At 40.0% G+C, this 144,179-nt stretch overlaps 4 protein-coding genes across 7 annotated transcripts in view; 2 read left to right on the top strand and 2 right to left on the bottom strand.

Moving 5' to 3' along the window:
* The window catches only part of LOC135200149 (dual specificity mitogen-activated protein kinase kinase 1-like), a 31,226-nt gene extending 13,374 nt beyond the window's left edge, over window positions 1-17,852 (bottom strand). Inside the window, exons 1-3 of one of the 2 annotated variants that reach the window (XM_064228498.1) lie at window positions 17,602-17,852; window positions 9,021-9,165; window positions 7,096-7,228 (exon numbers count right to left, since the gene is read on the bottom strand). In XM_064228498.1, coding sequence (XP_064084568.1) covers window positions 7,096-7,228; window positions 9,021-9,070 — 183 coding nt within the window. In that variant the 5' untranslated portion in view covers window positions 9,071-9,165; window positions 17,602-17,852. The remainder of the gene's footprint in view (window positions 1-7,095; window positions 7,229-9,020; window positions 9,166-17,601) is intronic. The other variant, XM_064228496.1, reaches the window with a different exon arrangement.
* An 8,370-nt stretch (window positions 17,853-26,222) lies between these two features.
* LOC135200146 (aarF domain-containing protein kinase 1-like) lies at window positions 26,223-89,121 on the top strand. Of its 3 annotated transcripts, none has more exons than XM_064228489.1 (11): window positions 26,223-26,275; window positions 34,764-34,892; window positions 36,743-36,832; window positions 37,858-37,923; window positions 38,138-38,275; window positions 38,415-38,573; window positions 44,984-45,142; window positions 45,532-45,792; window positions 46,076-46,273; window positions 66,015-66,157; window positions 80,420-89,121. In XM_064228489.1, exons 2-11 carry the CDS (start codon window positions 34,767-34,769, stop codon window positions 80,652-80,654), a joined length of 1,575 nt encoding a protein of 524 aa, XP_064084559.1. In that variant the 5' UTR covers window positions 26,223-26,275; window positions 34,764-34,766; the 3' UTR covers window positions 80,655-89,121. The 3 variants fall into 3 exon arrangements, with proteins under 3 accessions (XP_064084559.1, XP_064084561.1, XP_064084560.1); XM_064228491.1 differs by having other exon boundaries at window positions 26,224-26,279; XM_064228490.1 differs by having other exon boundaries at window positions 26,272-26,411.
* A 100-nt stretch (window positions 89,122-89,221) lies between these two features.
* LOC135200147 (bifunctional phosphoribosylaminoimidazole carboxylase/phosphoribosylaminoimidazole succinocarboxamide synthetase-like) lies at window positions 89,222-104,569 on the bottom strand. The gene is made up of 9 exons (XM_064228492.1): window positions 104,330-104,569; window positions 96,237-96,464; window positions 94,194-94,372; window positions 93,630-93,837; window positions 93,284-93,369; window positions 92,953-93,063; window positions 92,290-92,433; window positions 91,990-92,155; window positions 89,222-89,502 (listed from the first exon to the last, which is right to left on the bottom strand). Exons 1-9 carry the CDS (start codon window positions 104,334-104,336, stop codon window positions 89,339-89,341), a joined length of 1,293 nt encoding a protein of 430 aa, XP_064084562.1. The 5' UTR covers window positions 104,337-104,569; the 3' UTR covers window positions 89,222-89,338.
* A 9,920-nt stretch (window positions 104,570-114,489) lies between these two features.
* On the top strand, window positions 114,490-143,343 carry LOC135200144 (amidophosphoribosyltransferase-like). The gene is made up of 10 exons (XM_064228487.1): window positions 114,490-115,520; window positions 128,587-128,708; window positions 128,834-128,982; window positions 129,843-130,095; window positions 132,051-132,139; window positions 133,151-133,346; window positions 133,724-133,851; window positions 134,513-134,734; window positions 135,109-135,229; window positions 143,047-143,343. Exons 1-10 carry the CDS (start codon window positions 115,195-115,197, stop codon window positions 143,184-143,186), a joined length of 1,746 nt encoding a protein of 581 aa, XP_064084557.1. The 5' UTR covers window positions 114,490-115,194; the 3' UTR covers window positions 143,187-143,343.
* The last annotated feature ends 836 nt before the right edge of the window (window positions 143,344-144,179 follow it).

Below are 144,179 nucleotides of genomic sequence, written 5' to 3'. Positions count from 1 at the left end.
CAGAAGACCGTTCTAACTAACTCCTTCTTCAACTTCATCCAAGAGTCTAAAGACTGAAGAGCCCTCTTCATCGAAATGGCGGGCTTCATTCTAAGAAAAAACGAAGATTTCTTCGTCTTTGCACTCGAGAAAAGAGAGCGCGGAGAAGGAGGAGAGGCAGGAGTCAAGTCGTCTCCATACTCCTCTAGAAGCAAGGCTGTCAAAACATTATAGTTCGACAGTCCTTCTCTTCCTTGATACTCCTCCTCCGAGTTTACTTCTAACTCGGGGTCTAGATGAGTCTCCGCTGCTAATTCAGTACGTCTTTCCTCTGGAGGAGACAAACTCCTAATAGGAGAGGGGCTAAGGGAATGATATTCCTTCCTCTTCCCCGCTTTAATAGTCCTGGAAGGCGCCAACAGCCCAGGCTTCTCTCCATAAATGGATGACGCTTCCCGCTTGGATGACGCTTCTAGTCAGCCAAGCGTCCTGGCTGACGCCTCCCGTGTGTGTGGCTGCTGACGTCTGGATGACGCCTCGCGCCTGGAAGACGCTTCGCTCTCAAAAGGCGTCCTAACTGGCGCCAAAATTTTGGTTGGAGCCTCGCGTCTAAAAGCAGCTTTAAATGACTATTCATGTCTTGACGACGTCTCACGTCTCTCTGGCGTTACGTGTCTTCCGTAAGATTCTCCCGATCTCGCTCTCGAACCGAGCCTCTGCGATATGTTTTGGAAGCTTCACGTCTGCATGACGCCTCTCGCTTCGCAGGGGAGAGAGGACGAGACTTCTTGATTGGAAGCGCAACGTCCTTCCTACGAGGCGCTAACACTCCCACCAAAGAGGCCAGTTGCTCTTGTACTGGCAAGATAATCTTCCTTGAAGCTTTTCCCACGTCATCTTCAATCGGGGGAGAAGTAGGAAAACGGAAGCAGTCTATAGGAAGCCTGTTCGTCTTCTCACAACTCTTTCCAATAAATGTTAAACATGTTAACAGTTATTATCGTCGATCGAGAAGGATCTCTTTGTTAACGCGAATAGGAGCGAAAAAAAGAGATTCTCGATGTCTCTATGTGATATGAGAGTGTCGTGGAAATGGCCTAAGTGATTAAATGGGTAACGAAATCAGGAACGTATCTTGCCATTACCGAGCTTGGTGTCCGAGAGTCTACTGGACTCCTAGGTTAATAACTCGCTAAAACGAGAAAATCTTGGATGGTGCTCTTGGCTCACTGCGCCAGGCTGGCGCTTCTGGCGCAAATTTTGCGCCAGGCTGGCGCTTCTGGAGCATTGCGCCAGGTTGGTACTTCTGGCGCGTTGCGCCAGACTGGCGCTTTCTTCTAATTCTTTTTATGTTATGTGCCAGAACACCTGTGCCTTTATGGTACCCGACATCCTTTCACATGTTAATTCCGTTCTTAGGAGGAAAAAAAAAAAAACTTTATATACGTAGTATAGTCCATTCAGGGAAACAAGTTCTGCCCCAAAGAGAATGTTTCCCATCCGACTCATCCATCTTCTTCTGAGCAGGTACTCTAATAAGCTATGCTTTTGTAAGCCTGAGAGCATTACATAATATAATGTTCTGCTGCGATAGAATCCTTTAATAATGTTACCTACGGTAAACAGCATTGAAAGGTTGTACTATCTCTCTTATTGAAAGCTTCTTAGCAAAAGGCATACAATATTTATTTATGTTAGCTTAACTATCCCCTCAATCCGAGGTTAAGACCGCGATTGTAGGGGAGAGATACGGAAAGTTATTCCATCCCGCAGGAGAGAGAGATTCGCCCGACCGCTCATGACTGACACCTACATGGTACTGACAGTAACTGGCGTAGGCGTACTGCGTTGGTCTCAGGCTCTCAGCGAAAGCAGTCCCCGCTTACTCTTCCAGAGTTGCCAGCTACTCCAATTAATAAAGGAATTTAATAAAATTATATCGAACTTCAGGAAGTTCTTATTAAAGCAAATTTAAGCGAAACAAGACTTCGATAAATCTAGAAGCTAAGTAGGTGTAGTCTTACAACCAATCCCTTTAAGCGTAGTCCTTCCTAGGAAAGACGTAGAAGGATACTTGTAATTGAGTTGCACAGAAAAGAAGTAACTACGGTATGTGTTTATGATTTGACCGTATCGTATTCTCATACAGCAGAAACTCTACTACCTTCTACTATCTTCGTTCTTTTCGTTAATAGAACGATAGAAAGAGTATACAGGCAGTCCCCGGGTTACGACGGGGGTTCCGTTCTTGAGACGCGTCGTAAGCCGAAAATCGTCGTAAGCCGGAACGACGCTTGGAAATATGTCTTAAACTAATAAAAAGTTATAAAAACCTTACTTGTAATCCTTTGGTTTACACTACATGTTGTTTCCTGTAGTATTATGTACAACCTGGAGTTATTTTCATAAAAGAATGCTGGTTCTTGAAGGTAAAAACTATTGTAATCCTCTGGTGACACTACATTCTTGAAGTTTTATGTACAACCTGGAGTGATTTTGCAAAATCTTGAGGGCTACAAGAACAGCTGATTACTATTTACGTATCATATAGACTAATTAAAGTAAATGTATCTTTAAATAGGCTTATATATTAGTATCAACAAAAACATTTCCTGCCATGAGTCAGAGGCCGTTTAATGAAACGAACACTTCTCTGTCCTATCTGTTCAGAAAATAAACGTTACGTCAATCCCCGAGACCATGTTGCCAAAGCGTCTCTCTCTCTCTCTCTCTCTCTGCTCTCTCTCTATCTCCTCTCTCCTCTCTCTCTCCTCTCTCTCTCTCTCTCTCTCTCTCTCTCTCTCTCTCTCTCTTCTCTCTCTCTCTGATCAAATTACATTGGAAACTTGACATACGATTGCCCTAATATACGAATGTTTTGAGATACAACAGAAAATTTGCGAAAATACAAGCTTTGATATACAACGAAATATTTGAGATACGATTTTGCGATGAGTGTTAGTTGTATAGGCGACCGATAAATGGCGTTCAGTCTGTTTGTTTGTTGGTGCTGCATGTTAACACGTCGTTGTTTAGTTCGTTGTATTTGCGCCTATTTTTCGTGTTATTTTGTCTATTTTATTATTAACCATGGGTCTCAAAGCTAAAGACAAAGCAGGTGATAAGAAAAAACCCAAGAAAATGATTTCGATGGAAGCAAAACATGAAATTATAGCAAAGCATGAACGTGGCGTTCGTATCGTCGATTTGGCAAACGAGTATGGTCGAAATCCTTCTACAATATCCACGATCATCAAGCAGAAGGAAGCTATAAAAACCCCGAAACCATTGTTGCCAAAGCGTCTCTCTCTCTCCTCTCTCTCTCTCTTCTCCCTCTCTCTCTCTCTCTCTCTCTATCTCTCTCTCTCCTCTCTCTCTCTCTCTTCTCTCTCTGATCAAATTACGTACTGGATAATGTCTCTCTTTGGATACTTCGATTTTGCCAAATATTGAGGGCTACAAGAACAGTTGATTACTATTTACGTATCATATAGACTAATTAAAGTAAACGTATCTTTAAATAGGCTTATATTATTAGTATCAACAAAACATTTACTGGCATGAGTCAGAGGCCGTTTAACGAAACGAACACATCTCTGTCCTTAACTCGGAGCGTCGGAAGACGCCTCTCTCTCTCTCTCTCTCTCTCTCTCTCTCTCTCTTTCTCTCTCTCTCTCTCTCTCTCTTCTCTCTCTCTCTCTCTCTGATCAAATTACTGGATAATGTCTCTCTTTGGATACTTGGAATTTGCGTTGTAATCTAACCAGAAACTTCGTTTTGTTATTATTACTGGAAACAAGCAATGATTTTTTCATTATTTGCGCTTTTGGACTGTTATATGTAAACTAGTATGTATTCATTCGCTCGGAAACTAGTTCCGCATATGAGGCGTCACTAAAAAACATAGAAAAATACAACATAAAAAGTGTCGAAAATCATCATAATCTCAAAATTTTTGTTGTAATCTAACCAGAAACTTATTTTTATTAATATACTGTGCTAAACTATAAAGGATTTTTATCATAGTATGCGTTTTTTAAAAGCGTCGTTAACTCGGAGCGTCGGAAGCGTCAGCGTCGTAACCTCGGAACAAGCGTCGTAACCCAGGACGGATTTTTCCATTGAATATTTAAGAAAAAGCGTCGTAACCTCGGAACGTCGTAAGCCGGAACCGTCGTAACAACCCGGGGACCGCCTGTATATATGTATCCTTAAGGAACGAAGTTAATCAAGGAACTCTTTAAATCTTCGTGATTTCTTCATAAATCGCGGAAGAGACAGAATTCCTGTTCATCACTAGGGTTTACGGAAGGAAGTAGATATTTTCTATCCGCCATCATACCCAAACATCGATGAGATCTTATTAAGAAAAACTCCAAAGCTCTTGCCTCCTCAAAACGAGGGAAGAGCATGGATGAAGGAGAGAGTCCGCATTGAGAGGAACTGCCTAACAAAGGAGTCTTCTGAATAATGAAAAGGGGCTTCTCTTAGTATCAGAATCCTTCTGACAAAAGCAACGGCCGCCTGTGCGACATCTTGCACATTTGCCAGGGGAAAGTTGTTCAAGTTAAAAATTCAAAGAGGAGTCTCGCGACTGACCTCTCTCTCTAATGAAGATTTTTGAAATCTTCTGACGCCTGGCGTCTGGATCCTTGCGCCTAGCGTCTGGATAGTTCCGCACGCTAGAAAGGAGACTCGCTCCTGGAACGTTCCGCTTGTGTGGAAGGGTCCCGTGCGCCCTAATAGATCCGAGCGGCTCTAGTCTTGTTATACGAGCCTCTTGCCAGAAAACGTTCAATGGAAGCATCCTTCTGATTGCCATTCTACTATAAGGCTCCTTAGTTAAGCCGTCTGTTTTCTCTTTGAAGGCGCCTTGCGCCAAGAAAAAGTTCTGGAACGCGGCTCGCACTCAGTTGCTGGAACGCGGCTCGCGTTTATCTGTATGAACGAGGCTCGCGCTAGTCTGTTGGAACGCGGCTCGCGCTAGTCTGTTGGAACGCGGCTCGCTGCTGGCTGTTGGAACGTGGCTCGCGCTAGCTTGCTGGCTGGCTCTCAGCCTCTCGCTCAGTGAGTCAGTGTTCTCTTATTCAGAGAACGAGCCAGATCGTCCGAACTTCTAACATGTACATTCTTCGTCTTTTCGGATGTAAGATGAAGAAACGGAAGAACAGACGCACTTTTTAAAAGGCTGCCTTTGCAATGGCTTATCCCTGGCAGTCTGGGACGTTTAACAGATTCCTGCCGAGGGAACGCCCGATCGGTGGGGATTCTCCATAACCTCCGTAAGGCTTTCGACTTTCCTTCTCCTCTGGGCTTGTGAGTTTGGAAGAGGTCTAGGCCTGAGAGCGAGACAGAGCCGATCGAACGCACCCTCTACTAATTAGGACGCCTTTCCAATGGCGAACTTGGCAGTCTGGGACGTTCTACAGATCCTGCCGAGGGGACGCCTGATCGGTGGGGATTCTCCATAACCTCCGTAAGGCTTTCGACTTTCCTTCTCCTCTGGGTATGTGAGCTTGGAAGAGGTCTAGGCCTGGGAGCGAAACAGAGCCGAACAGAACGCACCCTCCACTGCACTAACAGTAAAATCACTTCTTACCTTTCAATAGCTCGTATTTTGAGCTACATTCCTTTGTCTTCAAATTGCAATATGAATTTGAAGATTCTGTGAAGTAAGAAGGAGATGAGGATACCACACTACTAGTAATGTTAATGCTCTAACTGCTCGTTAGTACGAGAGCTATATAACTCAATCAATTCTAACATTTACTACACGTTATTATGAATAAATATTAAAATTTTCCTTCTTGCAAACTATGTGATTGTCTACCGAAAAGTTCGGTAGTTACACGTAAACAATTCTTCGAAATTTTCGAAGCCAAAGTTATCAAAACAAATTAATATGCGTATGCCGAACCAAAGATCCAGTACTTCCCTGCAAAAGATAGCCCAGAAGATCGATGGCGATGAAATCCAAAAATCAAGTCAGGAGGAACTGCAAACGTTGTTTACATTCCAAGCGACAGAAAAAATATGATAGAAAACAGGAATGGTTCCTAATCCTGCCACCCAGGGCAGGACGGTAGATCACCTGACCTACCTGCAGCGTGTGCCGCGAAATTTGAATTTCTGTCGGGGACGACGGAGTCTTAGCTATGTATATATCTGACAGGTAAGTTGATTGTATGAAAGTAGCCCCTACAACAGCATGCATTTGACTACAGTAAGAAGGAATGAATGAAAAGGGGGGCACGGAAAAGACTATAAAAAGCACCATATATCAAATGATCTTCAATATTCAAAGGTGAAATTTCTCTGTCAAGCAAACACACATTCTAACATCTTTTATAATCTATTGCATAAGCATATGAACACTGTCTATACTACTTATGAAAGCTATGATAATATTAGAAATTCGTAAAATTCATTCATTTCATGTTAAGAATATGCTTGAATCGTTTCCACTTTGAATAACTTAATATAAATGGTGTCCCACTGAAAGTCAAAATTAGCTTTTTATTTGCTGTTACTGAGAGCATCATAAATACGTTATCAAGTAAACCCAGTGTCATCCATATAAAGTATGTACTACTGTAATATTAAGAGTATTAACTCTCCATAAATTCATGTGACATACACCAGTCATGTATGTCTATCCCTAAAATCTTTAAACCTAACAGATACTAGTGAAAATTAAGTCAACCTATATGCCTTCAAATGCTTTTAAGCGCAAAATATTGAATTTTTACTTTAAAAGATCTGGAGAAAAAAAAAAACACACACACACACACACGCCATAATACTACATAATTCTAAATTAAGAAATTTACCTCAGGAGGCTACAGATTCTATGAAAATCACCTGCAAAGCATACTTGCAGCAACTTTCAGCGACAAACCTCAACTATAAGGTATATCTAACTTACCTTCACCATAAATTTTTGCTGAACTTCAATCTACAAAATAGTATGCGGGACTTTAGGATCTGAATACTAAATGGAGCTAGTGCTAGTAAAAAAACTCATGACCTAGGTCAAAAGGATCAAAGATAAACAAAATACAGCTTACCTGTCAGAGCAAGACATCTCAGAGCGACATTAGAGATGAGGGATCTTACCTTACGAGCCATGGAAAGCCCCGAAGGTTTATGTCGCTCTTTGTTGACTACTCCTCCGTTCCCTGCTCCCAGCTCACCCAGCTTTTCAAAGTCATCGGCATTTAGCTCGCCTATCTGGTGTAAATTACAAAAACTATAAAGGGCTATCCATCGTCCTTTAAAGTGGCAAGATGGATTGAGTAAACGGCAAGAGTGTAGTTCGTAAGGGGTATCTTATCTCCCCATCCCAGGAAAAAATCCACGTTTGAAACCCTCACGCTGATCAACCCTGCAGTGGCCCTTGAAACACCGCATGGTAGATCAACCACAGATGGTTATGCACTTTTTCCTGACCATTGGTGGGGAATCAAAACTGCCCATGACACCCCTCACTGATGACAGGGAGTCCCCACAAGCTATACCCTTACCGAGTAAACACAGTTTATTCCATTTTAACAAAACACTGTTTGCCCTTTATATGCACGTCAAAAAGTCACAATACCACAAAGCTACTGTACAATTCTAAATTCTAAGCAATCATCTTTCATGATGCAACTATACAATTATACAAACCATACTGTCCTTCCTTACAAGACTTTCTAACCTGAAAATGGCAGATTTTTCTGGAACTTCTTTGACCTATTCCATCATACATACTTTAAACTGCTCATGGTACAAAATCCATTAATTCTTGGCTACTATTGGCTTTGCTTGTACGTATCCAATGCCGTGTAAAAACTAACTAAAGTTATACCTTCAAAAATAATGGTTACATATATTTGACCTTAAAATACCATCTTCAAAAAAACTGGAATAAACTGAGAAGAATAAACTGAGAAAGAATTTATTCTAAAAACTGCTGTCCAATCCAATTTCTACTTCACAGCCCAAGCAACAAGGCCCCAACCCATCAATTTCCTTATACCTATTATTATATAGCATTTGAAACCAGCCTGAGAGGAGTCGTCGTTAGGCTCAGAGGTCTGGATAAACTAATCCTTTATTACAATATATAGTATTTGAAAGATGACCACTGAACGAATATCAGTGAACTTAAAATAGAAAAAATCATTAATGTTTCAACACACCAACCCCTTTTAAAAAATACCTGCATTTATTTGACAGCTTCACACATTAACAGTCCTCTTTCCTTTATATATATCATCCTCTGTAAATCTAATCCTGTAACAACCTATCCCTTCAAAGTGCACTTCATAAACACATTCCCAACCTTGCTAAAGTTCCTGCAATACTAGGAATGAAGATCTACATATTAGCTCTCAAGAGGACAGACAACTTGGTTTGTTTCTATGCTTTCAAACCCTATTTTCTTTGCCTGACCCTCTTCTCACAATCCTCTTGACCCTTTAACAATGTTCATGAATTCAGAAATTCAATCCCAACGGATCTATTAGCATTCTGAGCTTGAATTTACACAGTAGCAAGTCTTTTCAAGACCTCATAATGGAGCCTGGTTAGGTCTGCCTCCAAGAAGCTGAGTATGCTTTTCTTCCAAGTTGGTTTAACCCAAAAAGTCATTCAAGTGACTTAACCTAGTCAGTAGATAGCAGTGATAACTTGCTGTTCTAAAACTGTTATCCAGACTTATTCTTATTTTTGGAATAAAAATGAAAGATATATCTTTTCCCAGTAGTATACTGAAACACATAAAATGATTTTGTACTTTGGTTAATTTAGTATAGGAAAACCATTACTACTCTTTAGAACACTATAATGCAAATATTTCCTTGTGTGAAATTTAATTATACTGTAAATAATGCATAAGCAAATGACAGATAATAATCATCATATTACATTAGTCTTCCATACTGTACCATGCAACTTTTATCCTAGCACAATTTCAAGACAACCACTGTTTCCCTTCTCTAAAGATAGATTTAAGATACCAACAAATATATCTGGGAAAACACAGATTCAAGACCAACCTTTTGCTTTTGGACGAGAAATATCTCCAGTCGCCTCCGCTGTGTGTCATCCATGTCTAGTTCTTCAATACACTTTAATAGGGACTCTAAGGACACAGCTCCAAAACTACCAGAAGCTCCAGTGCTAGCTTTTCTTTGGGGCGTTCTGTGGGGTAAAGCCAATAAGTCGGTCATTGAGAAAAAGGAGAGAAAAACTTCCATTAATACAGTAGACTCGTACTGACTAAAACTATGTGTATAAAAGTAGAATCAGGGATCTACAGCAGGCAATAAAAATTACAAACTTATATCACAAGTTTCCAGTAAAGAATCTGGTTGAACAAAAGAATCCCCAAGCCATAACTTTGAGACATTTACATGCAGCTGACAGTGGCTAATTTAACGTTGCCTAAAAAAGATAGCTCATTAATACGTAATGCAGTCAAACAATAATGTTAGGGGTAAAATTTCTGCTTAATCCAATTTCCCTTAAAAAAAGTTACCAATCCTATTTTCACAAGGACATGATAATTGAGAGTAATTATTTCAAAGCATTAACTTAGGTATTCTGTATAGCATAAGAAAATACTGAGTTGAAACATGGAGGCCTCCAGATTTTAACAGAATATTTTAAAAAATTTAAATTTGGTAGGTATGTTTAAAAGGCTTTCTGACACAACTGATTATTACAGTAACTATAAACTTTTGTGAGGTTAATGCCTGCTAGCATAGAAGTTTATAAAAGCATAATTTAGCAAGGTAGTTCATGAACTGGTTAGTTCCAGGGTGTTATATCTACATACTACTTAATAAGCCTAGTTTATTTTTAGAGGCTCTCATTTCATCAAACCTTTTGACTAAATGTATATGTAGCTCATCTGACAACAAACCCTGTAGAGGAAAAACCTGACATAAAAACATTCATGATGATGATTAAGAACTATGTGTTTGTTTTACTCCAACTGAACAATACGGGTGCCACCATGAATACAACATGCATCTGCATATATTAAATATCCTAGCATACCTCACCCCATCAGGGTGAATATGTATTACTATAGTCAAACCAGTTAGTGGTGGCCACCAAGAGGTTCTCTTTAACAAAATGTATTATGTCTGAGTAAAAATATTTCTGTCATTTTTCCTTAAAGAGACCACTGTGAAGTAAAATGAATGATAATCTCCAATTTGATCACTAGATAGAGATGGATTAAGCCAGATAACCTGCAGCTACCTTCTCTTCTCAATTTTGTCAGCTCTTGCTCTCTAGAGCATAATAAAGTACATCTCCATTTTCTGCTTCTTTCACAGAATCTGCATTGCTTACTAGCTCTCTCTTTCCCTCTCAATGTGGGCTTCTAAGAAACACGAGCCCATATTGGCATATGGCCAGCTTAATTCCTTTTACAATGGCAAGGCCAAGACATGCAAAAATATATAAATAATAAACAATGCTACATAATTTAAGATTATATAGTAATGATAAAGGAAGGAAAACCAAAATATAAATGAGGATGCCTTTTCAGATGATGGAGAGAGGGAGAGGGAAAGATAGTGAAGTCAGATGTAGAAGAAAAGGGAACAAGGATAATCCAGGATTACTACCAATGAAACCCTCCTGCCAGTGTGTTTAATACGTCTTTATTATAGTGTTTTAGGGTTTTAAACATAACTAAACAGAGCATTTTCTTTAAAGAAAAATTAAAGAAATATTTAGACTTGACATGCTACATTCTGGGTGAAAGTACCTCTCAGCTGCCACAACCAACTAGTTTGACTATAACAGCATTTCATTAACAAGAATTTATTTTTCCTTATTCGAAAGGAAAATAAATTTGGTATCTGTCTGATGACCAACTTCTTTACTACACTTGTAACTCCAAATTACATAAACAATTAAAAATATTGATAATTAAATCCGCTGCATCCAATGAATTTACACTAACAAGGTACGCATCTGCTGTTCTCTTTTTCATAAAGAATTATTCTAGCATTTCTAACAAAGTATTATAGCACAAGTACCCCTTGTTTTGCATAAATGTAGTACATATCATAAATATATATGTAAATGCATAATAGCACCTAGGGACAAGAAAAGCATTTTTAATGTGAAATACAATTTAGCTTACTTGGGGAGTAAGCCTAAAAACTACTTATTTACAGTATTAGAATGAAAATATAAAAAATACACCCCATGGTAGGGGTGTAAGATACTACCGCACCTTAGGTACTGTGTGTTGTAAAAGGTGACTAAAAGGACAGCTGCTGCCTTGCAGTCTTACTTTTTTTGTAAAAGGCTAGGCACACCGCCAATAACTGTGGAAACTGCTGCCTTGCAGTCTTACTTTTTAGTAAAAGGATAGGCCCACTGCCAATAACTGTGGAAACTGCTGCCTTGCAGTCTTACTTTTTAGTAAAAGGATAGGCCCACTGCCAATAACTGTGGAAACTGCTGCCTTGCAGGTGGACTTTTGTCAAACGCAAAGCCCACCGCCAATAAATGTGGCTGATGACAGCAAGGGCATGCAGTCATAAGAATCCTTTGCCAAATAATAAACCACGCCTGATTTATGGGAAGGCGCATCAGGCAACCTACCCCTTAGTGTAGGGATAACGGTGGGAAAGAAGAATGAAAATGCAAAAAATGAATAATGTGCATATTAAACAGTGCAAAAAGTTATTTCTAATAAAACATATCACATTTTTTTCATTTTTAGTGGTGAAACAACGGACTATCTGTCCGTAGATTTTACATAGCATGTTTTATTTGATGTATTTAATTTAGAGGCTATATTTCTCTTCAATTATCTTGTGTTTCCACTTATAACTAAGAACATATGAACGTGTTTAATTTGTGTCCTTTTTATTTGATCCTTGTTGTTAGTATGAGTATCAAATATGAAGACCACTTCACGTCAAGTTTGCAACTTATGCGTCATAGTGGAAAATCTTGCATGCGTCCCAAGTACGATGGAGGTCAGATCTTGCCTTGTTTCTCTTATAATTTTGAGGAGCATAGCTGGTGTAGCTGACTGACCATGGCCAGACTTTGTGGATCACATGAAAGGGGGAAGTGATGAAGCTGAGGTACAACACTTCATGAGAACAAAATGGAAGATCATATCAACTTGCACAGCAGCGACAGTAGTGACTATATTCTTATTCTTCATTTTTGTCCATATATTCAAGATGCAGTAACATATGTGACACATAAGATTACTGGGTCTCTAGTTTAAAAAATTGGTGCACCACTAGCAATTGAAAACATCGTTGTTATCATCAGCACACAAACAGATGTTGTGATTTACCGTACTGCCATTATTGCAGTGTGGTTTAAAAAAAATATATATTATTTTGGCTTGTATGCATTCCTATTTCAGTAGCCACTAGTAAATAAAAAAAAAAAAATCCACCAACAAGGGGATGTCACTGGCTCCCTGGACTTTTAAAATCTTGAAGGAAGAACATCTGACTGTCCATTTAGGCTACAATACAATTCATCTCTCCCTCTATTTTTTGCAGTATTAATAGTAGTGGGTCATGTATATTCTTGTTTTTCATTGTTTAAACATATAAGCCAGTTGAGGGTTAGCCATCAGTGATGTTAGCTGTCGTTTCAGAATGATCATAGCAGATGGAACTTGATCATTTTAAAAGCTATATGATTAAAGAGTAGATATATTTGAAAAACAAACACGAAACTTTACTACTATGTCAATATATATTTCAGAAGGAAAAAAAAACATCTATTATTTTCCTTTGATTAAAACTGTTTCATATCATCAATCCCAACTTTCATACTAAGGATATAATGTAATGCATTTCATGCTCTCTGCTAAAAAAATTACACATTTTTGGGGGAATACCAAATCATCACTTTACAGCTGCCTTCGGGTGTCAACTTGCCAGACATAGGCCTATTCACGAAAAGAATTAAGCTCGCACAGGTTTACCTGTCAGCTCATTGAAACTGACATTAAAATGTATGGTGGACGACAGTTTGTGAGCAGTCAGCCCACTCAACAGAACTGATGAACTGATGGAATTACCTAAAAGTTCTTTCGACCGATTGACAGGTGGTCGCATGTGTGGACGGGTAGCCAACAATTTTATGAGAGTTCGCCGCTGGATTTCGCCAGGGAAGGATCTCAGCTGCTCTGACCAGAATATGAATAAACTATGTATAAGCCTAATTCATTTCATTGTTAGACCATGCAGCACTATTTGTAGACCATTGTGAGTCCAAATCATATCACATAACAAATAAAAACTATTTCCATGTGATAAATACAATTTATCATGGTCCATTTCATAAACAGCCAATCCCCCGGTCTATTGTAACATTATTCATTAATGTTGTATGAAAATATAGCCATCTCTCTTTAATAGGAAATATTTAGACCATACTCTGTTAAGCCTTTTTGCTTCTTTCCTATCTTGAGGTGAATTGCCACAGCTGTTAGACTTTGTAGCCCCCCACCTTATCATCGAGCGGAGTTCCATCGCTGCCATATAATGTTGCCATGATGAAGGCTTGGCAAGAAATGAAGGCAATGATCTCGAGTTGACCGTCAGACTGTCAGTTCTACTCTTTACGTGTGGACGCTCATCCCTCGAACGGTCATGGGTGGACTGACAGGTATACCTATGCGTGAATACCCGGCCTCAGAAGTTGGGAGGACACATTACCTCATCAAGTGAAGATTTTTTTGCTAAACATTTTCAAGTAAATTGTATTTGTATTGGCAAAAATAACCCACCACTTTACAACAGCCTGAGTATCCTATGATAAAGATTTTAGCAGGCAGAGACTTGCTGCTATTCACACAATGACATGCTGGGACTTGGAGTCCATGAACTACAAGTTGATTGGTTCTGGGAGCCAAGGCATTCTGAAGACTAATATTGGGTCAAGAAATGAGACATTTTATTGTTAGTCTGTAATGGTGAATCGCTAAATCAATAGTGGCTCATAGTGCATACCCTTCAACAGCAGGACAGCAGGAAGTGCCCCCAACATATATACAGGAGGCACAGATAGGTACCTAGATTAAGAGGAAGTGGAGCCACAGTCAGAAGCATCCCCTCCTCTTTGAGAGGGGAATAATAACCTGTTGTGCAGTTACACAGGGACCAAATGAAAACAAGTCAAGGATTTATGAGTCAGACCCACAAGAAAGAAAGACATATAAGTATTCTGGGGGCCTTCATAAAACAAAGTAAACTGACAAAAAACTATAATATTTTTTCTAAAACCGTTATCTAATGATCGCTGACCTTTAATCTGGATGTTAGAACCAACAAAGGTTTAGTGAAATCTGCCATCTACAACACTGCAGATACGTACCTGAGAGGACATTACCGTGCAGACACTGAAGTACATTTGGAACTGTATCCTGAAGGGGCAGATGGCATGATTGATTTCCAAGGCTTTGATGTGGAATTTCTTGCCCATCTTTTCACTTTAATGTGTGTTGTTATTTACAAGCATTTAGTGTCTACAGTTATGTGATACTGACAAAGTAGGGAGTAATAGTATGAAGTTGTCATTTAACAACCACATTGTTATTTCACCCTATCCAGAAATTCCATTACTTGGCCAGGCATACCTTAGCTTAACCTACTACACTATACAGGCAGTCCCTGGCTTACGACGGATGTTCCGTTCTTGAGACGTGTCGTAAGCTGAAAATAGTCGTAAGCCTGAAAATCATCAAAAATCCTAGGAAAACCTTACTTTTAATGCTTTGGGTGTATTAAAAACTATGTAAACTGCATTCTTATTGCATTTTTTATAAAAAAAAAAACTTCAAATATTGATTATTTTGCATTTTGGAGACATATTTCTTCTCCCAGATCAGTGTTGTAAGCGTCGTAACCCTGGAAATAATTTCTGATTAATTTAATTGAAAAACGTTGTAAGCTGAACCCGTCGTAAGCCAAGGACTGCCTGTACTGGGCTCTGCAAACAAAGTACTGTATGACATTTACAAATAAATTTCTGATGGCCTTTGCTGATTATGTATATTATTTCATAGACCTCTTAACACAATGGAATTCCCAATAATATATAAAACCAAAATTATCCATGAACTAATTAGTTGCAAAGTTAATGTTGATGGTGTCTTGTCAAGAGAATCTAAGGTAAATTCTGATGAACTAAAAAGAAATATTAATTCATGATTGCTGTTTGCCCCTTATGAGGACTTTCTAAAGAAAAAGGTGGCTGGAGGAGAATTCTGATGAATCAATTGTCAGGAAAGGATGGAAAGTAAGATGGAATAAAGGGAATGTGAACCTAGGTACAGCAGTACAAGGAATGAAAAGGGTTGCAACTAAGGGCCAAATGCAAACTACAAAGAACCTTAAGTAACACCAACAGTGCACCACATGAGGTGCACAGACAGCACTACCCTCCTAAGGGGGAGGGATGTTGAAGATGAGAGCAGACTTAAGTAAAAAAAAAAAAAAAAAAAAAAAAAAGCTTGGGAATGACATAAGCCAAGTCTAAGAGGCAAAATTTATAATCCCACAGTTTTGAGGTCCAAATTCACTGCATTACATAAAGTCAAAATCAGCAAACACATTTATCAAATATTTATTGAATCAAGGAAAACAATGAAAAAATGGGGTTGCAAAAATACAAAGGGACTAAATAAACAAACACATTTGTTAGAGGATATGGACCCAAATAATTTTGAGAAAATTCTTAAATCTTTGCTTCTGTAAGGAGATAAACTGCTCAGCTTCTGGCAAAAAAAATTTTCTCTCTATTTCTAAGCAACAACTCTGCACAGACTGTAAGAAATGGTTCCACGAATACAAAAGTCATTGAGGACCCACATGTTCAAGAAGGGATAGGCTAAGGAAATTATTATAAAAAAGAAATAAAGTCACCTATCACACCCTGACCTAACCTTATATAGTTATCCATGTTATTACTTCATCGGAGGGGAGGGGGGGATGAAGGAACCCACTTTTTACTAAAAGTTCACCTGTAACACTGCATGCATGATGGCATTCCAGGATGGCCAGCATACAAAAACATGGTATTTCTAAGGTAACAACTGCGCACAGACTGCATGGGACGGTCCCACAAATACAAAAGCCACTAGCTAAGGATTGAGAGGTCAAATGTATTTTTTTGTATTCAGTACAAGCACCGGGGGGGTTACCTAATTACAGTTGACTGACAAAAACTATAGTAAATTCAAAGGAACCAAAATTCTGTAGAAAAACTCAATTTCCGAGGAAATATCCGCTGCAGAGCAATTATTTAAATCTACCAAAATACATAATCAGTTACAAAGTTTAGGGTAAATACCTATATATCTGAATAGCGACATAGGGGCCACCTCTCTCGGAAAACAGTCCCTTCCTAAAAAAGGGCTTGAATAAGGGTAAAAAACCGTATGGTACAGGGATGGACCATGTACGATCAATGTCTACAACCCCAAGAAAAGTACATTATAACGCGTCCTGACACTGGAGTAGGGGTCTTTAGCTCCGTTTCTCACCAACAACAAGTCGCGACTGATGCCCATCTCCGATGTCAGGACGCGTTATAATGTACTTTTTTTGGGGTTGTTCACGCTGATCGTACATGGTCCACCCCTGTACCATGCGGTTTTTTACCCAATGCCATTACTTCATAATTTAGGAGAAAACACTTACCTACCACTACTTCGAGAGGAACATAGGAGGTCTTCGTGTGCTGTCAGGATGGGCCACGACTCTTGACTGATGCCCATGGCAGCGAATTAAAGTACTTTTTCGGGAAGAAGGTCACATTCTAAGATAGGTGGCCACTAGGGTAAAATACCGAATTGCCAGCCTCTACCATAGTGTGACCATATTCCAAAAAATCGGAAATTATGGCCATAATTTGTGACTTGGGAGAAAAAAACCTACTTCAAATGGGAAGTAGAGATCCCGAGGTGTTGCTTCGACGGACACTGGCTCTTGCCTAATGTCTATCCTGGGTTGCAGGACGCGTTAAGGTACTTTTATGGGAAGGTGGCCGTGCTATGATAGAGGCTGGCCAATTGGTATTTTACCCTAGCCTATGTCGCCACTTGGTCATTTACCCTTTAGAAAAAAAGTAAGTTTCCAAGGAAATACGACTCATTGCAGTTAATTAGTAGTAGATCTACTGCGGGCAAACACACACATGGGAGCAGTGACTGCGTACCCCCAAAAGTGTACGATTACCCACGTCTCTGTTAGGGGTGAAGCTCAGACCCCTATGGTAGCCTGAACGGGCGGAACGTACTAGACGGAGGGTCACCACATATAATTGGGGAGGGGGCCATATTCCCACTGAAATAGTACCTACTACAGGAATGGCTACGAGTCCTACAGGAACTCTGACCCTCAACTCTGCCTTCGGTTCAGGGAAATCCAGAGAAACGGAATTTTCGAAAACCCCTCGATGCAGCTTAACAAATGCGCAGTGTAGAACAACACGGGATAACACTATGGAATTAATCTTATTAATATAAGGCACAAACATGCAAGAAACGAATGCAAAAAGGCAGAAGGAAGGATATAGGAGGAAGAACGGACACGAGAAGGCAGAAAATGATAAGAGGTTTGGACTCACTCTGTGCCAGGGTTGTCATCATTGCTATGCTCGATGGAACCTGGGGGTAACTTTAAATTAAACTTGTTCTTCGACATTTTTTCTTGCGTATCTTCCACTCCCAAACAAAAAAGGAAAGGTTAAAAAGGGGGGACGGGGTGCACTAGAGTCGCCAGGACTCAGGAAGGGGAAAAGATTATCGATTAATAAACAGAGACAGAGTTCAATCTTTCTACTCTGAACAACAATCTTCAACTGGAAAGAAATTCGGATCAATATGGGAGGACGCAAACAGCGGCGACTATCGTACGGCAGCACAGAATCGTCATACAATATCAAGATTGTGTTTAGATAATTGAGCTGAACATATCTGTAACCACAAATTATTTGCCTGATTCATTTTCAATGCCAATAATGTATAAATATTTGCAAATTAGTTTCTGTGCCAATTTTGTCTCAGAAAATACTCGACAATTGTCATAATGGCCGATGTGATTGCTAAAACAGACTCACCCGCGTACCAGGGTAGATCTCACCTCGATTGTTTTTATTTATTTAATTCGTGAATTCTGATAGATTTTGCTAATATCTAGAGGTAGTAGTCATTTATATCCCACATCAATCATATTTAAAGTAAGTAAATATGCATATATATACACATATGCTTATACTAATCACTCTTACACGTGATTCTATTTATCAAACACTACCGAGAAGAAATGAAACACTTATAGATCCGGACCAGTGTTGGATTTGCCTGACCTATCTTCAGAGGACTGACCCAATGTGGTAGATATTCACAATGTAAATTAGATACAACCATGTAACCGTGTTTCATTTCTCCCCAGTTGTCTTTGGTACACAGACACACAAACACACACACACAAATATATATATATATATATATATATATGTATATATATATATATATATATATATATATATATATATATATACACATTGGTTATCCATTGACATACGATAACCAAAAATGGACTCCCTCTCTCTCTCTCTCTATGGTTATATCAGCCTACAGTAGGCGCACATTTATTTATTTTTTCTTGTTTTGTGGATTGTACTTATTTCTACTAAATTTCCAGATTTTTTGCTGTTTTCTTTTTCAGAAATAAATAGGTATTGATCAATAGGAGCCCAATATTAATAACAATTAATTCCACAACCCACCGTGTCTGAGAATGGGTGTCTGTGGAGAAAACACCATAGCAAAGCACTGCCATATTTTCTCCTTTGTTTTAAATATGGTGTTGACTATACTGTCGCCATTACTCCCTGAAGTGACGCTGTTAGGTATATGGCGTAATGTTCACTATAGCAGTGGTTGTCCTGCCTATAAATTATAGTTATTAGTTACATGGTTGTCGGGGCTAGTGTGTGTGTGTGTGTGTGTGTGAATAATTTCCTTCCAGTAGCTACCTCCTTTGCCAATGGCATCTGGGATCTTGTAGTGGTCACCTATCCAAATACTAATAAGCCCGAAAACCAAGTATAGTAATATAACTAAGCCTGACAACCACTGCTATAGTGAACATTAAGCCATTTATCCCAACAGTGTGACTCCAGGGAGTAAGGGAGACGATAGACACCGCCATATTTAAAAGAGAGAGAGAGAGAGAAGAGAGAGAGAGAGAGAGAGAGAGAGAGAGAGAGAGAGAGAATATGGCAGTGCCTTGATATGGTTTTTTCTCTAGAGCCATCCATTCTAAGATACGGTTTGTTGGCGAATTAATTGTTATTATTATTTTTGGTCTCTTATTGATTAATACATATTTCTAAAAAAAAAGCACAGCAAAGAATCTGGAAATTTTGTTGAATTTAATACAATCCACACAAAAAAATAAATGTGTGCCTACTGTAGACCGATATAATCATAATGAGAGAGAGAGAGAGAGAGAGAGAGAGAGAGAGAGTCCTATTTTGTTATCGTATGCCGATGGATAACCGCGTCGGTCCAAGCTGCGGAAAGGAGACACACCTTTTCTTTAGAAGCCACACATTGCGAGCTGCTCAGGAGACAAGAGCCAGTGCTAATTCATGGCTGGTTTAATTTTTGAACTTCAGCGAGAACAACAGATATTTCACTTTAGCGAAAAATACAAATTCGAAGAAATTATCATGTAGATAGGACGTCTGCGCTTAGCTGCAATTCACAGAAGAAAACAAAAAGAAACTAGGCTATTGTGCGTTGTTGAAGTTATCGTTCCCTGCCACCGTCTCCCTCTGCTGAAGATAGGGATAGGAGGATGTGAGTTGTTCGAGCGGATTAGTTAATGGCGGGGGTGTTCAGATGTAATTTTCCTATTATAACTTATTTTTTTATTCCCTAAAATTATAGTGATTTAATAATTATATACTATTTTGTGGGATACTTTACATATTTTCCTCGATTTTGTACTCCAAACATTCTGAGCTACAGAAATCCTCTCATGGATTCGCAAGTATTTACGCATCCCAATGCTTCTATAAATAAAAATAAATAAATTATCTTTATCATAATAATAATATTCATAAAATACAAGAAAATATTTAATTCTGTCGATAAGGAATGGAAATTAATTATATAAGCTGTAGTAAACGGTACCAATTTCCCCGTTCAGCATGTCGTGAAATGTAGCTGTTTGTAAAACGCATAACTTTAAGAGAGACTTCCTGGATGACGTCAGTGTTTTGGAATGAGCATAACTGCAGTATGAGCTTGCAGTTCTTCGTGCGTCCTCATACACTGACATTCCTAAACAATACAGAAGCCAAGTCTCTCTCTCTCTCTCTCTCTCTCTCTCTCTCTCTCTCTCTCTCTCTCTCTCTCTCTCTCTCTCTCCAATTGTCTGTTAAAATCATCAAAGGAAGAATGCCTAGATGGTCTTGTGTGACGTATCATAATTTTTCCCAAATGAGAAAGCTGTATGAAGGCCGTTGTATAGTCCTCTCACTTATTACTGTTTCTCACTCTATTTTTATGATTCATATAAAACGAGTAAAAAAATGATGATTAGGTCATACGAATAATCGTGTATACATCAACTTTGCCAATAAATATTCAGCATTTCCGTCCATTGTTGCTTTTTGGTGAATCACGTTAGTAAATAAAAAGCAAATGATTAAAAATCACGCACCTCAGAATGTGGCTGAGCCCATTCATTTCAATAAACCAATCGGCAGCAATCATCTGCTTCAACCAATCAAAATCAATCTGCAGGGACCAATCAGAGCCGTACCTGTAGTGTGTTGGTGGCTGCTCTGTATCCTGTGTGTCAATTCACAACGGGAGACGGAAGAGCTGTAGTTCAGTGATCTGTGAGATTGATATTTTGAAGTTATCGTCATTCGTTCTTTCTTGTTGTAATGTCAAATGCAAGAATGTTTTGCCGTCTGGGCGCTTGTAGTGTTTAACCTGTTTCTAAGGTTGCAAAAAATATTCTTATTTTCATCTCTTCCATAACTTTTGAACTCTAAGGTTTAGACTACTAAGAAAATCCAGGAATATTTTATTTAGGCCAAACGCTGGGACCGATGAGGTCATTCACGCTGAAACGGAAATTGACAGTCAAAAGGTTTGAAAGGTGCAACAAGAGGAAAACCTCGTGGTTACAAAATAAATCAATTGATAGGAGAGGGTGGAAAGTAAAATGGAAGAAAGAATACGAACGGAGGTACAGTCAAAGGAATGAAAGGGGCTGCAGCTACTAGGGGTCAAAGGGAAAAGGGACGCTGCAAAGAACCTAAAGTCATGCTTACAGAGCACCGCACGAGGTGTACTGACGGCACTACCCTCCTACGGGGAAGACTAGTGAAGTAAAGGGTATGAAGTCATATTTAAAGTTCAAACGTCAAAGAGAACTTTGTCACCAGCGGGGTTTTCGTTTTCACGAACATCTTAATTTTCTTAGACGTTACTGAAAGAGCACACGACGAATCAGGTGTGTCTGCGAGATTAGTATTGTTTCTTTCAGATAATTTCACACCATCTCTAATTGTCATCTAATCGTAATGACACTGAAAGGCCGCCGATTCCCACATTTAAGGTTCAGTGGCTGTTCCTGTTTCACTCTGCAGCTAACCTTTGGAATTTTCTTCGTACTATGGTTTCCCGACTCCTCCCCCCACCCCCCACCCCCATAGGGAGTTAGCGTCGTCAGTGCGCTTCACGTGGTGCACTGTAGGCATTACTTGAGGGTCTTTGTAGAATTCTGCAAAGTTTTCCTCCAGTTACACCTTTCGAACCTTCTAACTGTTGATTTCCGTTTCAGCGATGAATGACCACACAGGTCCCAGCGCTCGGCCTTTGATCTAAATTCCATATCCTATTCTATCTTAACTTTTCATCCTTTGTGAACAGGGTCTGTCGTATTGGCTGTGTTAAGGACTTGAAGACGTGGGCTAGGGCTAGTTAAAGGCATCAGGATCGAGACGCAATCACACATTATTCACATTGGTATCTGAACTAAAAACTGAGTGGGAGGGGAATCTGGAACAGAAAACTTGTGCACTCAAAAAATCAATTCAATTTTTATTATCTTATTACTCATCTTGGTCTTACAAAGCTGTTTTTTTTATTAAATAGCTAAAATTCATAGGAAGACCATTAAATAAAGTTTAACAAGTAACAGTAACTCATTCCTTAATCCTCGATGTTTTAGAAAAGAGAATGAATCGACTGAATATCCATCCCAATTATTACATAAATAGTGAAGTCATCAAATATTATGGGGATTAAGAGACAATTGATCACTGTGATCTTGTTGAGGCTAACTTCCAGATTATGACACCGAGGCTTCATTGTATAACAGAAAGAATTTCGAAGATTTTATGCACTCATATGTTACTTTTAGAACGTATATTACTATTCGAATATACAAGTTCCCTACGGAGCAAGCACAAATGGTAATAACTTGCTCAGAAAACCAAAACTGGGAATAAAGACCATGTAAAATAAATAAATAAATGAATAATCAAAAGAGGATAGGTATATACGAAGAAAATTTTATCGGAAAGTAAAAACAGGTAAACATGCATAAGAAAGAAAATAATTATAGAAAGCACCACACATACACACACACACACACACATAAATATTAATTTATATATATAGTACATGAATATATAGATAATATATGTAATAACAAATCTGCGTAACGAAAGAAAAGAGTATAGAAACACAGCGACATACCAACACACCCACACACATATATATATATATCTATATATACATACATATATATTATATCTATATATGTGTGTGTATATATATATACATGAATTTATATATATATATATATATATATATATATATATATATATATATATTGTGACAAAGTGGCCTAGAGTATCTGGGTCTGGACACCATTAATACTTGTTGCACGAAGTAGCCAAAGAACTGTGTCTGGACACCATTAATATTTGTTAACCCAAATTGCCAAGTATCTGGTTATTTCACTTACCATTTGTACTTGTTAGCACAAGAGACCCTTTTATTCCTGGGTCTGGGACACCCTTTGTACTTAGGGCACAGTTTGTTCAAGTACCTGGTTATTACTTACCTCACTACAGCCAGACACCTGACCCTTCATCACAAATACTAAACGACTGAATACTCTAAAGGTAATAGTGATCCTTTATAGAACTGAACAGTCAAGAAAACAATCTGTCTAAGTTCATTAAAATAGATGTGAGGTAATCTTAATTAAAGGGCATCACTCCTACAATTTCAAAACTAAGTATTTCCCTGATTCTGATTCATTTGAGGGAAACGGCACAATTACCACTCTATATTTCTACCTAAACAAAATAAAATATAATACTGGTGGGGAACCAAAAAAATAAAATGCTCATATAAATTTTATATATAAAAATTTTATTTCTAAATTCAAAATTTATAAGTGAAATTCACAATCTTAGGGAAATTGTTTTTAATTGAAAACAAAAGTTTAATTAATTCTTGAATTAATTATTAAGCAAAATTAAATCAAAGTTTATCAAGAAAATTAATTAGATTAAATCATAAAGCAATAATTAAATTTGAAATGAAATTTAATTAAACACAAATTAATTTGCAAGTGTTAGATTCAAACAATTACACAATAGAATATTATTCGAACTAATTAAACAAAATAAAGACAATGCAAAAAAAACCATAATGCATAATATGAAAACAATTAAAGCACTGGCAGTACAAACATTAAGCATATAAAAATGGATATGTCAAAAGAACAAAGCAAAAGAAAAATGTATTGAAAAGGATAATTTTATCCAATGGTAAAATAAAACCTCGAAGCGCACTTCAAAACATTTGTAAAATACCTGTATACGCAGCTGCAGCTTCTCACTCAAGAGAAAGACCTGTTACCCACTTTTACACTTTCGTGGGCACCTTCACAAAACTAATAGAAATAATGCTATGTTCAGATTCCACAACAACACATATTTTACTAAGAATTATATGAGTGACCAATACCAAATGTGAGTTTACAAATGTGAGTTACATTACGTTAATGAAACGGTCTCGCGAGAGAGAGAGAGAGAGAGAGAGAGAGAGAGAGATACTATCCCTCATGCCAGAGGCTAGGTCTCGGAATCGAATGAATCGTTCTCTATCCCCATAAGCGTATGGGCGATTAGCATCTAGTTCAAGACGAAAACATTACGTCATCTCTCTATGTTAAACATGAATAACATCATTATAGGGAAGGTTCTCGAAGCTGCATGGGAGGTCTCTACGCGTGTTTGCGTGGATAAAGAAATCAGCTTGCTCAGGCCTTCTCGAGGTGTGAAACAACCTTCTCTGTTACTCTTTCTCTCCGTCTCACGTACGTCTTTTTCCTCTCTCCGCCTTATGTATGTTTAAAAATGAAAAGTTACACTACTTAACATGTGTTATCTTTAAATATGGGAATCTGAACACAAAAACATACATTTCATAACATGATACACAGGTTCTGAGGTGAATTAATCATATTACCAAAATTATAATTGCATTACAAAACTTACATTATAAGATTATACATATGTATATATATATATATATATATATATATATATATATATATTATACATATATATATATAAAGTTCATGTTTATAAGGGTTATAAAATTTTGTTGTTTAAACATGCCACACCCAGTCGGTAACCTGTTGAACTCATTAAACACCTACAAATGATTTAGTCATATGAAATATCTATGATTTTTATGGTACTTTTTGTTTACATTGATCTTTATATTTTGGTATATATATATATATATATATATATATATATATATATATGCGCGTGTGTGTGGTGTGTGCGCGCGCGCGCGCATGTACAAATACGTCGAGAAACTGTTGAAATAAATTTGAGATGAAAATAGTGTCAAAAAAGCTAACTTTAATAGAAAATCAACCTTGGCTGAAAAGTATATCTTGGCGATTTTTAGAATTAATTTTTAAGAAACAGGGATGGATAACTTAAACACTGTCATAACATTGAGAATAGCAATAAATGAGATAGTGAGTGGTGGGTTTACAATGACGAAACATATCTTATAATGAGGCAAACAATAAGTGATGCAAATGCTGATGTAAATAATTGAGTAAGAACATTATCCTCTGACAAGATGTCTGAAACTAAAAAACAAAATTGTAGAATTTATGTATTAGACATGTTTATGCAAGTAATTAAAGATACATACATATTATGTATAGGTTTATACTAATAAAACTATACGCTTTAATACATAATAATAATGATCATTACTACGATAATTTTACCTTTTATACTATAATAAGAGTAATTTATATATAAGCAGACGAATAGGAGCCTTTCCAAAGCATTGTGCACAAGCCACAGGTTATGCTGGTAAAATTCAGAATGGCAAACATTCAAAACAATACATGTTATTTCTTTTTATAAACTGAATACAGAATCGATGCATCAACAAATGTTCTTGTACCTAGAGCAGCTTGTATTATGATAGGTTGTTAAACTGTCACTCATTTCCATATTGTCACTGTACCTACCAAAATATAAAGAAGATCAATGTAAACAAAGTACCGTAAAAATCATAGATATTTCATATGACTAAACCACTTGTAGGTGTTTAATGAGTTCAACAGGTTACCGACTGGGTGTGGCATGTTTAAATGACAAAATTTTATAACCCTTATAAACGTGAACTTTTATTGTTTCAAAGACATAAACTGGCCGATAATTGTTGATCATTTAGATTTTCTCAAAAAACGTCGTTTCTCATCCAGCACAGCAGGTACCTAGCTCCTGGTGTCTTATTATCCTCTACAGATCTCATACATACTGCTCAAGGATTTCATGTTAATCATGTCTAATAAAAGTATAATAACATCTAAGCAGTTTCAATCTTATTGGTAATTAAACATTGATAAATATATCAACTGAACCGGTGGTATTTTCCTAAACCTCATGAGTCTCTGGCCTTGAATCTTTTTGATTTTCTCTTTAGCTCTGAATGAAATTTAGTGACTACCTATTTTTGTCAGCTATTTCTCCAAAAATCTTAATTGCATTTCCATAATAATCTACCGTAAATTTTGCAATGGCAGCCGTTATTACCGGTCCTCATTTTTATGTAATGCTGTTTCTATTTTTTACCGATTATCTATGATAATTTGGAACCATCTGGCTTTGAGACGAGTCCAATGACCATCAGCTGATCCCCTCTACCTATCAAGTAGGTTAGAGCCACTAATTAGTATGCATGTCAGTAGGAACTTTACAGGAATGCATAAGTCAATTCAGCGTTAACTGATTTTAAGGCCTTGCGTATTCTTCTTAAGAGTGTTCATCGCTAACGCCGCAGTTACAGTGTAGGTTGCATAATTTTTACTGACGCAATGATACCCATTACCTAGGTAGGTAGGTAGGTAGGGATTCATAACCTAAGACAGGTACATGGGGGGGATAAGATAGGTGGCCGTTTACTTCTCAGAAATAGGTATACGGCTGGGTAAAGGTACCGCTCGTAGAAAGGACCACTGAGGCAAAGTGAGTGCTTGGGACGAAGGTTTTGTAGTAGGGTATCTCAAATGCTTGAGATTTAGTAGTAGTAGTAGTAGTAGGTAGGTAGCCTAATTTTACGACATTACCTAGCTAGCAACCTAGTAGCTTTTTTACTAGTAAGGCGTGCAGAGCTATCTTATCGTTCGTGGAGACAATTTGTGCAAGCTATTTTATAGTACCTAGCTATATATTAAATACAGATCACGTAAACAGAGATGGAAGCATTGAAAGGTGGAGACCGTTAGGCAGGTCAGTGGAGGAATTTCCTGTGGGACAGATTTGCCCTTCTTCATGGCTGGGCCAGAGGAAGCATTTCTGTTACTTCCTGTCATAAGGGCCTTTATTCATTGTTGAAATAGAAATGGTCACCAGTGTAAAGCAAGGTTTTGCTCACTGTCCCCTTCATCTCTGGTTTTCTGGGTAACATTTTTTATAATTTTCTTTTTAGGTCAAATTCTGAGATAAATTTTGAGGCAAAAGTGTGGTTGTTCCCATTTTGTCCGTAGAATTTATGGAGCCTCATTGGAATTGAAGGTTTTGGGTGAAGCACTAGGAAAAACAGTAGCTTACTAGCCTAGCTATACCCTAGCTATTGTGGTCAGATTCGAAATTATTTTGGAATACTACCTATAAAAGAAGTCTAGTATCAAAGGAAAGAATTTGTTAGTTTGTAAACTTCCTTAGAAAACTGTAGAGTGTAGGGCTAGCCTAGCTATATGGCCGTACTTAGGCTAGTGAAACTGCCGTCCATCAAACTTGCATCAGAAATCAGCATTATTAATTTTCACTTTGGGTGTTACACCCACTTCTGAAAAACTGATGTATTAAATCTGTTTAGTATGTAAGACTTTTGCTCCCCTTCACATTCACTCACACACACTTATAAGATAAGTAATAATTTGCTTCCATAACCTAAGTTTTGTGCATTATTATTATGATGATTCAGTAATTTAATGAGATCAGTGAGTCACATTACTAGATTCTGAGGATCAGTCGAGGGACTTGCTCCTTAATGAGAATTGAAAATGGAACAAGGTAAGGATAAAGGAATTAGTAATTGAGATCGTTGGGTGTCCAAAACTCACCTAGGGTAAAAAATCACTCCCTTCTGATTACTTTATTGATTAATCTTTAAATATTAAAGTTGAGATTTATCCAAGATTCTTATAAAAGACGAACCATTGCACTTCATGTAGCTGTATCCTACTCAGGGTTAGCTGGAAGTGGTCTTTAAAGCTTGGTAATTATGTAGTTAACTGGTGGTAGGTGCGTGAGTTCAGGGAGACCCCCCACCCCCTCTCACCTACCGTAAGCCAGCTTTTTTAAAGTGAGGATGCTGCTTTCATACAGACTACCGAGTTGAAACTTTCTTTACTTCTTTTATGTATGGGTTTGCATCATGTATGTTAACTCAAAAAAGTGAAGGAACAAATGTTCAAAGGAGGTAAGTAGGTGTGGTCACTTTGTTTCCTTGTAGTAGGGTAAAAAACCGCATGGTACAGGGGTGGACCATGTACGATCAATGTGTACAACCCCAAAAAAAGTACATTATAACGCGTCCTGACATCGGAGATGGGCATCAGACGCGACTTCTTGTTGGTGAGAAACGGAGCTAAAGACCTCTACTCCGGTGTCAGGACGCGTTATAATGTACTTTTCTTGGGGTTGTACACATTGATCTTACATGGTCCACCCCTGTACCATGCGGTTTTTTACCCTATGTGTTTGCATCATGTATCTTAACTCAAAAAAGTGAAGGAACAAATGTTCAAAGGAGGTAAGTAGGTGTGGTCACTTTGTTTCCTTGTAGTATGTGGAAATCTACCAGTTTTCATTATTTTGTGGAGGGTAGCATGTGCAGTCTTGACTCCCTTTCAGGATCGTGCTGGCTGGTTTCCTTAGCTGTAGAAGAGGTTTGGCAGAATCTGAGGAGGGCCAAAAGATGTTTAAAGGTATCTTCAGGGGAGAAAATACTCCCTTCATTCCTGACTGCCCTCCTATTCTCCCACCCCGTCTACTTGTTCCCTTATGGCTTTGTTGAGAGGGATGCCCACATGGAGATAATATGAAAGCAATGATGACCATTGCATGCACTTTAACTTAAGTGAGACCTCAGCAAGTGCATTTAGCCTGCCATCTTCTATCCATTCCTTACCAGCTGTTCCACATATGATTGACTCATTGGAGTATTTGAAGATGTGGCTCTCCCTTGGTACCCTTGGTAATCTTATTTTTCCATATGTAAATACACACTATTGCCTTTTGTTTAGGACATTATCACTGACTCTTTGGTGGTTAAGGGAGGGGTGGGGAATACGTACCCTCACTCGCCTGCCATCACCAAGCACTTTTTTTTTCTGCTGCCATCGGGTGAGGATGCCTTGCTGTGCTCCTGATGACCAAGTTAGAACTTGTGTCTTTGTTTTGAGTGTTTTGTATACTTTACCATGGAGAAATTGTGTGTGTGTGTGTGTGTAACAAAAGTGTGAAGGGCATGAGTGATTGTAGGTGGCTTGTTACATCCTTTGTTTTTTCTGATCCCTGCTGTTACTGCTTGCATGTAGGGGTCGGATTTTCATATGTCAGAAAAGTTTTGGTAAAAGAGGGAGTCCTCCTTTTTCCAAATACTATACAGTGAAGTATAAGCTCATCCTAATCATCAAATTCTTCCTCTCCCTCCTTGCCCTTTCATTTCCTTTGTGACTTATAAGGAAAAGCAGAGGTCCAAGAAGACTTCTCATAGGATGTCTTGTGGGATTTTCAGTGAGTGCCTTTCCCTATCTTGGGAAGGGCCTTGGTGTTTGCCCACCTCCAGGTGTTATGTCTGTCATAAGTAGGGCTGACATAGGTTTCACTTCTTGGACCTGCACTTTTTGGACCAGAGGAATGTATGTGACTCCTCCACCTCTATTTTGCCAAAAGCAGGTGGTAGAGTTAGCACAGCCTGTGCACAGTGCATGGATGGACCCCGAATTGTGCACACAGACAGGGGGTTTACACATGACTGTCAATGCAAAGCAAGATAAGATGCTTTTGTATTGAGTGTGAGCATTGCAGTGCAGTCTAAGGAAAACCCAGCGTATTAGGCAGAGTGTCAGCCTATCTGTAGGCTTGGTAGGCAGAAGGAGGTGTTCAGTAACATCTTTTCTTTTTTAAGCAAGGTAGACTGCATGATTGAGCATTCTGCCTTAGAGGTTTACCTCATACAGTTTGACTCCTCCAGTCTCCCTTATAACAAGAACTATTTATTCATGATTGAACCAGATGTTAGGTACCTCTCTGATTTGTGCTTCCGTCTCTATTTGGCCAGCACTTGATTCTCCAAAGTGTTCCCAGAGTGAGAATACAAATATATCTCATTCTGGCTTAGGGCCCCTAACAATCCTTAATCCCTATGCTAGATTATATAAAAGGTTACAGGCATCATTGTTCCCCTGTTCATTATGATGACTGGAAACATGGCATTTCCAGGTGGAGGTTCAGCCTGCCAATGAGTTGAGCAATAATCTCCCACCTGAGTACGTCTTTGTTCATACGCGAACAAACCTTTGGTCATAACAATAGGATAATTTCTAGCGCCTAGCTGGATCCAGTTATAAAACAGATGAAAGCAAAGAATCTTGTGATATCTGGCAGCGCATGCGTAGATTGGGTGAAGAATGGTCAAAGACCATTCACTTACGCCACCGTGCCAGTCTTTTCTTAACCACCTTGGCGAGTGTAGTGGTTAACCTCTCTTGGCCTTTACCCGGTTCATTGCCTGTTTCGCTTGTGTTTAGTGAGTGTGTGTGTTTGCTGATATGGCTTCTTCTGCTCCTTCTCGGCCTCGTCAACGTGTGTGCCCCAGAATTCCAGGTCTTCCATGTTCTTGTTTTTTGGCTTCAGCAGTGACTGATCCCCACATCACATGTAGCAGGTGCCGTTCTAATTTTTGTACTATAACAAATCCTTGCATGAATGCCAGGTATGGCCAAAGAGCAGTGAAAGTCATTTTATAGCAAGAGAGAGCATCAGAGAGTTTCGACTCTTCCTTCTTGGGAAGGTTTTTCACCTCTTCCTGATTCTTCATCTCCTGCAGTATCCAACCCCCATAGTAGTGTTGTTCCTGTGTCTCCTTCCTTTTCTTCCATTGATTCGTTGCTGATTTTTGTAATGTTGCCCCTTCTTCTTTGGGAGTTAATTTGATTCCTGGGAAGGGGGAGGCTTTTTCATCATTCTTATTTATTCCAGAGTCGGAGGCGCCCAAGATGGCGGTGATTTGGAAGACGCTTGGGCTAGGGGGTACCCCGTCCTTGGAGCGGTTGCTTGCGCACTTTATGGAGGCTCGCTTCCCCATCCTCAGGCTAGCCAGACCATCCCCCCTCCTCCCATGTTGTCGATAAACTTAAGGGACACATACTTCCAAATCCCTGTTCATCCGACGTCCAGGAAGTTCCTTCACTTCTCTCTTGGGGACAAGGTCTTCAAGTTCAAAGTCCTATGCTTCGGGCTGACAACAGCCCCTCAAGTGTTCACAAGGGTCTTCTCTCTCGTGTCAAGTTGGGCCCATGCTCAGGGGATCCATTTGCTGGGGTACCTCGACGATTAGTTGGTCTTGGCAGTTTCCAGGGAAAAGCTGCTGCAGGACAGGGATCGTCTACTTTGGTTCTGTCTGGAACTGGGCATCATAGTCAACCAGGAAAAGTCGAACCTCATGCCCAGTCAAAGGATTTTCTACCTGAGCATGGTCATCGATATGACAGTGGCAAGAGTTTTCCCGTCGGATCAGAGATTGGAGAAGTTGCGGGTGGTGGTGCGTGACTTCCTGTCGGAACCACATGAGTCAGCTCATCAGTGGCAGGTTCTTCTGGGAGTGTTATCTTCCCTGAAGAAGCTGGTCCCTCATGGGCGTCTTCATCTTCGGTCTCTGCAATGGAGACTGGGAGAATTCTGGTCTCCGGCAGGGGACTCACCCCTGTTAAAGGTTCCTCTATCGCTTCATTGGTGGTTGGGTGACCAGAATCTTTCGAAGGGTATCCCTCTGCATTCTCTTACACCGGACTTAATTCTGTTCTCAGACACCTCCCTCGCAGGTTGGAGGGCTCTTTTAGGTGGCCTCATCGCTTCAGGCATTTGGAGTTTGGAGGATAAGCAACAACATATCAACGTCTTGGAGTTGAAGGGAACCTTCCTGGGTCTGAAGGAGTTTTGGGAGAAGGTAGTTCATTCTGTTGTTCTCATGTCGGACAACACCACGGTGGTAGCCTATGTGAACAAGGAGGGAGGCCTGGTTTCTTGTCAACTTCACGTCTTGACCTCGAGGTCCACCAGTGGGCAGTCAGCAATTCAGTAGAGCTCTCAGCCAGGTATATCCCAGGCAAACTGAATGTGGTCGCAGACAAACTCAGTCGTCGGGATCAGATCTTAGGCACAGAGTGGTCCCTTCATCAAGTGGTAGCAGACAAGCTTTTTCCAGGTTTGGGGGAGACTCATGCTTGACATTTTTGCGACTCGCTTCAACAGGAAGCTGGAGATATTCTGTTCAGTGGTCCCAGATCCTTTAGCATTAGCAGAGGACATGTTCCAACATCCCTGGGACAACCTGGAGGTGTATGCCTTCCCTCCGTTTTGTTTGATCCGTCAAGTTCTGAACAGGCTAATGAGTTCACAGGGTCTCAGGATGACTTTGGTAGCCCCTCTGTGGCCTCAGGTGGAATGGTTCCCAGATCTGCTGTCGTTGTTTTCAGAGGTTCCAAGGGAGATTCCCCCTTGGCAACATCTCCTGTGTCAGTCCCATGCAGAAAGGTTCCACCAGTCGGTAGAAGCCCTGTCTCTTCATGGTTGGAGGCTATCAAGTATCTGCTCCGAGCGAGAGGCTTTTCTCAGAGAGCAGCAGGGCATATGTCCAGCTTTCTCAGAAAGTTGACCTCTGCAGTTTACCAAGGCAAATGGGCGATCTACTGTGATTGGTGTCGTAAACAGGATTTTTTCTCCACTCGCAATCTCTATAAAGCGAATAGCAGACTTTTTAACCTTCCTCATAGACGAGAAACGTTTGTCCGTTTCTGCCATTAGAGGCTACAGGGCGGCCCTGAGTTTGGTGTTATGCCTTAGAGGTATCGACATCTCTTCCTGGGAACTTTCCCTGCTAGTTAAGGGGTTTGAGCAGTTGAGTTCTCCTAGAGAGCTCAAGCCTCCGGCGTGGGACGTTTCCTTGTGTTCTCAAGAGCTTCACTAAGAGTCCATATCAACCCTTGCGTCGCACATCTGACAGGAACTTGATGCTCAAGACAGTTTTCCTTCTGGCCTTGGCATCTTCCAAGAGGGTAGGAGAGCTCCCCGGTCTGAGCTATGATGTGAAGCACACCAGGGGTTGGGGGTCGGTGTCCTTTGAATTTGTCCCGGAATTCGTGGCCAAGACCCAAAATCTCTCTGTGCATGATGACAGGTTCACTTCGTTTTCCATTCCATCACTGAATGACTTTGTGGGTGGTGATGCTCAAGAGCTTTTGTTGTGCCCTGTCCAGGCCCTGCATTGCTATCTTAAAAGGACTCGGCACCTGAGACCAGGCTGCCGCAAACCTTTTGTTAGCACAGGCCGTATGAAGAAAGAGGTGTCTAAGAATACTATTTCTTTTTGGGTACTGCAAGCCATCAGACAGGCATACTTGACTCTTGATGATTCCACCACCACGTCTGTGCAGGCTAGAGTGCATGACGTCAGAGATATTGGTCCCTCTCTGGCTTTCAAAAAGAACTTGGCTGTCCATAGAGTGCTGAGCGCTGGTACTTGGTTACGCCAGTCCATGTTCACCTCTTTCTATCTTAAGGATGTTGCCCTCAGATCTGCGGACACGTTTTCCCTGGGTCCTGTGGTGGCTGTCCAACAGGTTGTGTAACTCATAGTTGCCATTAACAGGGCACTTTTGTATCTTACCTAAGATGATTGTGTGGATGAGAGAGTGAGTGAGTTGGCCGGTCTCCTTTTTCTTGTACCTTTCCTTCTTCTTTCCGGCGGGTTAAGGAATAGACACATCATTCGCTGGACTGGTCTGATACAGGTGAGTAAGGTAGTCATACTGATAGTGTGGTCGCTTAATATACAAATATCAAACCCTCTATTCGGTAGCATGCGCTCCACTCCTTGGCAAGGAGGAGTTGAGAGTAGTACAAACCGTGGTGTGTTGGTTTGCTATTGGAGAGTCAAAGTTTCTCTTTGGTTCCCTATACAATGGTTCTCCCATATATCATTGTATGTCACTCAACGGGCTTCAGTCCCTCTCCAGAAGTTATTCTTCTGGAAGCTGGACTGGTGGGTAGACCCCCAGCCAGTTTAGGATGTCTTGTACCTCCCTCCAAGTATGAGTCCATCCTATTGTTAAGACGGAAGGTTTGTCCGCGTATGATCAAATGACAAATTTTCTAAGACAATTTGTATTTTTCATAGCTACAAACCTGAGGTCTTAACATTATACTGCCCGCCTCTAGCTGCCCCTCTGTGTGTTAAGACATCCTGAGTTGGGAAAGACTGACACGTTGACGTAGGTGATTGGTCTTTGACCATTCTTCACTCGATCTACGTATGCGTTGCCAGATATCACAAGATTCCTCGCTTTCATCTGTTTTTTAACCGGATCCAGCTATGCGCTAGAAATGATCCTATTGTTAAGACCTCAGGTTTGTAGCTGTGAAAATTTGTCATTTTACTTAAATGGCAATGGTTAGTATTTCAGTAGGAACAAATCTCAGAATTTCAAAGTCATTTGCATTTTTCTTGTTTTCCTACAAACCTGAGCTTTATATCACAATTTCATGTGAACCAGTACATGATGCTAAAGAAAAAGTGCTGGCTTACAGCAAGGGAGTGGATGCCCCTCCCCCTCCACCTGTCTACTCATTAACTTTCTTGTTGCTAAGTATTATGGCTCTCCAACTCACTTTGAGGTATACTCCTACATAAAAGGTTGTGGTTTGTGTACAGTATCTGGGAAAAATACAAAGTATGTTTAAAATTTAATATTCTTAATGATGTTCATTTGTAAGCCATATTTACAACTTTGTATACCTCTGTATGTAATATCTCTTTCATGAACTGAAACTTTATAAACCTGTATGTATGATGTTATTAGAAAGAAGTTGAATTCTAATTTTATCAGGAGTAAAATTCATGTTCAATTCAGAGTATGGCCGCTCGGAACCTGCTTCGGCTGGGTCTCGTGGGAGGGTCTGGTGCTGCAGCTGTGTATAATAAAGATGAAGTGCAAACGGCAGCCATTGGTGCAGTGAGGTTTGGTAGAGCTGCCATAACTGTAAGTATGATTAGCTTGGTTCATAATGTAATTAGAGTGTAATTTGTAGCTGATAGTTTGTTTTTTTGCTTTTTATATGAAGGTCACATGTTTCCATTTCACTTGGAGCCAATGAATGCTTGAACACATTGTTAAAGCTTTTATTGAATTTTAGATTAGCTTCTTAATAAAGCTGTCCATTGTATGTACTAATGCTGAAATTTACTGAAGGTCTGTTTGCTTTGAGAAATACAAATTGATTGAAAATTTTGTCATGTCATTTCAAAATTCCAACTAGATATTGAATATTGAGTTGCAAAGTTATGATCAGCATACAAGATACATGAACATTGGATATTTCTGTATGTGCTTTTACAATATGCAGATATTGTACAGTTAATAAATTAATTTTTGACTTGTACAGTACTTATAGTGATATGTGTAAGAATATTAGGACAGGTAATGCAACAAGTCGGGTTAGTCTTTTAAGCAAACAAACTAATAGATAACGGTTTTGTGTCTGTTCCTTTAAGGATAACAAAACCTGTATTTTAAGATTTTTAAAAAGTATAATCATAATTTGGTTAACAGACTTAGTATCCCATTCCAGAAGGCTGTTCTTTAGCCAAATAGTCCTTAAACTGAGCAACTCTTGAGAAATAATAGGAACTGGATTTTTGTGTTCCAGATCTCCAGAAAAATAACAATTAAAGCATTTACGTATCTAAGATTTAATGAGCCTAAAATGCAGAAATCATAAAAAAATAAGTTGGCTACTTGAATGCTAGTTGGATTGCACTTAACTGCAATTGGGAGAGTTGATGTCCTGTGTGGAAGGTGGCAATGAAGGTGAAGAAGAGAAGAGGAAAGATGTTATGCACCATTCCATAAAACCAGCAGGCAACTCTGGCCAGAGAATACACTACTTATTAATATACTGTTCAATATATATGTATAACATAGTGTTAGTAAAGAGATTGAATGGAGCACAAAGTCATTAACATTTGAGCTTGGAGTTTGGTGTACCCTTCTTTGTTCCAGACTTTACTCTTTGGATTTTGAGTCAAATAAACACTTTACTCCTCATTGTCTAATTCTTGCTTCTACTTTTCCTTTATATCACAAACTTTTCTCTCTCTGCATATAAAGTCTTCTTAAGTTCACATGAAACAAATAATTATGTTAAGTGGTAGGCTATGCCCTACTGTGGATACTAAATAAGGTTGCCAGACTCAAGATCCTTCCCATCAATGCTAGTCAAATGTGATCTTTTGTTTTTAATCTCGTAGAAGATGATAACATTTCCCCTGTGATTGTATGCAGAGTGGATCTGTCTACATAGTACATTATCCTAAAGCTCCATTTTTGGAGGTATACATGACCACTGTCATTAACAGCATTGGATAATAGAAAAGCTGTTCAAATACCATATACTATCACAAGCTTCTTTCTACTCTCAGGTAGTAAAGCTATTAAAAGTAGCTTTTTAGTCAAAGTAACCTACTCCCATCTTCATATGGAAATTATGAGGCTTAAGTCAAAGAAGTAGTTTGTATTATTATAATTAGGTATTGTAAACTTTTGTAGAGTTTGTAATCATAATATTGCTAAATTAGAAATCTTGTTGCCTATACAGTGCCAGGGTTCAAAACATGTTGGTATGTCACATTTCAAAGTCCTGTTGAGTTTTGTACTGGACGTATTATTTTCTTTATATACAGTACTTTATGTATATATATATACTACGTACATATGTATAAGGATAGTCATTCTTTTTGGATTAGTGAATTCCACTCAGTTGATAATTATGGTAGTTTTATTTTTGGATATTTTGCACTGCTCTAACTTAAGTTCCTTGTGCTCTCATCCAGGTATCGAAGATTGTGGCAGATTATCGAATGACTCTTTATTCTGGAAGTATTACACCAGAGTCAGAGAATTATGGAGAAGTCAAGTCACAGGTACTGTAGCATTTGCTTTTCATGTAGTAGTAATTGTAACCATATGTTGTCCTTTTTGGTTTTAGGATCCTTTTCAAAGCAATGACTGCTTGCCATTTCTGTCAGACCTTGCCAAAGGATTTGAAATGTTAAAAGCAGTGATGTAATGTTGCTAAACTACCAAATATAGGATGATCAGAAAAGTGTAAGGTAACTAAGGCTAGATTGTAGGTTACTAATTGTCTTGGTAGGAACCTGGTTATGAGGTATATTGCCAGTAGGTATCTCGTATTCTGTAGTAAATTTTGGTAAGCAAATCTTAAATACAGTGTAGCCTATTATATTATTCATTGTTAGTCTAACAGCCTATTATATTTTTCATTTTTAGTCTCAGTAACAAGTATTTTTTTTATATTTCTGGGTTTATTTTTTATTTTTGCTTTTTTATTCATAACATGTCTTCTTTGAGGTAAATAGGATCATCTTCTATCAGTAAAATTTAGTGTTTTTCAGTGAATGCAATATTTGTTACTACAACTCTTTTGATGATACTATTTTGATGAAGTAAGGAGCCTTTTTTCACATTTTCACCCTTCGAAAATTTTGATGGTAGTGACATAGATTCAGTATGTGGTCTTATCCATGGTTTGTTGAGGTTCAACTACCATTGTAAGCTCATGAAGGTACCGTTTGTTTTGAAGCTTTTAATTGTGATATGCTTTCCTGTTGAAATATTTTAGGCAAAGTGCCGTATAGTATTAGATACTGCATTTTTGGCAGCTCATTTTTTTATAGCTTTCCTTTTTTATTTTATATCTTGTTTCCTTGATCTTGATTTTTGGTTTTCTACTTAAGGACTATGGCTCCAAAACCTTGACTGATGAACTTTGTGTGTGCAAACTATGTTGCCCAATGTACCTCTGCTCCTGGCACTCCCACCAGCACCATGAGGAAATAACCCAAGTTCTAGTGGAGTGTAAATTGTCAGACTATAGACTTGCATCAGATTTTCTAGTGAGTAACACTTTTATTTATTTATTTTCCAGACACACTTGAGAGCAGCTAACCAGTTGTTGGATTTGTGCTGTGCCAATGGAGGGGCTTTTGTAAAGGTATATACAATCATGTTAGTCTGTAATTCTCTTCATCTACGTAATTCATACTTGATGTTGAACAATTAACTTTTAGATGAATTCATGAAGCGGACTTAGTTAGGTTCTCATTGTGAGGCAATTCTGCCATATTATGGGTTTTATGGAAGTTAAGGGGAAGAAAAGGTAATGTATAAGACTGACAGTACGTAATGGAATTTGCCTTATTCTGCAGGTAGGGCAGCATTTAGGGTCGTTAGAATACTTGCTGCCAGTTGAGTATGTCAACACCATGAAAGTGCTACATTCAAATGCACCAGAGTCTCCATTGGAAGATATTTTTCAAGTCATTGAGGAAGAATTGAAATATAGTGTAAGTCAGAAGAATACGTAGGTATTTCATATGATTTTGTGTTTTTGCATTTATGCTCTATATTGAAACTTACATTACAAATAAAAAAAAACTCCCATATTTTTTGTAATTGAAATGGATTTCTTTCTTTGTTGAACAGGTTAAAGATTTGTTTGTTGAATTTGATCCACGTCCCCTCGGTGCTGCTTCTTTAGCCCAAGTTCACAGAGCTCGTTTGCCTGATGGCCGAGAGGTTGCAGTTAAAGTACAACACAAAGCAGTCAAATCTCACTCGAAGGTTGACATGAAAGGGATGGAGGTATAGTTGGCTGTGAATAATTTTTGTTTCAACTTTATCCCCCTACTGCAAAATGACTGTAAAATTGACCCATATTTGTTTGTTTCATGTTTTGCCAATACTATATATATTGACAAGTGACTCACGCACATGAAAAGTAAAATCTTAGCCCACAATGTAAATTGAAATGAAACTAGGTGAATAAACAATAACTTAAATCTCTCGATGTGAATAAACCAAGAACTTAGATAGCCCTTGCATTCATATGTGTGGAATTGATTGATTTTATATAAGAAACTTACCAAGTAATTACATAGCTATAGTAGTTTCAACTCGCAAGGTACAGTAGCTAAAATTTGAAAATTGCAGTAGCACGTCTTTTCTTTTTGTGTAGGAGACACTACCTCGCCCACTTTCAGCTGGAACCTTAATATATGGGGGTATAGGGTGAAAAGTGCAAAGTCATGAAATAATTCATGGAGCTTTGTTTGGCAATGGGGGATACGTATATGACATATTTCGTCAAAATTCCTCTTACTTTCTTAGTTACAGAGTAATTAGTAAACGTAACTTAATAAACCAAAAACATTGATCCTTACAAGAAAATGCAACATTTCTTCTATTATCTTAAGTTTTGATAATTATTGTCAAAGAAATTGTGAGCAATGGCATCTGTAGAGATTCCATGAGGTGGCAGGAGGGAACTTATAGCTGGTTCACTTAAGGTAGATACTTGGATGAGCACTTTACCTACGAGACGTTTGTTTGGCGGCCGCTGATTGGCTGGTACCGGGAGGTAGACAGCTCCCAACCAACCAGCGGCCGCCAAACAAATGTCTCGTATGTATAAGGCTCACCGAAGAATCTACCTTAAGTGAACCAGCTATAGTCAGTTTACCACCCTCCAGCGTGAGGAGAAACCTCTTGTAGCGTACACGTTCGAGGTTCACCTCTGACATTTGCTTGCTTTTTCGTGTTTTTCTTTGTTTCAGCAAGGATTTCATCATGCTAATGAGGAAAAGATTAGCAAAACATCTCGCCAACATACAGACGAAGAAAATTCGCTCTAATATGATTACAGAATATCATAATATACGCAATATTAGCGTAGTTAGTGAAGAGAAAGAGAGGGAGGGGTGCGTAGTAAGGAACGCCCCCGTCTTGCCTGACGCACACATCGTGCAGTACCCCAGGCTTCGGTCTTTGAGTGAAGGGATCTTCATTTATGATAAATAACATAGTTTTGGTTTATTAATACCCAAAAAGGAATATGAATTCATTATAATCATGATTTATTAACATTTTCTTTGTAAAAAGAGAGTACACGTTCAAGTTTCACCTCTGACATTCTCTTGATTTTATGTCTGTTTATCTTTGTTTTGGCAAGAATTTCATCATGCCAAAGAGGAAAATACAAGGAAAACATCTCGCTAATATACAGAAGAAAATTTGCTGTAATAAGGCGAATTAGTGAGGGAGAGAGAGAGAATTGCATAGGAAGGAGTGCCCCGTCTTGCCTGACACAGTGCCCCAGGCTATGATATATGAGGAAAGGGATCATCATTTATGATTAAATTATGATAAATAACATAGTTTTGGTTAATTAATACCCAAAACAGAAATATGCATTCATAATAATCATTATTTATTAACATTGTCTTCATAAAAATACAAAAGAAAACTTTGAACGGCAGTACATATCTCAAAACTATACTTATTGACCTTCAAAATCTATCTTCTCACTTAGTTTTAAAGCTATAGCACTGAAAAGTGGTATATAACTCAGAAAGACATTATAGAACAATCAAATAAAGCCCTTTTTTCCAATTTTTGTTTCGTCTTATTTTTATCAATTTTTTTCCCGATTTATAGGGTTTATTTTTTTACCATAATGAAAAATTCATATCTAGCAAAAAAATGACTTTCAGAAAAAGAATTCCTCATTTGATTGGAGATCTACATCAGGTCTATATATGGTAGTAATCCCAGGGCTTCATATTAAATATCAAGGGAGGAGATAGAATTTGAAAAATGGTTATTTTCAGGATAAATCTCCCTGGCATCACAAAACCGAAGGTCAGAAGCAAAAATCATATGCGGTTTGGAGATATCCCAAGTCACCTTATCAAGTGGTATGAATATCAAAGTCCTGTCCTTAAAAAATGGCATTAGCCGACCAGCCCCCTTAGTTTGTTTCTGCTGGTCAACAACCGAACACCAGCTGTTGTAAGGCACAGGCTTAGGTAAAAAAACCAGTTCGTTGGGGGGAAGAGAGCAGAGCAAAAATCAACTTTCCAAGGTGGTTAAAGAAAGACCGACGCATTACAAGGTTCCAAGCCCAGTCGGTGACCAGCTTCCACCTCATATATGCATGAGTTGCCAGATACCACAGATTCCTCCTTGCATTACAATCTTTGATTATTTTTTAACTGGTTTCCAGCTGGCACTAGAAGATTGTCCTATTGTTAAGACTGAAGGTTTGCTTGCTGTGAAAAATACAAATTAATTAAAAATGTGTAATTTTTTGGATTTGTTCACCAAATGGTTCCTTGTGTCTTTGTTTGGTGACATACTTGTGTTTTTTCTTTTGGTAGCCCTCTAGCTATTTTGAATAGCTTAGACTGTTTTGTGATTTCTTGATGTTGACTTGCTAATTATGTTAGACACTAGTAGTGTTAGTATTAGGTTTTGCAGCAAAGGCTACAAAACTAGAATGGCTAAAGCGTCTTATGATTCTCATACAATTTGCACCAATTGTAGGGGACAGACCTGTTCAATTAATTTGTCATGTCAAGAATGTAAGAACTGGGATCAGGGGAAATGGAAGACCCTTAAGGCACAGGAATGTAGCTACTTTACATAATTCTTCTAAATTGGATGTAGCTGATGTACGTGTTCTTTCTTCTACCTTTTCTGCCTTTTTTCTTCTACTCAGTCCTCCGACTATTTCAACCTATCCCTTGCCAGACCCCACGATGTACATAAAAATTTTGGGCTCTTATTAAGTACCATGGAGCATATGAGTGCTTCAGTGAAAGCCCAAGTGAACAAAAGCAATGATGTAAGTGAAAGTGGTAGTGCAGTGAGTGTGGAAGAGGTGTCTGTCTGTCCTGCCGATGCTCCTAGACCAAGGTTCCTGTCAGACTCCCATGCACCATGGAGGATGCATACTGGTAGTCCAAGGGAGGTCAGTTGGGTTTGCCCATGGGTGGCCACACACTCAGCTGATCCTGTTGCACAGTCCCAGGATGCAGCAGACAGCCATTAGAAAGGCATCTGGAAATCAGTTCATGACTTTTCCTCGAGTTCAGAAGTAGATGTTAGGTGCTGACGGCGCTTTTATGAAGGTTCACACCCTTTGAAGAGGTGAGCTGCAGACATAGCAAAGAGGAGGAGTGTGGTCCTGTTCCTTCCTTGGGGGAAGTCCAGAACACACTCCTCCAGAATGTCACCTGTTGTCTCCTAAGCACTCTTCTACTGCAAAGAGGTGCAGAACAACACAATAGCAGTCTACTCAGACAACACAACCGCTCGATCGTGTGTCAAGAAGCAAGGAGGGACTTGCTCTTACTCTCTTTATGAGGCTGCAAGAGATCCTCTGGGCAGAAGAAAACAATACTCATCTAGTCACCAGATTCGTCCAAGGGAGACTAAACGTTTTAGAAGAAGACGAGCTAAGTCATCGGAAACAGGTCCTTCCGACAGAATGGATGCTGGTGATTATATGTTGTATAAATGTTATTGTTATTTTATGCATTGTTGAAATATGGTGGGTGTCCTAAATATGGACAGCATATGGTTGATTCTAGAAGGCGTCTGTTGATGTATTTAAGTTATGTTGTGACATCATAGACAAGATGGTGGCAGTGTCGGTGGGATGTAAACAATAACACAGGGAAGAAGGAGACACGAGTGTGTGGTGTTTGGTTGGTAGGGGAGAGCTCTCTGTCTGGTAGGAGGTTTTTGGGTCGTAAGTCTTGTTGTGCTGTTGATCTAAGGTGATTTCTGGAGTATACTGGAGTTGGAGAATGCGTACAGGTGGGTAGATGATTCATTTGTGTAAAGAAAGTTAGGCTAGGCTAAAATTCAAAGCTGGATCCTCTGGTCTCCTTAGGCCTTTGGAAACTTAGGAAAACCCATGATAGACTTGTTCTACACGTCTCACAACCATCGTCTCCCTCTGTTATGTTCGCCAGTCCCAGACCCACAAGTGTGGGGGGTGCATGCTTTTCTTTTGGACTGGTCGGACAAAGAGCTGTATGCCTTGCCCCCATTCAGCCTAATAAGTCAGGTATTGAACAAGTTCCTGATGTACAGCAATGTCTCTCTTATCCTGGTGGCTCCCTTCTGGTCATCGAGGGAATGGTTTCCCGATGTAGTAGATCTTTCAGTGGACTTCCCAAGGCTGCTTCCTCAAAAGAGGCAGTTACTCAAACAACCACACTTCCAGATTCCGCAAAAACCTCTCTTCTCTGGACCTGACACGAAACTCCTTAGAAAGAAAGGGTTTTCTAAGGCAACTTTGGAAGCTATCGCTGTGTGTAGAAGATAGAAGAAGATCCTCTAATAACGTTTTTTCAGAACAAGTGGAGATTCTTCAGGGAGTGGTGTAAGAATATCAGCATCTCTTCTTCTAAAACCACTGTACTAATGCCAATACTAGCTGATTTTTTGCTTCATTTGAGGTCAGTATAGGGGTATAGGGCCATGCTAGCCTCGGTTTTACATCACAGAGGCTTGGATTTGTCTTCCAATTCAGACATTTCAGAACTTATTAGGTCGTTTGATACCTCAAAACATTCTCATATGGTATTGTGGAATCTCGAAATTGTATTAAAGTGGTTGTTTGGGCCTCGTTATGAGCCTATGCATGAGCTTAGTCTGAGGGACTTAACTAGGAAAACCCTCTTCCTAGTGACCTTGGCAACAGCTAAAAGGATTAGTGAGATTCATGCACTAGATAAAAGAGTAGGCTTTTTGAAAGGGAATGCTATTTGTCCCTATTCCCTTGGTTTTTTTAGCCAAGAATGAGTCCCCCTCTGATCCTTGGTCTCGTTTCTTCTCGATCCCTAATTTGACAGATGTCCTGGATAGGGACAATGCAGAGAGGACTTTGTGCCCTGTGAAATCCTTAAAGTATTACCTTCACAGAATGAAAGACATTCATGGAAGCTTTGGTGGTATCTGGCGTTAGGTTAAAAACCCCTACAGACAACTGTCCAAGAATGCATTAGCTTTTTTCGTGAGGGATGTCATTCGAGAAATGCACTCGTCAGTTCAGGTAGACGCTCTCCTGGATTGCAAGGCTAAAGCTCATGAAATTAGAGCAATAGCCACTTCTCTTGCTTTTAAGAGAAATTTATCTCTCGCAACTATTATTAGTTTGACATTTCGAAAGTGCAAATCTGTGTTTGCATTGCATTATCTATCTCCATAATTTGGAGACAGCATATGAAGATTGCAGTAACCTGGGTCCGTTTCTTGGGGCTGGTGTGGTGTTAGGAAAGGAAGTGTAGGAATCACCGCTTCCTAAATTCTTATTCTCATTGGTATAAGGTGTGATATTTTTTAGGGAAAGCCTGGAGGTACGGAGTACCTGGAGTACTCTCCAGTCTTTTGGTAGGGTGGTGGTGATTACTTAGTAATTGTTTTGGATATAGGTAACATTACTTTTCTGGTGATTGGTTGGCACTGAGCCCTTGGCAGGGGCAATTATTTTGATTCTTTGCTACAAAGGCCCCACTAAAGTAATAGGTGCTACATGGGTTCACTGCCATGCTGTTACATGTTAAGATGAGTGGCATCCAGAGGCAGTATTTTCCTGCTACAACTCTCTTATCAGGTAAGGAATCAACAAACATTTTAATTAATATTGGCAAAGTTTTTCTATTCTCAATCTGCTATTCAAAAAATGTTGAGATAAAATCCATGCTTCCCACCATTCCGCAATGTGGAAATCAACTATATAATTACTGGGGAAGTTGTATATGGTAATTAGAATTGACATTTTTATAATAAAATAGCTTTCATTAAACTTACCCAGTAATTGTATAATTGGACCCTGCCCTCCGTCCCCTAGCATGGATTATTTTGTGAGGCATAAAGAAACTGAGCTCTTTGCCAAGTTTTTCCTTCTGTCTTGCCCCCCAAAAGTGGGCAGGGCACTGTTACCTAGCCAAAACAAATAGAAAATTAGTGTCGACCCGCAAATTTTGGGATTTTAACTGCCGGTGAGTGAAACTCTTAGCTTTATAATTACTGGTTAAGTATAATTAAAACTTTATTTTATCATAAAAATTTCATGTTTACTGCGCTGAAATTTTGTTTTTGTTTATTTACTTGGAAGACCAATTGTTACAAAGGAATGACAGCTGATGTAAGCATGTTTCTTTTTTTTTCCTACATCTAATAACCTATTTTGTTTGTTATAGCTCCTTGTGAATGTGGTCTCAAAGATATTCCCTGACTTCAATTTCTCTTGGCTGGTGGAAGAAATGAAGAAAAATTTGCCCAAGGAACTGGACTTCACCCACGAGGCCAAAAATGCAGAGAAAGTTGCTGATCAATTCAGTCACTTCCCTTGGTTGAAGGTACAGTAATAGTGATGTATAAGCGCTGCACTGTATGTACTGTAATTGTCAGTAATATTGTATATCAAGGTAATGTTAGTTGTACTATGTGGCTATTATTACTGTACTATTAATATTCTTCAATAGTTTTACAAGTTCTCTGAGTCACATTTGTAGACTCCTTGGACTCTAGAGCAATTTCTTCTTGAATACTGCCAAAGGGCCAGTTCAAAGAACCCTGAACCTTGACTGTAATGAGGTAGACAAGGCATGCTGCAGTTATTACTGCCCATTTGATACTAGTTTTGTTGTACTCTCAAGATCCATATGCTTGTTTGCCTTGCAGTCCATGTTGTAGGTACATATACCAATACATATTGTACTGAGTATCTGTTGTTCTGATCTTTCAGATTCCCTCTATAGAATGGAGTCTGTCAACAGATCGAGTTTTGGTCATGGAGTTTTGTGAGGGAGGGCAAGTCAATGACCGTAATTACATGGTAGAAAATTCAATAAACACCAAAGAGGTCTCTGAAAGGATTGGTCAACTTTATGCGGAGATGATCTTCGTCAATGGTTACGTTCATTGTGACCCACATCCAGGAAATGTTCTGGTAAAGAAAGTTGATAAAGAAGCTCAGATAATACTGCTTGACCATGGCCTTTATACTGTGAGTTGCAGGTGTAAATTTAATTACTGGATTTTTTACTGTTTATACATTAGGGACATATTGTTTTATTCAGCACTATTAATTCTCTATTAATTTTTACAGTACACAAATACAGTATTTATGTATATTTCTTTAATTTGGTCTCATTGTATATTAAACTGATCTAAGCTTTTTCTTCTATCTGTTATTTCTGTGCTGATGAAAGCTCACTTATTTGGGGAATTTGGGATTCCATCTGAGGAAGCTTTCATTTGTAGTCTGAAGCTCTTGCGTTTTTTTGCAGACCTTAACAGATGATTTCCGAACAACTTACAGCAAGTTTTGGCTAAGTATTTTGAATGCAAACCTAAAAGAGATTCAGCGGTATGGTGAAAAATTGGGTGTCGGGGAACTTTACGGACTGTTTGCTTGTATGGTCACTGCTCGCTCATGGGACTCCATATCGAAGGGTATTGACAAGAAGGCACGAACATCAGGGGAAGTAAGTTGAGGCTGTATGTAGTTGTCCTTTATTATCATTTTTATTATGTTGTACTTTCAAGTAGTCTAATGTTTAAGGTGTGATTTTGTTGGTTTTCAGTAGTTATATGAAATTTTCTAGCATTGTATATGTACGGTGGGCCCCCTGTATTCGCGTTCTCTGGATTCGCGGATTTTTCTCTGGACCATATCTACCCATTATTTGCGGTGAATTCGCCTATTCGCGGCATTTTCCGTCAATGAATAATCACTAATTAGTGTATTTTGATGTTATTTTCATGCCTAAATACATTTTATGATACAAAAATGATTTACTAATTTTAAAATCTTAATATTAATCTATACTAAGATTAAATGATATCACATAATAATAATTCTCTCTCTCTCTCTCTAACAGAGATGTATGCTTTTTGTATGATAAATGATTTACTAATTTTCAAATATTAATATCAATGTAAAGAGCAATCACTTCAATAAAGAATACTACAGTGAATTAGTAAGATTTTAGTTTATAAATTTTAAAAATTATGTAAGTATGAAGGAAATCCCAGTCTTCACACATTCTCTCTCTCTCTCTCTCTCTCTCTCTCTCTCTCTCTCTCTCTCTCTCTCTCTCTCTCTCTCTCTTAACTGAGATAAAAGATTTTTATGGTACATTATCGATATAATAATGTAATAATAATGTATTAATATTTTCAATGATAATAGTAATAATAACAATAATAATAATAATAATAATAATAATAATAATAATAATAATAATAATAATAATAATAATAATAATAATAATAATAATAATAATAATAATTGTAATTATAAAAATCATATGTGAAAGTATTTTACAAATACTATGATAATCTCTCTCTCTCTCTCTCTCTCTCTCTCAATCTCTCTCTCTCTCTCTCTCGTCTCTCTCTCTCTCTCTCTCTCTCTCGTCTTTTGCCACAGAGATACGTATGTCCTAGTGGTAACTCTCGCCCTCTGTTTGGGCTGGAAGTGTATGTATAAGTATATCTTTAAGAACTTACTACATTTTTGGTAAAATAATAATATACCGTACTAGTTTACAAATAATATTAAGGTTAATAAGATTAAACAGTAACAATAACCTCTCTCTCTCTCTCTCTCTCTCTCTCTCTCTCTCTCCTCATCGGATCTCTCTCTCATCTCTCTCTCTCTCTCATCTCTCTCTTTTCTTTCTTACGTATGTTTATTTGTTTTGTAGTATAAATAAATTATTTACCTTATAACTAATTTTCAAATATTAATAAGATTAATTAAAAATAGCGAATCCCAGTCTTTATCCACGTGGAGGAAGGTGGGCGGGGGAGTAAATGACAGTTTGACATACGAATTGGTGGAGGGAAAGGAGTCAGAGTTTAGGAGTTATTCTCTCTCTCTCTCTCTCTCTCTCTCTCTCTCTCTCTCTTCTCTCTCTCTCTCTCTCTCTCTCATTAGTATTCTCTATGTCTCAGAAATAATCATAATTTCACTCTTGATGGTCCAGGTATATGATGTGCCATTCACTGCTCTCTCTCTCTCTCTCTCTCTCTCTCTCTCTCTCTCTCTCTCTCTCTCTCTACTCTCTCTCTCTCTCTCTCTCTCTCTTGTTATTGGCTGTAGGTATATATTTTTAATGGTAAAATGTTTAAGATGACTTTGAAATGATATTAATAATATAGCCTCAAAGATTAATACAGTAATAGGTTAGTAATTTTAGGTATATTTAAAATAGGTTGTTATTAAAGGTATACATTTGGTATCTGAACTTTCAAGATAGGCAGTTATAAGCATTTTTAGTGGTATTTCTAACTATTTGCGGGTTTTAACTATTCACGGGGGTGTCTGGTACACATCCCCCGCGAATACAGGGGGAGCACTGTATATGTTAACCCTTTAACGCCGAAGGGGTATAATAAAAATCGTCTCCTGTATGCCGTGGGGGGGGGGGGGATGTCTCGGAGTGAGCGCCGATGCGGAAAAAATATTTTTTTCAAAAAATCACAGCGCGCTTAGTTTTCAAGATTAAGAGTTCATTTTTGGTTCCTTTTTTTGTCATTGCCTGAAGTTAAGTATGCAACCATCAGAAATGAAAAAAAAAATCATTATCATATATAAATAATGCTATATATGATAGCGCAAAAACAAAATTTCATATATAATTGTATTCAAATCCCGCTGTGAGCAAAACGGTTAAAGCTAACGAGTTGATTTTTTTTCGTTGTATTGTACACTAAATTGCAATCATTTTGGTATATAACACATTGTAAAACAATCAAAGCAACACAGAGAAAATATTATCACAAAATGATGCATAAATTCGTAACGCGCGTACGTAAAAAAATGTTTTTTTCAAAAATTCACCATAAATCGAAATATTGTTCTAGAGACTTCCAATTTGTTTCAAAATTAAGATAAATGATTGAATATTACTATACCGTAAGAGTTTTAGCTTACAAATGCAGTTTCCAACCATTTCGGACGAGTTAAAATTGACCGAATGTCAAATTTTTTTTATATATTTTTTATATGCAAATATTTTGAAAATGAGAAAAGCTACAATGTTCAATTATTTTTTGTTGTATTTTACATAAAATTGCGCACATTTTCATATATAAAACTCTATGAAAAGCCTAATATGAAATGGAGCAAATATTACGAGAATGCGACATACGCATTTCGGACATTTGCGGTGGAGAATCCGCGCGCGGAGGTAAGGAAAGTTTTTTTTTTAAATTCACCATAAATCTAAATATTGTGGTAGAGACTTCAAATTTGTTTCAAAATTAAGATAAATGACTGAATATTACTAGACTGTAAGAGTTTTAGCTTACAATTGGGTTTTTCGACCATTTCGGTAAAGTCAAAGTTGACCGAATGTGGTATTTTTTCTATTTATTGTGATTTATATGCAAATATTTCGAAAATGAGAAAAGCTACAACATTCAATTATTCATTGTTGTATTCTACATGAAATTGCGCACATTTTCATATATAAAACTTTATGTAACGGCTAATTTAAAATGGTGCAAACATTATGACAATCGGACGAACATTTTTTTATTTTTTTCGGAAGTTAACATGCGGACGTAAGGAAAATGTTTATTTTTATTCATAAATTCACCATAAATCAGAATATTGTGCTAGAGACTTCCAATTTGTTGCAAATTAAAGGTAAATGATTGAATATTGCTAGAATGAAAGAATTTTAGCTTACAATTGCGTTTTTTTACCATTTCGGTCAAGTCAAAGTTGACCGAAGGTTGAAATTTTTGCACATCATTATTTATATGAAAATATTTCAAAACTGATAAAAGCTACAACCATGGATTGTTTGTAGTTGTATTCTACATGAAATTGCACACATTTCCATATATAAAACTTTATGTAACGGCTAATTGAAAATGGTGCAAACATTACGACAATCAGACGAAAAAATTTCTGATTTTTTTCGGAAGAGTTACCGCGTGGAGGTAAGGAAAAAGTTTTTTTTCATAAATTCACCATAAATCGAAATATTGTGCTAGAGACTTCCAATTTGTTGCAAAATAAAGGTAGATGATTGAATATTACTAGAATATAAGAGTTTTAGCTTACAATTGCGTTTTTCGACCATTTCGGTAGAGTCAAAGTTGACCGAAAGTTGAAATTTTAGCACTTATCGGTATTTATATAAAAATATTTCAAAACTGATGAAAGCTACAACCATGAGTTGTTATTAGTTGTATTCTACATAAAATTGCGCACATTTTTATATATAATACTCCATGTAACGGCTAATATAAAATGGTACAAAAATTATGTCAAAGTGACGAAATAATTTCTGAGATGTGTCGCTGATGTTTTTTAGTGCGAGAAGAAAGAAATTTGCGCTTGCACGCCTGGGTAACGATTGTAAACAAAACAACGCCTTGATCCGTGAGCTCCCAGCATCCCCCAAGGTGCGTGACTCAAAAGTTTTTGCCTGGCAGGCCTATAAGTATTTTTTGCGAATTTTTAAAAAACTTTTTATATCGATGTACCATACGTCCAATCGGCACCCAACAGACAATTTATGTCGACGTATATACGTCCAATTGGCGTTTAAGGGTTAAAGTGTACTCTTAAAAGTTTTGCTTTTGTAGAAATTTTGTAAGGGGGTCCTAAAAAGTCCTTCAACGATCATAGTGTTTTAGTATTAGTACTTTTAGTGGAACTGTCAGCAATTTTAGTGGAACTGTCAACTTTGGTTAGTGTGAACAATTCTTTATAGTTAACTTACTTCATCTAAAGTATTCATTCATTCATAACAGTATATTGTTGTTCCATCAATGCTATTCTCCATGTAGAAAAATAAAAACCTACAAGGCTTGTAATTTTGAACAGATCCCTTTTGAAGAATGGCAGAAACTAATTATAGTATACCACTGTATATAGCAAAGGTACACATAAAGTTGAGGTTAAGTAGCAGTTCAGCATAAAACAAATTTTTGTATATGGTGGAATTATGCAGGGCCCAGGGCACTCAGTGTTATAAAAACTTGATTAAGAGTCTGAAAGGTTCTGATCTTCAAATAACAGTAAAAGACCCACACAATCCTGTTGAACTTCCTGTTTAACTTCATTTCTTAATTCGATTGATCATTTTCTTAATAGAGAAATAGGGTTGGACAGTACCGTGGAGTATTCTTCCTATTTCCTTGCTTCTATACTTGTTTCAGGGACTATGAAGTCTTCACATACATGAACTACAGTAATTTTTATTTGTTCATACGCTGAACAATCCTTCAGTCATAAAATTAGGATAAATCCTCTGGTGCCAGCTGGAAACCAGTTTAAAAACAATGAAAAATTGTATATGCATGGGATTTGTGGCATCTGGCATCCAATACTTAGCTGAGGCGGAAACGAGTCAGAGACTACACTTGAACCTCTTGACGTACATATTTAGTTTTTCTTCAACTGCCTTGAAGGGAGGACGTTCGCTCTTGCTCTCCTCCCCCGAAGCTGGTTGTTGTCCTAAGGCTGTGATTCCCTTCTCTGCTTGTACTGGTTTTTGGGTGTCTGTGTGTTTTGTGGAAATATCATGGATTCCTTTAACTAGCCAAGAAGTTCCTTGAGCATCAACGTATGTTTCATGGCCTTCCAGGGTTCCTGTGTTCATGCTTCCTGGCTTCCTCTAAGACAGACCCCCATATAGCCACTACACAATTTCTGGGAATGTGGTAATGTTTTAGTCTTTTCAGATTTTGTGTTGATCGAGACGATTGAAACATTACAGGTTTGTGTTGCAGCCAAGGGTTTTGTGCGGATTTGTCTTACTTAACATAGCAAGTTTTCCTCCACTTCCTCAACCAAATATTAATGGTGAAAGTTCTAAGATTGTTTTGGTCCCAACTACATGCTCAGGACATTCATAATTTAACGTCTTGTCTCTTCACAGTTTTTTTGGGGGAAGGTGTGAGTCATACAGCTTTTCTCCCTTCCCTTAGATACAGATACTATACATATTTCTTTTCCTTTCTTTCAGGGTGGTAGGTTTCTTCCCTTCCTCAGGGAGGCATATTATTTGTTTCATTTGAGGCCTTACAGTTCAAAACTTGTTTTGCCTCTGGACTTCCCCGTCTTCTTCTTGCGTGACAGTTGTCAGCTCTGCTACTCGCCTTGAAGTTGGACACTGGCGTGTTCTGCTCAGATCCTGGGAGGCCCTCTACATTCCCTGCTCTCCCAGTGTTGCCACTTCACGTGTTGGTGTACTCCGTCCAACTTGTTAGTTCTGTGATGGAAGTTTGGAAGTCAGCCAGATCTGATGGCAGTGTGTTCCTTTCAGAGCCTGGGAGCCTCATCTATATGGTAACTTCTAGGGGTTGTTCCCCTCCTTGGTCAGTTGGGGTAATGCCATTTTTTCTTCTTTTCCAGGCGCAGATGTGCAGTTTACGTTGTCATTCAGGGGTACCAATCTTAGATGGATGGCTTCTCTGATGTAGCCTTTGTCTGCTTCTATGGCATCTTGTCTCCCTTCCGATGTTTCATCATCTGAAGTTCTTCTTTGGTTCCCCTTTTGTCATATATATAATATGAACTTATCATCACAATTTTAAATATGCAACTGGCCTGTCAGTTATATACATAGCTATATTTTCTTGACGTCATGACGTCACGACAGATTTTAAAAAAACTCGCGGCAATCGCCGACAGTTGGTCAGGTGATCGTTACCTGTACGCCCTCTAGATAGTTACCTGGAAACCTCAGATTTTCTCTGTCGCCCGAGCCGGCAACATTATCGTTGTTGGCTCTTCGATAGGATTTTCGCTGCTCGCTAGAGTATTTCATCAATTGGTGAAGTATTGTTTTGGCTTTTGCTGTTATTGACTTGGATTGAATTAGGATCTTGTTTTGGATTACTCATTTAACAATGTCAGACTCTGGAATTGTTTATCAAGTCTGCAGTAAGGGGGGGTGCAGAGTTAGACTTCCAAAAGCTTCTCTTGATCCCCACACACTTTGTGTGAGTTGTAGAGGTCGTATTTGCACGATTGAGGATAGATGTGAGGAGTGCATGATTTTGAGTGATAAAGAATGGAAGGAGTTGGACAGGCATGTCCGTAAACTTGAAAGAGATAGGGTTAGAAGAACCAAGAGTTCCCTTTCCCGTTCATCTATTAGTCAGGAAGTAGTAGACAACCCCATAGTTCCTTCTCCTCTTCCTACGGAATGTCCCTTAGTAGAGCGGGTATTGCAGGTATTCAAGCTGTACTTGAGAAAATAGGGCAGCAAATTGCCTCTCTAACTGAGCAAGGCAATCGTACCTGGACAATTGTAAGTGCATTGAGTGCTGGTACAAAAGTCAGTGTCAGTGTAGTGGAGGGTGCGTCCGATCGGTCCTGTCGCGCTCCTAGACCTAGACCTCTTACAAACTCCCAGACCCAAGGGAGACGTAAAGTCGAAAGTCGAAGGGAGGCGAGAGGCTCTGGTATCCGGTCGGGCGTGCCCTTGAGCAAACCTGTTGACGCCTCCCAGGTTGCTTCAGACAGCCATAGAAAAGGCGTGTCAAGTGCTTTTGGTTCGTCCTCCTCCGACATCTCCCCTCGTCGAGGCTGGCGGAGCTCCACGTCTTCTCGACCTCTCAAGAGGAAGTTACCTCGAGGTGATGCGGTCGCATCTGATGAGCAACTCCCGGGCTGCAGTCACTGGAGTTCTCCGGAGAGGTTTTCGTCATCGGGAGCTTCCCCAGCTAAACAGAGCAAGGTAGTAATGACTCCCGCCTCTTCTGCTGCTCACGCTCCCAAGGTTGATAGCATAGATTGCAGCTTAGCAGCTCCATTGCTGCACGCTCCTCATCCACCTTCTGATTGGGAGGAATCGCCAAACGAGTTTCCTTCAAAGCCCCAGCATCCTCAGGAATCCGTAGCTGAATTTGCTCCGCCTGTTAGAGATCGTGCGGACGAATCGGACAGGACATCTTCGTCCTATACCAAGGATATGCTGCTGCTGCAAGGAATGCAGCGGCAGCTGTCAGCACTGATGGGAAGGCTGCAAGAACCAAAGTGTCAGCATGACGCTCCGGGACATATGGAGACTTCGCTGAGCGTCAGCAGCAAGAAGCGTGCGGACAAGCATGACGCTCGCAAAGCACACAAGCATGACGTGCACGCGCGTCACGCTCCCGAGCATGACGCCAGTGCGTGTGCAAGGAATGAACGTGACGCCGACGCTTGTAAGCGTGACATTCCAGTTGACGGGAGTTCTAAGGTACGCATCGATACCAGCAACACCCCAGCTATTGCGACTGGTACATCGTCCGACATGGAGCAAGACAAGGATAAATCATCGGAAATGTTAGAAGTAGTTTCTGAGGAGGAGACGAAAGAACAGGCTCCCTCATCAGACTATAAGAACCTTATGCTTCTTTTCAAGAACTTTTTGAAGCAAACTTTAAGCCCGCAGCCCCTCATTCTCCCCTGTCCCAGTTCCTTTGTGGGAGAACTCAGAAAAAGTCTTCTTTTACGAAGATGGTCCTTTCCATTTCCGCAAAGAAAGCTCTCGTGAAGATGGACGAGGGGATGAAGGATAAAAAGGAGCGTGGTAAAACTGCATTCAGTTTTCCCCCTGCAAGATTGGTGTCAAAGTCTAGTGTTTGGTATGAGACTGGAGAAGTCCTGGGCCTGGGAGTACACTCCCGCCTCCTCTCAGGCAGATTTCTCCAGTATCGTCGATGCCAATCGTAGACATGCCATGTCTTCGGCGAAGATTATGTGGACAATGCAAGAGTCGGATCATTTGCTAAAGGGAATATTCAGGGTTTTTGAGGTCCTGAACTTTCTTGACTGGTCTTTGAGCGCCCTCGCCAGGAAAGTGGAAGCGAAGGACTCCCCGGACGTGGCAGGTCTCTTAAGCTTTATGTCTTGTATGGACAAGGTGTTACGAGATGGGACAAATGAAGTAGCAGCTATTTTCACGGCGGGAATTGTGAAGAAATGGTCCCTCCTCTGCTCCTTTACAGCAAAAGGGGTCACGCAACTGCAGAGAGCAGAGCTTTTGTTTGCCCCTTTTTCTAAATTCCTATTCCCTCAAGATATGGTAAGGGATATTGCCACTTCTCTTACTCAGAAGACCACACAAGACCTGATCTCTAAGGCAGCCAGCGGGCTTTTGCCTTCCTTGTTTGCAGCCAAGAGAGGGAAAGAGGAGAAACAGCCTCAACAGTCATTTCGTGGCAAACAGTCCCGAGGGACGTCAGGAACTGCTAGGAAGTCCTCCAGAAGAGGCAGCAAGCCTCCTTCCAAGAGGAGGCCATGAAGTGAAAGTCCTCCAGACAGAGATAGGAGCCAGGCTGTCCATGTTTTGGGAAGCTTGGAGAGACAGGGGGCCAGACAACTGGACCCTCCAAATCCTGAGGGAGGGCTACAAGATCCCGTTTTCCACCAATCCCACAGTATTGGATCCCCTCAACTTGATGGCGAGTTACAAAGACGTCAGCAAGAAGCTCGCGTTGAAGGAGCAAGTAGAGCTTATGCTCTTAAAAAAGGCGATAGAACCTGTATCACCGCAAGAGAACCCGGGGTTCAACGATCGTCTTTTCTTAGTACCCAAGAGCTCGGGAGGATGGAGACCCGTCCTGGACGTCAGTGCCCTGAACACCTTCGTCGTAAAGACGAAATTCACAATAGAAACGACGCAATCAGTGCTGTCGGCGTTAAGACCAGGAGATTAGATGGTCTCATTAGACCTACAGGACGCTTTGTTTCACGTCTCCATCCACCCGAGCTCTTGGAAATACCTCAGGTTCATGTTCGAAGGAAAGATATTCCAATTCAGGGCGCTGTGCTTCGGGCTCAGCACAGCACCTCAAGTCTTTACAGCAATTATGGCGAATGTAGCCAAATGGCTGCACGAAGCAGGAATCCGAATCTCGCTTTATCTAGATGATTAGCTTCTCAGAGCCAGATCCAGGAAGCAGTGCCTGGAGGACCTGGAAATAACCGTAAACCTAGTGGAGGAGCTAGGATTAGTTGTAAACATGAAGAAGTCTCATCTGGAACCTTCTCAATCGATCATCTATTTGGGAGTTCTGATGAACTCTCGGGATTTTCGGGCTTCTCCCTCCCAGGAGAGACAAGACCAATGCCTGGCTCGAGTGCAGGAATTCCTGGGGAGACAACAATGTTCGGTGAGGGAATGGATGAGTCTGCTGGGGACCATTTCCTCGATCGAGCAGTTCATCTCCCTGGGAAGACTGCACCTCAGACCTCTGCAATTTTATCTCAACAGGAATTGGAAGAGGAAGGAACAACAGCTTTCAGACACCTTCCCGATTTCAGCAGAGGTGAAAAACGACTTGAAGTGGTGGCTGAATCCAGCGAGGCTGGGAGAGGGAGTCTCACTTCAATACGTGAACCCACAGCTAGTATTATACTCAGACGCCTCCGACCAAGGCTGGGGGGCGACACTAGGGAACAGAGAGATTTCGGGGCGATGGAATGAGGCCGAGAAATCGTGGCACATCAACAAAAAAGAGCTGATGGCAGCCTTTCTAGCTCTGCAAGCCTTAGAAGAGTGGGTGTCGGACAAGGTAGTGGAGTTGAGCATGGACAACGTGACTGCTCTAGCATATGTCAAAAAGCAAGGAGGCACCCACTCCTTTTCCCTGAACGAAACTGCCAGGAATCTCTTGTTATTGGGCAAAGGACAGGAATGTTGTTCTATGAACAAGATTTTTGCATGGAGAGCTGAATGTGAGAGCGGACCTGTTAACCCTCTTACGCCTAAGCCCTAAAAACCAAAACGTCTCCCGTATGCCGACATGGGTTTGGAGTGAGCGCGGAAGCGGAAAAAATAATTTTTTCAAAAAATCACAGCACGCTTAGTTTTCAAGATTAAGAGTTCATTTTTGGCTCCTTTTTTTGTCATTGCCTGAAGTTTAGTATGCAACCATCAGAAATGAAAAAAATATCATTATCATTTATAAATAATGCGATATATGGTAGCGACAAAAAAAAAAATTCAAACATAATTGTATTCAAATCAAGCTGTGCGAAAAACGGTTAAAGCTAATGAGTTACTTTCTTTTTCGTTGTATTGTACACTAAATTGCGATCATGCTGATATATAACACATTGTAAAACAATCAAAGCAACACAGAAAAAATATTATCACAAAATGATGCATGAATTCGTAACGCGCGGACATAAAAATTTTTTTTTTCAAAAATTCACCATAAATCTAAATATGGTTCTAGAGACTTCCAATTTGTTTCAAAATGAAGAAAAATGATTGAATATTACGATACTGTAAGAGTTTTAGCTTAGAATTGCAGTTTTTGACCATTTCTGATGAGTTAAATTTGACCAAATGTCAAAATTTTTATATATATATATTTTATATGCAAATATTGCAAAAATGAGAAAAGCTACACCTTTCAAATATTTTTGTTTGTATTCTTCATGAATTTTCACACATTTTCACATATGAAACTCTATAAAACGCCTAATATGAAAAGGAGCAAATATTAGGAGAATGCGACATACGCATTTCGGAGATTTGCGGCGGCGAATCGGCGCGCGGAGGGAAAGAAAGTTTTTTTTTTTTAATTCACCATAAATCTAAATATTGTGCTAGACACTTCAAATTTGTTTCAAAATGAAGATAAATGACTGTATTTTACTAGATTGTAAGAGTTTTAGCTTACAATTGCGTTTTTCGACTATTGCGGTAGAGTCAAAGTTGACCGAACGTGGTTTTTTTTTCTATTTATCGTGATTTATATGCAAATATTTCGAAAAAGAGAAAAGCTACAACCTTCAATAATTTTATGTTGTATTCTACATGAAATTGCGCACATTTTCATATATAAAACTTTATGTAACAGCTAATTGTAAATGGTGCAAACATTTCGACAATCGCACGAAAAAATTTCTTAGTGCGGATGTAAGGAAAATGTTTTTTTTTTCATAAATTCACCATAAATCGAAATATTGTGCTAGAGACTTCCAATTCATTGAAAAATGAAGGTAAATGATTGAATATTACTAGAATGTAAGAGTTTTAGCTTACAATTGCGTTTTTCGACCATTTCGGTAGAGTCAAAGTTGACCGAAGGTTGAAATTTTTGCACTTATCGTTATTTATATGAAATTCAAAACTGATAAAAGCTACAATCATGAGTATTTTTTGTTGCATTCTACATGAAATTGCACACATTTTCATATATAATACTCCATGTAACGGATAATTTAAAACGGTGCAAAAATAATGTCAAAGTGACAAAATAATTTTTGAGATGTGTCACTGATACTTTTTAGTGCGATAAGAAAGAAATTCGCGCTTGCGCACCTGCGTAACGATTGTAAACAAAACAACGCCTTGATCCGTGAACTCCTAGCATCCCCCAAGGCGCGTGATTCAAAATTTTTCGGCTGGTAGGCCTATAAGTATTTTTCCACGAATTTAAAAAAAACCTTTTTTGAGTCGACGTATAATACGTCCAATCGGCATACGGGAGACATTTTGACTTGACATTTAATACGTCCAATCGGCGTAAGAGGGTTAAGTCGAAAGAACCAAGTCCTTCCGACGGAGTGGACTCTCAAGATGGAGGTATGCAAAAGTCTATGGGGGTAACGGGGTCAACCCTCCATAGACTTGTTTGCGACAAGCAAGACGAAAAGAATGCAGATGTTCTGCTCTCCGGTTCCAGACCCCCAAGCCATAGCAGTGGATGCATTCCTCATGGACTGGAAAGGACTGGATTTGTACGCCTTCCCGCCTTTCAAGATTCTGCGCAAGGTGGTGAAGAAATTCTCACAGTCCGAAGGAGCCAGAATGACCCTGATAGCCCTGTACTGGCCGACGCGAGACTGGTTCACAGAGGTGTTAGATTGGCTAGCGGACGTTCCAAGGACCCTTCCGTTACATCCAGATCTGCTCAAACAGCCCCACTTGGAACGGTATCACAGGAATACCCTCGCTCTGCATCTAACTGCCTTTTGACTGTCGAAAAACTCCTCAGAGCTAGAGGCTTTTCGCGAGAGGCAGGAAAGGCTATCGCCAGAGCAAGGAGGATGTCGACCATCAAAGTCTACCAGTCGAAGTGGGAGGTGTTTAGAAACTGGTGCAAAGAGAAGAAGGTGTCCTCGTCCAGCACCCTGTGAGCTAGATCGCAGACTTCCTTCTTCATCTGAAGCTTAAAGTAGGTCTAGCCACGATTACGATTAAGGGATATAGAAGCATGCTGGCTTCAGTCTTTAGGCATAGGGGACTGGACTTGTCTAGAGATCAGGACCTTCATGACCTAATTAGATCTTTTGACACTTCGAAGCAAGAGAGAGAGCAGGTGCCAGGATGGAACCTGGATGTTGTGTTAAAGTTTTTGATGTCGAGGAAGTTTGAACCCATCCAGGAAAGCTCTTTCAGGGACTTAACCAGGAAGACGCTTTTTCTGGTTGCTCTCGCTATTGCAAGGAGGGTAAGCGAGATTCACGCGATGGATAAAAAGGTGGGAATTAGTAAATCCAAAGCAGTTTGTTCTACCACCTAGGATTATTAGCCAAGAACGAGACGCCCGCTAACCCTTGGCCTAGATCTTTTACTATTCCTAGCCTTAGAGACTTTGCAGGCCAGAAGCAAGAAAGGACTCTTTGTCCGGTGAGAGCCCTGCAAGTTTATTTGCAAAGATGCAAAGAGGTCAGGGGGACCTTTGACAATTTATGGTGCTCTGTCAAAGACCCCAAGAGACCCATGAACGCTATGGCCTTCTTTATTAGAAGTGTGATAAAGGAGGCTCACATTGAGTGCAACGAAGATTTCTACAAGGTACTAAAGGTAAAAGCTCAGGAAGTTTGAGCAGTCTCAACATCAATGGCCTTTAGGAAGAACCAGTCCCTAAAAGACATCTTAGAAGCAACGTACTGGAGAAGCAACTCCGTCTTTTCTTCATTCTATCTTAAACAGATAGAAACGGTCTATGAAGGTTGCAGAACCCTTGGACCATTCGTATTCACTGGCTCAGTGATAGGTGAAGGAGTTGATGTCTCTAATGCTACATGCTAGGCCCTTGATGTTTTTTATGGTTGTCTGTTGAAGGCTAGGGGAGACCTTCAACAGTCTAGTGTATATGTGTTTTTTAATTTCTTGTAATGTGAGTATTGAATGGTTAGGTGGTCTATTGCCTGTTTAAGCCCATATCAAGGGCATAGGTGGTTTTGTCGCATAGAGGTCACGTCCCATCGACAAACCCCTTTGAGCTCTTCAGCTACGCAGGTCACATCCCTAAGCTGGAGCTCCTAAGGAGAGCAGACGAAAAGAGGCAGTACTTTTGAAGTCAGCTCCCTTAGCAGGTAAGAGTCAAGAGTTACCTTACATGTAGTTGTTTAACAACGATGTTGCTGTCTCTGACCCTCCTCCAAAGGTGTCAGTCAGCTATGTATATAACTGACAGGTCAATTGCATATTTAAAAATGACATTTTTATTATAAAATAAATTTTTAAATATACTTACCTGGCAGTTATATACAATCAGAAACCCACTCACCTCCCCTCAGGAGACTAGAGGGCGAGAAAATCTGAGGTTTCCAGGTAACTATCTAGAGGGTGTACAGGTAACGATCACCTGACCAACTATCGGCGATTGCCGCAAGTTTTTTGAAAATCTGTCGTGACATCATAACGTCAGAGAATATAGCTATGTATATAACTGCCAGGTAAGTATATTTAAAATTTATTTTATAATAAAAATGTCATTTTTATTTGAATATGTATATGATTAAGCTTGCTGCTCCTGTAATCTCACAGACGGGGTTGTGGTGTCCTGGCTAGTTCTTATGGTGACATAGTTTCGATTGATCAACTCTGCCTTTCAAGAGAAGTTTTGATTGATCAACTCTGCCTTTCAAGAGAAGTACAACCTGTCCTCCCCTATCTCAGATGATTGGGTTTTTGAGAATTCTTTGCTTCGTCTTCATGTGTATGTGTACTGTGGTGATCCCCTCCATTTGCAGTTGAAGCCAAAGAAGAGGATCCTTTCGGCATTGTCATCTTCACCATCTTCTGTGGGTTGGGGTTTGTTTTCGTGTCATGGGTCGATCTCTGAGACCCTGCAATGTGGAGCACCAGGTGCACAGTTTTCTCGGATATGGGAAATTGGAGAGGTAACCTGTGTCGCTGATACTAGTTCTGGGTATATTCCCTGAGTCAGTATCTCCTCCACCCTTGTTTCTATGGACACTCAGGTAGAGGGAGCAACCAACGTTTGTCCTGTATGTGACTCGGTAGTTCGTCCGAGCTCTTTGGTTTCTTCACAGATCTGAGACTCGGAGGATGGTTGTCTCAAGCGTTTGTGTTTTGGTTTGAGTAGGACACTGTTTTCTTCAGAACTCTGAGGCGACGATTCTCACCACATGGTTCAAGATAGAAGCAGCTGTGAAGATTCTAGCAGATGTTCCAGCCAGAAAATTAATACACTTTCCTTTGTTGGACATGAGAGATTTTGGATGTTTGGGGATGTTTTTCCAACACTAGGCTTTGTTGCCTCGACGCTCCCATATTTGTGACCTAGTCGCCATAGTTCCAGACATCCACGGACATGACCAGGTTCGATGTTCATCTTCCCGTGATTCAAGGGTGTCTTGCCAAAGAAATGATGTTCTTTCCTTTGATGTACATGAGGGATTCTTGAAAACCATGTACATGTTTCTACCCTAGGAACGTTGTTGACTGTATACTTGAATGTCTGTAACTTGAGTCGCCATCCTTTCAGAACTCTTCCTTGTTGGTGAGTCACCATCCTTTCAAAACTCCTTGTTGATCTTCTTCAAGATTCCTGATGACATGGACACAAGAGTTTCTGTATGACCGTGGACGTGTTTTCAGCCTGAGCCGTTGTCTCCTCGTCTCTTGAACTTCTGTAACTCAGTCACAGTATTTCCAAACTCCTCTCTGTTGAAGTTTTTCTAGAAGGCCCTCTGCTCCTTGTTCCAGCTCTCATGTCCATGAAGACAAGCACATATGTGTGTCAGTTGCATGCAGTTATTCCTCCAGGCGGCCTTTTGGCCTAGCACCTCTTGTCTCTTTGGAGAGATGGTGCTTGACGTTCAAGTTCGGGCGACCTTGAACATGACTGTACGGCCGTAGATCAACACAAGGACGTACAGCCATATGTCGACACATGGCCGTCGTTTGGGAGTGGGAAGTTGTCTCAAGATGGAGTGTCTGGCAACAGACTGTCGATCTCTCCCACAGCCATAAAACACATCTGTGCAATGCCTTTTAATCGCATAGGTGGCAGCTAATGGATGTTACCATACTAACAGCTGATGGCCATTCCATGTAATCTACATACGAATAAACGAGATCGATCTTCCAACTTTTACATCCTTCATAACGTAGGTTGGTGAGGTTTTTCTCTAGGTCAAATGAATTCGTTCAATCAGACCCATATGGCTGTCATTGTGGGAATTGACAGTCTTTGTGTTCACTCAAAGACTTGAACCCTTTTCAGGTAGGAAGAATTCTCATTTCATAGTTCGTATGTGAGTAATAACCTTTGACTTCTTGTGTCAAGATAGTTACAATTAGTCAGGAGGTTGGTTGGTTTAAGTGAAGTTCTGTAGAACCATTCCGCAGGAATCAATTTTGATCGCACAAGGTGTTTTCCTGATGCGATTGGAATTATCTTCTAACTCCACAGATCTATGGATCAGACCTACTCCTCAATAGGTTAGGTCTGGTTAGGTATTAGAATCTAGACCAAGAAAGGTTTCAAGAACCCCCTCTGTATTTTCTTGGTTAAAGATGGAATGGGATCAAGGTTTGCTGATTTACTTAGCCTGGTCTAGCTAGTTTGAACCTATATTTATCAAACCTGCTCTTCAGTATCCCAGCTCATGTTCTTCTGGTTCATAACTTCTACAAGAGGATGATTTTCCCATTCTTCAAGAGTTTGGGATTGGGTTAGGTTAGGTTGAGTACAATTCCTAACATATCTTAGCCATATATATCCTTGTCTAACCAGACCAGTTCTGTGCCTCATTATCCTAGCTCTTCTTGTCTATACAAAAATTAAGATCCTTCTTTAACCTTTACTTAATGTTGCTCAGGAACTGAACCATGGTGGTTCCTTTGTCTAGAAAAGGGTTTGGGGGTATTGGTGTCCTCTCATTATAGGACATCTCTGTTGAGTAACATACTGAACTTATTTCATCATAGGGATCTCCTCATTGGACATCTCTGTTGACGACACGAATTCCATTGTCAGTGCACAAGTTGACAGTAGAGCAGTTAGCTTGTATCTGCATAGAGCATCTTATCATAGGACATCCCCTTGGGTTGTCCTATCATATCCATTGTCTACTTGGGGAAGACCCATGTTCGACCTCTTTGCTACACAGCATACTTGGGACAACCTGGAACTTTATGCCTTCTTTCCATTCTGCCTGATCCATCATGTCCTGAACAGAATGATAGGTTCCAAGAATCTCAGGATGACCCTAGTATGTAGCTTGTTTGTGGCCCTCAGCAGTGCCAAGAGAGATTCCCCTTTGGGACAATCTTCTCTGCCAACCTCATGTAGAGGTACCACCAATTGGTAGGATCCCTATCTCTTCACAGCTGGAGACTGTCCAGTATCTCTTACAAGTGAGTTTTTTCTCTTGAGCAGTGACTCAGATGTCCGGCTACCTCAGATCTTCGTCAGCAGCGTACCAGAGCAAATGGGCCATCTACTGTGATTGGTGTCGTCAATGGGGTTTCTGCCTACTTGGAACTTCTGTTCAGCAGATAGTGGATTTCCTGCTCTTTCTCAGAACAGAGAAACATCTTTCTGTGTTTGCTGTCAAGGGCTACAGGGCTGCCTTAGGATTAGTTCTTCATCTGAAAAAGACTTGGACATCACTTCATCCTGGGAAATCTCTGTGTTTCAAGAGTTTGAGCATTCTTGTTCACCTAGTGAAATCGAACCTCCTATTTGTGGGATCTTAATCGGGTGTTGAATAGTCTCACTCGAGCTCCACTCGAGCCCCTGCATCAATTGTCAGACAGGGAACTACTTTTGGCTTCCACAAAAAGAGTAGGAGAGCTCCATGGTCTAGATCATGTGCATAAAATACACCAGAAGTTGGGGGTCAGTAGCTTTCGAATTTCTCCCGGAATTCATGGCTGAGTCTCAAAATCCTTCGGTTCATGATGACAGATGTGCCTCATTTTCCATTCCTTCCCTTATGGAGTTTGTTAACAACGACCCTCAAGGGTTACTGCTTCGCCCTGTCAGAGCACTGCAATATAATCTAAAAAGGACTCATCACCTAAGACCTAGATGTTGTAGACTTTTTGTTAGCATGGGCCAAGCCAAGAAAGGAGTGTCCAAGAATACTATTTCGTTTTGGCTATGTGAGGTGATTAGGCAAGTTTACTCCTCATCATCAAGTTCTGTCACCAATACTGTGCATGCAAAATCACATGATATCAAAGGAATAAGTTCCTCCCTGGTATTTAAGAACTTTTCTGTTCATAGGATTTTGAATGCATTTTTCTGGCTATGTCAGACCACTTTCACTTTTTTCTTGGGTCCGGTGGTGATTGCTCAACAAATTGTGTAGTACTTGTCCAGTGCACCTGGCAGGACAGTTTGTATCTTGCCTAAGATGATAGTGTGGAAGAGAGAGTGAGTGAGATGACTGGTCTCTTTTCTATCCCTTTTTCCTTTCTTCAATACCTACAGACAGTTTGAAGGATAGACACATCATACACTGGAACTGGTTTGATGCAAGTGAATGTTGCAGTCATACTGTTACGGCACTTTTTATGTTCCATACAACATATAAACTCTGCTTCTCAGTAGCTGCTACTCCTCTCTCCAGCAAGGGGAGTGAGGAGTGGTGACTGACCCATTTCATGTGGCTGACATGTTTTGTTGCTTGAGCAGATATATAGTTCTTTTTGACATCCATATATGCAATGAATCTGGACATGTTACATTGTATTTAAACCCAGTGGACTAGGTGTTAAATACCCACATGTCTAATATCTCAGAGGCTTAGGTTCTCTTCCTTAGATTCTTTATTTAAGAAGAATGATCAGGTGTGCTGAACCACCAGTTGGTTCAGGATTCTCATACCTTCCTCCAAGTGTGAGTCTATCCTAATAATTACCCTCTCGTGATTTGATGACGTGTAGCGTGTCAATAAATTTTTTTCTGTAAGTGCACAGATATGTTGGGCGCTTCATATGTGAGTTATTTTCGGGAAAATTCATTAAAAAAAAGCGTCAATCATAGAAAAGTACATAGTTGACGCCAGTGGGTCAACAGATGATGAATCTCGAAGAAAGTGCAAACCTGATGCTGCTAGCTTGCTTAGCTACGATACAAAACGTCAACATAAGTAGGTTGGAAAATCTGAAAATTGCACTCAGTAAAAAATTAGCATTTTTTAATCAATTACAGCTCATTAGCAAACACATTTATAGCAAAATTATTGCTTTCACGTGAAAGATCAAACATTTCTACACTATTTAGGTATAAAACAAGCCCCCCAAACCTAATTAGTACGTATTATATTTTTCATGATTATTTCCAAAAAATATCTACGATTTTTCTTAAAAATTTCACGTTCATCACATAGTTTTATTATTTCTAGCCTTGTAAAGATGTTCTGATTGCTTTAGAAAATTTTTCAATCATTTGCCGACATAATAACACTAACCAGAAGCATATATCAATTATAGTTTGGACATACCGAATTTTACCAAAAAAATTTTCCATGCACATGTTCTTTTCGTCCTGGGGGAAAAGTCGTGTACCTTACACCCTTATATTTTCAGCCTGTGCACAAGAGGGTTAAGACCGAAGGTTTGTTCTGCTTATGAACAAATGACAAATTTTATAATTAATTTTCAATTTTTATAGCAAACAAACCTGAGGTCTTAACATTGACTGCCCACCTCTAGCCACCCCTCTTATGTCTTAGCCTGGGTTGGAAGAAAGACTAAATATGTCAAGCTTGGTCTCTGACTCGTTTTCACATAAAAAATGTATCGAATGCCAGATGCCACAGATCCCTTGCATGTACAATTTTTTATTATTGTTTTTAACCGGTTTCCAGCTGGCACCCAAAGATTTATCCTAATGTTAAGACCTCAGGTTTGTTAGCTATGAAAAATACAAATGAAATGAAAATTTGTCATATTTTATTGACAGGCAATTTTGTGTAGGAACTTTAGTATTTTAGAAGTGTTTATGAAAGATACCCATTTTGTCTTCTTCCATTTCTAGCAAGATGAAATCAAGGCTGATGCTGCTAAATATTTACCAGAGATATCAGCTGTTCTAAACAGAGTTCCACGGCAAATGTTGTTGATCTTCAAAACTAATGACCTGCTGCGTGGCATCGAATTTTCACTAGATACTCAAGACAGGTATTTTTAGCAAAAATTTATGGTAATTGCTGTTTATTTGTTTTACTCATTTACATCAAAATAATTCTGGTTAACCAGACTCTTCTTATTTTATTGATTATCTCTGCCCTGGATTGATGTATTTGGTTAACTTTTTTAGTTTGTTTGTGAACAGGGTCATATGACAAGCAACGGGTGGATTTCAGACTTCCTTTTACTGTATAGTGACTCAAGTCCAGCAAATAAGTAATTAAATTTCCAGCTTTTTGTGAAAGGAAGTGTAACAAACAGTATTTTGTTCATGAAACTTACCTGACAGATATATATATAGCTGTATTTTCTGAAGTCCGACAGAATTTCAAAACTCGCAGCACATGCCAGGTGGTAGTACCCATTCCTGCCGCTGGGAGGCGGATATCAAGAACCATTCCCATTTTCTAGTCATATTTTTTCTGTCGCCGGTGCTGTAAACAACTGTTTGCAGTACCTCCGCCTAGGATTTTTGGATTTACTCTTCATTTAAGTATCTGGATTGTCTTTTGGTATTGATTCTGGATTGTTGGGATGGCACGCGCAATCAGTGAAACTGTTTGTTTTTTTTATTTTGGATTGGCTTTTCTGTAAACGTGATGTCTGGATCAAGTTCAGTGAGTTTCAGAGTGTGTGTGAAGAGTGATTGTAAGGTGAGGCTACCTAAATCATTGGTAGATCCTAACACAGTATGTATGGGGTGTAGGGGGCATGTATGTTTGTTGGATGATAGGTGCAATGAATGTGAAGGATTGACCGATGATGGATGGAAGGTGTATGATTCCTATCGGCGTAAATTGGAACGCGATAGGATCAGGAGGTCTTCCTCCAAGAGCAGTTCTACTAAAGGTAAGGGAAGTAACATTTCACCTGCATTAACCCCTGTAGAATTTGTCTCACCTAAACCTGTGATGTTGCCTTCAGGCCCTGATTCTGTGTCTGGAGAAGGTAATCCCCTTTCTCTGATTTTAGAGTCTTTACGTACTCTAGAATCAAAAGTGTTAGCCTTAGAAACTGGCTCGGTGAAAGTGTGTGATCGTGCCCCTAGTGTTGTGGAGGGGGCGTCAGATCGGCCCCATAATGCCTCTAGGCCTAAACCGCTATCGGACATCCCAGGAATCAGGGAGTGGATATGTCGAAAGCCGCAAGAGGGTTACGGGGGCTCCCACCGATCTGGCGTCCCTTCGGCAGGCCCTGTTGCAAGTTCCCAGGCTGCCAAGGAGCGCGCACAGGCGCGCATCCTTAAGGACTGTTTTTCGTCCTCCGAGGCGCCCTCCCCGCGCAAGGGTGGAGCGCTCGGAGAGACTCGCGTCCTTTGAAAAGGACCTTTGTTCCGATACGTATACAAACCATCGGTCCTTTAACAATAGGAAGTAGCTAGCGGCAGCTGGAAACGGTCGTAAGCTTCGAACAAGGGGAGAACGGTAGTTAACTGCTTGTCCGATCGTCACTGGGAGGTAAACAAATCACTTTTGCTTTCGGCCGTGTGGAGATAGGACGTGTTCGTCATCGCTCTGCCCGCTTTTGTCGTTTGCTTTGAGTATCAGCCCTCTTTTCTGGTTTAGTTGAGTGTGGATGAATTGTAAGTACTTGTGCATTTCTTTATTCATTAATTAAAATGAGTGATCAAGAAATGGAGATTTTGCCGCGGCCCCCCAGTCGCCCGTAGAGTGTGCCCGGGGCTGGAGGGGCGTAGATGCGGCGGATTTAGATCGTTCGTGGACGTAGATCCACATGAGGTTTGTACTCGTTGCCGGGGGCGAGAATGCTCAGGGACGAGCCATGTATTACCTGTATGAATTGGTCCGAGGCGCAGTTGGGTTCTGTACGAGGGCAGGAAGAGACTTAGGCCTCCAAAGAAGTCATCGGAAAGCTCTCCAGTGACTCCTTTGGTAACTGACACTTCGTCTTCCTTCCTGCCTCCCGGTCAGCCCCCACGTTTCGCGCCTTCCCTGCGGCGGGGGTAGCGGAGTCCTTCTCCTCACTCGATCCGTCGAGTTGTGGAGGAGGGTGCCCGCTACCCGGACGTCCAGTGTATTCGGGTCTTCCGTCCGCTCTGGGTGGGGTTCTTCTCAGGCGCGAGGGAAGGGAACCTCTTACTAACCCGACTGTTGCTTCCGCAGATGTGCCACCAGTGAAGGACGACCTTGGACAGGTGTGGGAGTCGCTGGGACTGCAGGGAGGTGCCAAGTATTCAGGGGTTGATTGAGCGGTTGGCGGGGTCGGCAGTGGTCACTCATGGTGTGGTGACCACTACCACTACCACTATAACAACACCAGCATATGACATGCCGCCGCATCTTGTGTACACGCCGCATGTAATGACGGTGACGCCTACAGCTGCGGTGCACAAACCCATTACTGCCGTGCCAAAGAGGACGGTGCCACCGCCACCTGGTTTCTTTGTGTTGCCGACCCCGGACATCCGCTGCCCTAAGAGTACCCCCCCACCCCCCCTAGACCTGCCGCCAGTGCCGAGAATGACGGTAGCTGCCGACAGGACGCCCTGGCTCTCCTGTGGTTCCTGCCGTGCCTGCCGTACCTGTTGCTGTCCTGCTGCTCCTTTTATTTCAGATGCTGTACCTGCTGTTCCTGCTGTTCCTGCTGTTCCTGTACCTGTTCCTGTCGCTCCTGCTGTTGGTGGTGCTGCTACAGTCTCAGGTTCTTCCGGACAGGTGCAGTCAGGCCCTGTTGCTTCGGCAACTGCCCCGGCTCCCTCCTGGATGGAAGACCTGACGTCTGTCCTGCGGAGCCTGGCGAAGAAGAAGAGGAAGGTGTCGTCGTCGTCTTCGTCGTCTGCTGCCTCCTCTTCCCCCTTCGACTTCTAAGGTGGCTACCCAGCCGAAGAAGAAGAAGGCTGCCTCCTCCCCCCCTAAGAAGACTCCTTCGGGATCTTCTAAGGGCCCGTCTCGCTCAGGCGATTCGGGGAGCTCTTCTGCTGGTCCTCCTGTTCCTTCGGGAACAGGGCCCGTCTCTTCCTCTGCAAAGAAGAAGACGACGGGGACCAGAGGTGTTAGCGGTTCTGCCGTTAAATCAGGATCCGTCTCGGCCGCTTCTCGTTCGCGAAAAGTACCGAGTGGACGCTCTTCCACGGGAGACCGTCCAGCCAAAGTTTTGACGCCCGAGCTCGCTCGCCGTCAAGACCGCGGCGCGGAGCAGAAGACTGGCGAGAGTCGTGCACACGACTCTCGCCAGGCCAGTGGACGCTCTCGCAGCGACCAACTGGCTGCTCGGGTTGACGTGACGGTCGCTGACCAGCCACGGGTTGAGGCGAGGAAGGGGTCCCCGCGGCCGTCGGTACCAGCCACGGCTGGTACCAGCGGCTCGACGCGCCGAGAGGACGCTGGCCGGTCTCACCGCGACAGCGAGCCTAGCAGGTCACCTGACCGCCGCTCCCATAGGGACCGGGCGGAGACGGTAACCAGCAACAGCTCGCCTTACGCTAGAGATCAGCGTCGACGTTCTCAGCCGAGCCTCTCGCCCCAGGCGAGCGGCAAGGCTAGGCCTGCTGCTCGATCGCCACCGCGGGTTGACGATCAGCAGCAGCCCCCCACGCACGCTGGTCCTGCCAGCGAGCGAGGGGGGAGCGTCAACCTCCTCGGGCTACACCGGGAGGAGCGAGGTACCTAGGAGTGATCGCGAGAGGTGCATCGCTCGCGATCCCGCTATGACGCCGTATGGATCAGGCACGGTTCTAGGACCGACCAGAACATACGCGCAAGTAGTTGGAGGTGACCGTCAGGGGTCTGCCGCTGTTCCTCCTTCTGAGGGAGGAGTATCTCGGGATCTGTTCTTGCTGGAGGGACTGGACGGTCCTACTCCGCAAGACGCAGTTACTCCCGATACAGAGGAATTTTGCAGAAGTCATTAAGCTGATTCGTCAGCATAATGACCTTGCGGAAGGATCGCCGCTACCAACCGGGCCGAGGCCCCAACGTCCGGCTCCGAGTCATTTTGGGGTCCTAAGAAGGAACCCAAAATGATGGTGGGGTTGCCGCGATCGGAGCTTGCAGACTCAGTCCTGGATCAAGTCGAGAATCTCGTCTCAGGGCGAGAGGATTCGCTGAAATCCGGACGGTCTTCTAAGCTGCTTCCTCCTCCTCTACAGCGTCAGAGGCGATTTTACGTGCCTTCGGAAGACCCGATACTGCCAAACAGGTTAACCCGGAGTTAGCGAGGCTGACTCCAGTGTGTCCCTGCAGCAGCTCCTGTCGGAGAACCTCTGGTTCTCGCAGCAGGAGGCACTTGCCCTGGAATCTACCACTATGGCAGCGTTCCAGGCAGTCTCTTGGCTGGATTTGGAGGGGTCCCTCACAATATCCAAAGTAGCGGCCGGCTCTGGGAGTTCTGCTCTCGAAGACGACGCTTCTTTCAGGAGACTGTGCCAGTCTGGAGGAAGAGCGATCTCTTAACCTCGCCCATCAGACTGCTAACCATGTGGGCCAACTTGGTTTTTCGACGTAAGTCGAACGCAACACAGTCCCTTACCCGAGTGACCAAGGGGGCCGGTGCTCCGGGTTGTGAGGCGGCACTCGGCTTCGCAATGGACCAATTAGGAGTTCCCCAGCTCTCTTTCGGAGAGATGGTGGACGCTGCGGTGGAAAAAAAAGGGCGGCGCACTGATGACAGTGACCGCTTAGTTCACCAGGCAGTCTCGAAGGTTACTGGGCAATCTCGAGCGACTGCGGCTAAGCCTAAGAGCTTAGCTAGCGCTTCCACGGCGGCGAAGACGGTTGCACCGTCTAAACCCCGTGTGAAGACTCCTGCTGTTTCGACGTCTGCTAAAGGAGGCCATAACCAGCCCTCCTCCCAGCCCTCCTTTCCCCGATGGAAGGTGGTTGGGAAGAAAGTCGAAACGAGGTGGGAAGTGGGGGGTGCCTAGCGAGCCATTGGGCAACTTGGCAGCGCTACGGCGCCGAGAACTGGATAGTAGACGTTCTTCGGGAGGGATATCTACTACCCTTCGAGTCTCGGCCCCCCCTCATCTCCAAACCGGTCCACCTACAAACCTACGTCCGGGGATCATCAAAGGACAACGCTCTTCGACAGGAGATCAAGACCATGCTGGCGAAACGAGCTGTAGAGATCGTGGAGGACCAATCACTGGGCTTTTACAGCCGCCTCTTCCTAGTGGAGAAGGCATCTGGGGGCTGGCGTCCGGTGATAGACCTCTCTCCCCTGAACCGCTTCGTTCGCACGACGCGGTTCACGATGGAGCGGCACGCTCGGGTGCTCGACTCGATCAGGGGGAACGATTTCATGCTTTCAGTGGACTTGAAGGACGCGTATTTTCAAATACCCATACCATCAGTCCTCCAGAAAGTACCTCCGCTTCATCTTCGACGGGACGGTGTACCAATTCAGGGCACTTTGTTTCGGTCTGTCAAACCGCCCCACAGGTGTTCACGCGAGTGTTCACTCTGGTGTCAGCTGGGCCCATTCGCACGGGATACGTCTTCTGAGTATCTCGACGATTGGCTGGTCCTGCGAGCTCCCGCTCGCAGTTGCTGCAGGACAGAGATCGACTCCTCAAGTTTTGTCGCGATGGGGATCGTGATAAACTACGAGAAGTCCGATCTCGAACCCAAGCAGAAGATGAAGTACCTGGGTATGCTGATAGACACGGTAGCAGGGCAGGTCTTTCCCGCAGACTTGCGTATCAGGAAATTCAGGGAGGCAGCCGGCCGGTTCCTGTCTCGGCAGGAACAGGCAGCACAGCAATGGCAAGTCGTGATTGGCCATCTGTCGTCACTCGAGAAGTTAGTCCCTCACGGGCGTCTTCACCTGCGGTCTCTCCAGTGGAGGCTAAGGGAGAGTTGGTCTAGGCGGCGAAGGATCCTCCTTACTTTCCCATGGCTCTCACGGACAAGGTGAGGCAGGACCTAGCCTGGTGGCTCGACGACAAGAACCTCTTAAGAGGAGTGCCCATACTGCACTCAGGGGAGATGCTTCTGTTCTCAGACGCATCGACCGAGGGATGGGGCACACACCTGGAGGAGTTGCTGACTGCAGGTGTGTGGGACCATACGAAAAGCACCTTCACATCAATGTCCTGGAACTCAAGGCGGCGTTCAAACGCTCTCCAAGAATTTCAGGACCGCTTGGTGGGACACTCAGTGGTGTTGATGTGCGACAACACAGTAGTGGCATATGTCAACAAGCAGGGGGGGCTAGTGTCTCTTCCGCTTCACCAGTTGACGGTGCAGGTGCACGAGTGGGCCACGGCTCACTCGATAGAGCTGTCAGCATGCTACATTCCAGGCAAAGAGGAATGTAGTAGCGGACAAGCTCAGCCGTCGGGATCAGGTGATAGGGACCGAATGGTCTCTACAAACCAAGATGTGGCGGAAAGGCTTCTTCAACCTGTGGGGGCCGACCCACGGTCCGTAGACCTGTTCGCCACCCGGCACAACAGAAAACTTCAGGTTTTCTTTTCAGCCGTGCCGGACCCATGGGCAGCTGCAGAGGACGCTCTCCAACACCCCTGGGACAACCTCTTCGTTTACGCCTTTCCTTTCCTCCCTTCTGTCTGATTCGGAAAGTGATCAGTCGAGCGCTGGTCACTCCCAATCTCAGAATGATCCTAGTGGCTCCCAAACGACCTCAACAAGCCGTTTGGTATCCGGACCGGCTGGCTCTTCTTGCGGACGCACCGAGAGAGCTACCCAATTGGCACAACCTTCTAGCCCAGCCACACGTAGTTTTAAAAAAACGGTACCACAAGCAGTCCAGTCCCCTTCTTTCAACTTCATCGGCTGGCTGTTATCCACCATCTCTTGCGAACGAGAGGCTTTTCTCGTAGCGCAGCAACAGAGATGGCTGGACACGTCCGACAGTCCTCTGCAAGCTGTGTACCAGGGGAAGTGGGCCGTCTTCTGTGGTTGGTTGTCGTAGACAGGGTCTGTCTCCTCTCAGAGCCACTCTTCAGCAGGTAGCGGATTTCCTCGTGTTTCTTCGCCGAGAGAAGCTCCTCTCAGTACCCACAGTTAAAGGATATAGAGCCGCCCTGCTCTCGTCCTAAACTGAGGGGACTGGACATCTCGAACTCGTTCGAGATCTCCTTGCTAATGAGGAGCTTCGGAAAGGTCTTGCCCACCCAGGGAACTCAGGCCCCCTGCGTGGGATGTGACTCTCGTCCTTAGGAGTTTGACTCGAAGACCCTTCGAGCCACTCCGAGAGTCGTCACACAGGGATCTGACCCTCAAGACCCTCTTCTTGCTGGCCCTGGCATCGGCGAAGAGAGTAGCGGGGAACTACATGGTCTTTCTTATGATGTTAAACACACCAGAGGTTTGGGGATATGTGACGCTCGATTTCGTCCCGAACTTCGTAGCCAAGACTCAGAATCCGTCGATCCCTGACGACAGGTTCGAGTCTTTCACGATCCCCTCCCTTCTGGACTTCACCGATAACGATGCGGATGAGATGCTGCTTTGTCCTGTGAGGGCGCTACGGCGCTATCTGAAGAGAACTCGGACACCTCAGGCCTGAGTGTCGACGCCTCTTCGTTAGCACTGGGGTTACCAAGAAAGAAGTTTCAACGAACCCCCCCCCCCACGCTTCTTTCTGGCTACGTGAGGTGATCAGGTGAGCGTACGAGGCTGATGGTAGCGACGACATCCGTACGCTCCGACCGAGAGCCCACGAAGTCAGAGGTATCGGACCCTCCTTAGCGTTCTGTAAGAACTTCTCCGTGGCGCAGGTCCTGAAGGCAGGTGTCTGGGCCAACCAGACTACCTTCACGTCCTTCTACCTTCGGGATATTGCCCACAAGTCCTTGGATACTTTTTCCTTGGGACCGGGCCTGTGGTGGCTGCTCAACACGTTGTGTAAGCTTACCCAGCACCCGAGCAGGCAGAACAGCATCGATTCCTGGTATGACTGGTGAGAATGAATGTGCGAATGAGAGTGTGACTGGCTTCTCTTCACCATCTTTCTCTACCTCTACCTGTGGGCAGAGGGATACGGTCGTCACCACGCTGGAAGGGAGTCAGATGCAGGTAAGCTACTCGACCGAGCTCCATCCTATCCCTTTAACTAGGGATATAGGAGCGTATATCCACCACTTTCTCCTACAAGGGGGAAGAAGTGGATGCCTACATGAGACAAACCCATGACTTTATATTTGCTCCTGTACAGGAACAAGTTCTTACAATGCTGGTACGAAGAGATACGCTTGCCCTCTCTCTTAGTACTCGGCCCAGAGGTCTGACCATTGATCATGTGGTGCACACCCCGATCAATCGGACAGAGGCTTGGATCCCTCCCTCGCTCTTACGACCAGGGAGGCATTCCAGGGATGGACGAACACCAGTCTGTTCATCAAAAGACTCAGATTCCTCCCACCAAGAAGTGAGTCTTCCTATTGTTAAAGGACCGATGGTTTGTATTACGTATCGGAACAAATGACAATTTGTCGAAAATTGCATTTTTCCTAACTATACAAACCTGAGGTCCTTTACATATAGTCCCTCCTCATGCCACCCCTCACTCTGCGTATTTCGCATGGGCCAAAAGCAAAAGTGATTTGTTTACCGCGCGACGATCGGACAAGCAGTTAACTACCGTTTCTTCCCCTTGTTCGAAGCTTACGACCATTCCAGCTGCCGCTAGCTACTTCCTATTGTTAAAGGACCTCAGGTTTGTATAGTTAGGAAAAATGCAATTTTCGACAAATTGTCATTTCGTAGTGAGGACGCTTCACGTCCTATCTCTCCAGTTTCGTTTCGCTCTTCTCCGGATTCGTATGACGCCTTTCCGCCTCAGAAGAGAGGTAGGATGTCATCCGGTGATGACGCTGAGAAGCGCTACAGTCGCTGTTTGGAGAAGCAGGTAGCTGTACCTGTGAGAAGAAAGGAGGCGTCCCCTCGCCCCTCGTCTTCTTGCAGGCTCAGTCCTGCTCCTTCTGTTGGTTCTTTGCCTACGAAGAACATCCTTTTGTCCCTTCAGGAGGAAGGACGTCAGGCTGCCTGTCAAGAGGATGAAGCAGTCTCCTTCTCCCTCTCCGCGTTCGTCTCTTTCTCCGAATGCGTCTCCTTCGGTTCATCGCCGATCTCGTTCTCCTGGTAGGAAAGCTTGTCGTCAGGACGCTTTCTTTCCCTCTCGACGTCCTGGGCAGGCTGCTCGACGAGACGCTCGGGAGGACGCTCAGCAGGACGCTTTCCAGGACGCTCAGCAGGACGCTTTCCAGGACGCTTCGGAGGACGCCAAGCAGGAAGAGGACGTTCAGCAGGACGCTCGTGTGGACGCTCGGAGGGACGCTTTTCCTGATAAGGAGTTCATAAGCGCTCAGAAAGACGCTTTGGCTTCTAAATCTGGTCGCTCTTGTAAGAAGCGTAAGGACACTTCAGATAGAAGTAAGGCAGTCTCGGTCGTCTCTCAGGACGCTCAGCGCTGTCAAGACGCTCTGCCTCCTTCGAGCAGTAAGGACGTTCTCATGGATGAAGCTTCTGCTTCCAAGCAGCGGAGGTCTTTGATCAAGGCCAGACCCGCTGGGCGTACGCCCTCTCCGGATGGGCGGTCTCCTATTCCTCTTAGGGAAGAAGGAGAGCTGAGTAGTCCGGCGGACTCAATTGAAGAGGAACATCCTTCTGTTTTGTCCGTCTCGGATTACAAGGTTCTTGTGTGGCTGTTACGTTCGTCTTTCGGAGACAAGTTTCAGCCTGCAGCTCCCAGGTCTCCACCCTCGCAGTTTTCGTCATCCAAGTCTTGTAAGACCCCGGAGTTTGTGGAGATGAAGACTTCTCTGTCCACCAAGAGGGCCTTCAAGAAACTAAAGGATTGGATGGATCAAAGGAAGGATCAAGGCAAGTCAACTTTTGCCCTTCCCTCCCTCTAGACTCAGTGGAAAAGGGGGCGTTTGGTACGAGACCAAGGGAGACGTGGGTGTGAAGATCCCTTCATCAGCCCAAGGGGATTTCTCTAGCTTAGTAGATGCCCAGAGGAGGTCCCTTTTGTCTACAGCCAAGGTTTCTTGGACGCCTACGGAAACGGACCATCACTTGAAAGGACTTCTACGGACTCTCGAAGTTTTCAACTTCTTGGACTGGTGCTTGGGAGTCCTAGATTTGCAATCTAGAAGCCCGGAATCGCTCAGTCTGGGGGAGCTGTCCAGCGTGTTATCTTGCATGGACAAGGCCGTCAGGGATGGTTCGGAAGAGTTAGTTTCGCACTTCGGAACGGCATTCCTTAAGAAGAGAGCTCTTCTATGTAATTTTACCGCTAGATCGGTTACGCCCGCTCAGAAAGCGGAACTGCTCTTTTCTCCTCTTTCGAACCATCTCTTCCCCCAGACTATGGTAAAGGACCTGGCAAGTAGCTTGCAAGAGAAAGCTACTCAGGACCTCTTAGCACAGTCCTCGAGACGTCCAGCAGTTCCTTCTACGTCCTCCTTTGTACGACCTCCTAAGAAGGTTAAACCCTTTCGTGGAGCTCCTCCCTCGAGAGCAGCTCCTCGAGGGAGAGGGCTTTCAAGAGGAAGAGCTTCCTTCAAGCCCAAGACTACTAAATGAAGATCATGTCCTTCAGACACCAGTCGGAGCCAGACTGAAGTTTTTTGCGGGAGCATGGAGAGAGAGAGATACGGACCCTTGGTCCCTCAAGATCGTGGAAGAGGGGTACAAGATCCCCGTTTTGGATCCTCCTCCTCTATCCACAACTCCCAGAGACCTTTCTCCGTCATATCAGGGGGAGAAAAAGCGAATTCTTTTCGATCTGTTAGATCAGATGATCGAAAAAAAGAGCGGTGGAGCAGGTCGTGGACCTGGGGTCACCAGGATTTACAACAGACTTTTCCTGGTACCGAAGCAGTCGTTCGGGTTGGCGTCCAGTCCTAGACGTAAGCAGGCTCAATCTTTTCGTAGAAAAGATCAAGTTCAAAATGGAGACGCCTCAGTCTGTTCTAGGAGCCTTGAGACCGGGCGTCTGGATGGTGTCCTTAGACCTGCAGGACGCGTACTTTCACGTTCCAATCCACCCTCTTTCAAGAAAATATCTGAGGTTCGTTTTAGGAAACAAAGTCTGGCAGTTCAGAGCCCTTTGTTTCGGCTTGAGCACGGCTCCGATGGTCTTTACCGTCATCATGAAGAATGTAGCGAGGTGGTTACACTCTTCAGGGATAAGAGTATCCCCTCTACCTCGACGATTGGCTCGGTCAGAGCGTCGTAGAAGGAGAAATGTCTGAAGGACCTTCAGTTAACATTAGCCTTAGCGAAGTCCTGGGACTTCTAGTCAACCTTGAAAAGTCGCATCTGACCCCGACACAGTCCATCGTGTATCTGGGGATTCAGATGGATTCAGTGGCTTTTCGGGCGTTTCCGTCCCAGGAACGTCAGCGACAAGGCTTAGAGAAAGTCTCAGCCTTCCTGGGGAAAGAGACTTGCTTGGCGAGGGAATGGATGAGTCTGCTGGGCACCATTTCCTCGCTGGAAAAGTTTGTTTCCTTGGGGAGACTGCACCTCAGGCCTCTCCAGTTTTTCCTAGCAGAGGAATGGAAGGCCAAAGACGATCTGAATGCGATCTTGAAGATCACAGATTCGGTGAAAAGCCATCTAAGATGGTGGCTCGATCCTCAGGTAGCCTGGCATATCAATGTGAAAGAGCTGGCAGCGGTCTTCCTGTCGCTGCAGTTCTTTGAAGAAAAGGTGACAAGCAAAGTTATCCAAGTCAACTCGGACAACACCACAGCCCTCGCGTATTTGAAGAATCAGGGAGGAACACACTCCCTGCCTCTGTTTCACCTGGCAAAGGAGATTCTGCTGTGGGCAAGTGCGAGGAAGATCAGGATCCTGACGAGATTCATCGCAGGAGTGTGCAGACGTCAGAGCGGACCTTCTCAGTCGACAGGACCAAATCCTGCCGACAGAATGGACCCTGCATCAAGACGTTTGTCAGGAGCTTTGGAAGTTGTGGGGACGTCCTCTGGTCGACCTATTCGCGACGTCGAGGACGAAGAGGCTTCCTCTGTATTGCTCCCCGGTCCTGGACCCAGGAGCAATCGCTGTAGATGCACTGCTCTGGAGTTGGACAGGCCTTAGACCTTTATGCTTTCCCACCATTCAAGATCATGGGGGAAGTGATGAGGAAATTTGCGGCTTCAGAAGGGACGAGGTTGACCCTGATCGCCCCGATGTGGCTGGCGAGAGAATGGTTCACAGAAGTCATGTCATTCCTTGTAGACTTCCCAAGAACGTTGCCCTGGAGGAAAGATCTACTCAAACAGCCTCACTTCGAAAGGTATCACCTAAACCTCTCCGCTCTGGGTCTGACTGCGTTCAGACTATCGAAAAGTTGGCCAGAGCAAGAGGTTTTTCTAAAACAGCTGCAAAAGCGATCGCCAACGCAAGGAGAGCCTCTTCAAGAGCTGTTTACCAATCGAAGTGGGCTTCCTTCAGGGCATGGTGTAGAAAGGAGGGAGTTTCCTCTTCCACGACCTCTGTGAGCCAAATAGCCGATTTTCTACTATCTTAAGGAATGTACAGAAATTGGCAGTCCCAACCATCAAGGGATACAAGAGTATGTTGTCAGCAGTTTTTCGGCACAGAGGCCTGGACCTCTCTGACAACAGAGATCTTCACGATCTCTTGAGATCGTTCGAGACCACGAAGATTCCTCAGGCGAGGCCGCCTTCATGGAACTTAGACGTGGTTCTTAGACTATTGATGTCAAGTCCGTTTGAACCTCTTCACGCAGCGTCTTCTTCGTAACTTGACAAAGAAGGCTCTTTTCCTAACTGCTCTGGCGACGGCGAAGAGAGTTAGCGAAATCCAAGCTTTTAGTAGCCAAGTGGGCTTCAAAGGAGACAACGCTGTTCTGCTCTTTGGAGTCCCACTTTCTTGGCTAAAAACGAGAACCCGTCTAACCCTTGGCCCAAGAGCTTCGAGATAAAGGGTATGTCGAGTCTTGTGGGCCAAGAACCAGAGAGAGTCCTGTGCCCTGTCAGGGCTCTCAAGTTCTACGTTCATAGAACGAAGGAGGTACGAGGTCCCTCAGGTAATCTTTGGTGCTCTGTGAAGAGACCTGAATTACCATTATCGAAGAATGCTGTGGCTTTCTTTCTGAGGGACGTCATTAAAGAGGCTCATTCATCTTGCCAGAAGACTGATTTGAGCCTCTTGCGAGTGAAAGCTCACGAGGTCAGAGCTGTCGCTACCTCTCTTTCCTTCCAAAAGAACATGTCAATCAAGGACATCCTTGATGGCACCTTTTGGAGGAGCAATTCTTTATTCGCCTCACACTACTTAAGAGATGTGAGAACGATTTACGAGGACTGTAGTTCTCTTGGACCTTACATTTTCTGCAGACACAGTCTTGGGGGCTGGAGTTAGCTCTTTCCCTATCCCTTAGTTAGGAGTTAGGTTAGTTTTTAATATGTTTTGTGTTTTTTTGGTTGTTGGTGAGATCTTGTGTGAAGATCTCCCATCCATTAGATTAACTTTCAGGGGTCTTGGTCTAGTTGGTCAGGTGGTGGTCAGTTGCTTCATAGCCCTCTTATGTATGGTTCGATGGTCTTGTCACGTTGTGGTCACGTCCCCGTTGACAGAGCATCCAGAGCGCACCAGCACTACAGGTTCTCCACCTGGCTGGCACTCTGATTGAGCAGAAGCAGGCTTAAGTGACAGTAATCACAGAGTCTGCTTTGCTAACAGGTGAGGAACCAAGATGTACATCATCTACTTAATTTAGTTTCCTAAAAATCCTATTCTGTCTCTTCCCACCCTATATATATATCTGTCAGGTAAGTTTCATGAACAAAATGTTATTGTTATAATACAATTAAGTTTGTTCATACTTACCTGGCAGATATATATAATTAAAGTGCCCACCCTCTTCCCCTCAGGAGACAGTGGCATTGATAAAATATGAATAGAAAATGGGAATGGTTCCTGATATCCGCCTCCCAGCGGCAGGAATGGGTACTACTACCACCTGGCCGCCCACTGCGTGTGCCGCGAGTTTTGAAATTCTGTCGGACTTCAGAAAATACGGCTATATATATATCTGCCAGGTAAGTATGAACAAACTTAATTGCATTATAACAATAACATTTTTAATTACAGTATATCATGTGTGCACAGTATGCATGAAGAAAAATGTAAATAACTGAGTATTTTGGGCAACTAAACCTTGGGGAGATTGGGAGTTTCATATTGCCTTCTAGTTGTGTTATGAATGTAGTCTCTTCTGTCTTACATGTAAGCTTTTGCTGTTATTAATTGCATTTTTTTGATTTTGAAATAACTTATTTCTTTACAGCATGAAATCTTTCATCACAATGTCAAGGTATTGCATCAAGAGCGTCTTCTCTCATCAGCGACTCCTTTGCAATTCATTGGGTTGCAGCATCAGAGCAAACTTGGGTGAATTTTGGGAGCAGTTCAAAATTTCTGTCTATACTATTTATCTGTGGTATCTCAGGTCTAGCATTAATAAGTACATTCAAGAAAATTGGCTAAGTTCCAAAGATGGAATCAAGCTAAAATTTTTATGATAAATATTAATTTGTATATATTGTAGTTGTTGTTAGTATTAGTATACTAGTATTTTATTTTTGTTCTTTTTATAACAAAGTGTAGTAAATATTTATTTACCATAAGTTGTAAATGGTTTCTTATTTTGTTACAAGGTTTTCCAAATATAGATGTTTTTAAACACAAATGCAACCAGTTTACTTATACTTAATCCTGCAGTCCCTCAGCATCAGACACACACACACCACAGTTCATAGAAGAAAGCACTCATTTGCCAAGCATACATCCAGGCACCACAACACTACTTTGAACGAGTCATTCTCTTGTGTGTTTAACAAATGTTCATATATTTACAGCTCTCATAACTTATATAGTACAGTATTCATAATTCATTTACATCCATTAATCTATGTTATCTAATGTTCACTATCTTCCTTTCCTCTCCCATGAATAAATTACTATTTTCTTGTAGGTAGCACTTGAAGTGAGAAGGCAACATGTTGGTTTTCTGTAAGTGTCTGTTAGAAGTGACATTGATGACCATTATATAAGTGCTCTACTGCCATCTGCTTTAACAACTATCTCTTTAATTTTGAGTTTACCTTTTTAGCTTATTACTGTCATTTGGTATGGAATATTTGTTTTCTATAACTTTTTCTTTACACATCTACAATAAGTCTTTAGTAATTGCAGTATTCATCACAGTTCGAATATTGCTGTTTCTTGTTTGATGTTCTACCATGTTGAAGAGTTGACAGATATTTATGAAAGGTTCTCATTGTTACCATAGGTTAGCAAATTTAGGAAAAGATCCCCATTTATTGCACAGTATACTTGGTGGGCCAAGTATGTTCTTTTGAGCTAACAAGATAAGTGTCTAAGGATTTGCCATAATCACAAAGGATTTTTATGGTTGGAGGCAAAGGTATAGAATCTCTAAAGGGGTGGAGTATGTCATCTTCAGACTCCTCTAAAACCTCTTCAGGTTCAGCAGTCAATGCTATTGCAGTGAGCCAGGTCTACTGCAAAGGTCTATAGGGATGTTCCTCTGGAGGGTCTACTACTTACCATGACTACTGTGTTAGCAGAGCCAGTTGCTGATTTGCCTAACCAAGTTGCCACACCATGACATAACATTGTTTCAGCTGTTTCAGAACAAATGTAGGTAATACATTTTCATGTTGCCTCCTAAAGCCACATTTCTTCTTTTTTAAAAGTAGATCACTTTATCACCTCTCAAGAGTGCTGGCAGAATAAAGAACCACCACCTACCAGCTTCAGGTTGCTCTTGTGGCCTTATAGTCATGCTGGTGATGGAAATATTCCAGTTTCAGGCAGCAGTAATGAGTTATATTGTTCTTGTAATAAAATAAGCAAAGTTAGTCAACATTGACAAGTAGTCATGAGTACTAGAGATTCAAGAGGCTCCAGTGAGCTTTAGAGGAATTGACAGGCGATCTTTTAGGCTTTTACCATTGCCAGTAACTGAGCTCAGTCCTTTTTACTTTTACTGGATCCTTTCTTCCATCCGAATTGTAACAACAACCTCTGTCTGTAGGTCCATCATGAAGGGAGACTTCCTAGCATCTGTCAATCTTGAGATGCTTATTTCAGAGTTCAAGTACATCTCTCCAGGATATATTTCAGGTATGGTGGCTAGAGTCGTGGCTTGCCGCTCAGATGTTGTGGGTTTCCCTCCCCCAGGCTGATGAATAATTACTGGTTCTGTATCAAGATCCATTAATACTACTGTTTTGGATCTGTGGTGGGAGGTTGAAACCAACATTCTTTGGAAGTTTGAATTTTAGTCAGTGGCCCCCTATGTGCTTGTTCTTTGTGAATAGGTTTCATCTATTGAAATAATAATAAGATGAAGGTTTACCAGTTTTGTCTCTTCGTTTGGCTGTTAATAGGTCTACAAATTTCACTGGAATAATAGGCCCGGGAGTTTCTGCAGATGCCAGGTCTCCCTTCAGAGGTATGGAAAAAGAGTACTAGACCACATGTGATTGTTAGAAAAGCTTGTATAGCTCATGACTTTTGAATATAAGTTGTTGGACGAATACCAACATCCTATTGTGATGGGTTCCCTTAACCCCTATTGTCTTCAGACCTGCTCCTGCACAGAAGCGTTGAGAGGAGAGTGGGAAGCTCATTTGTCAGATTAGATGATATCCAATTTTTGGTAAGATTAAGAGAGGCCAATTTTTGGTAAGATTAGGAGAGGAATCTCCATATAAATCTCCTAGATTTGACAGTTGTGCAAATATCACCAATAAGTTTGTCAGGCCTCTTAGAAGGCAAAGTATTTAGCATCATATCAGACAATGCAACAATAGTGGTCATAATGAAAAATGAAAAGGTAAAAAAATCTCTTACCATGTGCCAGCTGTTATAGAGGTCCTAATATGGGCCAAGGACAGGAACACAACCATATTCTCCAGATATGTTCCAAGGAAGAGGAATGACATAGACTTTCTTAGAAGGAAGAACCATTTTCTAATAGCAGTGTGGGTATCACATCTGGTTGGTCATTCCATCCAGAGATCTACTAGAAATTGCGGTGGTCTTTATGTTAGATCTTTTGACATCTTGCCACAGAGAAAAGCTGGCAAATTATTGCTAAGTCTCCTCAGATCTGGTAGTCTGGATTAACAGTGGCCTCGTGATCCCCTTGGACAGCCTTAAGGCAAATGCATTTTCTTCATTTTGCCTGAATAGGCTGGTCCTAAACAAAAGATCATTCAAATCGACAGTGACAATGATTGCTCCACTTTGGCCCCAGCAGGAATTGTGCCAAACCTATTGTCACTTCTGGTAAACAGGAGATATTACTAGAACATAGACCATCTCAACTATTACATTTGGAGGTTATCCAAGGATACCTCTTTAAGGGAGTGCTGTTTGAGATAGCAGCTGAGGTTATTGCCAGAACAGGAAGAACCTGTACAACAAGACTTTACTAAGCCAACGGGAGGGTATTCTTTAACTGGTGGCACTGTTGGGATCCCCTCAATGCCTCTACATGTATTCCCATAGTAGCAGACTTTAAACTGTATTTGAAGTGATAAAGGAGGTAATCTTTTCATCCATTTAAGGTTACAGATCTTTCTACCATATCCCAGGTGTTTGAAACTAGAGGAATTGATTGAAATTCTTCAAGAAAACATACTACGTACATAGTTCTTCAAGAAAACTCAAATGTGTCAAGGCGTTGATAGTTATACTCCTTGTAGACAACTAAAGCATCTGTATTGGAACATAATCTTAGTACTAAGTATTTGTCACCCCCAGTACTTGAATCTCCAGATAAATCATCTCAATGGAGACTAACTTTAAAGTCAGTGGTCATGCTAGCACTGGCTCGAGCTGTGCCATATTTTGTGGTTCTCTCTCTACTAACTATTGAGGGGAAAGAAAAGAGCCTTACCTTATACCCTGTCAGACCCTTAAGATTGTATCTTGTGAAGACAAAGTGTTACTCTGAAGGAGGTTTGCGCCTTTTTTTCTTCTGCTACAACTGGGAAGTCTAAAGTCTGTATCCTTTTGGCTAACTGTTAATGGTACAAGCATCTTATATGAGTTAAGCATAATGATGTTCAGTAGCTTTTATAAGGGACATATAACCTGAAACTTGAAACTATTATTATAAATATTATACTTTGATGGGATCACCCAGGACATGTATGAAGTTTAAGGGACTTGGTAGGTAAGTTCTTTAATGTCTTCAATTTTGTTCAAATGGACTTACTGTGGCAGCAGGCCAAGCCATAACTGTCCTTATTGAGGTAATACCCTCCTATTTCTTGTCCCTCATCCTCAAAAAATACTCTTTCTTCTCATAAGCCATAGCATTCCAGGGTAATTGCAGCTTTGTCTTATGAAGCTGGTTCGTTCAACCTATTTGCTTCAGCCATGTGTAAAAGAAATTCTAGAATTTACAAACAAAGACCTTAGTAACAAAGATTTCAACTCACTTCATAACATCATGTTAGTCTTGAGGACTCTTGCCTAATCATAATCACTCAAAAACATGCCTACTGCAGTTCTGTGGTGAAAATTAGCTACATATTATGAAGCCTTTTCTCTCAAGTTTCTATTTCTACTCAGGCAGTGCATACTGATGGGATCTGAGTAAAACAGGGGTAACTTTTGTCAATGAAAATGATCTGTTGATACAAACTTATCCTTTTGTTACAAGACTATACACATGAGAATGACTTGTTCACAGGGTGTGCCTTGCTGATGGGGAAGTGTTTTCTGTTATTGTGGTGTGTCTGGAGTTGCTGGACTACAAGATTAGGCATATATGAAATAATATTAAAAGAGCTTATGTCGACAAAAATGTCATATTTTGAAAGCTTACAAAGTGCAATAGTATTAGTTTTTACAGTTCTTCAAATACTTGTTTTGCTGAGGGCCTACTAAATGCAGTTAGTGCTAAGTTTGTAATGTAGGTGCAGTAGACAGATTCCCAAACAAGCCTGCTACCTCATCATCTTAGAACCATATTTTTTTAGTCTTGTGGTGGTGCTGTAGCTGTAAATGGCCATTTTTATCATCATTTTCTCTTTAGAGCAAACAGCTAATTAGTTAAATGTTCAATAAAATGTAAAGAAATTTTTTTATGCCTTATGAATAGTATTATTGTGTATCAGGTCTTCAGCTCCAGCTGTATTGCTTTCTGCCTTTCACTTATTAATTTATTCCCTTTGGCCCCATCCCACCTAGCTGTCCAACTTTTTAAACTTTGACCTTGCCCCAGTTTTCACATTTTATTCAAGAGCAAATCTTCATGCTAGGCATATGAGAGACCAATAAGGACTTGGTCTTGTGTATTAAATGTATTAAATCATCCTCGTCCTCATTGTTCTAAATATATCTTCATCTTTCCTGTTCTAAATATTTTGGAAACCATCTACACCTATTGTATGAAAAAATTACCAAAGGGAGAATTTAGCTATTTTATTCTTATTTTTTAATTGAAAATGAAATTTTGGTGGATTTTTAAGTTAATTTGTTACTCTAAGTAAAGGTTTTGGAATCCATTTTATAATGCCCAGTCCACACTAGCAGACACTGCGCGACAGGCAAAAACTCTTCCCATAACCCGTTCCACTATACTGACTGACCAGGTATGGAGCCAGAACGATGAGATTGCCTGGTAACACTGCTTCAGAAGAGAGAAAATATAAATATAACTGGAAGTGCCCGACGGGCATTCCCACTAGTTGGACAGGCCTTAGATGTAACCTAATTTCATGTGTAGATGTATATTATAGTATGAACCCCTCCCAGCTTTCTAGCATGTGGCAATCATTGTGCCCTTCACTCTGTGACATCATTTATGTCATTTCATTTAGCAAGACCTGTATGCAATATAAGTGATCCAGTGGTTTGGGCCAGATCCATATGCTTTCAAAGCTATACAGCCAAAGCCAGCTAGAAAAAAGACAAATCAGTACAATATAGTAACTAGTATTTGCATGTAAATATAAGATGCACAAAAGCACTAGGTAAATTGTGTAAATTTTTTCAGTGCTGTTGTAAATGTGCTCTTTCTTCTTTTATAACCATAAGTTTTAGCCTTGGGTGACTCAGATTTTGAGAACAAGTCCTTCACTATATCATATGGTAATTGTGACAAGAAGTCACTTTGTGTCTTGCTAGGCAATCAGAAAAAGGGTATTAAAGCAGTTATTGGTAAAGAATAACCATCTTTTGTAGCTTTAGTTTTACAGACTGTCTTCCATTTAGGCACATCTAAGTGAATTAACATTAGTACAACATTCAGGACGTACTGTATGAACAATTTTGCATGCCCTGTGCTGCCATCCGAACCTCAGTAAGGTTTAATTTGACATTTGAAATTAAGCTCCTGTCACTTCTTGCCTAAGTGATATGTACGTACTCTTGATATTGCTGATCTTTTCCTGTAGTTTTTACTATCTAATGCAAATAAGAAAAGAGAGTTAAAAAGTTTTAAGACATCAAAGGTGAATAAATTAGCCAGGATCAGAAAATGCAGGATTATTCAAACTCCTAGAAAATAAAAACGGAGTGGAAAATTGCTCAAAGCTGTAAATTCTGGTGTATTTTAATATTCATCAGGTCAGGGCTAGGTAAGGCTTAGTATAGTCCTTTCAAACTTTCAGAAACTAGTAACATTAGAACGGTTTTATTTTTGACCAATTTTTTCTACATTTATATTTGTGTGTTTAATTTTCAGCCAACTGTTTTCTGCATATTTTTACACTAGGTATCACTGTTAGTTTATGTTTTTATTTTCCCATTTTGCAGTTTAGCTTAAAGTGGTTTTAGTATAATGTAGTCGGGAAATTTAGCATTCTTAGATTAATTTTTTTTACCATCACAGTACGTACACATTATTACATATGCTTTAAAGCTTTATTTATTTTTTTTTTTATTACATTATGGCTATGAGAACATACAAAAACTGTATGTTTAGGCAGAGTAGGTCATAAAGTTAGAATTGGCAATGTATAACTGAAAACTCCAACTGGAAATGTATCTTGAAATTTCAAGTTAATGGAAAAATTCATTTAAATGGAGATCTGAAAAACAAACTATTTATTTCAGACGGTAGGAGGCTATTGGGCAAACACTGGGTGTTAGACACATGACTCTATACACCACTGCATATATATATGCTTTGTACCCTGCATTTTAATTTAACTTAGTGCTAATTTACATTACAGGTTTAGTGTGGTCAGCTGTTGTGCAGCATAGTATTACAAATTAATTTTAACTTAGCTTGATGTTATGTAAGGGTAGATTATAAAAAACTGGCCAAAGTTTAACTATGGAGTCATGTACTGTTCTTTCCATCCATATTTCAAAGGCAATGTACTTATTTCAGAGGCACTGTACTTAAAATGTTTTTTCAGACATGCAAATTCTGTATAAAACTCAGATCCAGCAACAGACCTGCAAATTCTGTATATAAAACTCACAGATCCAGCAAGAATTGTGTTAGTACATAGATGCAAGCTAATTTGGATTATCCCCCCAACGTATGAATTTTTTTTTTTAATGTAATTTTGGTTTTAATATACTGTACACCAAAACTTCTGCAGATAAGCAGGGTGATTATTAAATTATGTGATAGCAGGTTGTACAAAAGTTACTTTAGTATAGAACTGTGCAGTAATTTAATATGGTCACGAATATTTTAAGTCAATTAAAAAATGTAAATTTGTTCGCTGAACTCAGATGGGAACCCCTGTATGTAAAGGCCTGTCCACACAAGAGAGCATGCCTGTCAGGCACTTCCAGATGTAATAATTTCTCACTTCTGAAGCAGCTTCAGTGTTACCAGACAATCTCATCGTTCTGGCCCCACACTCGGTCAGTCAGTAGTATACTGGAACAGGTTATGGGAACAGCGTTTGCCCGTTGGGCAGTGCCTGATAGTGTGGGGACAGGGCTTAAGGCCTGTCCACAAGACCGGGCCTGGTCGGCGGACCTCCCCTCTTAACGGGCAAACCATCAAATTGCCAGATGGGTCTTGTAGCAAAATCACCATGGTGGTGCCCGATGGCTTGAGCTTTGACCCTGGCAGACATACGTTAACCATATACTACATTTCTTTTACCGAGCCATTCTTTGCACCGCATTCTCTTCGTTTTCATCACACACAAAGCAATTATTGTGCTACACTATCTTCTTTGCGGTAGGCACCATGTTTATCGTACCGCACTGAACACACTACGTACTGGCATTGTCGGGCCCGCCCACCTCTCCATTGCCTCAACTGTGTGTACAACATTCACGGGTAAGCCCGCCAGAATTTGCCCGTCAACCCCGGAGTACGCCGATCAGGCCCGCTCGTGTGGACAGGCCTTTAAGGTTATGACAAAGGGTGTGTATAGCAGTAATGAACAATATCTCAAAGTTTGGTTTTATCATTACAGTCAAGTAGTTTCTTGCTGAAAGGAACCCATTTTAGGACAATGTAGTACTCTACCAGAATGGTCAAGAATATTTCATTGTTCTTGGGAATTTAATAACTGGAATTGTCAAGAATATTTCATTGTCCTGGAAATTTAATGTTTTTATGTTTCCAGATTTAGTGATTGATGTTTGGGTTTCCAATTAAGACCTGGTGCATTGAGTTTTAAAATTATATATGGTGCTTCTTGTTGTAAGGCCACACACACACACACACACATACTGCAAACTTCAATGTAAATTTAAGTATTTCTTCTCTGAACTGGCAAGATAATCATGTTTCACATTCTTAAGACTGTGTTAATATTATACATTAGGAGTGAGTAATTGCAGCATTTTAAAAAATGGTTCAGGCTCTCATGCAGTTATTAGAACAACAATGTACAAAAAATTTAAATATGGGATTTATGTACTCTTCTCTTGGTCCTTGAATGTAAGCTCAATCTCAGTTTTTGTTTTTTCTGCGCAATTTATGTACATATAGAATTTACTAGGTTTTAAGATGGTTAAATAGTTTCTTTGTTATTCACAAAATAAAATTATTTTGATAATATAAAATCATTAATTTTTACCTCTATCAGGATCTTCAGTTTACAAGGAATGGCAAGCAGATACAAAAGTTGTAACATTATATTTAACAAATCAAAGACTTTAGTACAAGCATATTCCAAATTTGCAATGGTCATTATTTTATACAAAATTAACCATTTTCATTTGACATCCTGGAGAAGCTTCAATTGGTTTCACACATCTTCTGGTCAGCCATCTTCAGAGAGATCCACAGATTGAGTTGCTTAGCTCTTATCTTTGACCAGATCACATGGTCATTGAGAGCAAGTATTGAAGCTGCACTCTGTGCAGCTGCCTCAGGATACAGTACAGTTCCACACCCCATACCTGCAGATGCCATAAAAAAAATCCATATTACAGAGGGAGTGCAATAGCTTAACCATGCTTTAAAGTCCAATTTCTTATGAATTAAGGTTGGCATTTATAGGGCTTTGAAACTGCTTAAAAATTGGAGCAGGGACAATTTAATTATTCAGACTACTTTGCAAAAAGCAAATAAAGGGGTTTATGGTAAAGTGCTCTATTTTAGTAAAACCAACAATTGGGGCAATGAATGAAAGCTAGCGTGCATAACGAGATTAAAGGATATAGCTTAATTTTATACTAAATAAGGTTAGCGGGACGGAGTTTTAAAGGAGGAAGAGTTAAAACATATTAGTTGGACAGCCAAGCGAAAGACGCAAGGGTTGTGGTGCAATGTAATTCAATACATAGTTAAAGATAACAGGCAAGGTGAAAAGAATCTATCACTATCTAGAAAGATAAAATGCCACAAGTGTAGGCAGCACTATTCTTACTTTATAAGAGCAAAATATATATATGTACAAAAGTTTCCTTAAGAATTCTTTCAAAAATTTTATAAAAAAAAAAGGGAAGTAATTTTAATCCTAACCTCACAAAACAGCACCACACTTCGGTTGCCTTAAATTTAACAGTGAATCTTAGTTGCACCAACAAATGCTGTTCAGATGTGATCGAAAAATCCTCAGTGTACATTCTCAAACCACATCTGTCTCAACTCATTCTTTCTGGCAAATGTCACATCACCAGGTTTTCAGTTTATTGCTCGTCTTGGCATGGACCCTGGATGTGGTGTTGCAGCTTTGGGATGTCTGGTTGTCCAAGTCTTTACAATCTTCAGACTAACTTGGAAAGACCTTGCAAATTTTGGGCTAAATCAAATTCATGAAATATTTAATTTGACACTGTCCCCAGCAGGAGTGGTTCACAGACTTCTTGGATTAGTTGTCAATTTGTCCCAAACTATCATAAAATTTCCCAGGCAACCCAGCTTCCAACTTTACTATGTATGACTATTACCAGCTTTGTCTTAAAAATAGAGGCTCTCAGCTAGTTGCAGCTGTGCTGATATTGCCAAACCTTGTTGGCATCTACCACTAACCTTTACAGGAAGGGGGCAAAGCTTGTTGATGTACTGTATCAGGTAAGTACTCCAACTACAAACTTCAACTCTCTTGCTAGTAGACTATATTGCTTTGGACAGACAAGTTCTCTGCCATAAAAATGGCCCTTTCACTACTAATGGTAGTCTCCTTTTTGCAGACCCTTGCCTCCTCATGTTGTATCCGACAGCTCCTTACCCAACAAATTTCTCTCTTTCAGCGCTGGCCATCTATCTGGATCTCTTTTGCCCTACATGTCATTTACATACTTCAATCCTCATGTCATAAATACGTACTTGACTGGCCAATTTTTCTGTTTAGAACTTTTCCTCCTCCTTGGTCCAGTTTACAGTCAAATCTTCTCTTCAACAAACTGGAATAAAATTCTCCATTATACTATTCCTCCATATGGGACGAGTCGGCAGTTGATTTGTTAATGCTAAGGATGCATGAAGTGCATGCTGTCTTCTCTTTGCTAGCCTTCATGACGGAGCTCACCTTCATACTTCCAGTTAGAATGCAAAGGTGCCACTACATACACCAGATTTTATGTAGATACTGTCAGCCATAAAAATCTTTGATGCATTTTTGTTGGTACAGATTGCTGCTGCCATGAACTGTCTCTAGGAAGGAAGCATGCAGTTACTCATCTTCATCCTCATGATAAACATTCTTCATACATTTTGAACATTAGTTTTTTTGTTATGGGGTCAAGGTCTTCATGCTGCCGAGATGTTGGCCTCCATACTTTCCCTTGTGTCGATTAAAAACCACTTTTATACTTAAAGCCCCACTGCAAAGTTTGAATGAATGAATGCTTGTTTTACTTACTAAATATTGCTTATTTTCAGAGCATTGATTTCTGATCAGAAATCATCATATCCTCTCTCTTGATATCTCGGCTAGCTTTTTATCATACTCTTTTCTAAATTGCAATTCATGTACATAAGATTAATTGGTTTGGTATGTACATTTTTTATAACTATTTTCATGCGAAACCTCTCGGCATACGGGTGCCCTCCTCCCTTCCCCGTACACTATCCTGTATTATTAGGATGTAATAAGAGATCTGGGCAAGCATAGCGAGCTTTTATATCCTTAACAATTGGATTTCGTGGATGGTATTTCATTGCATGAAGCTAGGCAATGTATGATTAATCAGACTAATACATTTTTCTTATTATTACTGTGAATGGAAATTAACCAATGTTATCACCCATTCAGTTTGTTACAAAATGGAATTAGTGTAACTTTGCAATTCTAGAACACTGTTGCATTAACATCACTCCAATGATAAATTTTTCCTAAAACTTCACACACACACTACCCATTTTATATAGGACTGCTTAAACAAAATAAACCAAATTGTGAAAGATACATTTGAGAACAAAAACGTTACTTTATGACTTACCCGAAGGCAAACTAAGTGAAGACCAAATGTCTCTTGAAGCTTCCTCAGGTCTCAATGGTGGGCAGTTTATGACAGGGTAACTAGTATTGGCACAAGTGACAGGCCCTAGACCATTGCTTCTACCCGCAACAGCAATGAATACAATAGGGATAGCCATGCCTTCATACTGTAAAAAAATAAATAAAAAATAAATATTTAAAATAAAATAAATAAATAAATAAATTCAGTTCAGTGTGATCAAGACTGTAAAAGCACAACTATTGTTGACACATTCACAAATTTATCAGTCTTATGACTCACCCGGGCAATTATGGCCAACGTTTCTTCCGTTCCCTTGTGAGCCGAGGTGACACGGAGTTCACAGGGCACTCCAAGCTTCCTGCAGTGATCTCTGATCTTTTCGCAATGTCCAGCATCAGACGGGGAACCCATAAGCACTACAACCTACAAAGGGGAAAAAACGGGTTGGGGGGGAGACACTAAATTATGATTTTTCTCAAAAGCTAAGCATTCAGACATCATGGCTATCAACTAACATTTTAAATACAGAGAAAAATGGGATGGAATGCTATATTATCCAAAGTTCAGGAAAGTCACCAAATGTATCCAACTGGCTAACACTATTTTGGTACGACCTTCTCTTGCAAGGACATAAAATGAAAGTAATTTCAAGTCGGAATACAAGGGCATCTAAGGCCTCTCTACTGGTTTTGACTAAAACCCACCCACCAATGTTCACAATCTTTATGTGCAGCACCAATGACAGTTGAAACATATGCTGGATCCAGGTTTTTCTGACCTCTGAAAAATTAAAACTGCCACACTCCCAGATCAGTTTTCATGATTAAAACATTCTCTATTTACATTACTAGATCATTTAAAAGTATTTATACTTTATTTGAAAACATGACTAATATAAAAAAAATACTGTCAAAGACATATTTACATGAACTCTAGCCTTACCAGGCCTCGAGGAGTGGGTATGAAGGAATCCAGCTTGTCAGCAACCCACTGGAAATTACGTTTCACCTGATTCAGTCCTTCTTCAGTTACTTTCTCCAAGTTCCGGTACACCTAGCAAAGAATCAGTTGTACACAATGAATATTCATCAATCATTTCTACTGACTAATGCTTAAGCACAAGGATTATACCAGTGTACTGTAATTCTTTGAGATTTACCAAGGATATCATCCATATATGTATTACACTGCACAATGTTGGCAAAAACCATCCCTGCAGAGCAAAGCAAGACATTATTGGTCACCTGAAATGGAAAAGTCTAGATTTATTTACCTGCTTGTCCTTCATGAGCCTTTTATCTCCAGATGGCCACAACCTCCATGAATCAGAGTCAATCGTGTCAGAAACTAGGATCTCCTCTGGCATTTAGAAAAAAAAATTGTACAAATTAAGCTGTAAATGTATAATGCAAAGTTCATTTAACACTAAAGGTCTCCATACACCTAAAACTTATAAACTGATATCAAGCGCCCAGTATCTTATCAGGTAGCAAATAGAAAATTAAAATATAAATCTCAAAATACAGGCTTTTATTTTATTTTTAGGGTTAAAAATATTTACTACAATTTGGAAAACTATAACCACAGTGAAAAGCACATATAAATGTGGTCATACTCACTGGTTTCACTGTCTATACCAAATTCAATTTTCATATCAATAAGAGCACAGTCCAGAGCTGCCCAAGCTCTCTCCAAAATTTCAAAGACAGCAACAGTTGTTTTTGCCATGATGTCGTACTCATTGCGGCCAATGACAACTCCTCCAACATTCAAGCGTGTTTCCAAGATCTGTTCCTCACTCCACTGGGGGTCATGGTTCTCATCATCCTGACAAAAAACTTGACATTAAAATCTATGTTTAGTGACAAAAGTAATTTTAGCTTTAAATTATCCTAATAGCAATCAATATATTTATGAAAGAACATCCCTTTTCCACCTCAAATCTGATAGAAATGCCCAATCTCAACTTCAAAACTTTGTGAAAACTAATCCATTAACTCATCTCCAAAACCTTGATTAAAGAACTTTCATCATCATAACTTCAACCCGAGACTTATCCTCCCTTATCATAGCAACTTTAAAAACTAAAAAATTCCTTGGTAAACAGGTCTCACCTTGTGATTTCCATGTCTGAGCAAGAGCCCAGCTGGCAAAAGGCCAGTTTCATCCGATGCCAAACTCACCTTGTAAAAGGTCTCCATCTTGGGTGGTGTGAACCTGTACCCTTCATTGACACCTGTGTGGCGCCTGAGGAAGGATCCTGTGGCCACCCTTCTAGTGACCCACTCCAAGGGGATCATGTGGCACCTGCGAGATTTGTAGCTGGTTTCTCCACAAAGTTGTACAAAAGAGGTTTTTATACCTGGGGAAGTCGAATGATTTTAGGGTATGAATTTAAAATTAAAGCCAAAGGCAAAACACTGAAAGTTATGAGGCCATTCAGGCTGAAGGGAAAATTGAGGTAAAAGGTTTTCAAGGTATAAGAATGAAAACATGTTCTGTTGCACAATGAAATATTTGTTATGAGAGGGTGGAAAGCAAGATGGAAGAATGAGAATATGAATGGAGGTACAGTAAAGTGAACGAAATGGGTTGCAGCTACGTTACGAACGGACGCTGCAAAGAAACTTGCATAATGCCTATACAGTGCCCAGTATGGGGGTGCATTGGTGGCACTCACCCCCTACAAGGTTATTGATCTCAGGTAACTGAACAGATGACATTTTGATGATGCTGAAAAATCAAAATAACCTTCTGTGTGAGGTCTCATGTCATGAATATTCAATGAAATGGGGAGATTTGGTTTGAGACGTGCCAAAAAGGTCTCCTGCAATATGAATTCAATAATTCATGTGACTCGAAACATTCCAACGAATGAATTTGACTCGAAACATTCCAACGAATGAATTTTGACTCGAAACATTCCAACGAATAAATTTTGACTCGAAACATTCCAACGAATAAATTTTGACTCGAAACATTCCAACGAATAAATTTTGACTCAAAACATTCCAACGAATAAATTTTGACTCAAAACATTCCAACGAATAAATTTTGACTCAAAACATTCCAAACGAATAAATTTTGACTCGAAACATTCCAACGAATAAATTTTGACTCGAAACATTCCAACGAATAAATTTTGACTCGAAACATTCCAACGAATAAATTTTGACTCGAAACATTCCAACGAATAAATTTTGACTCAAAACATTCCAACGAATAAATTTTGACTCAAACATTCCAACGAATAAATTTTGACTCGAAACATTCCAACGAATAAAATTTTGACTCGAAACATTCCAACGAATAAATTTTGACTCGAAAAATTCCAACGAATAAATTTTGACTCTAAAAATTCCAACGAATAATTTTGACTAATAAATTTGACCTCATAACAATGTAAATGAATAAATTTTGACAGCTTAGAAATGGTAAATGAATAACTTTTGACTCTAAAAATGTAAATGAATATATTTTGACTCTAAAAATGTCATGAATTATTTTGACTCAAAAATTTCAATGAATATATTGTGACTTCGTACAAATGTAAATGAATATTTTTTGACTCTAAAAATGTAAATGAATATATTTTGACTCTAAAAATGTAAATGAATATATTTTGACTCTAAAAATGTAAATGAATATATTTTAATCAAAATGTAATGAATATTTTTGTCTAAAAATGTAAATGATATATTTTGACTCTAAAAAATGTAAACGAATATATTTTGACTAAAATTTAAATGAATAAATTGACGAAATAAATTTTGACTAAAATTTAAAATTGAAAATTTTGACTAAACATGTTTTAAATGAATAAATATTTACTCTAAAATTTTAAATGAATAAGTTTTGACTCTAAATATGAATAAATTGACTCTAAAAATGAATAAATTTTGACACTAAAAATGAATAAATTTTTACACTAAAAATGAATAAATTTTGACACTAAAAATTTGATTGAATAAATTTTGACTGAAAATTTAAATGAATAAATGTTGACTGAAAATTTAAAAGGATAAATGTTGACTAAAAATTCAAAAGGATAAATTTTGACTTAAAATTTAAAAGGATAATTTTGACTAAAATTTAAAAAGATAAATTTTGACTAAAATTATTTAAAGTGTAAATTTTTACTGTAAAATTGAGCATGAATTTTTAACTTGGAAAAGCAGACCATGATAAGTATCAAAGTGGGATTTAAAACATTTGCTCCTGCTTACCCGCCAGCTGGAGGAAGCTGAACACCTTGGCATTGGTGGCATTGGATATGGCAGCCTTGCCTTCAAGGTCGTGAGCCCTTGCCCCATCTCCGGCGGTGATGCGGTCCTTGTTCAGTACCAAGACGTGGGCTGGATCGCCGACGATGGCGTGAACGACTTTCGTCTTTCCTTCGATGATGGCCTCACCCTTGTTGGGCTCGGAAAAGGTAACAGTCACCCTGCTCGGTTCTGTCGGAGACGAAAACACTTTTAAAATGTGATCAATCACCATTGAGAGAGATAATATGGGCTATCTGGTAACATTCTGGAAATTATGATGCTCTGGTGACATTATGAAATTTTGAAAATCCATAAATACCAACACTTTCTCCGCGTCTTAAAAGTCAAATTGTAAAACCTTTGCGAAAACGACTTGATACAAAATGTGAGTAATTCCTCTCACAACCATTTTATTTAATAATGTTTTAGTGTATTCACTTGTTTCCGTGCTATCTGTCTCTTATTATAGTTATTAGTGTCTGTCTCATAAGAAATTATCGATTTATTTCCACTGCGTATTGCCGTCTGTCAGGTAATCAACAGACAGGAAATATGTTATTGTATTTGTATTCATGTGAAAACCAAATATATTTGCATGCCCATATATTTTGTAAAATATGTACGTCTATATTGCATGACATAATAAGGGTGAAAGAACCACATCTAATCGAGAATGACACTCTTAACATTATTTTATCTGATTTTGTTTTGTTCTAATACGTAGTGGTGCGATTAGCACCGAAAAGATGGTTTTACACAAAGACGGAGTTTTGTTACACAAACGTCAGTAGACGTTTTAGTATCGCAGTATAATTAGTTTTAGTTATGATAATCCATTTGTCCTTATATATATGAAATTGCTCTTGGTGAGTGTAATGCGCATATCAAGTATGGTAAGAGTTGAAGGTGTTATTAGGTCTTGTTGTGCCTCTCGCCAGAGAAGCCATTAGGAGAGGTCAAGAGGAGGGGAAAGGAAGGGTATAATATAGTAGTTCGCACCTCTGATCGCTCATTTGCGTGCCCCTCTAGTGTGTGTGTATGCCTATGTGCGTAGTACACTGTATGGGCGTGACATCGCCCAAAATTGTATTGAGACCAATTAATTCACTACATTTAATAAATATGTTAAAGTTGCACACGATTATATTTGGAATTTTTTTGACAACGAACTTGATAATTATTGTAAAGTTTTTTATGTTCATAAAAACCTTGTCAGTCAGTTCTGCATCCGTGGTAATTGTATAACTTGTCTCTTTTCCCCAACAAACCCAGAACCAGAATGCGGGACGGAACGAACAGCCTCTTGGCTCAGCTTTTGAGGTGACCTGTCATCTAGTGTTGTGTAGTGATGTGAAAGTGGATTTAGAAGCCCCGATTCTTTGAATTTTGTCGTAATTTGTTTAATTTGAGTGCCATTGAGTTATAATTCCCATTGCGTGATTAATTTTATTTGTCACTTATATGTTACTACTCTTTGATATGTTTAAGTTTTAGTTATTACATTAATTTTAACTGTAAAATTATCTAATGCGTTTCAATATCCCTCGATTTTATTTAATTTTTCCTGCTTCAGTTTTATGGGTGGTGAATACAAATTGATCTGATAAACCTTAATTGTGTTCATACTTTAAGGTTATGCAAATAACTTAGAAACGAGATAACACAGCGGTCCTCTAAGGTCTGAAAATCAACCCGTGAGTACTCGCAACATTTTGAGAGAGAGAGAGAGAGAGAGAGAGAGAGAGAGAGAGAGAGAGAGAGAGAGAGAGAGAGAGAGAGAGAGAGAGAGAGAGAGAGAGAGAGAGACGCGTACCTCTTGTCGTATCTCGTATAGCGATTTATGATCCGAGTTCATGTCTACAAGGACTGCTCAGAAGTGAAAGTACTTAATTGTGGCACTATTCATTAATGATATTGGTGTGTCATCCTCGTTAATAATTAACTGGGATGAGAGATATCTCCCGTAATTTAAAAACCGCAAAGGGAGTTTTGTGGAGTTTTTACGTAAGGCTTTTAGCGGTTTTTGACCAAGTAACAACGTTAAGCATATACAATCCGCTAAGTCCATCTTTTCCGCCACACAAACTGGTCTAGGAGCTGATGCGACACACAAACTGGTCTAGGAGCAGATGCGACATCAGTTTGATCAACGACCATTCAGCCATATAATGCACTTATAATAATGCTGATAGGTTGATACAAGAATGATATTAAGAGGAAACAAGATGAAAATGATCCCCGTAATAACAAAGAATAAAGGAAACCAATACAAAAAATGGCAAATATGAGATTTAAAAACAAACGTGACTGTTTACGCAAGTATAGGGTAATAATAATGCCTTGCATAGATCCATATCAATGCTGCCTCGCACTCACAACATCGAAGGTTACATCAGCCTATGTTACGCACAAAAAGATCACATGTTCTAGCGAATATAGCCCGTATTCCCCTGGATGTCATCTTGAATGACAAGATGGCATGATAGATGGACGGACCAGGTGGTGACCTAGTCATGTAAGCAAAGTTATCAGTCGAATGCATTATGCAGTACAGTAACTGGGAAATGCAAGCTAGTTTTAACAACTCAAAGTACTAAGAGTTCCTGTCTGTGCCAGCACATAACTTTTAACATAGCCGGTAAAATGATACAGTTTGGGTCTTTAATATGGGAAAAAATATCAATGTTATAGAAAGAGTTACTAAAAAATATATAATTTTGTTTTTCGAACTAATTACGAGATAACTATCTCTTAGTACTGAGAAACTGTCCAAGGTACATATAAAAAAAAACAAATTTTAATTTAAGGCAAATTCAAAGCAAGTATTAATAATTTAATTATAATATACAATGCATTAACTTTCTCTAGGCCCTCGCCCTAATCCATCCTGGCCATGACACGTCGACAACCGGGCACTTCATACAATATTTGGTTAAGGTCACTGCTCTAAACCCGTTGGCCCATTGTGGCCTTGGGATTGGGTGAGGGTTTGTAAAGGTAAAGAAAGGAAGGGGTTTGATATAGGTAAAGTAAGGGGGGTCGGGAGGAGAGAGTCCATGGGTGTTTGGTAGGGTTACATAGGTTGTGGTTGTTGGGACGTCCAAACCTGTTGTATCGTAGGTTTCTCTTTGGGTTGGAAGTTAGTTTTGGAATTAGTATTCTGTACTGAAGTCTAATAAGGCGAGGTTTTGGTCATGTATTATTCATGTTATTTTGGTTAAGATGAGACTAAAATTAAAATCTAAACTGATATGATTAAGCCTTAAGGGCGAAGATGAAGCTAATTACTTGGTTAAAAAAAAAAGGTTAAAATGGTCGGTAGGCTTCCGAGAGAGAATGATATGGCTGCATTTATTCGTTAGTTTTTGGAGGGTGATGTATTGGCTTTGTATTTGGAATTAAAAGATGGGTAGATCTATATAGTGACAAGATGGAGCTTTTGTAGCATTTAGGAAATTAACTCTATTCAAGGTGGATGGGGGAGCAGATAGATAATGTTGCAAAAAGGTTGACAGGGTTACCTGGACTGGAACGCAAAGTGAGGTTATCATTTGTGAATAGCACGCCTAGTCAAGTCAGTGCATCACTGCAGTGGCTACCAGGAATTTAGAGAATGACAATAAGTTTAATTATTAATAGAGCGAGAATATTGATTTCCAATACATTCAGTGATCTGGCTGGTGTTAGTAAATCTAGGCCCAAGTCTGTTAAGAGTATAGCAATAGTTGGGGAAGAGGGCGGGGGTGGGGGGTGGGTTTGCCAAGAGAGTTCGTTAGGCGAAGTTTTGATGAATTCAAGGGTTCGTGTTATGGGTGTGGAGGCCCAAACATGCCGCATTATTGTATGGGCCGAAAACCAAGTGTTTGCTTCCCGGAATCCAGTGTAATGTGGTGGGTCGTACTTTAACTCCATGCGATTCTGGGAAACGAGAAACTGGGGAGTGATGAGCCAACATCTTTCCCCCCTCAGAAGTGTAAGGGCTCCCCATTCGAGGTTACCATTTGTTAAACTGGAGATGAATAGGTATCCTGTGGTGGGCTTGCAAGACAAGAGGTTGTTCCATTAATTTTTGGTTCACATTTAGTGGATAAAGTGAGTGAGGGAAGGGTCATAACTGCATTTGACGGGAGCGAAATCTTTTGTAAAGTTGAAAAATATGTAAAATTGAATATTGATGATGTTACAATTGCTGTAACTACTTTAGTGACTGAGAAACTAATTGACAATACTGAATTCATTTGCGCACGAATGCTAACATTTTGGCGGCGCGGCGTTACAGTGGCCGAGGGCAATTAAAGTCCTGCTTGGTAGGGCGAGATCTTCCGTGAATAAGTGTTTGGTGGGAGTCAAATGGACAGTAGAGGGGTTCGTCAAAGAGGGAAATAAAGTAGATTTGACGAATAAGATTAATTATGATAATGGATGAGATGAACGGAAGAGAAGGGAGTTTGAGAAAGTAGATAGATGGACGGAAGAGGGTATTATGCTCCCCTGGGACAAGCGGATTGAGGATGGGTCTTGCCCTTAACGGATGTTGAGGAACCCTCTTACGGGACGATAATGACATATATCTTAGTTTTTAATCATAAGATCATGGGGGCATGTAGTCTTTGGGGACTGGGTGGGCGTTTGCAAAGGTCAAGATGGGAAGGGGTTAGTACTAAAGGAGAAGGAAGTGTGGTCGGAAGGAGATAGTCCTTGGCGGCTTTACTGTAGTGAATTGAGTGATACAAAGGTTGTGGTTGTTGGGAAATCCCAGTCTGTTGTTTCACTGGTTGCTCTCTTAAGGATTTAGTTTAATTTGCAATTAGTGGGTCCCTGTACTACTGACATCTAAGAAAGTATGGTTTTGGTTGTGCATTTTTATTTTATTTTGAACTACCTATAGTCCCACACCCACTACGGAAGATCGGTCGGTCTCTCTCTCTCTCTTCTCTCTCTCTCTCTCTCTCGTAGAAATACACTGCCAAACCGAAGGAAAACTAAACTATTTACTCTTCCCGTGAACGTGCAGCCATCTTCTTATATTATGTAGTCTCACAGCCAGTAAGGCTCGAGCTTTAAACCAGTCGTTTGGCGCTTGTCAAGCATTTTATAACTTTCAGTATAGAGAACATGGTTGTCAGCCTATATTTCCCCCGGAGTGAGTCTATGTTCCCCCCGGAGGGAGCCATGTGGCTTGTATATGTGCATAATACGGTCACCTGACCCAAGGTCTATAGAATACCAGGTCAACCCACCAGTGACCCAAAACGTATCATTTCCTCTGCGAAGGTATATTTCCATGTATACTGTTGCGGTAGCGACTGCAGCAAAACTATACTAAAATAATTAAAATTGGTGTTTCCATGAATGCTTTTACCACACACACGGAAACAGGAATGCTGGCACCATGGAATTTTAACGCTACCGCACCTTATACATGGAAACAGATTAAGTTGGCGGTAATATTTGATCAGTTTAAATCAAGCAAATTATCTTTGAATGCAAATAAAACAAAATCCATGCTTTTCCGTGATCCAGGATGATTAAGTTAACCCAATCAATATTTTAAAAAATTATGTTTCCATTGAATTTTTACATCAATTTAATTCTACAATCACCCATTGAACCTAATATAGGGCTCGCGGAACATAGGGTTTTATAACTATATGTGTTGGGAACATCATGTAACACTATATTCGTTTTTTTTCCATCTGTCCACCGGCCTGTGGTGTTTGCGTATGGTAACACTGAGTCCCGGGCTTTAGATAGTTACATTCAGCTGACATTCAACAATAACAACAATATCCTATTTCGAAAAAAATTATTAAAATACTTTATAGTTGCAAATGTACACCCAAATATCCTTTTATTTACCTAAAACTTACACATAGCATTACTATCTAAAGCCCGGGACGCAGTGTTATCATACGCAAACACCACAAGCGGGTGGACAGATATAAAAAAAACCGAGTATAGTTCCCATTAACTCAGGTTGTGTTAAGGCCTGTCCACACTAGGAAACATTGTTTGTAAACAAAGTTTGCTTGTTTGCAAACAGTTTGCAAACCGCGCTTAAACATTTTGCAAACAGCTGGAAAACATTTTGCAAACGGCTCGAAAACATTGTTCGCAAACAATGTTTCCTAGTGTGGACAGGCCTTTATACTCATCGTAAATGCAAGTTAAAACACAGATGCATTAGCATGTGACGTTGTAGGCAAACTGCGCATTTAGAGAGAGAGAGAGAGAGAGAGAGAGAGAGAGAGAGAGAGAGAGAGAGAGAGAGAGAGAGAGAGAGAGAGAGAGAGAGAGAGAGAGAGAGAGAGAGAGAGAGAGAAGCATATTAAGTCAACAGTTTAAAATACAATACAATGGTAATGGTCATTAAATTGCTTTTAATGGATTAACCAAGATTTACCCACTAAAATAAAAGTTATCCAGCACTAAATCCCATTGAGAGAGAGAGAGAGAGAGGATAGAGAGAAGGAGAGAGGGACGGAAGGGAGGGAGATAGAGGAGAGACCGAGAGAGAAGCAGAGAGAGAAGAGACTACAATACCGAGCGAGAGAGAGAGACTACAATCCCGTAATTCCTGGAGTATTCACCTCGGTAGTCTACTTAAATCATAAAAATGTCTGCGTGACCAAAATTGTCTAGCTTACAGGACGAGAAGTAAGAAGCGGCAGATGGTGAGGTTTTAGAAAACAACATGAAGGATGGATTATTCGGGAGGGCTTAATATGTAAAATTAACTTTGTGTGACTAACCCGTAATGTCTCACAATTACACATTTTCATTGCGATAGTTGAATTATTGTAAACAAGATCCTCCGGGTAATTTGCATATTCTAAAACAATCTGTTAGTATTAGCATATTCTAAAACAATCTGTTAGTATTTGCATAATCTAAATAAATCAATCAATCAGTAAAGAAATATGGAAGGCCTAAAACCACCTAATTTTGTAGTATTGAAAAAGTAAAAGCACAAGCTACCAGTAGATGTAAACAAAAACCAAATGATCACTGCTTTTGAAAAGGCCTTAATACAACATAGCGTATACGAAAGAAATTAATTTAAATATTTAGCAAAATTTTTTAAACCAAAATCCTACTCACCAAAACTAAGTACTGTCCAGTTCTCAAAAAAGACAAAAAATCCTAATAGATATAAAAACTTAACCAAGCAGCTTAGAGTATATATACTATAATAATAGTGTATAGACAACAGTAGTAGTTAGCGGAGAACATAGTACGGGCTGCTTATTTATTCGTACATGAACCGATAGTCTCCACAGAGAACTAATAGACCGACTGATTTAAATGTTTTGTTGAAAAGTTCATTAGAATAGTTTTTTTTTTTTTTATTAAGGTTGATGAGTTGTGATGTACTTAAAATCACATGTATACATACATAACATTGGCTATCTAAATAAAGTTCCCACGTCACTCAAAAACCAACCCCTCAAGATTCGAGATATTACATAAGCTAAAGACAGCAGGCTATTGTCAGTAAAGTGCTTAATGGCATTTTCAACGCACTGCCATTTCAAACGCAATGCCGATTATGATTTAAAACACCAAATTTGCGCCACTTTCCTTCAATTTCGAGCTTCCTAGCCATATTTTGAGTGTCTTTCCTAATATAAAGGCTTCTGAACTATCGTCTGCTTAAACCCACAGAATTGGAACAGATGCTAGTTTGACATTTGACAGATACCTAGTTTACACAAGACATGAAATTGTGCAATTCTGTCCTAATTGGCAACCGAAACTGAAGTTGGTCAAGACTGCGAGTTCGTCATTAGGCATAGGCCTAACAATACCGAGGAATAAATTCCTTTCAGTGTTTACCAATATGGCCTTTTCCCCAATATCACCATAATAATTCCCAAAGAATGTATTCGGTCCATACACTTAAGTTATGCTTAACAAGCATTGCAGCAATGAACTATAAAATAATTGCACTCATTAAAAAAACGGTGAACGTATCTTACGAAGAATTTTTAAACCCGACAACAGCATATATAAGTGGAATGGCGAAATAAATTAAAGGCTGTAAAGAAACTCACGTGCCATGGTGGAGTAAAACCAAGGTAGAAACAGCGGGTGGAGGAGGGATGAGCTGCGGCTTCCTCAACTCCTAGCCTGTCCTAGCTGACTGGACGTCCACCCAGAAGAGCGGTTTTGACCACGATTCTTACCCTTTTGCATTACGTAAAGTAATAATTACGTTTCGACCTTAATGACATCAGTTGAAAGGACTAAACTAAACGTGCATATTAGAAAGCATGATGGATAAAGAATGATACTAATTTACTTAAGTATTTATGATCCCACATGCTTCCTTCAAGTGGTTACGAGACCACGCCCCCTGCAAACGCCGGCTGTGAGTTGCCAGGTAATGATTTCTAAATCCCCATATCTTATCAGTCATTCATCACGTCGTTTATTCTTGACTTTACATAAAAACATAAAAATGATACAACAACGATGTTCATTTCCCATGATTTTGCACCTGGGAAGCTATTCGTGAATGTTATACTGTAAACGAACTTGGATAGCAAGAGCTGTTCGTGTGGCAATCTACTCGTGTAAGAAGCATGGGTGCCAACAGGAACTGATTTGAGATAGAACTAATTATATTAATTCTAAGTCATCATTAATAACATTTTAGTATTTCGGAATCTTAAAGGAAAAGACTTGGACTATTTATCTTAAAGAGTAGTCGACACTTTTTAACCTTTTAGTTTCTTAACAAGTTCAAAATTGAATGCAAAAAATTGTGAGTTCTAGCTTGCTTCTAGGCTGCAAACGACTGCTGGTTTGCGATTATCTACAACGGCCGGTGATAATGATAAACAGCCGCAAACAAATGTAAAATCCACGCTTTGCACTGACTCTCTCTCTCTCTCTCTCTCTCTCTCTCTGATCTTGCTACCTATTCAACAAGTAATAATCAGCTACCAAGAAATCCGAAAGTGCGCCAGCTTTAGTCTCCCCTCTAGTAAATATCAGTAGTTTATTTAAAATCAATTAGTATCAGAATTATGAACAAGAATATATAAATAACTTAAGTAACTTTAACAATACAGGGGTTGATTCCGGAGCACGCTGACCTCCCGGTTCCCAGGAAGTCTTATGGGAAACGATTCCAATTATTCATTTCTTCTGCTCAGTTACAGAATTTGGTATTTCTAAGTAACAACTCCTCACGGACTCCAAGGAACGGTCTTGCGAATACGAAAGCCACTAGGAAGGGGGTTGGGGTTCAGATGGATTTCGCCGTGTTTAGTACTAGCCCTTGAGGGGTTAATTACAGCGACCGACAAAAAAATAACAGGAAATTATTAATGAACAATCAAAATACTATAGAAATAGTCAATATCCAAGCAAACGCCCGACGCGGAGCAATAACTAAGATATCCGTTTAGATAATGTATACAGTACACGATGGGTCTATTCCAGCTCTAATAAATATATCTGAAAACGACAGGTATATGTATGTATGAGAGACATCTTTCTCGTAGTCATGACATCATGATTTCTTCATATTTGCTCTTGGCTCTCAACGTTAATTTGGACGATGGAAGAATCGTAGAAGAGAAGAGGCGTATCACAGAAAAAGCGAAGAAGAGGATGATTTCCAGGGAATTTGAATCCTCGGTCAGAAACTGCAGGAATTTTAAGGTATCTTCTTTGAGAGTGAGCCCGTGGGATTGGAACGCTGTCATCAGTGCACATCACGTGGCGCACTGTATGTAGTTAAGTTTTATGTTATGCCAATATTTATGTTGCCTGCCAAGGGCTATAGATATTTCCTACTGACATTGTATAGAATGGTAAACGTCAATTTTATAAAGTTAATATGACTAAAATCAAGGTCCTTAGAATACCATATATACCTTGACTGAAATGTTATGAAGATATATACACTTGCGTCGGGACATATGCCTATTTACATGCAACACTCATGGCTGATCACCCTGGTACACTCATCTTCCTAATGCATAAAAGCAAACACACAGGATATCGCATAAAACCATGACATTCCAGTCATATTATAACTTCCTGAAATGGACGTTCACTGTTGACCAGGGCTGCCATTCGTACGATAATTATCGTACATGTACGATTAAACAGCCTCTGGTACGATGTACGATACCAGATCCAACTATCGTACATTTTATACGATAATTCTGGCATTTGTTTATTTTCAGATGATTAAAAAGCATTTTTTCAAGATTAAATGTTTCTAATTGAAAATTATGAAAAATGTAAAGTGACGATTTCCCTTGGGATATGTAGATAATTGTGTTTTGAGATTATTGAGATAGGTAGGTTAATTGTATTGGTACCGTATGTATTTTCTTCACCCTCTACTCAATTACCAATTGCCGGGAGGTCATCTTATCGCTGACCCCTTTTAAGAGAGACATGAGACCATATTCTCTCTCTCTCTCTCTCTCTCTCTCCGTGGAACGAGGCAATTATGCTGATATTGTAAACATCCGATCCAAATGATCTGAGTGGGGATAATTTTGTTGTGTACGGTCAGTCTTTCCCTCTCGAATCCTGAATGCGAGATTGTTCAGTAAGATCATTATTTTTAAGACAAAAATAAGAAATAGTTTAAATACACAAACTGTTAATGGTGCTTTATTGGCCTCTGAGTGTATGAAAAACCAGGAGTCCTGCGTTATGTTTACGCCATCCAAAGGCATGCTTTGACGTAGGGTGACCAGGCATCCTCCTTTCTCCGTAACCTTAAGGAGGACGTAAATTTGCCCCCCTTTCTTGGGAGGCGAGAAATAAAAAAAATAATAAACAAGGTATCTTAAGAGGTATATATATATATATGTATGTATGTATGTATATAAACGATGCTGACGAAACTGAGGCTAAGGTCAGCAGACAGTTAGATAGAACACGAACTGTTTAGGTCCACCATCGGAAGTCCACAGTTGTCAGATCAGCGAGATATATCCATTCGGCCACTGCCATTCAGTCTTGATGGCAGGTAGCAAACGGTTTTTACTTTGGTAGTAATATTAAATCCAGCTTTGACAAGCTAAATTTCAACTGAAAAATAAGCTTGTTTTCCCCCCCTAGCCCTCAGAGGTTGCGTTGGAAATGCAAGAAATAAACCTCCATGCAATCAAGCTGAGAACACAAAATGGGTTTTATATGTAGTACAGGAATTTCAGTAAAATCAATTTTTTGTGTGTGTTAGCAGTAACAGTTACTGTCTATCTATGCAGCTCTACTCTCTCTCTCCTCCGTCCTCTCTCGCCCCGGAAAAGGGTGCTCCAATGTCGTCCGATCTGGCTTCCTCTCTCTCTCGCTACTCTCTCTCTCTCCTCTCTCTCTTTATATTATATATATATATATAGATATTCATATATATATAATAGAATATATATATATACATATACAGATACATACAAACATGTGAGGTGTCTCCTTTTTGGAAATTTAGAAATGGCCACCCTACTTAAACGTTTAAAAAACAGAGTTCACGGCTGTATGATAACGTAGCCTATAGTAAAAACTTTAACTATAATTTTGGTAAAAGAACATTTTCTTTAATTTGGTTTATTGTTTTGCTATGCACAATGTATGAGTAGGGTTTCAGTTTCATATATTTATTCTCGTAAAATGTCACATTGTTTTTTTATAATGAGACAGTAGAGTTTGATTCATATTATTTTTGCCTTATCATAATAAATGTATAAAAGTTATACATGTATTTATTTTGATACCAAGAAATGTTGATTACTGTAGAGCATAGTATAATGATAAAAGATACGATAATTTTTCACATGCATACGATATATTTTACGATAATTTTGGGGAAAAAACGATAATTTTGAACCATCTGTACGATAAGTTGGCAATGAAAATCTGGCAGCCCTGCTGTTGACCATCTTAGGTACAAAGTCAGTAGGAAACATGGCTACGGCCTGACAGGCAAAATAAATAATGGCATAAATATAAACATAACTGTAACCAAACTAACTACATGCGTGACAAAATTCCATCTGCTTTTCACTATTTGAACCATATAAAGAATGTATTTCATAAAATGCTTTTTAAATTTCGTGAACTTCCTTTAAGAAAATCGTATAATATATATATATATATATATATATATATATATATATATATATATATATATATATATATACAAATCTTTTAAACATCATCACGTGGGTTACTTAGCAACCGCAAGGCTGACTTAGTCTTAGATTTCGGTAGACAGAATTGTTTAAATAGAAACATCTTCACTACTTTGTCTGCAAAATTCAATTTTCTCAGCGTCATGTTGAATTCAGCGTAAGATCGACTTCTTGGCCGAATTGTCCTCTCATTGTCATTCAAATCAGACGTTATAATATACATCAACCACTTGAAATTCCATAATTTGCTCTCATCCACACCAGTTTTTAAAAGGCTTCATATTCTCGTTTTCTTTCACGTTTATATTAAAAACTGCATTTTGCCTATACGGGGTTAGAATTCAATTATCTGTATTGAAAGCTTTTACATAGATTGCATCTATAAAGATGTGTGTGTGTGTGTATGCGCGCGCGTTTGCCGATTAAGGGGCTCACTGTTGCTACCTTAGCTTCAGAGGGCTTGAGTACCAACCGGTGAAGGGATGGCATTGATACCTCGGTCTAGGTCACCCTCGCAAAATTTAAGGAGAGAGAGAGAGAAAAAAAAAGTCCTTTGAAAGTATCCTTGCTGGAGAAACCAGTTTCTTGCGGTTTGGGTAACTGATATCAGAAGACGTCTGTCTCTATTGCCTTTGGTATACCTGACTACTCCATGGGAAACCGGCAAACCGCGCAACACCAGACAGAAGACAAACAGTCAGAGAGAGCAGTAGTCTGAGGCTTAGTGTGCAAATGCAAGAAAGAATATAGAATAAACAGTGCGAATTTGGCCCTGCCCTCTCTCTCTCTCCCAGACAATAAATAACGAGTAATAAATAGATCCAGGTCAAGGAAGGCACGAGATAAGCGCATTTTTTATTTGTTTCTTTTAATGCCAGAGTTCCTCTGTTGCACCTGGTTGTTAGTCGACTGTGATTTGCATCTAGAGAGGAAAAAAATGATCGTGCAAACGCATCATAATTAAACAAGTAAAAAAATACGCCACGGTCGATGAAACTCTCAGCTACAGACCGGTGATGGCCCTGTGAGGTTGGCAGCTATAGCGGTGCCAGACGCAAGATCATGACTAACTTTAATCTCACAATAAAATAAAAACTACTGACACTATAGGGCTGCAATTTGGTAGCTTTGATGACGGGAGGGTAGACGATCAACATACCAGTTTGCAGCCATCTAGCCTCGGTATTTAAGATCTGAGGGCGGATGGACAGACAAAAAGCCACCTCACTGGTTTTCTATTGCACAATACTAAAACTAGGCGGCCTCCATTAGGTCAGGAAACTGCCTGATTTTGTGTTCTTGGGGAGCTTCCCAGTTTTTTTTTTTTTTAACTATTAAGTAGGTAAAAGATAGATAACAGGCCAATTGCCATTTCTGAAGCCATCCTCTCTACACAGACGCAGATAGGCCTATTTTTTTTTATGATCGAAATAATGCCAAACTTTTGGTTTCAACTGGAATTAAAATATAACAGTCAGCATCTGAGGTTGTATCTATTTGCCTTTTAACTACAGAGAGGATGGGGAGTGAGGACTCAAGATACTATATGGCGAAGTATGGACTACATTCTCATAACTTGATAAAGCCTATCACCTACTTTAAAATTTACCTTCAGGTCACTATAATAAAACAGCCGATGAAAGTTGAAAAATATAACGTCTTCCATTCAGCTTCGCTCACAATTGCAGTGGTTGTCACGTAAAGCCACGACTTGCAAAGCGCTGATAGCAGCGCATGTCAGCAAGTTGCTTGCCAGTTGCATCATTGCAGTTTATGGAGAGTGATAGAAGCAGATCTGTCCTGAGACGAATGCTCACGCAAGCGCTGGTGATCAAGAAAGGTAACACCTATGTGTTTTTACCCTCTCCCCTCTGGAGGGATGGCTCCACAGAGTGTATAGACAGTTTGGTTCTTGCAAAGTCCTTTGGGATGAGGTTGCTTGGCCAATGCCCTCGTCTTGAAGGTCTCCTACCCACCACACTGGGCTCAGTGCCAGGTAGCTAATTGCTCACGCTGAAATTTGAATTTGTTTGGAATAATTTTCGAGAACTTATCACACACACACACACACACACACACACACACACATATACATATATATATATATATATATATATATATTATATATATATATATATACATACATACATACATATATACATACATACATTCATATTTAAGAATAGAATACGTGCAGGGAATATTATACTCACGCCGGTCACATGTTCGGGATGTCTGTCTTGTCTCGTTTGGTTTTTTGTCACTTTGTCCGTTGAGAGAGAGAGAGAGAGAGAGAGAGAGAGAGAGAGAGCCCGGTCCCGTATTTATTAATTCGAGCTTTTCGAGGTCGACCGGTTCAAGTCCACGGTGGTGGAGCCTGCAGCTGGCCGTGAAAGGCAATGGTTGGCCATTTTTACGCATTTATGCAATGCTTCATAGTCTATATTCACTACCAAAGTGTGCTTTAATGGTGTTCGGTACCAAGTTCTAAAAACCTGCCATTAATTCTCCTTACAAAAAACAGAACCTTCGCTATTTGAAGAATCGTATTTACTACTTAGTCCTAACTACAGTCGATATATTATGACCAAACATTACTTATTCGGGTGTTTAATCTCATAAAGTCCCTCTAGAAGTGAGGATGATTTGATTCGTGAAGCGACAGTTTTCTGGAAAACTATCTATGCGCATGGGAAAGTACCCATAGAAACCAACATATCCTAATTCTTGGAATTCGGACAGGTTGGCAATCCTGCCTAGCTTTCCTACCCCGCCCAAATGCCGTGCCCACGGCAACAGCCAACCGTGGGCACTTTCTCTGGAGTTGGCAATTATGAGGAATTACTAAAGAAAAGGAGATGCACCAGCTTTTTATCCCAACAGAAAACAATGACAAAAGTCTTAGAATTTTTTTTTTCTTTTTGTAGTTAATAATACCTGAAAGGCAGTTCGCTTCATTTGACAGTATTGCACGTACAACCTATTCATGGTCAAGGTTGTTTTGGGGCCCAAAGGAATGTAGTAACATGCTTGCATGATAATGATAAAATAATAATAATTCTAATCCTAGCTTGACAACAATGCTCGGCGAGTTCACCATAGAAAGAGCACGTGATCGCAGAAGGTCGGCTTAATCTACCGACTACAACTGCAGTGCAGTCTGATACAAAATACGGTTTCGTTCTTTGGATATCAATCCTCCGAAATGTGTTTCAAGGAGAAAGAAAGTAGACACCCAAATTCCGTGACCGCTACTGCCAGCAACAGGGTTCCGATAACCGACTGAGCAAGACCGCCGAGATAGTCTTGCTTTGAGATGGACAAGATGCCAAACCAAAATTACGTTGTTTATTCCAGGAGGACGGGAGTTGGGTGGGCGGTTGTTGGTTAATCAAGGGTTGGGGAGGGGTTGCTACTAATGGATTTATAATGACTTCTCTTAAATTAGCCGCACAGATTAAAGGTTTCGCAAAAATATATTTATTTCACTTGTCCTTTATCTTAAGAAACCTTTTTTTTTTCCAATACGCCATAATATTTTTGTAAGCGCTCAAAATTCTTGAGACACCTAAGAGCGCAGGAAAGCCTACTCTCTCTCTCTCTCTCTTCCATCATGGCACATAGAGAGAGATGTGATTTTCCCCCCATTTGAGGATTTCAGCATAGAATTCTTCTCAAGTGGTTCAAGTATTTGGATGATGTAAGTGACGTCACAAAAACATTTTGAAAAAACTGAATGTTCTGCTTTGTATCTTTATCTTAGCTGTTTTTTTTTAAATTATTAATGAACGCTTATACCTTTGGGAGAAGCCACAGAAGAAAAAATAATAGACTATTTCTTTACACTTATAACTAGTAGAACACACGATGAGTGAAGTTGTAAGTTTCAGATGTGCTACATTGCAAAAAGTAGTCTAAATGAAGTTTCCTAGTCCCTTCTCTCCCAGCTCCAAACTGATCATCAATCCTTAATCTACAGCCTCAGCTGTGCCAACCAGTTTTTGTAGCAACACCGTCTTATTACCATTCTTTTCAAGTTACCAAATAGGTTCTTATAACCTCTTAATTTTAACCTCTCTTTTTGTTACACTATAAGGTCCGCAACACATGCAAGGATGTTTGAGTACCATGCATATTTTCTTCGTAAAATATGAATATTTCATCCATACTCGATTCAAAGAAACCCCAAGGACAAATATTAAAATTTAGAGCATAAGGATACTTGCACTGAAGGGGAAGTTTTAATTTGATGTTGCATTTGCATACGTAATAAAAAAAAAACTGTAGTAACTTCAAGTCTATTACTGAGAAGACTTGCGAAATTTCACTAAACTTTAAATCTTGCTTTCATTAAAGACAAGTTTGAAGTCAGTGGTACTAATGGTGAAGCATTTTTTTTCTAACGGATATCAGCCTACCTGTGTCATAATGGCAATAACTTGTAAGAGAGAGAGAGAGAGAGAGAGAGAGAGAGAGAGAGAGAGAGAGAGAGAGAGAGATGTAGCTAATAATACATTTTATAATTTTATTATTTTCATATCTTACAAGATGATAAAGTTATATTCAACTGACAACTCGGGAAATAGGTAATTGCAGAGGACAATAGAAGCACAATGAAATTCCAAGAAGACGAACTTCTAGTGCTAACTACAACCTGTGCTCCAAGAGCACATAATTATGAATGGAAGAAAGGCCTGTATAATTGAAAATAATTGAAAATACTTCATTTATTGCATTTCAAGTTAATTGTTTCATTATCGTACATCGAACATGTTGGCAGTTGTTGAGAGAGAGAGAGAGAGAGAGAGAGAGAGAGAGAGAGAGAGAGAGAGAGAGAGGACGATAACTCCTAGAATCTTCCAAATATCAACCATAAGCGACAGGATTTCAAGTATTTGCTGTTTCTGACAAATTTCGTCAACACCTGCAGTAAACAAGTTTCGTCTTTGACAATTGTTTCAACACCTGCAGTAACCACGTTGCGTTGATGCCATAACGAGGCAAGACACCTCATTTGTTTGCAAACGATGCCAAGCAAGCGTCGTAGAAATCGAGGTCTTGCAGTAATCTGTCCCTGTTATCGTTGTTTGATATATTTCTAATTTGACAGAACTAGAAACCTTTGTTCTTCAGTTCACTCATCATCCTAGGGCAGGTGTCAGATGCTTTTGAACTCGGTTCACTCAGCATTATGAACGGGTCGTGATTGTCCGTACGTCATCGTTTGCTTACAAGGCCTCTAACCTACGGATCTGTCTACTCACTGTATATCTCAACCAGTACGAAGCAGCTTATACACATATCTAAGCATACGATAAACTGGTTCTTTTCTGTCCTACGGGCAACTGACCCTGACCGCCTCCTTACTCGTCCAAACTGGACACTTGAAGTCAGAATCACCGCAGAATGACCTACAGTGACCCGGTTCACGTTAATCTCGAATTCTCGATTAAACCTACTTCCTAAAGTAGGCCTACGGGCCGTTACTCATCCACGTCGGTACCTTCCCTGGTATTTTTCCACTCCAGCTGGTGAATAACGTTGTTGGCGACAAGTGTTTTCTACAAAATTGTACTGTTTTCTTTAATATCTTTGAAAAACAGTTTAAAAAATATTGAATGAGTGTATTTATAAAACTGCAACCATCGATTACACAAATTTATTTCAATTCATAAGTTGTCTCGAATCAACCAACAGATCTTCGCCTGATGACATACACCGCGTTTTAAGAAACTGTCTTTTTGTCACGTCAGAAAACTTATTCGATCACTAGTTCTTGAGCGCAGCTTCTCGGCTCAGATAAGGATAATGTAAATAATGTTGCAGGAAATATATTCAATATTTAAAGACTACCTTAACCGGCCACATAAATAAATGCGTAAACTACAACGAAAGTGGAAAAGACCCCCTTTGGAAAAGAAAACGAAAGCGCTGTACGTCTTAGAACGTGTTGCCAAATGAGGGTCTTTAATTCTCATGCATGAACCTGAAGCCACCTCTCACCCCGACCTCCCGGCTAGGGTACATGAGGCAGGATGGCAAGTCGTGGTTTACCCTGAGGTCTTTTAATGTCAAACCCTCCTGGTTTACCTCTTCAGTTTTCCTCATCACCTGTTTCTTTCAGGTATAACTGGTAACTCATGGGTAGTATACCCCAACCAGGAACCATGCCGAGGTCTACCAAGAACTACCACGATACCCTGCGGTGATGCACCGTGATGGTGGGTTGTTGTTGGCTCGGGACGGCCAGTTGGTTACTTCGGCTTTACGAGTAAACGCTGTCTCTGTCCGCCAAGGCCGTTTGGTGTATGAAATCCCGGTTTACGATAAACGCTTTAATGTCGAAGTATTCAAGTTCATCTTTCACGGCATTTATTGTTTCAGTTCCGTCCACAGGAAGCGTACACCATTGTGAATCGATTACGGCAGTGAAAATCAGGCGAAAGACCCCACGTCCACATTGACGTATAAATGCACTGGACATAAGGTAGTCCTGTCTCGACAGTGTTTTTAGCGAGTTGACCCGCGGCCACCACGCTGCCGAAAAGCCACAAAAAATGATGGATTATCCTCGTTAGTTTTACCCACTGTTATGTTTGCGTGAAAGATGCTATTTTTAAGGGATAAGTACATTTTCATACCTTCATAACGATCAGTTAACTTGTAGGCATCACCCGAGACTATTTGGAGTTCCTTTGCATACCGCTTGTTTCCTTTTAATAGTTTTAAAGTTATAGACACAAAACACGACCAACACAATGAGTGAGTGTAAGAGAGAACCCGAGCAGTGCTGTGTGGACAGGGTATCAAAAATGAGCCTGGTGGAAGATCGGATCCATGACCCACACCAACCCGAGGACCCAATTTTGCCAGCTCCCAGAAGGACTTGGGGATGTCCTGATAGCGGCGGCGGCGGAGAAAATGCTGTTGGCGGAGGATGGGGGAACATAGCAGGAGATCCTGATGAGGAACAACTGCGTGAAGCCTGCGGCGTGTTTGGGTGTGTCCTGGCTAAGGATACGCCTCCGGGCAGCGTGAACCTGGCGCAAGTGATCTATTTGGGACTCGTGGCACTGCAGCACAGGTAGGTCACGCTGTTATTTAATGTGCCAATGGAAGGGCATCTCTCTCTCTCTCTCTCTCTCTCTCTCTCTCTCTCTCTCTCTCGTAAACATTAGCAAGCCTTTGGTAGTGAGTTTTAGACCTTGGTGAGTATTACTGTTTCCAAATAGGCCTTTCCAACCACGCTGCCAAATATATATACTTCGCTGGAAACTACATTGTTTATTCCTTCTTATACATTGTTTATTCCTTCTTAAATCTTACACATGGGGCGCGATAACCAATCTTTGGGCATACTCACCAGCGCATATATATAGCGAGTCTAAAGGGATTTTTTGAACGAGACTGTAAGTACTATGACCTATAACAAAATCCCCAGAAAGTAAAATAAATAAAGAGAAAAAAATCGTTACTTGTAACAAGACGTTTTCGTAATTCTATTTGCCATTACCGAGCAAGATAGAAAGTAAGTTTATTTAAGACTGGGAGTCCAGCAATTTTTTTTTTCCATCGCGTCTTCCATAGCTTTGTTTCAGAGGGTATATATCACACCAATAATAAAATTACTACAAATACAAATTGTCACACACACACACACACACTTTTACAGGTAAACCCAATCACATTATTATGAGTCTCAACAAAAATACGTGAAAAATGAAATTCCGATAATCACCCATCCATCCATAATAATCAGTTACAATCAAATCTCACTGTCCAAAGCAAAAAGTGGTGTCCCAGGAAGTTAAGCGACTGTTGTGGAGTGCAACCAGTGTTCGAAACAAGCACTAATCCCTTTCCATTGACCCAAGCTGCCTCCAGTGCCCTTTCACAGTTGGGTTGACTGGTGGGTGGCATTTAACCAGTATATGCAGGCGTCCCTTTACCCCCTTGCTGCAACCCCTGTCATTTTTACTGTAGGTATACCCCCCCCCCCCCTTCTTACTGACTTCCATCGTACATTCCACGCTCCTGTTACACTAAGTTTTAAACCTTTTTACTCTGTTTTCCTTTCAGTGCTAAATGACCTCGTAGGTACCAGTGCTTGGCCTTTGGTCTAATTTTGTATATTCCATTCCATTCCGCAATGACTGTGTATACTAAAATAAAAAACCTGCTATTACCCTTTTGGACTAGAAAATCAAAATTTGTTTTCGTGTCGTAACTTTGGTTTAATTTGGAATTCGTACAAAGAAACTACCGTTGAAATGCTTTAGTTTTTAATAATTTTTTTTGTCTTTCTTCATATTTTTCCAATTTATGATAATGCGCTATGGTCATCCGGGGCACAGTGATTTCTCAGATCCCTCCCCCCCCCACCCACCAAGAAAACCCACGGGGGCGGGGGTGGGGTGTTAAACAAATTTCAGGGTTTAGCCTACAGGTGGGGAAGTGAGGTGGTAATTCGAAGGCGAGTTCAGGTTGGCCTACTGCCATAACGGGCCCTTGAGTCTGAGTAAGTTCTTGGAACGAATAGAGAGGCTGATGTGGACCTTTGTATTCGTACCAACAGCCGAGATGTTTGGTAACTTTTGTATTATGTATTGTATCAAAGGTTACGTATTTATTTATTTATTTATTTTTGCATAATTCTCTGCTGCATTTCGCTCAGGAAAAAGGGAATGTAGGGCCCTTAATTTTTGGAAATTTAATCCGACGTTAATTCTGGCGATCTTCAGTGGTGAAGGGACGTGGTCGAACCGAATTCGAGTAGAACCGAATTCGAGTAGAACCGAATTCGAGTAGAACCGAATTTGAGTAGAACTGAATTCGAGTAGAGCTTGATTCGTGTATAACTGAATTTGAGTAAAACCTAACTAGTGTATAACTGAAAAAGAGGTAGAACCAAATTTGTGTAGCACCTATAATCCACATAGAACCAAGTCTGAGTAGAAACAATTTTTTGTTAACCGAATTCTTGAACCAAATTTGTATAAAACCAAGTTTGTGAAAAACGAATTCGTGTAGAACCAAGTTCATGTAGAGTCGATTTTGAGTAGAACTAAATTCTTACAGAACCTAATTCATGTAGAACCGAATTTGAGTATAACAAAATTCATATACAACCGAATTTGAGTAGAACCAAATTTGGGTGAAACAAATTCATAGAGAACCTAATTTGTCTAGAGCAAATTTTGTGTAGAACCAAATATGAGTAGAAACTAATTCATGGAGAATTATATTTATGTAGAATCAAGTATGAGTAGAAAATAATTCATGTAGAATTAAGTTTGTGTAGAACCAAATTTGTGTAGAACCAAGTATGAGTAGAACCTAATTCATGTAAAATTAAGTTTGGGTAGAACCTAATTCATGTAGAATTATGTTTGTGTAGAACCAAATTTGAGTAGATCCGAGTTCAACATGGAACCAAATTTGTGTAGAACCAAGTTTAAGTGGACCTAATATATATGTGTATAGCATAACTCATGTAGAACCAAGTTCACGTAAAGCCAAATTCGAGTAAAACCAAAATTTGTAACCTAATTAGTGTAGAACCAAAACCAAATTTTAAGTAGAGCTAAATTAGAGTACAGCCAAAATTGAAGAGAACCTATTTCTAGTAGAACTAAATTTGAGTAGAACCAAGTTTGTATAAAACCAAATTTGTGTAGAACCAATTTTGAGTAGACATAAGTTTGAGTAGAACTAACCAAAACCAAATTAGAGTAAAATCAAATTAGAGTAGAACCAAGATTGTATAAAACCAAATTAGTGTAGAACCAAATTTAAGTAAAACCAAATTTGCATAGAACCAAATTTGAGTGAAACCAAATCCTAGTAGAACTAAGTTTGTATCAAACCAAAATTCTAGTAGAACCAAGTTTGTATAAAACCAAATGTGAGTAAAACCTTAATAATAGTAGTACCAGTACATATAAAACTAAATTTGAGTAAAACCAAATTTGAGTGAACCAAATTAAAGTAGAACCAAGTTTGTATAAAACAAATTAGTGTGTTAACCAAGTTCTATAAAACCAGATTAGAGTAGAACCAAGTTCATATAAAACCAAATTTGTATAGAACCAAGTTTTATAAAACCAAATGCGAGTAAAACCAAATTCTAGTAGAACCAAGTTTGTATAAAACCAAATTCTAGTAGAACCAAGTTTGTATAAAACCAAATTATAGTAGAACCAGTGCATTTAAAACCAAATTATAGTAGAACCAGTACATTTAAAACTAAATTTGAGTAAAACCAAATTTGAGTGTACCAAATTAAAGTAGAACCAAGTTTGTATAAAAATAAATTCGTGTGTAACCAAGTTCACATAAAACCAAATTTGAGTAGAACCAAGTTTTTATAAAACCAAATGCAAGTAAAACCAAATTAGAGTAGAACCAAGTTCATCTAAATATTAAGTCAAATCCAAGTAAAAGTAAATTCGAGTAGAACCAAGTTTGTATAAAACCAGATTCGTGTAGGACCAAGTTCATATAAAACCAAATTTGAGTAAAACTAAATTCGATCAGAACCAAGTTTGAGTAAAACCAAATTCGTGTAGAACCAAATTAGAGTAGAATTAAGTTTGTATAAAACCAAATTTGAGTAGAACTAAATTCGTGTAGAACCAAGTTCAAATAAAACCAAATTCGAGTAGAACCAAGTTCGTATAAAACCAAAACGAATACTGCCAGATATTATATGGGCGAAGAACAATTCCTCGAGGTTCATCTGGGACGATCTTAATCCTTTTAATCCAAGACTTAGACTTAAGGCTTTTTGCATAATTATAGTCTATTCACCGGTTTGGTGGTTCGTTATATAATATATACCAAGGTCTAGTGTATATTCTCTAGCCTTGATATAATATATATATATATATATATATACATACATCTATATATATATATAATATTATATATATATATATATATATGCATTTTTTTTCTTGTAATAAACACGGAATGGAAAACCGTTTAGATACTGTCACAGTTGCAGAGCTACGTTCACACTATCTTTTTCTTTTGTGATGTTTTCATTTTCCTTTTATCTTTGCGTTTCACACGCACTTCCGTTGTGCTGTAGTTTCATTAATTTTATCTTTCATACATGGACTCCACTTGGAAAGTGGATCTCTCTCTCTCTCTCTCTCTCTCTCTCTCTCTCTCTCTCTCTCTCTCTCTCTGTTTTCCCGGTTCGATATCCGGCAGAACCTGAATGTTTTATATAAGCACATTGCCTTCAATTGCATTGCATGTGAGCCTCATCATTGTATTATGTACCAGGTAGTAATTCTTATTGTGCTCGCTTTAAACCAATGTACCAGGTAGTAATTGTTATTGTGCTCACTTCCAGCCAGAGCTAATATCAAACTAAATGTGCTTTTGACAGAAAAACTAAATAGCACAACTATTTAAGTTCTAAAATTATTAGCTTTGGTGTATATCTCTATTTGCAAAAATTAATTATAAGTGAATTAATTATAAATTAATTGCTTGATATTTATCAGATCTTTTAGATAATTGTAATTTACCATTGGCCACTAACAACATTTTAGAACTGCTTAAACTATAGATTTGTGATTCGGTTTTTACCTTTGATGAAAATTTTGTACACCAAAATTTGATATGGCAATGGGAGACCCCTCTCGCCTGTTTTAAGTAATTTATGTATTGATTTTTGTGTGGTATGTGATAGTAAATTATGTATATATATATATAATACATATATATATATATATATAGATATATATATATATATATATTATAGTCTCTGAAAATGTGAATAAATTTCTCTTCAAGCTGAACGATTTGGTACCTTCTCTTAATTTTACTTGTAGAGAAGAACATGATGGTTGCCTCTCATTTTTATATGTAAACGTTCACCGTACTTTCACTGGCATTAAATACTGTTTATAGGAAAATCCGCTAATTTTAATTCATTGATTCACTGTTATTGTAATCATAGCAATCTACTATGGGTTTCTCGCACGTTTTTTAACAATATCTGTAACGAACGCTCGTATCAGTACGAGATTTGCTATAGTGTATTACACCCAGTGCCGTAATTTATGAGTATCATGAATCACTAATTGAAAAGAATAAAGACACTTGTCCCTGTACCAAGAGGCAAAAACTTGATTAGCCAGAAATGGATACGAACACAACAGTATAAAAAAAGCTCCGTCTACCCTCTCTCTCTCTCTCTCTCTCTCTCTCTCTCTCTCTCTCTCTCTCTCTCTCTCTCTCTCTCTCTCTCTCTAAGTTGCTTAGGGTTTATACTTGTTCTGTATGATTTTTTTCTATTTGTCTAATATTTTGCATTGTTGTATATATCTAATGATCCACTCGGTTGTTACCTGCCAGTTGACTGATTTATCTATGCACTGATCCGCAAATATCTCTCTCTCTCTCTCTCTCTCTTCTCTCTCTCTCTCTCTCTCTCTCTGGTAGTGATACTGTAAATGGTTGTTAGAGTGAGAGATATCTGAATGTATGGTGGTGTAGTAGAACGATAGACAGATGATGGTTGATGGTAAAGCGACTGTTACCTACTTTGTTTTTTTTTTATGTTGTGTTCGTATCCATTTCTGGCTAATCAAGTTTTTTGCCTTTTGTTACAGGGACGAGTGTCTATTCTTTTCAATTAGTGATTCATGATACTCTTATAAATCATGGCATTGGGTGTAAAACACTATAGCAAAGTCTCGTACTGTTACGAGAGTTCGTTACAGCGATATTGTCGAAAAACGTGCTTGCACTGTCTGTGAAATCCATAGTAGTCTAGTAAAAAAAGACATTTATGGAGACAAACTAAAATCAATTGTAACAGATGGATTTATGAAACTTTAAACTCGAGTTAAACTCGAATTATTATGTACATATATAACAAATATTACTGTAAGAATTTATTGTGTAAATGAAAATTGCCATGTTTATAAATAAACCATTAATTTAAATTATATAAACAATTTAAGAATGTTACATTTCCTTCCGTACTCTTATTAGTTTTACGTATCTGCAGTCCTGAGTTTCGTCAGGAAGAGTTTGGAAATATTTTTGGCAAATCAGAAAAATGAAAATGCCCTAAATATTTATTTAATTTGTAATGCAAAAAGCACAGAGCTTTTTTATTCAGTAACTACCGGAGTGGCTTTTAACAATCGAAATGTACTTATTTTACCATATAGTTATCTCCTACGGAGGGTGCCAAGTTTTTTTTAAAGACGCTTTTTGTATTGACGTTGTTTTCCAATTTTCAAATACTTTGAAAAACTTACTAATAAGGAATTCTCCCTGAGTTTCTCGGAGACGCATCTATAGGGTTCCTTGCGTGAACTGGAGGTGTTTTCTTTTTTTTTTCTTTATTATTTTTTAAGGACAATCTGGCAACGGATATAGTAGCCCTGGAGCCAAGAGGTGTGTGCATGTATGAAAGGGCCAGAAAATTACCAACTTGATTTAGTCAGAGGGTCCACTGGGACACCTTTTTAGCGAGACTCCAGAAACCCGGCAGTTATCGTGGTATTCAGGTTTTCGTTGAATTTGATGAAATCAAAATAACTTTTTTAACAATATTGGTTACATAAATTACAATAAATCTGCAATGAAATGGACTACAGAGCCCGTTCACCTTTCAAAATAAGGCTTAAAGATTGGTCTATTCACCGGATACAAGCACAATCAGATTAGTCAATACCGATGGTCACAAGAGGTCGAAGTATGACTTTTCTCATGAGCAACTAAAATCTATGACTGTTCATGTTTAAATATTTATGAAAATTCGAGAATAGCTTGAACATTTAATGCTTTTACATTCTGGTCAGGCACACCATAGGCAAGTTTCTGAAATGGGTTGGAAAACTTGTTTAGTTATTTTAAGCCCTGTGTAGCAGTCAACAAAAGGAATATATACCGGGTCAACCTACTGAGGCATAAGAGATATATACTGTAATTTTCATTCTTAGCGATGACAATAAGGATTCAATAAATTAATCAGTCCAGTTTATTATATGTTCTCTGTTCATATATTGTTTATTTAAAATTGTATCTTGCCAAGTCGAAAGTTAGGGTAAGCACATCATCCTGAAGTAACATGGCTGCCATAAGGAATTTTTTTTTTTCAGAAAAAAAACATTTATGTATTGTTTTGAATTCCCACAAATGACGCATTTGGTAAAAGTCTCTTTAATTAATGTTAGCGGGCAGTGATGCGGGTCCTAAGAATCCACCATTGAACAGAGGCTGAGCGATATATCCTCTGGGGAACGAATGGGCAGCAGCAGCAGCAGCATTATCTGTGGAGGAGACTTTGCTTAACTGCTCGAGTTTGTCTTAGTGTTTTCTTGAGGGTATACTGTTTGTCACATTCGTTAGTAACGTGTTATAAGTATTAGCCCTCGTACACTCGCTTCATTCTTTCAGTAACTACGTCCCTTCTCACTTCCGCTGTTTCAACGATATGTGTCATGTCATTCTCTGAGCTGGTAGGAATCCAGGTAGAAAAAGTCACTGGAAAAACAAGGCACATTCATTTTGCCTAGATAGTGACACCCAAGAGTTTTAACCCGGTATGTAATTCCCTTTGTGGGCGTGTTGAATTGTAACAGTAGAAGGGCAACTTTCTAAATCATAATGATTCCTGTTTACACATGTAAGTAATTCCTGTTTACACATGTAAGTAAAATTATACATACTATTAGATTATGTATTGCAGGGTTACGTTTTATTTTGTATTTTTGAGATATTCAATCAGGTTTTTTGTATATAGTAAACTGTGAGTAGTATGAAATGTAACTCATTCATTGAAATATATTTTATCCTTTGTAAGATAAAGAATAGCCAATGTAAATATTGGAAATAAAGTCTATTATTATTATTATTATTGAATACACGCCCATTGGGGATGTTTTGCTTTTGTTTTAATCCGGTACGTATTGCGGCGTGTTTATAGTTTGACAGATCTAAACTGAGAGATTGTTTTCGTCTTTGGGTAGGAACCCTGTTACCACATTAACCAGTTTTGAATACCTTACTTTATAACACATGAATCAATAAATCTGTAGTTTAAAGTGTTCAGCATGTTTTGCTGAACTTCAGCATTCACATATTGTGATTATAATTTTATTTGTAAATAAAGTGAGAAACCGCATTTATAAACATGACAACTGCTTCGAAAGATTCTGCCACTTTTCCTGTTACCTTTGACAGGCGATATGCAGGTGGGCCAAGGCCATTAAACCATAAGGTTTAAAGGAAGTATCTCTTAAGCTACCCTTTGGATAAGCACCACCGCCTGGTCTATAGCTAAGAACTCTGGCGCCAAAAAGAATGACTTCTTGCTTTAGGTTACCGAGAACAATAGTCAGTAGGGTAATTCATTCATTCCTACAGAAAGCACGCTGTGAAATGGGCAAATGCAGTTTAGCATTCCGGAAATTTGCAAACAGGCGATGCTGCAAAGGATAGCTGTCATTAAACTAAGATCATCTGACGACGAAGATTCTTCGTAATGTACATTTTGTATAGAATCATATTATTACAATTCCTGTGATGATTATTGTAAATAAATTTTTTTTTCTCTCCCAATGATGAGTTTATGTGCAACAACCTTATAAAAAGTAAAAATTGCTAGACGCATTAGATTTTTGAGTTATAACACGGTCCAGACCGTGAGTGAATAAGGAAATTGAATTTAAGTAAATCATAACTTGATGAATGAAAATGAGGGGTAACCTAAAATGAAGAGCAATGAAATGCAAAATATTACCAACTTGTTTAGGAAATGGATAATATGGCAGACGGAAAATCCAAATAATATTAATAAAGAATAGAAGTAATCAACTGGCAAGATTATAAGAAAATGTCATAAGACGTACATTGAATGGCAATTACCGATTTTTATTACTTTTAATGAAAAAGATCAAATAAAATATGTAATATAACATGAAAAATTTAAGGGTATAAGAAATAACAAATGTAACAATAAATAGTCTCAAAAGTAATAACCAAATAGAATAGGGATCGACTTCACAGATTAGGATTTATACGGTCGTTTCATTAGGTACTGTCCCAAATGTTGCCTCGCTGGGAGACGGCTGAGGATTTAAAGGTTAAGAGAGAACTGGCACAGGGATTTTCTCAAGGAAGTAAACAATCTCAGTTTAGATCCAGATATATGTATATGAATATGTATATATATATATAGATATTATATATATCTATATATATATATGATATATATATCGAGAGAGAGAGCCATCACGATTGTTTACAGTGTTTCTTAATGTTTATTGAGGGAAACTACTTTTATAGTCTTAATACGTCGTGTACCATCCATTTAGTTTGAATCCTGTAGAAGAATGACAACTTCTTGGCCAAGACTTTTTCTGATACCATCAGTTGGGACTTTGGACTCTGCTTATAGGAACGGACGAAGGTGACTCGTCCCTTTCGTGTCCTGTTTATCAATTTCTGCCGATAAAGGTCGGTCAGGCCGTAGGCCTAATCCACAACCTCACAAAATGGAGGGGACTCCACAAGATTCGATAGGTGATTGGAATGGAATGTAGCTAAAAGCCTGCCAGTTTTCTTCGAAACGAAAACATTTGGTATTTGGAGCTCTGGGTAATAATCCAGCTTATATTCAATGTAAAGCAAAATGTACTTGAATTAGACTTATAACTTAATTGTGGCGTTGGAGAATAGGACAGCTTATATATATATATATATATATATATTATTATATATAGATATATATATATATAAACAATCTCTCTATATTTTCGTACATTCAGGTGGTACTACTCGACAAACATTGATGCTATTGGCAAGGTTGTTCACAGCAAAACACTACCTTACAAATTAGCTGAAAATCACATCTGTACTCTCTAACTTCCCGGATTTCAAATTCTTATTCAATATCACCTTATTTGGGGAACTTCGTGTGGTCTCTCTCTTTCTCTCTCTCATATATATGTATACAACATTCACATACGCAGTTATTCTGCATGACCAAACAGCAGCTTATTATTATTATTATTATTATTATTATTATTATTATTATTATTATTATTATTATTATTATTATTATTACTCAGAAGATGACCATATTCATATGGAACACGCTCACAGGTGTCACTGACTTGAAATGCAAGCTTTCAATTCAAAGCAGGCCCGTTCCCAGAGATTTTGTGTCGAGGGGAGGGGGTCGTTTTTCCGAAAACTGGACTTTTTGTTCTATAAATGTTATTGCATATATAGGTATATACAAGACGAAATACTTAAAAAAGGTTATTTTAGCTGTATTTAGAAGAAAAGTTGGGTATGCGGTCTATGCCCTTCTACTCGATTAGATGTTGTTCAAAGTACTGACTTTGGTTAACAGAACTTTACTTAAAATCACTTACAAATATGGTGGCCTATATCATATTCCTATTATCACTCTTGTATTTCCTGCTACTAAAGAATGATGTTAATGTTTAATAACAAAATTTGTTTTAAAAACTTGCCCCAAAAAATTGCTATTTATTACTTTGTAAGTACAGGTCAATGAAAATGATAGTCACAGAAAATATGGACTTCCAGAAATTTTGGGCGAACACCCCCTCGGTACAGGCCTGCTACGGAGTTCATTAGAGAGAAGTAACAAAAGGCAAAGACTGTTCCACAGTCCAACAGTGTGAGGAATAAAGGACCTCTGGAACTGAGACGTTCGACATCATTGACTGCATATTGGATTATTGGTGCATCTGTACAGCGAAGGTGATCAGGGACCAATTGTAGATGTAAAAGATCTCTGTTGAAATACAACTTATGGAAAACTGACAAACATGAGACCATCCATCGCTGGTCTAAGTCATAACTGCTAATATAAGGAAACAGAAACTACAGTTTGTTTGTTTGTATGGTGTTTTTACGTTGCATGGAACCAGTGGTTATTCAGCAACGGGACCAACGGCTTGACGTGGCTTCCGAACCACGTCGAGAGTGAACTTCTATCACCAGAAATATACATCTCTCACTCCTCAATGGAATGCTTAAGAATCGAACTGGCGGCCACCGAGGTGGCACGCCAACGCCATACCAACCACGCCACTGAGGCGCTCAACAGAAACCTTGTGTCATGAACCAATCTTATTTGAAAGAGATAAATGTCTGGCAGAAGCAGACATCCACACCGGAGAACAGTATTCTAGTAAATGCAGGACAAATGACCTTAAACGGGTTTATTTTATTGTTGTGAATATAAGAGGCCTTACGGTACAACACCTAAATTTTTGCTGAAACTTTCATTAGATAGCTTCTCAAAAGTAAGGTAAGAGTCAAAAGTGACACCAAGAACAGTTAAAGCTTCAGACTTATTCAGCCAAATCCCACCCACCTGAAGGGGAGGATGGAGTGGAAAATCTATATTAGATTCACATCAACCGTGCATCTGATGTCTAGGCCAGTCCCTTACGACGCTCCTGATTGGCTGTTGATAAGCCAGTCACATAGGCTGGAAACTCTGTCTCAAGAGAGTTCACATAGGGAGGATGTATGTTCCACCTTTCCTGAAGGATACTTTTGAAAGACGTGGTATCCCTCAGGAGAGATGGAACATAGGAACTTTCTTGAGAGACCTGTGACTGGCTTATCAACAGCCAATCAGAAGCGCTGTAAGGGATGGCCCTAGACATCAGATGCATGGGTGATGTGAATCTACTATAGTAAACGCAATCTAATCAATAGTGTTTTCTTTTTACTGGAGTTCAGCCTCATTCTCCACCGGCATACTGAACAATCTTGTTTTCCAGGACAACAACCATATCACTTATATCCAAAAATAATTGTGTACCAAGAACACTACCCTATGGAACTCCAGACACAATACGTCACAGTTTGCTCAAGATACCACCAACAGCGACTCACTGCTGCCTACCTGAAAAGAAATCGTGAAGTAAACAGTCCAAGTTTCTGGAGATTACAAATAATTGCCTTGTGATTTACTAAATCGAAAGCAGCCATAAAATCTATTTGAATTACTCTTATCAGGGTTCTCTTGCAAATGGCTTGTCAAATCTGAAAGAGTAGCAGGTATCTAACCGCTTCCTATGTGCATGTCGACTATCGCGTAACAATTCTTTAGATTCCACATACTTATAATAGTGGTTTAACAATAAGTTTGTCTGCAACTTTAGAGAGCAGAGTTAGAAAAGAAATTATCCTGAAAGTACTGCAGTTTGCAGATGTGCCACTCTTTGGACACTGTATTATAAGCTTGCGAAAATCAGGAAAGATATTACGTCGACCTAAAACTCTATAGCGTCTAATCGTGGAGGACAACATGTTAGAACCCTTTTTTAAAGAAACAAATTGAAGAAAATCTCACGATCTTTTCCACCCCAGAAATCAAGGTTATCATTTCATCTGGATTTCAAGTGTTCTTAACATCCCTAGAGCGATATGCAGATTTTGTAAGAATAGATTCATGAATTTGATGACCTTTCTATCGATATACCTCACTAAAATAGTCATTAGCATTTCATTTAACTACTACTTTATATCTGGAACTGATATAGAATCGGAAATATGAAGTCTCTGACAAGTTTCAATAATGGGACCCCCATTTGGCTCTCGATTTCAGCTAGATGTTTTTCTAATGGTGGCATTAGGAATATACTGAGAGACAGATATGTCTTATCTGAATGGCGCAGTGGTCGCAAGAAACTCGCTGACCTTAGACTTGACACTAGCTTGAACATCTGCGCAATGCCTGTGAGGTCTGCTGTTACCAGAATTATGCCGAGTTCCTCAATTAGCTGGGCAGAATTGGAGGATACCCAGAACTCAAGAACACACCGACCAAGTTGATCTGTGGAATTTTAATCAAGCCACTCGCTGTGCTTTGCACTGGAGCCTCCACAAATAACAATAAAAGTGTTTTCCTAATCATTATCCCGTCTTTCAACTAGTCTTCCTTGGAATTTTGCTTATACTATAAGATATTCAAAGTTAAATGAACAGTGGCACTGCATAATAATATTTGCCATTTCCTTTCACAGACCAAATTCCTAATGAATAGGATGCCTATTAGGCATTGCCTTGATGTTTTATGATCCCTGATTCTACATGCAGTATTTTAAATCAGTGTATTATTGCAGAGGACAAGAAAGTGCTGGTATAGTGACGAGTGAAGGCAGAGGGGCTAAGAATTTTAGTTATCATAAAGGAGATGGTTTGGTAGCTTCGATTTTTACCGATGACAAGATAAACAAACTCCGAGGTATGGAACTGAGCTTTTTAGTTGTGTACTGTGACGTAGCTACTTACATAATTTCGGTGCGGTATATTATAAGTCTGGGTTACTTGAGCACCCATCATCTTTTAGTTTTCTATTCAATTTTCCAGGTACTTTGGGTATTGGACACTCCAGGTATTCCACAGCAGGGGGTCGAGACCCCGCCAATACTCAGCCTTTCATGGTGCATACGAGGCATGGGCCTCTTGCCACAGCTCATAATGGAGAGTTAATTAATGCCGTTGCCCTTAGGAAAACAGTAAGTACTTCAAGGTAGAAGACTCTTCTATTCTTTGTAAAAGTGGTTTGCTTAAGAGGTATGGAATGATTTTGTAGGGAAATATAAATGCAATGTTTTCTTTAAAAGTGGCATTATTGACCAAGTCTGCTACATGTGGGGCCCTTGTCGAACTGCGCGTGTCTACCTTGGTGTTGGTAAACTAGCTTAAATCGCAGATTTCTAATCATAAGAGAGAACACATATAAGCTTTAGCATGAATTTTTACTTACTGTACAAAGGGTGAATTGTTTGTTCTTCGGTTACGCAATAAAATAATGGTCAAGTAATGTGTAAAGGGGAGCATTATTACCCAATTATACTTCTTCTATGCAATAACCAGCCACATGAACCCACGTAATAACTCCATAGGGCTGCCCTGTGGCGTGGACAACAATTTCCCTAGTTCAGAGTATGGCTTCTTTTTCTCAGAAAAACATGGCCGATGAAGTCAAAACATTTAACATTTACAAGGATAGAAATAAGATAAAGTGCAGTAACACTCCCTGGTAATTTGTGGTTGCATATAAACCACAAATTACCAGGGAGGTTACTGCACTTTATCATAATTCTACCTTTGCAAATGTTGAATGTTTGACTTCATCGGCTATGTTTTACCGAGAAAAAGAAGCCCTAAACTGAACTGGGAAATTGTCGTCCACGCCACATGTCAGCCATAAGGAGTGATTACGTGATTTTATCATGTGATAATTGCAATCAAGATATATGCACTCTGCTTGTTCGAAGAAAATGATTTCTGGGAAATTATATAAATGGATTCGATATGGATGGCATGTATTAATTATTTTTTAATAGAAGCATTTTTATTTTTCATCAATGAGGTTTTGGATCGTGGAATAGGATTGTCCACTTGTTCCGATTCGGAGCTGATAACTCAGATGCTTTCCCTGACACCACCGAGAGGGGAGAAAGATGGCCCCGATTGGGGAGCAAGAATCAGACATCTGATGGAGGCCACGCCGACTGCCTATTCCTTGGCTTTGCTTCACGAGGACAAAATTTACGGCGTACGGGATCCATTTGGAAATCGACCGCTCTGCATCGGGAGGCTTATGCCGGTTGGCGAAAGCAATGGTAGGTGGCAAAATGTGCATTGCAGTATCATTTTATATTTAAAAGATTTAGTTAATATACAACAATAACAGTGCTTCTACCAAGAAAGTAATTTAAAATTTTTTTGGTTGCCAGACAACATAATTACAGTACAATGAAAGCCATATCGGTTTTTAAAATATGAACAAATGTGGGCTTTGTGACTTGCGACAGATATAGCCAATTAGATTTTGGGAGAGATGAGAATGTAACTTTTTTGGAGAAGAGACCTTGTGGCTGGGGATTACTCAATTATCCCAGATGATATATGTGAGGCAAATGGTTGTTGTATGTAGCTAGAGGCTTTTTTCTTTAATTATACAAATCGTCGCTGAAAGAAAAGTGTACTATATTGCATTATTTTGGATTGGAATACCAGATTAAGGCTCTGGAGTGCTATGTTAAGACCAAATCATTCCGTCTCATCATTTAATCCCATGTTTATTAGGCAATGAAACTGGTTTATTATTATTGGCAAATGTTGCATTGGTCAAGTAAACAAAAATGAAGAAATGAAGGGAAAAAAGCATAGAACCTCAATTACTGGAGTGGTGATCACCCTCCAAGAGTGTGACCTCTTGCGGCCATATTGAAAGATCGTCCAGCCATAGTGCAGCATTTTATTACTGTCATTATTTTTACTATTATTATTATCTTTTTTTATTATCTAATTATTTTTATTATTAATATTTTCACTTGTTTTTATTACTGTTTATGATACATATTATTATTATTATAATTTTCTGGGCCCAACTTCACAGAGAAAAATTACCTTACAAAAACAGGTTGGCCTGTTGTGGTCAAGCCCTAAGGATCTACTCTTGGATCTAAGCAGTATCTACCATAAATGTTTCCTGTAAATTACATGACCTTATTTGCATACAGTCACGAAACACTTAACAAAACATTAATGTATAATAACTAAACAATAACATTTGCGATACACTTACACTCGCTAAACACTTACTATACACTCACTAAACACACTTAATGTACATTCACACTTGCTAAACACACACTCAATAACAATAAATTCATTCACTTAATACTCAGCAGCCACTAGGCACTCACTTTACACTAAACAATCATAATACAATAAACACTCACTAAATATTCACTGTACCCAAACACTTCGTAAACATTCACTAAAACTCGATCCCAAACATTGATTAAACACTGAACAATCATTAGTCATCCACTATGCACTCGCTGTACACTAAACATTCATTAAGTACTCACTATACAATAAACACTCATTAAACACTATACATTGAATGAACATCCACTTGCTAAACACTAATATTCACAAGACTTTTTGCAGCCGGGGGGGGGGGGGGGGGGGGGGGGGGGGGGGGGGGGGGGGGGGGGGGGGGATATGGTACTCAATCACGTGAATCTGGGTGGAGACCACTGTAATTGCATGGCCATGAATTTTAGTTATTAATCATTACTCGACACAACATCAGCTGTAGCAGTTGACATCCAGTCTTGTAAGAATGGAGGAAAGAACAGTACATGCTACTTACAACAGGCTGCTGTGGTTTGTTGCAAGATTCATTGAAACCAGGGCTCTTACTAGGTGGTGATTTTTTGCTACTAAGAAAACAGCTGTCATCCAGACTTACTAGAAATAATTAGGAAGACAACAATTTCGCTGCCCAGTAGTAGAAATATTTTTTGTAATACATAGTTTTCTTAAAAATGCCAAATCTTGACGTCCACAAACATTTTCATATTGGTGTAAATTTGTAGAACATATGTAAACATCGCAGGAAAATTTAGATGATGAGAATCAAGGTAGTAGGAAGGGTCCAAGACATAAGACAGTGGAAATTTTGTGTTATATCTAACCCTGTAAAAGGCAAAATCTGACACTAAAACAAAATGATGGTGGTGGATAACATAATGAACGCTGATTCTCATATTTTACCTTTCAGATGGCACAAATTCTCCCAAACCTCTAGGGTGGGTTATCAGTTCAGAATCCTGTGCTTTTCAGTCAATAGGAGCCACACTCATGAGAGAGGTAAGCAGTAGGTTTTCAGTTCATGGGATGGTATTTCGTTGATACTACAAACATATGATAATAAGTTTGCATTTCTAATTATTGATTGGGGATTGCATTGTGCTGATCTCCAAAAAGGGAACTTGAACATACACCGTGACATTAAGAATAGTGCAAAAGAGTTAAATTAATTTTATGGAACTTTCAGATGAAGTGTACAAATTGTGTCATTAGAAGAGAGTAAACTTATTCTGTATCAAGTATACTCTATAAATTTCCAGAGAGTGTAGTATGAGAAAAATTAAGACAGTAGATTAAGAGGTAAGGACATTGATATTGAGAAAATTAAAAATAAAATAGTAAGGTACTGAACACCCATTTTAAGTTTAGCCACTGAAGCTTGGGTACAAGAGGATTAAATTCAGATTCCATCTAGGCACCAGATTATCTTGCTTTGCTCTATGCCTGGAAGAGTAAATGGTAGTAGATTTGTACTGGCTATATGTATTTGTTTTGGAGTCCCGCAGTCACATAGGTACTAAATACAGTAGTATTAGTGTCTTGCATGTTCTTTTGAATATCAGTATTGGCCTAAGTGATAGGCTTTCGAATTGAACTGAATTTAGAATTTAGGCCAAAGGCCAAGGAGTACAAGGTTTGAAAGGTGTAACTGTAACAGGAGTAAAACCTTGCAGTTGCACCATGAATCAATTGTTAGGAGAGGGTGGAAAGCAAGATGGAAAAAAGAGAATATGAAAGGAGATACTATAGTAAAAGAAACAAAAGGGGTTGCAGTTAGGGGCCGAAGGCACACTGTAAAGAACCACAAGTAATGCCTACAGTGTACTGATGAGGTGCACTGAGGGCTTTTGTTTTTCTAGTTAAGTAGTGACAGCTGCAGCATGCCTTGTACTGAATACTGCACATATGAAAGCACAAATTTGTTTTCTAGGAAAAACACACATTACTTTTTAAAATTTTTTGTTTAGTAAAACCAGATAAAGTCTTTTAATAAGTGTTTCTGTATTTCAGGTTTATCCAGGTGAAATAGTTGAACTGGGGCAGTATGGTGTGCGCTCTCTTGACATTGTCCCGCGTCCTACAAAACAGACAAGTGAAACCATTGGATTAGAAGCCCTAGACAGTCCAAAGATAGGAGAGTCCCCACCCCCTGCCTTCTGCATATTTGAGTATGTTTATTTTGCAAGAGCAGATTCTGTCTATGAAGGTAAGGGTGACAACTTTGTTGTTGTTACAGTTGTCAGTGTGTGTAGTTTAAAATTATGTTATAGCACAGATGCTACCATATTTTCAGAATCTGATGTTCACATATGAAGCTAGAGTATATCTACAACTTTAGTGGTTTTAAGAATACAGTTTACATGGAAAACAATGAAGTTGTGTAGTCTTGATATTTCATTCCCTTCAAATGTAGATGAGGGAATTCACTTTACCCCTCACAATCCAGTGATAAAAAATAAAGATTATTGCAGAATGGGTAGACTGTAGAAACCATCCTTCTTTCAGAAACCAAAATTATTGGTTTTTTCAGTCCCCTTTACCACAAATCATTGTTTTTATTGAACAATATGTTGACATACTCAGGACAGCAAGTATACAGTGTCAGAAAACGGTGTGGACGTCAGCTAGCTATTGAAGCACCAGTAGATGCGGACATAATTTCTACAGTTCCAGAATCTGCTACACCTGCGGCAGTTGGATTTGCCTTGCAAGTATGTTTTAGGCTCCATTGTATCTTTTACTCTTCAATAAATATTGTCTTCTTATCTTGTATCATTCTTATGGTTTATTTTATATTTTATTTCTCTGAATGCTGTAATTATAGTATAAGAAATAGTGATTTGTTAATGCCTTTGTAGCTTAATAAATAAACACTTTTGCAATATTTTCCCCAAGTCCTGTTTACTTGTTGATACAGGCAGCCCCTGGTTAACAACAGAGTTCTGTTCCTGGCTGAGCACTGCTAACTGAAAATCACCAATATTATGGTAATAAATGGCGTTTACAACGTCATAAGTGCCAATAAACTGCTTATCGGTGCCGATACACGGCTTACCTACATCAATATACTACTTACTGACGCTGAAAATCTGGTTAACGATGTTGTTAGCCCAGCACCGTAAAACTGGAACGCCATTAACTGATGCTGCCAATAAGTGGGGCTACCTGTATATCCTATGATCTATAAAAAAAAATGTTACCTTTATCCTCTTTTCTCTTCTGGCTTCTTCTAAAATATGGGTTGCTTATTCTATTCTGTGGGGTCTGCTCAGCCAATTCATGGCAAACTTAGAAATGTCAGCACAGTTTGAACAATAACATATATATATATATTTATATATATAAAATGCTTTAAGATTTTCTTTTTTACAGTCTGGTCTCCCCTATGTTGAAGTTTTGTGTAAGAATCGTTATGTGGGCAGGAGTTTTATTCAGCCAGATCCACGGTCTCGACAGCTTGCTGTGGCAAAAAAATTTGGTGCGTTGACAGAAAACCTTGCTGGTAGAAGTGTGGTGCTGGTAGATGACTCTATTGTCAGAGGAACTACAGTTGGCCCTATTATTCGTCTTTTAAGACAAGCTGGAGCAAGAGAGGTAATTTTTGTTAACACTAGTGAATGGGTTATAAAACAATTCTGTTTGTGATGAAGAATTTTTAGCTAAAACAGTTGAACATATGAAAAAATCAAGAGAAAAATTGGATGTGCAATTGATATTTACATCTGAGGAAAATTTAGGTAAGCAGTAATTATTGTGAAATAAAATACTTTGAGTCATTCATCATAGACAATAACAGATGAAGGAATTATTTATTGCCCCAAAAAGTCTGAATGTAAACCAGTGGAGTGCATTATCATGGGACTGAATAATATTTTAATCAGTGCGCAAAACTCAAAATATTTATAGCATGTATTTACTTATTGATTAGTGATATGCAGTCTAGAAAAAATATATATTCTCTCTTTCAGGTTCACATCCGAATAGCTTCACCACCAATACATTACCCATGTTACATGGGTATTAACATACCAACTCGTGGAGAGCTCATTGCTAACAAGAAACCCCTTGATGAACTTGCAGGTTTTATTGGTAAGGTGATGATTTAATGTGTAGTATGTATGTAGGTATGTACTGTGATAAGGTCAAGGTGGATTAAAAAAAATCCAATGTTCACAGCAAGCAAATTGGTCATAAAAGCCTGAATCATTGCCTCATTGATCCTGAATATGCCCAGTCTACTGAGGCCTTCAAGGGTGTACAAAAGCCATGTGTCTGAATTTGTGCACATGCAAAACACTGGTTAGAAGGAACTACCCAACTCATTCTCTTGCATGTCTTGCAACTGTGAACACATCAAAGTGTTTCCCAAGCTATATATTGCCAGTTCAGAATTATGTATTCTACAGTATGTAACCCTTTGTTCCTATGGGGATACAGATCTTGCTTTCCATATATGGAGGCATCCTACTGTGCATGTACTTGGATGGCCATGTAGTACTTACTGAGAAAACAAAAGTAATGCTGGTAGATGGCCATATACTTACTGAGAAAACAAGTAATGCAGCAAGATCCCTAAAGTAGAGTAAGGTTAAGGTAGTCTGAAGGCACTTGACCGAGAAGTTCTGAAAGGTGAGAGAGGGCCTTGTGTCCCTAACCTTATGAGCTCGTGGATGGGTCAAAGGGTCCTCTGCATTACTTGGGGACTCGTAAACTAGAGATAACCTCCTGTAACCAGGAGATGGTATTCTTGTATATCTCCTTGCAATGGCCTGTACTCACAAAAAAGCACTTGCTTTCTGGTTCTAGGTTCTTCCTTCTCAAGTAACATTTCACGGCACAAGTCAGACACAGTGACATCTCGTATGGCTTTCTGCCAATGAAGCCTCGTAAGGAGGGAATCTAAAAACTCTTGAACCTTGGGGCTTGAACGGAGGGATTTTGTCTAAGACACACATTCCCTGATGAAGGAGAACAAGAGGGGCCACCACCCCTCAGAGTGGCTGAGATGGATGTGCAGGGAGCTGTCAGAGGCCTCAAAGTACCATTGTCAGGTCCCACTAAGAGGACCTGATCTCTCTAGGAGGGCATGACTATTTGAAGCTCCTTAACAGCCAAAACAGGCATGCCCTTGTCTCTACACACACAAAGATCAAGAAGTCCATTACATGTTGAAGAGAAGTAGTACTGACTGAAGAGTAATTCCTGCTACAACACCTGTTGCAGAAGGTGGCCCACTTCCCCTGGTAGACATTTGCTGAGGTTGTGCAGAGGGTGCCAGACATCTTCCTTGCTGTTTTCTGAGAGAAGCTTCTCTTTCTTGTAAGATGCTAAATAACCTCCACCCGTGATGTAGCGACTGCACCACTCAATGGTACCTTTGAATGTATGGTTTGATAGAATAGGCCAATGGGGTGGGACTCTTGGGATGTGTCAGGAGCATTGGGTCTGTGTACCACTTAGTGTGTGGCCAAAGGGGCTGGCTACTATTGTCATGCAAAGGCTTTGGGGTCATGAAAACTGTTGAATACCAATTTTGTCCCATGGGTGTTGGAATGCATCTTGCATTTCTGCCCATGGGTCTGGAACCTTTGAGCAGAAGATGGGAGGCTTGCTATTCAGTTTGGTGGTTAACAGATAGAACATTGGCTGTCCCCACAGGTCGAACAGTCTTTCTGTTACTACACTGGAACCCATCTGGATTATTCAGTGTCCTAATGAAAATTAAATATATAAATTAATGATAAATATAAATAAATGAATGATAGTGTTGCCTGGGATGTACTTGACTCGCAGCTCGATCCTGTACATCAGTGCTCATTTTTTTATCAGGTGCAATGCGTGGGAGCCTCTCTCTCCTTTTTTGTGTAGGCTACTACAGTGGTGTTGCTAATGACTATCACCGATGCCTAAAGTGTCAGCCAAGAAGATGCTGTCTTCTCTAGCACACTGTGTACTCTATTCATGTTTGGGGAACAAGTCCCTGAAATGAATTCTCCTTCCAGTTGAGCTCCCCAACCTTTGCAGGACTCATCTGAGAATAGAAGTAACTCAAGGGGAGAAGCTCTCAGTGAGACTCCTTGAAGGAGATTATAGTCATTCCAAACTTTGTTGTTGAGGGGAACCAAATGATGAGGTGGCTTAACATTTGGGACAAGTTTTTCTCGACTAAGGTGGGGCAATATTACCTGCCTCTGTCAAACTGGTTGTTCCTCTACCTTTGAAAAGTGCCTGGCAACTTCCTTGAGGTTGTCTTTTCATGGGGCTGTTGGGAAGGCCTTCACTGCATTGGTGTCCAGGATTATTCCAAGACACTTGATCCTCTGCTTTGGAACCAAGTCAGATTTCTGCCAGTTTATAACACTCTCCAGACTGGCAAAAGGACATCAGACTGTTTGTCTTGTAGAAACTTCCTATGTGAGGAAGCAAGGATGAGCCAGTCATCCATATAATGCAAAAGATGGTGAACACCTGCATGGCTATTGTCAGGCCGAAGCAGAGGGCCTTGAACTGAAAGACTCATCCTTGGCAAATGAAATGAAGGAACTTCCTTGAGTTGCAGTGAATATGGATATGAAAGTAAGCATCCTAGAGATTGATTGTGATCATAGAGGGTGTCTGATGTAGCTACAAGTATTTGGTGCCAAGAGCTCTATGCAGGCCTCCATCCTCCCAAAGCTTTCTTCACTAAGAAGAGGCAGCTGTAGAAGTCAGAAGACCTGGTCTGAACAACATATCTTGATCATTCCCTTCTGCATCATAGTCTCAACCCCTGTCCACAGAACTTTACACTTGGTCGAATTGGCAAGGTATATTGGGAATGGGATTGGTTCGGGGTAGAGAGGGGGCCACTGGTCCTTGCAAGTGTCTGGACCACTGCTAACCACTGGTTTGCTGTATCTTGGTACTGCACTGTTGAATGATTTGAGAGGCAGACTCCTCACCATGACGACAGAGGGAGGGGTCAGTCTCATTGGGAACCCCCTCTTTTCCTGCACTTACCTCTTTTAGGCTGACTCAGGAAGGAAGGGTAAAAGGGCTGAGAGGTGCCTGCACTGCAACCTTTGTAGTGGTAGATGAAGTGGTGTCTTGTCTCTACTTCATCGGCAGGGTTTCCTGCTGTGCAGACAGCATGGTAGCCTTGGTCAAAGTAACATTTTTTAAGTTGACAGCCTATTTCCTTGGCTGGACTTGAAGGTCGCTGCTCAAGAAATTAGGCTGTCATGTGAGTCTTCACTCTTAATAGCCACGGCTGCTTCCACCATTCGTTGGGGAAGTAGAAGTGGGAGTCTAGGATTCAGCTATTTCTGAGGGAGAGTCAATTCTCACGAGTCACTTGCCCACACATAAGGGAGAGGAACTGGTCCCTCTTTTGGAGGATAGTTTTGGCCCAAAGGTTGGTAATCTACTGTGCTAGGAAGGTCAGGGCTTTCCTTGCCTTCCTGTCTGACACCATAAGCTTCTTTATCTTACCTCAAGACCCCAAGAGTATGGGTGCAAATTCCATCTGTCATTATCATTATTATTCATAACATGAATCCTATGTGGAACAAGCCTACAGGGGCCCTAACTCGTATCCATCCAAGATGTGACATGTAGCTCTAAATTGAAATGGCTTCTAAGCTGTATGACTCCAAGAAGCTGAAGTTAAGCTCTTGTTGCCATGATTTCTACAATGGGACATTAAGTTGACAGTTAGAGGAGAAAGTCCTCAGCATTCTTTGGGATGTAGTACTTTTCTAGCCTGGGCAATGGAGGGGGAAGTACATTTCCCAACCTGCTGGCTGCAAGGGAACTAGTCAATCCAGAGATCTGAAGCAGAGGCCACCTCCCCTAGATTATTAAGCTCAAGAAAGAGTGAAATGACCTCTTAGAACCATTGCTCTACGTCTTACAGTAAAGTTTCTGAAGGGGTAGGGCCTCGTGGCTGTAGCTCAGCCATGCCATGTGGGAGAGGGATTCCCCTACTTGAGGAGGGATTGATGATCTCTGTTCCCATTCCTGTTTTTGAGCACTGGGTGGAGGGAGCATAAAAGGCGGACTCTGTACCGACTGGGATCCTGATGGTTACACTGCTGGCGCTACCCCCACCTAAAGGGGGCTTGCTTATGGATGCTCACATGAGAGTAATGGGACTCCCTCTGCCCCTGGTTGACTGGGAGTGGTGGTAGAGCGAGAACAGATTCTGTGAACTCAAGTGGTGCTTGCCTTAAAGGAATGCCAGCCCTGAGAGGAGAGAGGAGCAGGAATACCCACTGTGCCTGAAGAAGCCCTGCTCCAGAGGGGTGAAGGTAAGCAACTCCTCTAGGGTGGGTAGGTCACTGGGGTGGGTCCAGCTAGATTTGCTCTGCCTCCTGAGATGAGAGCGGTATAAGGGGGGGTTATCTTATGAAAATGCTTGCTTGTCATGATCTTAGATCTTTGATGGTCTGATGAGGTTAATGGTGGTGAAAGAGATTGGTGATGTTTCTTGGCAGTTACCTCCTTGCTCAAACGAAAGGTGTTTGGGGTTGGCAATGGGGCAGAGGCAGGATGGGGGGAGGTGAGGACCTCCACAGAGGTGGGGGATGGGGAGAATGTGCTGATGCTCACCCCTCTACTCAGCCAAGGACTGTAAAATGTTGAAAGGGAAGGTAAGCCTTGAATGCTTAACGAAGGTCAGACCATCCTCAGTCACCTTAGGAATTCTAGTTTTACCTCTTCCTCGTCTGGTGAAGATGTAGTTGGTTTTAAACACTCCAGCTGAAGCCTCTCAAAAAAAGCACCAGTGAGGGGGAGGGGAAGGGGGATGGATGGAGGGGAAGATCAAGTTCTGGAAGGATTCGGTTTGGGGTCTTGGCAAGATGAAGCAGCCATCTTAGGCTTCTTCCTATTCCCATAATTTTTCTATTGTGAAAGACACAGCACATTCAAGGGAAGGGAAAATCACAAGAACACTTTCCCTGGTAGGAACAAATGCTGAGCGTAAATCTACCACCTCGGTAGACAAAAAATGACAAGGTTGACCATAACATTCACAATGATGTTTGGTTTTGGGTGAGAACATAACCTTCACAGTGTTGTTTGGTTTCAGTCGGGTGAGAATGGGCATCCCCTAGAACATAAGTGGTCCAGGCATAGTGTTTGTATCCCCATAGGAACAAATAGTATCAAGGTATGTGTGTGTATGTGTAGCAACATTACTTCATAAATTCATGATCTTGCCTGTTACAAAGGTACCGTAACTTGTTCCTACAGGTACCTTGTCAACTAACTTTCTAACTTCCTACACAATTTACATTTTTGGCCTTAACCCTTAATGAGGCATATTTCAATAAATCTTCTGCAAAAATGTTCCTATCACTTGAATGGGCATTTGAGATTTCATGGGAGATATTCCTTGTTGCTGCTGGCTTTAGTTCTTATCTGTCATGATAGTGTCAGCTGTAATTGTAATTTTGAAAAGTACAAAAAAATATTAGAAAAAAACTTTCATAATTCAATAAAAGGTACTACATCTCCCCTTCCCAGTAAATCTCATAAATATTTTACCATAAATGTACTCTGGGATTGTTACCGATTTTAGTTCTTATCTGTTGTGATAGTATGTGAGCAGTAATTGTAGCTTTCAAAATGAAATGGTAAAAAATTATTAGAAATAACATATATTACTTGCTAAAATTTGCATATTTTTACTTTTAGAAAGAACATGTATTACTCACTAAAATTTGCATATTTTTAAGTCCTGAAAAGGAGGCCCAGCACAGGGTTGGAAGTATTTACTTTCAACTTCCTTTGGAAAAATTTTTTTTATAATTTTTTTCTTATACCATGTGCATTTGCATCTTCCTGTTTCCATTGATGTAGTTTTTTTTTTTTTATTTGTAGAATTAATTTGTATTCATAGCTACCAACCTGCAGTCTTACCATAAGGATAAATCTTCTGGTGCCAGCTGGAAACTGGTAAGAACAATTAAAATTGTAATGCAAGGAATCCATGGTACCAGGGTTCAGCTATTGGTATATGTGATGTTGTCGACCTGCTTTGAATCCTGTGATGTATCTGTTTATTGCAGCCCATGAACAAAGGCAAAAAGGGGTGGCTAGAGGTGGGCAGTCTATGGAAGACTGCAAGTTTGTTAGCTATGAAAAATACAAATTAACAATTTAGTTATAAATTTGTCATTTTTTCTATGCAGAACAAACCTGGGTTTACCATATGGATACTACTCACTTTTGTTGGGAGGAAAAAGTCTTGAACTGACTTGAGGTTCAGTACACCTGGTCTCACTTCTGGATGGGTGGATGCAAAGGAAGTGGACAAGCCTCTGACTTGTGGGGTATATGTGTATCAAACAGTCAGATCACTGGGCTACAATGCTACAATACAATGTAAAGATTCATTGTATGGGAGGAAGTTAAAGATCTATATCTGTTTGAATAACAAACTAAGGTAGCTTCCTAATCTTTTGTTATCATTCCTCTAGAGAGGATGGACTTGCTACTGATGTGTTGCTTAGAAGCAACGAAGTCCTTAATCCTCCAACTCTTGAAGGTTGAGCACCAAACAGAGGACAAAGAAAATGACGATGATGACAAGGATAAAGCAGAAGATGAGGCAGGATGCCTACGTTGTTTCATCTTGGAAAAACAACCATACCTCTCCCGGAAGACTATGTCAACTTTGTTTAACACAGCCTGAGCTAGTGTGTCTGCAGAAAAGAGCATGAGCAGGAGAGGTCATGTCAAAGCCTATCGATGATCACTGAGCAGTCACTGTCATGGCGGCTGAGATGAGAGAGCAAGATGTCTTAACAGGGTCGACCCAAGGTAAAAAATCAGAAGGTCCGATGAGAGACAAGACGGCATCAGGAATAACACTCGACCCAGGAGACCACTGTGGAGGGCTGGAGGACTGGTAATTGTCATGGCAGCTGACACTGGGATGCAAGAGGACATAAAGTGGGATAGAGTCCATCTAAGATTGGTACCCTTGATGGGCCTAACGAGCCCAAACGCCTTACATCATCTGTGCATCCAATTCTGAGAGAGTAGAACAAGATGGCGCTGCCTCCACCCTCTCAGGGGGGATACCTTTCCTCCCAAGGGAATGGGGGCAGCATGAGGTGCAATAATGCTTGACCCCTCTCCCAAAACTTCCAAGGGTGAGGCCATGGAAGAATGAGAAGGGGTAAAAACTTTGAATGAAGAAGCAAAGGGAGAATTATTATTCATGGAAGAGGCAGAGCAGAGAGCAGAGTGGGGGGGGGGGGAATCTTGTGAAGCATCCATTGAAGGAGGGGAGAACCCTTCCCAAGATGGCATCACTGACTTCCCCCAACCCCCTATTCTTCTTCTCGGCAAAGATCCTCCATGCTCAGAAGACCCAGAACAACACTTGGAGCAAGGATTAGTAATGTTACAGGCATTCACTCTGCACTTACTACCAGTAGAATGAGGATCGGTCTCAAAGGAAGCAAGGAAATGAAAACAAGGATAGGTGGTTACTCCATGGTATTTAATCCGAGGTTCTGGAGAAGGCTTAGATGGGTTTGCATCACAAAAACCAAGACATGCACACCCACACCCACACCCAATTGCAAAATATAAAAATAAACCAAGCAAAACATGGGCAAACAAGAAACACCAGCTTTGGGAGGGGCAAAGAAGAAACTGGCGATGTCCAGGGGTTCAAGACAGGTCGACAACTAATGTTTTACACATACCAGCAGCTGAACCACAATGCCACAGATTCCTTGTATTACAATTTTATTGTCTTTACCTGTTTCTAGCTGGTGCCAGATGATTTATCCTTATTTACGCCCCAGGTTTGTTACGCATATAAACAAGAATATTTTAGCCCAATTTGTAAGGGTTACAAATAAAAAAATGTAGTTCATGTCTTCTAAAAATAATTTTTTTTCCTTTAGGTGCAGACAGTCTAGCTTACCTCAGCATTGAAGGCTTAATCAAGGCTGTGAAGGAAGGTGCATCTTTAAAAAATGGGGCACCTGTGGGCCACTGTACAGCTTGTCTGGATGGAAAATATCCTGTCCATCTGGAGTGGTAAATTTATTTAACCGATATGTGCTAATTTTAATATTACAGTAATTTGAAGTCTATAGAATGTATATATTGTTATTATGTATTATCAGATGCAGTTTTTACCAATTGACCATGACAGCTTCAGTTAATTATGTATGTTGGCAATAAAATTGTTTAATCAAGTGTATCTTTAATGTTCAGTGGTAAAAATCTTGAAGAGGTAAGGAAGGAGTGGAATGGAGGGAAGGGAAGGAAAAACAAAAGTAAAACAAAGCTTATGGTGAATTGAAAAGATGAAAAGTGAAACAATCAGCAAAGTTGTCATGGCTAAGGTGTACCAAATGCAACTGGAAGTGTCCCAAGAGGAGCTCAGGATTACAAAAATATACATAGAGTAAGAGATTTTTGATGCTAGAATTGTATTAAAAGTACAAATTGGGAAGAGGAAGGAGTTAGGAACCTTGTTCTGACAGATGGGCGAGTGTTCAAGAAGCAAAGTTTTTCTGTTACCTTCAGAAGCCTGGACTGAAACAGGAATTGAGAGAGCATTAAGAAAGTGACTGGAGCTTGGATAAAATGACAAATTTCAACAGAAATTTGTATTTTTCCTAACATAAAAAACCACATCATGTGATCAGGATATCCTTAAACGCATGAGCAGACAGCTATGAATAGACTAGCTTTGAAGTGTAGCACTAGCTACTTAAGGCATACCCAGGACCTTGCATCCTCAATTGTGAGTTAGTTGGAGTGGCACTGTGCCATACATTTACTAAAGGAGAACAGGAGAGACTGGGCAAAGAGTGGTAGAACAAGAATGATAATTAAAACCACATAATGTGGGTTTGTTTGTTAGGAAAAATACACATCTCTGGTTAATCTGTCATTTATTCCCATACAGAAACAAACCCACAAAATCATGCCATTAGGACTCGCAGAGAGAAAGGAGGAGGATCTCTCCAAAAACAATTAAACAATTAGCAAGAGATGATACATGTAAGAATTTCCAAGGACGGTA

This window comes from Macrobrachium nipponense, chromosome 26 (assembly GCF_015104395.2).
Source record: "Macrobrachium nipponense isolate FS-2020 chromosome 26, ASM1510439v2, whole genome shotgun sequence".
Lineage (NCBI taxonomy): Eukaryota > Metazoa > Arthropoda > Malacostraca > Decapoda > Palaemonidae > Macrobrachium > Macrobrachium nipponense.
This window is presented reverse-complemented; position numbering and strand designations above follow the sequence as displayed.

Bases quoted from the DNA above. Each gene is read 5' to 3' on its own strand.
- LOC135200147 (XM_064228492.1), bottom strand. The intron at 93,838-94,193 runs GTGAGTTTGGCA...GTTTTTTGTCAG, and splicing joins AGATGGAGACCTTTTACAAG to GATGATGAGAACCATGACCC. The intron at 92,156-92,289 runs GTGAGTCATAAG...ATTTTTTTACAG, and splicing joins CGTTGGCCATAATTGCCCGG to TATGAAGGCATGGCTATCCC.
- LOC135200144 (XM_064228487.1), top strand. From the start codon at position 115,195: ATGAGTGAGTGTAAGAGAGAACCCGAGCAGTGCTGTGTGGACAGGGTA. The intron at 134,735-135,108 runs GTAATTTTTGTT...TCTCTCTTTCAG, and splicing joins GACAAGCTGGAGCAAGAGAG to GTTCACATCCGAATAGCTTC. The intron at 135,230-143,046 runs GTAAGGTGATGA...TTTTTCCTTTAG, and splicing joins TGAACTTGCAGGTTTTATTG to GTGCAGACAGTCTAGCTTAC.
- LOC135200146 (XM_064228489.1), top strand. From the start codon at position 34,767: ATGGCCGCTCGGAACCTGCTTCGGCTGGGTCTCGTGGGAGGGTCTGGT. The intron at 34,893-36,742 runs GTAAGTATGATT...GCTCTCATCCAG, and splicing joins TTGGTAGAGCTGCCATAACT to GTATCGAAGATTGTGGCAGA. The intron at 66,158-80,419 runs GTATTTTTAGCA...ATTTCTTTACAG, and splicing joins TCACTAGATACTCAAGACAG to CATGAAATCTTTCATCACAA.